This window comes from Canis lupus, chromosome 11 (assembly GCF_011100685.1).
Source record: "Canis lupus familiaris isolate Mischka breed German Shepherd chromosome 11, alternate assembly UU_Cfam_GSD_1.0, whole genome shotgun sequence".
Lineage (NCBI taxonomy): Eukaryota > Metazoa > Chordata > Mammalia > Carnivora > Canidae > Canis > Canis lupus.
Genome location: NC_049232.1, coordinates 28,298,091 through 28,442,269, shown reverse-complemented (window position 1 = coordinate 28,442,269; position 144,179 = coordinate 28,298,091). Strand labels below are relative to the sequence as shown.

Here is a 144,179-nt window from a genome sequence, read left to right as displayed (position 1 = left end):
TAAATGGAAATATATCCTGTGTTCATGAATTAGAAGAATTATTATTGTTAAAACAGCCAAACTATCCAAAGTAATCTACAGGTTCAGTGCAATCCCTAACAAAATTCCAATGGAATTTTTCACAGAAATAGAAAAAAACAAACCTAAAATTTGAATGGAAACATGAAAGACCCCAAATAGATAAAATAATCTTGAGAAAGAACAAAGCTGGAGGCACCACACTTTCTGATTTCAAACTTTATTATAAAGCTGTAATAATCAAAACAGCAGGGTACTGGCATGGATCAATGGTAGAATCAAGAGCCCAGAAAAAAAAAAGAATCTATACATAGACAGTTAACTAATATTGAACAAGAGAGCCAATAATGAGTATTCCCTATTCTAAGTAGGGAAAGGATAGTCTCTTCAATAAATGGGGTTGGGAAAGCTAGATAATCAATAATTGCATGCTAAAGAATAAAATTGGACCCCTATCTTACACCACTGGAAAACATTAATCCAAAATGGTTTAAAGACTTAAATGTAAAATCTGAAACTGGAGGCGGCAGCTCTGCAGAGGGGGCTGCCCAAGAGTGCAATTCCAGCGGTGCAGGCCCTGGAGCCCAGGGTGCCAGGGACACAACCCAAGATCCAGCGCTACCCATGAATAGGCGGAGGTGGGGTGGGCCCAGGACAGCGAGGACACTCCTGCAGCCAGGTGCCCCGAGCTAGGCAGACCAGCGCCCCCCATCCCCAGAGCATCCAGGCCCCTGCGGACTGGGAGCTGCGGTAGTTACAACGGGAGTTGAATTCAGAGTTGGAGAGCTGGCCACCACTACTGTTGTTGTCCCTCCTGGTATCACCTTGTGCCTGGGACTGGGCGGGGCTGCCAGGGGAGCAGGGACCTGAAAGGATAAACAGCTCCCACTGAGCCCGGCAACCAGCAGGGGGCGGGGCATCTCCCCAGGTGCACACACCTGAGAATCACCATACTAGGCCCCTCCCACAGAAGACCAGCGGGAAGGACAGGGGAAGAGCAAGTTACTGACCAAGCAGCTTTCCCTGGAAAGTTCCAGGGGAAGTGTAGGGACTTACAGTATATAGAATCAGAGGATAACCCTCCTTGTTTTTTGTTTTGTTTGTTTCCCCCCCTTTTTTCTCTCTCTCTTTTTCTCCTTTTTCCAGTACAACTTGTTTTTAGCCACTCTGCACTGAACAAAATGACTAGAAGGAAAAACTCACCACAAAAGAATCAGACAGTACTGTCTCCCAAAGAGTTACAGAATTTGGATTACAATTCAATGTCAGAAAGCCAATTCAGAAGCACAATTATAAATCTACTGGTGGCTCTGGAAAAAAAGCATAAAAGATTTAAGAGACTTCATGACTGCAGAATTTAGATCTAATCAGGCCAAAATAAAAAATCAGTTAAATGAGATGCAATCCAAACTGGAGGTCCTAATGACAAAGGTTAATGAGGTAGAAGTAAGAGTGAGTGACATAGAAGACAAGTTGATGGCAAGGAAGGAAGCTGAGGAAAAAAGAGAAAAACATATTAAAAGATCATGAGGATATGTTAAGGGAAATAAATAACAGCCTCAGAAGGAAAAATCTACATTTAATTGGGGTTCCCGGGGGCACCAAAAGGGACGGAGGACCAGAAAGTGTATTTGAACAAATCATAGCTGAGAACTTCCCTAATTGGGAAGGGAAACAGGCATTCAGATCCCCCTAAAATCAATAAAAACTGTTCAACACCCCGACATTTCATAGTGAACTTGCAAATTCCAAAGATAAAGAGAAGATCCTTAAAGTAGCAAGAGACAAGAGATCCCTAACATTTATGGGGATAACTATTAGGTTAACAGCAGACCTCTCCACAGAGACCTGGCAGGCCAGAAAGGGCTGGCAGGATATATTCAGGGTCCTAAATGAGCAGAACATGCAACCAAGAATACTTTATCCAGCAAGGCTCTCATTCAGAATAGAAGGAGAGATAAAGAGCTTCCAAGATAGGCAGAAACTGAAAGAATATGTGACCACCAAACCAGCTCTGCAAGAAATATTAAGGGGGACTCTGTAAAATAAAGAGGAAGTCCAAGGAAATAATCCACAAAAACAGGGACTGAATACGTATCATGATGACACTAAATTCATATCTTTCAATAGTAACTCTGAATGTGAATGGGCTTAATGATCCCATCAAAAGGTGCAGGGTTTTAGACTGGATAAAAAAGCAAGACCCATCTATTTGCTGTCTAAAAGAGACTCATTTTAGATGTAAGGACACCTACAGCCTGAAAATAAAAGGTTGGAGAACAATTTAGCATTCAAATGGTCCTCAAAAGAAAGCAGGGGTAGCCATCCTCATATCAGATAAATTAAAGTTTACCCCAAAGACCATAGTAAGACATGAAGAGGGACACTATATCAACTTAAAGGATCTATCCAACAAGAGGACCTAACAATCATGAATATTTATGCTCCGAATGCGGGAGCTGCCAAGTATATCAATCAATTAATAACCAAAGTAAAGACATACTTATCTAATACACTTATACTTGGAGACTTGAATATGGCACCTACTACAATTGATAGATATTCTAAACACAATATCTCCAAAGAAACAAGAGCATTGAATGATACACTGGACCAGATGGATTTCACACATATTTACAGAACTTCACATCAAAATGCAACTGAATACACATTCTTCTCAAGTGCACATGGAACTTTCTCCAGAATAGACCACATACTGGGTCACAAATCAGGTCTTAACCAATACCAAAAGATGGGATCGTACCCTGAATATTTTCAGACCATAATGCTTTGAAACTAGAACTAAATCACAAGAAGAAGTTTGGAAAGATTTCAAACAAGTGGAGGTTAAGGACCATCATGCTAAAAGATGAAAGGGTCAACCAGGAATTACAGAAGAATTATAAGGATTCATGGAAACTAATGAGAATGAAGATACAACCGTTCAAAATCTTTGGGATACAGCAAAAGCAGTCCTGAGGGGGAAATACATCACAAGTATCCATCCAAAAACTGGAAAGAACTCAAATACAAAAGCTAACCTTGCAGCTAAAGGAGCTGGAGAAAAAAACAGCAAATGAAACCTTCACCCAGCAGAAGACAGTTAATAAAGATTCAAGCAGAACTCAATGAAATCGAGACCAGAAGAACTGTGGAACAGATCAACAAAACCAGGAGTTGGTTCTTTGAAAGAATTAATAAGATAGATAAACCATTGGGATCCCTGGGTGGCCCAGCAGTTTAGCACCTGCCTTTGGCCCAGAGCACGATCCTGGAGACCCGGGATCAAGTCCCACATCGGGCTCCCGGTGCATGGAGCCTGCTTCTCCCTCTGCCTATGTCTCTGCCTCTCTCTCTCTCTCTCTGTCTTTCTCTCTCTCTCTCTCTCTCTGTGACTATCATAAATAAATAAAAATTTTAAAAAAATAAATAAACCATTAGCCAGCCTTATTAAAAAGAAGAGAGAAAAGACTCAAATTAATAAAATCATGAATGAGAAAGGAGAGATCACCACCAATACCAAGGAAATAAAACGATTTTAAAAACTTATTATGAGCAGCTATATGCCAATAAATTAGGCAATCTAGAAGAAATGGATGCATTTCTGGAAAACCACAAACTACCAAAACTGGAACAGGAAGAAATAGAAAACCTGAACGGGCCAATAACCAGGGAGGAAATTGAAGCAGTCATCAAAAACCTCCCAAGACACAAAAGTCCAGGGACAGATGGCTTCCCAGGGGAATTCTATAAAACGTTTAAAGAAGAAACCATACCTATTCTACTAAAGCTATTCGGAAAGATAGAAAGAGATGGAGTATTTCCAAACTCATTCTGAGGCCATCATAACTTTAATTCCAAAACCAGACAAAGACCCCACCAAAAAGGAGAAATATAGACCAATATCCCTGATGAACACAGATGCAAAAATTCTCAACAAGATACTAGCCAATAGGATCCAATAGTACATTAAGAAGATTATTCACCATGACCAAGTGGAATTTATCCCTGGGATGCAAGGCTGGTTCAATACTCATAAAGCAATCAATGTGATAGATCAGATCACCAAGAGAAAAAACAAGAACCATATGATCCTCTCAATAGATGCAGAGAAAGCATTTGACAAAATACAGCATCCATTCCTGATCAAAACTCTTCAGAGTGTAGGGATAGAGGGAACATTCCTCAGCATCTTAAAAGCCATCTACAAAAAGCCCACAGCAAATATCATTCTCAATGGGGAAACACTGGGAGCCTTTCCCCTAAGATCAGGAACACAACAGGAATGCCCACTCTCACCACTGCTATTCAACATAGTGCTAGAAGTCCTAGCCTCAACAATCAGGTAACAAAAAGATATAAAAGGCATTCAAATTGGCAAAGAAGAAGTCAAACTCTCCTTCTTTGTGGATGGCATGATACTGTACATAGAAAACTTGAGAGACTCCACCCCAAGATTGCTAGAACTCATACAGCAATTTGGCAGTGGGGCAGGATACAAAATCAGTGCCCAGAAATCAGTGGCATTTCTATACACTAGCTATGGGACTGGAGAAAGAGAAATTAAGGAGTCAATTCCATTTACAATTGCACCCAAAAGCATAAGATACTTAGGAATAAACCTAACCAAAGATGTAAAGGATCTATACCCTAAAAACTACAGAACACTTCTGAAAGAAATTGAGGAAGACACAAAGAGAAGGAAAAATATTCCATGCTCATGGATTGGAAGAATTAATATTGTGAAAATGTCAATGTTACCCAGGGAAATTTACACATTTAATGCCATCCCTATCAAAATACCATGGACTTTCTTCAAAGAGTTGGAACAAATCATCTTTAGATTTGTGTGGAATCAAAGAAGACCCCGAATAGCCAGGGGAATATTAAAAAAGAAAACCAGAGCTGGGGGCATCACAATGCCAGATTTCAGGTTGTACTACAAAGCTGTGATCATCAAGACAGTGTGGTACTGGCACAAAAACAGACACGTAGATCAATGGAACATAACAGAGAATCCAGAAGTGGACCCTCAACTTTATGGTCAATTAATATTCGACAAAGCAGGAAAGACTATCCACTGGTAAAAAGACAGTCTCTTCAATAAATGGTGCTGGGAAAATTGGACAGCAACACGCAGAAGAATGAAACTAGACCATTCTCTTATACCATACACAAAGATAAACTCAAAACACATGAAAGATCTCAATGTGAGACAAGATTCCATCAAAATCCTAGAGGAGAACACAGGCAACACCCTTTTGAACTTGGCCACAGCAACTTCTTACAACATACATCCATGAAGGCAAGAGAAACAAAAGCAAAAATGAATTATTGGGATTTCATCAAGATAAAAAGCTTCTGCACAGCAAAAGAAACAGTCAACAAAACTAAAAGACAACGTACAGAATGGGAAAATATATTTGCAAATGACATATCAGATAAAGGGCTGGTATCCAAGATCTATAAAGAACTTATTAAATTCAACAGCAAAGAAACAATCCAATCATGAAATGGGCAAAAGACATGAAGAGAAATCTCACAGAGGAAGACATAGACATGGCCAACATGCACATGAGAAAATGCTCTGCATCACTTGCCATCAGGGAAATACAAATCAAAACCACAATGAGATACCACCTCACACCAGTGAGAATGGGGCAAATTAACAAGGCAGGAAACCACAAATGTTGGAGAGGATGCGGAGAAAAGGGAACCCTCTTGCACTGTTGGTGGGAATGTGAACTGGTGCAGCCACTCTGGAAAACTGTGTGGAGGTTCCTCAAAGAGTTAAAAATAGACCTGCCCTACGACCTAGCAATTGCACCGCTGGGGATTTACCCCAAAGATACAGATGCAATGAAACGCCGGAAACCTGCACCCCGATGTTTCTAGCAGCAATGTCCACAATAGCCAACTGTGGAAGAAGCCTCGGTGTCCATCGAAAGATGAATGGATAAAGAAGATGTGGTTTAAAAAAAAAAAAAAAAAGAAGATGTGGTTTATGTATACAATGGAATATTACTCAGCCATTAGAAACGACAAATACCCACCATTTGCTTCAACGTGGATGGAACTGGAGGGTATTATGCTGAGTGAGGTAAGTCAATCGGAGAAGGACAAACAGTATCTGGTCTTTCATTTGGGGAATATGAAAATTAGTGAAAGGGAATAAAGGGAAATGAGAGAAGATGAGTGAAAATATCAGTGAGGGTGACAAAACATGAGAGACACCTAACTCTGGGAAAGGAACAAGGGGTAGCAGAAAAGGAGGTGGGCAGGGGGTTGAGGTGATGGGCACTGTGGGGGACACTTGGTGGGATGAGCACTGGGTGTTATGCTAAATGTTGGCAAATTAAACCCCAATAAAAATTTTTTTAAGTAAAATAAAATAAAACCTGAAACTGTAAAACTCCTAGAAAAAATATAGGGGAAAACTCTTTGACACTGATCTTAACAATAATTTTTTGGATATGATATACAAGTCATAAGCAACAAAAGCAAAACAATTGGAATACACCAAACTAAGAAGTTTCTGCAGAACAAAAGAAAAGATCAACAAAACAAAAAGGCAATCAATTGAATGAGGCAAAATATTTGCAAGCCACATATCTGATAAGAATTTAATATTCAAAATATATAAAGAACTCATACAATTAAACAGCAAAAAAAAAAAAAAATCAAACACTGGTTTAAAAATGGGCAAAGGGCCTAAATAGATGTTTTCCCAAAGAAGGCAAACAAATACCAAAGAACATGGAAAGGTGTTCAATGCATCAAACATCAGGGAAATTCAAATCAAAACCACAATGAGATACTGCCTCACACCAGTTAAAATGGCTATTTCCAAAACAGACAAGAAATAACAAACGTTGACGAGGATGGGGAGAAAAGGGAACCCTTTTGCACTGTTGATAGGATCGTAATTTGGTACAGCCGCTATGGAAAGCAGTACAGAGGGTCCTCAAAAAACTAAAAATAGAACTAGCTTATGATCTAGCAGTTCCAGTTGTGGATATACGATCAAAGGAAATGAAGTTACTATCTCTAAGTGATACCTGCACTCCATAATTCTTTGCAGCATTATATACAATAGCCAAGATATGGAAAACAGTCTAATTTTCCATTGATAAATGAAGAGAGAAATGTGAGATATATTTATAATTCAGCTATAAGAAAGAAGAAAATCCTGCCATTTGCAGCAACTTGGATGAACCTTGAGGGCATTTGTGCTAAATTAAGTCAGTCAGACAAAAAAGACAAACAGTGTTTGTTATCACTTCCATGTGTAATCTAAAACATTCGAGCTCATAGAAACAGAGAGTGGATTTGTGCTTGGCAGGGGCTGAGGAATGCAATGCAGAGATAAAGGTCAAAAGGCAAAAACTTTCAGTTTTAAGATGAATAAGTTCTGGGGATCTGCTATACACCATGGCAACTATAGTTAATAATACTGCATTAAATATGTGAAATTTGCTAGAAAGAGTAGATCTTAAATGTTTTCACTGCAAGAAACAAAAACAAAAGCATGGTAACTACATGAGATGATAGATGTGTTAGCTAACCTTATTTTGGTAACCATTTCACACCTCTTTATGTATATCATATCATCACATTGGGCCTCTTAGATTTAAATATTTTTTGTCAATTATATCTCAGTAAATCTGGGAAAAAGAAAATATGTGGTTGGTGAAAATTGTGGTGGGTACCTGGGTGGCTCAGTGGTTGAGCATCTCCTTTTGGCTCAAGTCACGATCCAGAGGTCCTGGGATCAAGTCTCGCATCGGGCTCCCTACATGGAGCGTGCTTCTCCCTCTGCCTGTGTCTCTGCCTCTCTCTCTATGTCCCTCATGAATAAATAAATAAAATCTTTAAAAAAGAAAAGAAAATTATGGCAATTTTCCTTTCTGGAGATTGTGTCTCAGACATTTCCGTGTCTCCAGTGATCGTTGTGAAGCCCCAGGGAGAGGAATGGAGAATTAGAGCTGAGTGTGGTCGATCACAAGCATTCACTGACACTGACAGGTGGTACAACCTTGGACAACCCCTTTCACATAAACAAATCTCAGCTTCAAAATTACAAAATGAGACAAATATGCCATGTCTCACAGAGTTGCTGTCAGAATTAAGCAAAATCACATAGGAGAAATGTCCTGGCACAAGTAGGCATTCAACACATGTTTGCTAAAATGTTGAAATGCTCCTCAGTGCTGCTTCAAATCCTACCTGCATTAGGTGGAGCCACTGCTTCCCTCCTGTGAGTTACACCCTCCCAGTACTGAAGTGTTTCCTGTCTCAAGGGAACAGGGGGGATAAGGGCACAGGTCTGAGAGGCTGATAAGATAATAAATAGAAATGAACGTGAGCAGGAGGTGGGAAGGGAAAAGGGTGTCAAAATCTGCACCTGCGCATTGTCTGTCTGGGAAGGCCTACTCCCAGAGGACAGAGATAAAGGCCTCTTTTCTTCCTTCCCTGTATTGCTACTCTGCACCAGGGTCATACAATACATGATGCTACATCTCCGACTCCTCTCCCTGGGAATGTGAGGACACCTTCCTCTGACATGTTTGGCTTCACTTGAGACAAAACAGTCCTAGCTCCTCTGTCTCACACTGGGCAGGGTGGGTTGGGAGCAGCTGTGGGCAGAGAAAGGGAGGTGAGCTGTTGGTGAGCTGTTGGTAGCCTTCCCACTGCCAGCATCTCTGGGTCCCTGTGGAAAGGAAGGTTTGCACTCAATGGAAGAACAGCCATGGGCCAGGGCAGGAGCATGGAAACCTGAGGACTTCCCATGGACTTCCCTACCCGATGGCAGAATCATTTGAGGAAAGGAGGAAGAGGTTGGCCTACAGAAACACCAAGGCTATGACAAAGTTGCTTAGCCAGCAAAAGACTCTTTCTAAATGTGTTAGAATTTCCCAAGATTACTTACAGGGCTTTAAGAAATCAAGGAGAGGGAGGGATTAAGAAGCGAACTGTGTTTACTGGATACCCAGTGTGGACCAAGCTGGTTAGTCCCAGCTTGACATGCAGTCCCCATTTAGTCCTTTTAACTCCTCTGTGAGGTAAGGAAATGTGTTAGTCAAATTTTATTTGGAACTCACGGGGTTTAAGAAACTTGCCCAACTCCTGGTGCATGGAGCCTGCTTCTCCCTCTGCCTGTGAGTCTGCCTCTCTCTCTCTCTCTCTCTCTCTCTCTGTGACTATCATAAATTAAAAAAAGAAAAAAGAAAAGAAACTTGCCAAAAATTACATAATAACTGTACTTTTTTCACCTCAGCCCATCATTCAAAAAATTCAGGTTGCCAAATATCCTTCCTATTGCAGTGAGTCATGTGCTACTCAGAGCAGGCCATGTTGCCTTCTGATGCAGGCCTTTTGGCTGGACTGTTTGCGTGCCACTGCTTGATAGTCAAGTGCATCAAAATGGCATCATGAATGGATATACATGGGCAAGTGCTGGGGTCTGCCCCCACTCACAATGGTGGAGTAATCACTAAGAACAAGAAATGCAGAAGAGCTTCTTCCTGAGCATGGGGCAAATTGGCATTGTGAAAAAGACAATGATAAAGACACCATCAAAATCTTATGAATCTTTCCTTCTTGGGAAAATCTACAAAGCATAAACAGTGGGCAGCTAACCCTGTTAACTGTAACAGAAGACAAGGTCATGCTTATAATACCCTAAGCTCACAGACCCTGAGAGAAATTCCCTTGCCTGCACAAAATGTCACTAGTATAGTCTATGAAAAAGACCAAATATTTCTGATGGGGGAGAATTCAGTCAGAAGGAGAGTAACAACCTGCTCTCTCCTCCCCCTGTCCCCAGCTCCACAGCCTTCCACCAGGTACCCCCTCAGGCTCTTCCCCCTGGGAGCATGCTCCATGGAACATGGCATTCAACTACCACAGATTTCAGTGCTGCCAGGCACTACTCTTTGTAGTGGCAAGAATACAGGCCTTGGAGTGGCAGAGCTTCAGTTCAGTCATGGCACCCACCTTCACAAAGAAGGAGAGCAAAAACAAGTCATTTATCCCTCTGAATTTCAGTTTCCTCACCTGAAAGAAGAGGAGGTTTCTAAGATAATTAAATGGGATAACACCAGAAAGGCATGCAACACACCTGCTCAGTGAATGGTCTCAGCTATTACACAGGGCTCCATGATCCACATTAGCTCTGAAGAAGCAGGTCCAGAATTACGCTTGCAGGTAGGTTCCCACCAGATGACTATGGCAATGGGCATGGAGAGAAGAAACAAAGAAATGTTTCCAGAAATTGAAGTAGACACATCATGCACAGCTCCACAACAGCCTGGATGCCAGTGTGATGTACAGACTTTGGCCAGTTCCACCATGCAACATGCTATGAGCTACCAATCTATGGTCTCGCTGTCAAGTGAGACCTGCCTTTTATCCAAATATCTAGGTTTGTCTAGGGCACCAACCCAAGAAAGATCCCTCAGGAACTTCCAGCTCCTTAAGACTACACTAAGTCTGCCTTGTGGATGGAGTGAAGGAGGTAGAAAGAAGCAGTTAAGATAGTTACTAAGCCCCAGATACATTAAGGTAAGAAACAGAGCTCTACTGGAATTCATAAAATGGGTTCAATTATCAGCCCTCCCACTTACAGGCTGGCTTAAGTCTCTTGAGCCTCAATATTCCTATGTATAAAATGGAATGACTACAGTTCCTTCTACTTCTAAAATTTAGTGAGTCTTGGGAGAAAAAGAATGATAAAATATAAAAAAATAAGTGAATAAGCCAGTTTATAAGTAGTTTTCTTTATGTGTCCCACAGGATTACCTGCCCTGTATCACAGTATATCAAAATAAAGACATTGCCTTGGTCCTCAGTTTATAATTCCAACCTTGTGTTAAGGACTGATAGAATAGTCTACTACAATACACAATGACAGAATGAAGTCTGGACTAGGAATCAGAACACCTGACTCAGAAACCTGGATCCTTTTCCCCCAGCTATGTATATTTTGGCAAGTCACCTGAGCATTACTATCCCCTTTTGACTACTCCTCAGAGTTTTATAAAATGCAAACATGCACATATTTTGTAATCTGTAAAATCCTATACAAATGCAAGATTTCACTATCATCATTATCATTCTTCTGTTGTGGCTTACTTACCAAATCATACTACAATGTTTCTACCAAGCCTGAATTATAAAATGTCCCATACCATTCTACTTTAATTGAGCATAACATTGCAGTCAAAGATCAATCTACCTCAATCTCGGACAATTTTCTTAGTTTCAGAGCTGTGAGTCTAAAATGTGACTGGTAGATGAATTATAGTTACAGGAGAAAGTGGAATCCACTACCCAGGGACTGCAAGTCTATTGAGTAGCAGAGGAATCAACAGAATTCCCAGTTAGTTTGGGCCATGTTTAGAGGTGCTATGCAGCTCAGATATCCCAGAAGTATCTAGTCCCAGTAAGATTTAGACAAAGAGATCATAGTGGTTTGGTCAATGGATATTAGGGAATTCTTGTAAAGGTGGGAGACTGACACCAAACAGCACAATGAAAAACTCTGCCCCTCCTCCTACTCCCAGCCAAGATGCCAGCATGAAGCTCAGAAGCAAAGAAGTCCTCATGGAGTATTGAGAGTCAGGAGCTTTGTTGTACTGAACTTAGAAGACTGTGTATGTCATCCTGAGGTGGTCCAGAGTCCTTTGCTCTGGTACCAATGGCAAACCTGCTGTCCCTGATAACAGGGCCCCATTAGCTAATCTTGCTCCCTTAACACTGGAACTGGGTGGTGGCCCTGCCCCATCAAGTAGTCAAGTAGCTTATAACTGTAATTGTGGTGCAGGTTAGTTCACTCAGGTCAAAGGCATGATCCAAAACCAAAACCAAATCTATACATACACTAAATCCATAAGCTGGGAAGCTAGTAGAAGCCAGGTTCCTAAAGCCAAGAGGGAAATTCAGCAACTAGCCAAGGAAAACACACAAGCCAAATTCAAGAGCTGAGAAGATAAATTCAATAGCTGAGTTGCCAAACCAATATTGCATTCAAAGCCAGCTGAGGCCAATAGCTGGTTGGAAAGTTTAGATCATCACAGATAGTAAAGCTCTACCACAAAGAGCAGCCAAGAGAACAGAAGGAGTTATTTTGAAGTTGCCATGTGTTTAGCGTCCCCAAGCTTGCTTTCATTCACTCCTTACATTCATGATTAAAGAGATCAGTAAGAAATGTTGCTATGTGACCAACTCCATTTTCTTCTCTTCCTCCATCACCAAAACCTACTATTCCTAGACTGGAAGGAAATGTATGAAAGGGTTGCCAGAAGGAATGGAATACTTTTTCATAATGGATAAAAATGTGTAATGTACTTTAAATAAATAAAAAGAAGAATGGTACTTAATGGTAAATACCATTAAGTATGTTTCCCCTGCTAGGTAGATCCAGTAGATATTTCTATAAAGTACTATGGGCAGTACTAACGTGCCCAATTCCAGTGTCACATACCTGTCTTGACTAAACACGGCAATGACCTGTCTCTCAATAATGGTGATTCAAGCTACTGTAGGAAGCTGGCAGGATTGTTATTCTTAAGTAAGCAGGACTTTGGGATCCCTCAAATTGTACTCCAAGGGCAGGTTCTCCATTGGCTGCATATACTCCTTCTCTCAGATTCTTCAGAGGGAGGGAAAAAGGAAAGAAGAGAAATCAAGACATAGTGTCAGTACATGCTTGACCCAACTATGTACCCATGGGATGAATATCTCCACTGAAGGAATGCATCTCTGCAACCCAAAGCATGACTTGAGAACACATGGAGAAGAGCCTGGAGAGCCATTCCTTCATTCAGCAACTGCAGTTAACTCTACGTGTATGACCAATTCCGCTAAAACGCTTTTTGAACACTCAAATTTGTTCCAATGTGATTGATATAATCAGGAACAATTCGAGCATAACATGAATTTCACATTTGCTTATGTGTGACTTTACAGGCAAGTAACACTAGGTAAATGCAGAAAACCGTACCTAACTGAACCAAGCATAGGAATACATGACACACACATAAACATACACACTCCTCAAACATCTGTTCACTAGCAGAGTTCATCGTATGTTATGAGCCACACCCACACACATCTGGTGTTACAACTTTCATCCTATTTCTAATCACTTTTCTTCCATCACTTCCACAACTCACAAGTTGCAACTCTTCTAATGCTCAACCCCAGAAGCAAACCCTAGGTCTTTTTCAAAGTAAAGGGTCATATTTATTATGGTATTTATATGCATCTTTATTAAAGTCTGTGTAAAACTGTGCTGCTACTACTTTATTTGGTTATCTTTCTTTTATATGTCACTGATGAAGTTTTTTAATGTTATATACCTGTCCCCATTCTTCCACAGAAGCCCTATGGTTTTTCTTTCATGATTTTGCAAATTACAACAATTTGGGGGAATGTAGATGTCACATTATATAACTGTACAAGGCTTTGCTCTACACATGATGGAGAAAGCAGACATTACCCAAGGAGTATGTCCGTGCCGAACTCCTTCCTGTCATTATGTAGGAGATTTATGCTTTTCTGAATGTCAAATCTCAAGAAGAATCAGTTGAGAAATTGGGAGAATAGGAGAAAGTATTATAATTCTTTTGTGAGAATTAAAACTTAACAACTAATTTGGAGACATTACTGACTCCATGGAACCCACTGACACATAGAATCAAAAGATAGCATCAGTGTTTCTAGGAACAAGAAAAATAAAATAAAATAAAAATAAATAAAAAAAAAAAGAAAAATAAAATACATGGGAAAGAAAGGGCAAGATCTAAACTCTTGGTCCTGCTTGTGGCTGTTGACCATGTTGTCAGAATGTGTATCACTGTCTAGCCACTTACATCAAAATAAATATTATAAATATTTATATTTATTTAATATTCATTAAGCACAAATTATGCCTGAATGAAAACAAATGTCAGTAAGTTTATATAGGCAGTGTAGTTTATACAAATCCTATGAATGGTGTTCAAAGAAGGAAGTTTTGAAAGAAAATTAAGTCCTTAATTGGCAATTCACTCTTTATGCTGCTAGGAGACACATATACTGTTATTTGAATACTACATGTTAATTGTGTTACTGGTATTTTCCGGTGTTGGATTATTCATTACAGGTTATATTTTTTGGTAAGTGATACTAAAATATGAGAAATAATATATATATGTTTCTAAGAATAACTTATGATTTTAGGAATACCTGAAAATGTCTCTGAATTCTGACTTTTCACTCCAAAATCTTAAAGATTAAAATCTGTATGAAATTTAGAAATCCAAGCCCAGGCATGGTCCTTGGCTACAATAAATCCTCAGTTCTATGAAACCTGACATGTTCCTCTGAGATACATTATGGCCTTGTAATCTGGGATCCAATGTCCCAGGAACCATATGCTATACCCTATAGATGTTCTCATGTTTTTCTTGGTCAGTTATCTGAAATCGCTAGGGTTAGAATTCAAGATCTGTTTATTAAAATATACCATGTATATGTATGTGTGGTAGCAGGGTAATCTCTGAGGATTCCTCTCGGTTTTGTTGTGAATCTAAAATTATAAAGTCTATTAAATACACACACAATCTCAAGCTTGAAATTTAACGTACAATACACACACACAGAGACCAAAATTATTAAAATTTCCTTGGTATTTTAAAAAGCAGCTTCCCTTGGTCCACATGTCCCAGTCCCAGTCTAAATGATGGATGGAGGTTTCCATTTCTCACTCACAAACACACATCCAGCTCTTTATCAGTGCCCCTTAATCTCAGAGGAAGGAGGCATTTCTCAGCAAGGCCCTTTTGAGGTTCACAAAGGCTCAGCTGCCATAAATCAAACATTGGTGGCATTAGTAAAGTCGAGGAATAGTGCCGCAGGTAATATTTTCCCGACCTTGCTGAGAGAGAGTCAAGTCTCGAGTTTAATGAAATGAAATCTCTTCGTGGGGAACATGAATAAGACTGCTGGGGTAGTTCTCTCTTGAAGTGACATTCAACTGGCCTTTGAAAAGTTTAAGCCCCTTCCCCAAATCCAGAGGCAGAAGCAGGCTTCATGCCCTACCTAGAGAGATAACCAAAGGAAAGCTGTGTTCTAAGCCCAGACCTCTGTGCACAACTGACTAAAGCTGTGATATCCTGAAGACACTTTAAAAAGAAAAAGAAAGAAAGAAAGAAAGAAAGAAAGAAAGAAAGAAAGAAAGAAAGAAAGAAAGAAAGAAAGAAAGACAAGAAAGACAAGAAAAGAAACAAACAAATGAACAGTGACTTCAAAAAGAACCAAACCCATATTTGTTTCCTTGGCAGTACTTTCCCTCCACGGGGAAACGGAAACCCCATCACTGGTGTTGAACTGAGAACAGGGTAACATGATCTGTCTTCAGTAGTCTGGATTCAAAGTTGATTGGTACAATTATCTGGAGAGATGTTTCAAAATACCCCAAAACAGGCAATATGCCCATTGAATTGAACTTAAATTTCAAAACTCTTATCAAATATGTCTTTATTTATTTTTGTTTTTTAGCCAACAGACAATTTTGATCCTGGATTATTAAGAATTAATGAGGTACAAAGGCAGAGGTAGCTTCTATAAAAGATATTTTCTTTTTTCTCCCTTTCTTCTCACTATCTGGAAAATAGTAAAAGAACAAAGAGGAGGACAAAGATCATATCTAATGTCTGTGACACTACTATTGGTGAAGAAAGGAGTCCCCAGCCTCTCAATGTTCTTTCTTCTAAGGTTTACTGGGCTGGTCCTAATGGTTTTAGTGGGTTTGTAAAATAAATATTTCTGAAGTCAAAATAGTCCACCTTGGGAAAACTTGCTCCAAGTTTTTATCCTCTCTTTAGGGTACATTCCTGACCTATGAACTCTACACAAATGGTTCCAGATGTTGAACTCTGTGTGTGGGTAGGTGTCTTCCTATCTGTCTCTAATTAAAAAAAAAAAAAATTGATTTGAGAGAAAGAGAACAAGCAGTGAAAGAGGAGCAGAGTGAGGGAGGGAGAGAGAGAGACAGAGAGAGAGAAGTAGACTCCCTGCTGAGCAGGGAGTGCAATGCTCAATGTGGAGTTCAGTCCCAGGACCCTGATATCATGAACTGAGCTGAAGGTAGACGCTAAACTGACTAAACCACCCAAGTGCCCCTGCCTTTAACTTTTGATAAAGGCTATTTACCTTAACTAATGGTACTTGGTGACTTTTACAGATAATTTTTCTCTGGGCACTCTCTTGACTTCTAACTACATTTAACTTCTTTGTCATCATATATAAATAATAGAAGAAAATTGTGTCAACCTTGAAGAAATCATCAGCTGTTTTTAGAATGCTTCCTAAAACTTTCTTGTACCTAAGTGTTATAAACAATATTGATTTTACTAAAGTCTTCTTAAGAGAGATGGAGAATGAATATCATGCCACTAGTTCAATATTGTGCCCCACACAAAAATAAGATCCCCTTTGGGCAAATTCTTCTCTTCTGCTTCCCTGGGTCTCCTTCTTCCTCTGCTGGTTTTGCCTGACTTCTCTTCCCTCTCCAACCTGTATTTTAAAAATGACTTCTTCTGGGTGTTAGGGATCTGTGTACCACCCAGACTTACCCCAGTACATGCTTTCTAACCCTTCTTTTTTTCTTTATTCATCTTTCCTCAGAAAAGAATTTTCATACTCCTGCTAACAAGATAAAGATTTCTTCATGTTAGCTCTGATTTATTTTTCTTCCCAATTGGTGATACTTGCCATAGAAAAAGAAAAAGATTAAAACCCCAGTCAGCAATCTGAGGCACAGATCTGTGTCTTGAAACTTATAATTCTCTACTCATGGACCTTAACACAATTTCCCAAATCATAAAATTGTGAACTATTGCAAGAGAAAATACACCTAGACCAAAGGAAAGAATGACACAACTGATGCCTACTGTAATAAAAAACATTTAACAATAAAAAACCCAACCATGTGATTTATGAAATAGAGTCTTCACTAAGGCTTTTTAAACTCTAGAGCCTAAGATTTGATGGTACATTTTGCTTTAGGGTTTGGATTTAGTTCACAAAAATCGGATATGGCTGTTAAAGCATTTGAAAAGTTTTTGTTTGTTTATTTTTTTCTCTTGAATTGGCCCGATGGGACTGGATATATAGAGTGAAAATTGCTTGTTTGATTGGCCAGCATTCATATTCTCTTTGTGCAGCACTAATACTTTGATTTATCTTTGTGGCATTCACCTCTTCTCCCACTTTTTGCCATCGTTGTATGGAAAATAATTGACAAAGGTAAACCTGATCTGAGCCAATTTGCTTAGCCCAGCCTGTTGGCCACAGGGATTAGTTCAGAGACTAGCACATAACCCAGTCAGAGCTGATGAGACATTTGTAGAGGCTCCGGGGGAAAAGAAACACTCTCTCCTCAGGCCATAGTAAAATGAGTGTCTGTTCTAGCCAGCTCTATTCTATGAGGGGACTTAGGCTATGGATAAAGCCAACACCTAGAAACATCAGAACTCACATATATCTGCTGGCCACTTGGTTTGAAACCTGAATCAAGCTACTCCTGAAGCCAGACTTCCCCAAGTTTTTCAATTACATAACCAAGAAATACATTTTTGGCTTAAACTACTTTGAGTTTATCTTGCTTGCAACATAAAGAGTCCTCACAAATACAATGTAAGTCTGTAGCATCTAAGAAAAGAATTCATTTAGTACATTCTTCTTACTCATTTATTTTTTAAGTTTTACAGTCTACTTATTAAGTACCAGGAATTGGGAATTTAAAAAAATGAATATTTCCCAGAACTTGGCCTTCAAGAAGGGTAAGAGAGAGGCGTGAGAATATACAAAATGATGCAACATGGGAGATGGAGGAAGGTGCTATGGGCAGACAGAACAAGGAAACTAATTCAGCTGAAAAGTGTCAGTAAAGAAGATTAGCAGGCGTTTGGCGCCTGCCTTTGGCCCAGGGAGTGATCCTGGAGACCCGGGATCGAATCCCACGTCAGGCTCCCGGTGCATGGAACCTGCTTCTCCCTCTGCCTGTGTCTCTGCCTCTCTCTCTCTCTATCTGTGTGACTATCATAAATAAATAAAAATTAAAAAAAAAAAGAAGAAGATTAGCAGTCAAGAAAGCAACATTCTAGGAGGAGCAAACTGCATGTGCAAAGGTCCATTGGCAAGAGGCAGTATAGATTTTCTGGGGAATTTGCATATGGGTTACCACACTAACCACAGAGAACTGTGGATAAAAAGGCAGTTTGGAATCCAATTATGAATGGCTTTGTACAACTGATCATCAGAGGATGTCACGGTCAGACTAGAATTCAAGAACAATGCAGGCAACATCCACAAGTGGCATGAGTGGGCTTTCTTTGTCTAATCTCTCCAAAGCTGCCTGACTCCTGGAGCTTCTCGCTGGAGCTGGAGTTACCCTTGTAAGTAGGCCTTTCTGTCTCCCTTACTCTGCTGCCAAGAGGGATTATAAGGTGGATGCTGACAGTGACCTGTGCTATTGTGCACTTCAGATATTCATCTGTGCTCTGGATAATGGTTTGAAATTCTCCATGGAGAGTGCAGACAGAAAGGTCAACAATTATGCAAAATGAATAATGGGCTTGGAGCAATCAGGCCACACAGCTGCCGCAATGAATTCTCTGAAACCCTCCGGCCAGGTGTCTTGCATCCCTGCCCAGTGGCCCAGCCAGGTGCCGGCAGCCAAGCCTTTAGGTAACTAGTGTTCCTAGACATCTAGGGGAGATCCTGAATGAGAAAAGAAAAGCCAGAGAAGCCACAGCTCTGAGAATTGAGAAACATCTTTTTAAAGTTTCCTCTAAATTTCAGTGATGACCTGTTCTTCAAAGAGGAGTGGCCAAACAAGGAACGAAGAGTCAAAAACCAGCCAAGGATGAGCCAAGCTTCAGTCTTCAACCACAAGCTTCTGAGGTAGCTTTTCTTCTAGGAGGACAGGACTTAGCCACAGCTTTTCCTTGGAATGCCAGTCAATCAGGATCACATTGTTGAGAGCCTACTATGTGAAATATGCTGAGGAAATGCAGAGATGAATCACACTCAGTGCATGAAGGCATGAAGACTCCATATTAGATAAGCCTCAGCACACCAACCACAGTTTCTGGAGTTCTACAAGAGCCCCAGTACAAAATAGGGCACATCTTTCTATGCTACCTTTACTTGAAAAAGTTACCATGTAATTCTGATGGCCAGTCCAGGGACCATACTTTGAGAGCCACTGTCTAGACAGCAGACAATTAAGAGCATAGCTTTGAAGCCAGCTAGGTTGTTTGAATCCTGCCTCTTCCAACTACACCCTGAGTAACCTGGGTAACTTCTGTTTCTTCACACTCATCTATAGAATTAGTATACCAATAGTACCAATTTCACAGGATTGTCCTGAGTTAAATAAGTTAATGCATTTAAAGTGCTTAAAACAGTGCCTGGCACATGATCAGCCCTCAAAAAAATGTTAGGTTTTGTTAAGTGTTAGCTAATATTGCCTCATTTAATTCTCCCAACAACCTAGTTAGGTAGATCTGCTGGAGAAAGATGGGGCACGAGCTGTGCCCACAGCATGGAGCTGCTCAATGGCAAACTAAGAATGAAGCCCAGGGCCCCAGAATTGAGAGATAAAGCCTTTACTCTCAGCTCAGTTCCTCCTCAGCACTCAAACAGTGTCTCCATGAAGCCCACAGGAACATAAGCCTTTGGGAAGCATGACCTTGTTAGCCTGGATCCCTGCTGTATCCCCGGATCTTTGCCAAGAGCTCAAGTGGGAACCATGCTCTTCTGACTCTAACACCCTCCCATGCTTCCTCTGGCCACAGTGGTGCCAAAGAACAAAGGAGCCCTCCATTTCCATCCAGACCAAGTTACTCATGTTCTTTTGGAAACCCTGGCCTGCACGTGATTACCCTGAACTCGGTCGGGGGTCTTATGAAAACATTTACTAGCAATAGGCTAGGTGTTTCACACATATTTTCTTATTTAATCTTCAATATAGTTCCATATGGCAAGTGCTACTATTATCCTCATTTAACAAATGAGGAAACTGAGGATGAGGGAAGTTGACCTAAGTCATGACCAGGTAAAGGAGGATGCCAAGGCAGAGGCAGGTTTGAATGCTTTCCACTTTTATTCTTTCCAATTCCATCATTTTGCCTCTTTAAAAGGTATGAGAAGCAAAAGATTGAAAGGGAGCACTAGAAGTTAGTGCTTAGAACAAAAGACTTGAAATGCCCAAAATGTGATTTTATCTCCTTGGCAATTTTGGTCAATTTCTCTGAAAAAAATATGAATAAGCTTAAGTGAATCGCACCATTTAGGTACATATGCATTTGCAAATGTACTCTTGACAATTTGAAAGAGGAAAAAGCTGTGCAAGACTTGCTTTCATGTGGGTGGCTTTTATTAGAAGAGGGAGGGAGACTTTTATGAGAAGAACAGCAGAGCTGGAGTGGCTTTGACCCCTTATCCTTAAAAATAAAAAGGAAGAATAATCAAATGTACGCTGAAAATGTAACAGCAAACAAGCTCTGAGGTGACATTTGGACTGTGTGGTTTTCTTCTGACTGTGTGACAATGAGTGCCTGTTCAGCTGGCTTTTCCCAAAGCCAGAGAAAGGTCTCTTAGCTAAAATGTCACAGTGCATCTTATTTTCCATTTTCAGCAAATGTTTCAAGGGGAGACTGACACCCTATCCTGCCCTCACATACCACCTTGAAAATAACAACAGCAAATCACAAAGAAAGGTAAGAAGGAAAGGGACAGGTTGGAACTAGCTCAAAGCATCTGACTTTCATTTGCAGAGGGTGCCAGCTCTGGGTGGAGAGGAGGCAGGGAGGATGAAAGACTGTGACATAATCTCCAAGTGAACACTCCTGACAAATCACAACAGAGACATTTGACCTTTTTTGGCACAACTATGTGATACTCTGGAAAGTGACTGTTGGACTTAAATTTAGAATTTAGAAGATTTTTACCACCCAATTTAGTGGTTATTACTAAAGGTCTTTGGTCCAAAGAGCCAGTGACCCAGACATTTAAGACCTGCCTCAAAGCAAAGTATGACCCTACTTTCTTCTGACATTGCCCAACCCCCCAATTTGGACATCCAGGACCATGTGTAATCTTGGCCCCTGCCAACATCTCCAGTCTTCTCTCTCACTAGTCATTCCCTGTTCTCTCTGTGCTCTGCTGTTGACTTTGTGGTTTCATTATTACCAACAGAGCATCTACCCACGTGGTTGCTTCTTCCTGGAATATCATGTAAATACCCCACTTCTACTACCTTCATCTTCTTAACTCCTACTCATCTATAATCCTTGTGAATCTGAGCCATGTGGTCTAATCTCACATGTATTTGTGGTCAGGGAAACAGCCCAGAACCAAAACGTATTTCCAAAATTGCTTAAGTTTTTCATCTACACAACAAACCCTGATACTGTCATCTTCTTCCAACAGACTTATTACAACCAAACAATTGGTTAATCCATGTGCCAACTTCCCCTGTTTTATTCTATACATGACCATGCTGCCTGCCACTGGAGTGATCTTTCCAAATATGAGTCTCATTTACTGTTTTTGAGTCTTATCACCCAGCTACACTAAATGCATTTCAATCTCCAAATATTCGATCCATTCCCATATGCCTATGCTTTTGCTTTTGTTGTTTTCTTGAACTAGATTAACATCTTCCCTTCTTTTCCTGTCCAAACCTTAATCTTTCAAGACCCAGTTCAAATGCTTCCTCCTTTGTAAGCATTTCAACATCAGACATTGTTACTTTCTCCTCTGTTGTTTCTGTTGTCCTCTCTTACAGGGCTTGCAGCATAATTTACAATACTGTCATTTGTCTGTATGTCTCCCTCTTTCACTAGAGGAAGAGCTCCTTAAAGTTAGAGGTTTCTATTTACTCATCTTTGGGTCTCTAGGAAAGTGGCTTGAATAGTTGTTCCTCATTATATATTTGCTAAGTTTAAAATCATATAACATTTTAGTATTTACATTGTAGTCTCACATATATTCACTCATTTTTCATTCTGACAGCTTTATTAGAAGTGTAATATTTTCCCAATTTTAAGATGAGAAAAATGAGGCTTAAAAATTTAAGTGACTACTCTGAGACATGGCAGCCTTATTGGGGGCTGACCTAGACATGAAATAGATTACTCTTGCAGTTTTGAACTTCTCTGATTCTATAATTTTATTCAAAATTGTATGCCAGGAAGGAGAGGAGTATAATTATTTCATTATAATTCTGCAGAGAAAAAGAAGGCTGGCAAATAGTCTTCTCTTATTTGCAAGGTTGTATTATGCCCCATTGGAAATGAACACTATGAACATTAGCTCCAGCAATGTAACATAACAGAAACTTCTTTTATTATCATTGCTTAAACATTTGGATAGTAAGCAGGTACACCTCAACCGACATATGTTCTCAACCAAACATATATCCTCTCTGCGAATTTTATGAGGTTATCTTCATTGGGAGTTATTTATTCTAATGCCAACAAGTGCAGAAAATAATGAACAATACCAACTGTGGAAAAAACAGTTTAATTATGTAGGCAAAAGGGTCCTTAACCAGACAGCCACAAAGCCTCAGTAGCATTCAAAAGCTACTTTACAAAAATGGGCGGGGGGGGGGACTGGCAGAGGGATATGCATATATTATCTCCTGGTATATTAAAACGAGAACTATTATAAAACTATCTTACACAAAGTTTCCAAGATGGCAAGACCGTTACCTGCAGCTTGAGAATTTCAAAACCAGCACAATAAAGAACATGTTGAAGTATGACAAAAATTTTTCTGTAATCTGCTCATCTTCATTTGAAACCTATCTCTGCTGCCTACCATCTTGGTGAACTAGGACAAGTTAGATCATCTTTCTGAGTTTCTTCATTCTCATCTTTCTGTGAAATGGGCATAATATTGAGCCCACCGAATGTTTACTACTGAGAAAATCAACTAATAAAACCTAAATGACAAGAAAATTCAGAATATAGTACATACTCATTTAATTAAGACACATTAATCTCATTCTTGTTGCATAGGGATGTAAAGCTCTCCTAAACATGGGTTTCCAAGGGAAGCTGTGGGTAAGTTACAGAAAATTTGAGAGGACATATTCATTCTCTGTTTCATTTCCAGACTGGATAATTCTCATCCTGAGTACTCTTTGGATTTAATTTTCCTTGTCTCTCAAGAACAAAAGTCCTAGTATCTCCAGATACTCACTTCTGCATATTAGGAACAGAGATATTCAAGATAAGCAGGATGGAGGAGGGGAGGAATTAAATTACAAAGGACCTAAAGCAAATATATGTATCAAGAAATGGGCTTTCTCCCTTTTTCCACTATATAATTCATCCGATTCAACTTAATCTAGATCCAGCTAGACCAGATTTCCCAACAGGAAGTGATGTGGTTCCCCAGGGAATGCCTGGAGATATATTCAGTTGTCCCACCAAGGGGTGAAACTGATATCTAGTGGACCGAGGTGAGAGAGGCTGCTAACCACCTTACATTGTGTAGGACAGCCTCCCTTCCATACCCACAATACAGAATTATCTGATCCCAAATATCACTGGTGCCAAGGTGGAGAGACCTTGAGAGAACAACTATGATTAAACTGGACATGGGAAAAGTAAAGAGCCTTAATCCAATCCAAGCAAACCTATTGGTAAATTTTGTTCTAAGTGTAAAGACCCTTACTAGGAGCTAGAAAAAGTGATCTAAGAGGTTCAGAAAAGCTTAAAAGCAAGAAAGGAATTTGGCAGTTGGGGGTCAATATTTATGTGGAAAATTCTTTCCTGATCAGGACACTGATTCCCCTAGAATTAGATTCACAGGATTCTTTTGCAAAAGGATACAGTAGCAGTTTATGTTAGAGGGAGTTTATAAAAATTGGAGGTTTTAAGGAGTAATTAAAAGAAGTCTTTATATGCAAATTACCAGCTTCCCTTAGCTAGAAGCTATCTCTGGGTAGAATTGCCTAGAGGGGGAACTTTTAACTGTTTTAAACATTAATTGGAAAGGTAGCTACTTCTGAATAGGAAGTAAAAGGACAAGAAGTTTAGTATGAGGTTATTGTCTTATGTGGGAGGATGGGGTCTGGGGATTTATTTTTCTATACTCTAATCCCCAATGCTGTAATGTGATGCTTTGTTTTTCTTTTCTTTAGCTTCTATCACATTAAAAAACAAAACAAAATAAGTTAGTAAAGGGTGAGAAATGGGAAGACAGCTGAAGTGCAGGTGGTGAGTCTCCATTCCCCCTGGGGAGTTATTTCTCCAGGAACTGGAAGAAGCTAAAAGAGATTTTAAAGATAAATAGCCCGAGGTCGTCTCTCATATTCCCCAGACTCTCCTAGCTTCAGAACACAGCATCAAGGTGACATACACATAGCCAGTACTACTACCAGCTAGTTGTCTTGGTTAAGGAAGAATTTTGGAGTTAAAGAGTAGGACCTCAGAGCCAAGAATAAAAGTTCAAGTTTTTAAAATGCCAATGGTTGTTCTTAGAATGCAAACATCAAATAGGCTAGGTATAGTTAGTCACAAAGCACATTCCAGAATCACATTAGGACAGTGTTGGACATGGAGTATCTAAAGGCCTATAGCATCTACAATGGACACAAAAAAGCAAAACACTACTGCCTGCTGGACCTTCTCAGCCAAGCATGCACATGAATGAGGAGGGGCTTACAGGACAAAGTTACAGGTATAAAGGTGTGGCAGATGGACACTGAGATCTGAGAAAATGTTAGTAGAAATGATTTGAAGTTGAAATGCAGGTGCAGGTGATGGGATGAGCACTGGGTGTTATACTATATGGTGGCAAACTGAATTTAAATAATTTTTTTTTTTTAAAGAAATGGTGTGCGGGTAAGAGGCAAACAAAATCCATCGATAGGGCAGACTTGTACCAGATTTGGAGAGCATCTTGGGAAGACAGTAAGGGCCCCCTCCTGTTGCAAGAAGGCCAGCCTGATCAACACTCCAACTGGCCACTGATCATTAAGGGCTGGTGGAGGAAGGAAATGATTATGGGACTCCCACAGAAACCTGAGATATTAGGGGGCTGAGTGAGACCATATCTAGAGACAGGAATTATTAGATAGCTGGGATCCAGAGACCAGGCAGACAAACAGGATAAGTGGCTGAGGTATTTTGTTCACTGATTTAACAAATTCCCAATACTGATGAATACAATCAGATCCATAGAGGACTTCATAGAACCCTAAATATATTGGGTGCTGGGGAATCCCCAGCCTCTGTCAACAGGAAGACATTCAACAGGCAAACAATATAAAGAGACCTAGAAGTAAACCTGTATCTAATCATGGCAGATGGGCAATCTTTCACATTTATTGAGCAACTACAAAGTAAAACTCACATAATAATACAATTATTCCATTATACTTATTAAAAACACTGAAGGTCAGAGACATTAAATCCAAGTTTTCACAGGAGAACAGGCAGGAAGAGTTCAACTTACTTTACCTCCAATGCCTATTCTTTCCTTTCTCTGCATATTGAACTGCCACTATGGTTCCTTCCATATGAAGGCATCAGGGAGGCATGGAGGCAAATGATAGGGACTCACCCAAGGGATTTTATTTGGGTACAGCATTCCAGTACCTGAGGCATGAGTAGGAAAGGCCAACCCCAATTTTTCATAGAACTAGGATATTATGTAAAGAATCAAAAGTCACTCAAGAAAGTGTGGGACCCAAGGAATTTAACAAAAATCCCCTACCCCTGGACAAGCAGAGCAGGACTAACTCCATTTTGTGCTACACCCGCCATCTCCTGTATGCCCCCCACATGACCTGGTTATTGCTTAAGGCGCTGCCCCACCCTAGTCAAGCCGCTGAGCACATCCTTACCAGATACCGCTTCATTAGAATGTAAACCCAGCCTTTTGCCCACCAAACCTGCACACCAATTCTGACCAGAGAGATAGGCTAGTTCAAACGGTCACTATAGGGTAAATTGTAATTCAGTTGGCTACCTGCGTGTGGACCGACATGACTGTGCAACTTTCTGTGTGTGTTACAATCTCATTGGCCACTGGACCCTATAAAACTGCTACACCTCTTAGCCTCAGAGTCCAAGTCCCTGCTCCGCTGTGTCGGGTATACTTGGACCCAAGCTGGAGCTTGTAAATAAACCCTCATGTACTTGCATCGGTGTCGGCTCCTCGGTGGTTTCTCAGATTCGCAATCTTGGGCACAACAGAAAGAGGGGACAAGGCATGGTCCAGTTACTGAATGAGCCCAGGGGAAAGCCAGCAGAGAAGCAAGAATAAAGCTAAGCCACTAACCTCGTGGCCTAAGTCTTATATCCACTTGAGAGCATAATTATCTAGTGTTTCCAGATAAAAGGATGCCCAGTTTAATGTGGATTTTAGATAAACAATTTCTTTAGTATTAGTACATTTTTAGTATTGTATTGGACATGTAATTTAAAATTGTTTATCTGAAGTTCTAGTTAAACTGGGTATCTTGTATTTTTATTTGCTACATCTGGCAACCCAAGTGACTGAACCCAGATGTGGGCTGAGCCACAGATGAAGATGAGGGGCCCCAGCTATGAAGGAAGTTGAGGCATAGGGATAAGGAACCTAAGAGAACAGCTATTAAAATAACACTCCATCCCCATTATCTTAACAAACATTTCTCCACCATTATAGTTTAATAATTACAAAAAGAAGACATTTGGTAAAACTCCAAATGTATTCTTAATGATTACAAACAAAACAGAATAAAATTTTTTAAAAGAACAGAAAAAATTACCAGTAGAATAGGAATGGCAGGCTTTAGCATATAAGTATGATGAACATTGATTTGAACAACAGTCAACTCATATTTGGAATCACTATGGAGGAAGTGTGCACTGGAGCTTTTAGAAGTGCAAACTGTACAATGCCTGTTCTACTGAAACTATAATCTGTGATGATATGGCTGTAGTCATATTACAAGTAAATTTTTACAGGTTGTCCAGCTGATCATATATAATGTTCTTTCTATGAATAAAGGTTTTCCAAGTTTCCTGCAATAATCTTACAAATAAGTTTTGACAATATGGTTGTCAAAATATACAACTTTGCACAATCTGGTGTGTATTCTGCTGTCCAGCCCCTCCCAGGCCAGGCTCCCCTCACTTAGCCCACTCTGGTCATGCTCTCCTCTTTCAGTCCTAGAACAACACAAGATCCCACCAGCTTAAGAGCGTTTGTCCCAACTATCCACCTCTGTACCACTCTCTGCCTCTTGCTCCTGGCATGGTTCCTTCTTTTCCTGCAGGTCTTCCCAAATAGATCTTCCTTAATAACTGCATTATCTCAATATTACCCATCTAAGAACCCTGAAAATTACCTTTACTTTTATCAATTTATAAACTGATATTGATTGTTTCCACTAGAATATAAACTCTTGAGGGCAAGCACCATCTCTATTTCACTTTCCACTCTATATTCAGAATCTAACACAGTGCCTAGCACAAAATAGATTTTTATAAAATGAATACTATGTGTAAAATGAATGAGTGAATGATCTGATGAGTTAGTGAGTCAATGAATGAGTGCATGCATCTTTCCCCTACAAACTACATTTTATTCCTAATTTATGATTAAAACAAGATCTCAGCTTATTTTAGCATATCTTAATTGCATTCAGGCATGATCAATTTATATATTCATTTATCTTTCCTTCATCTGAGAGCCCCTCAGATGAGACACTGTGCATATTCTGTCCTCTTGAACTGTGACAAACCAAATTCAACTCAAAGTAATATCAGAAAACATGTAACATGATGGCAAACATCACAGGCTATCATGGGTCAAAACGCATTTTACATAAATCAATTCCTCTTCCCATACACACTTCATAAAATCCAAATTCATTAATTAGAACTTTTGCCTCCAGCACCACATGCTTTCTGGCTCTAATTTGAAATCCTTTCAGAAGATAGAATTGCCATAAAAGGCTTCAAGGTAGAAATGTACCAAACAGAGGAAGGAATTTTTCAGATGAGCGATGAAGAGCAAGTGGAAGGCTAAGTTCCACTGGAAGGAGCTGTACTGTCATTTGCTGGAGCCAACGTGATCAAACTAGCAGCCACCTTCCCCAAACACTCTCTGCAATCACAGAACCTGAATTTGCTCCTTTCTTCCCTCGTGTGAGCTTCCTGGCAACCGCTGAATGTACTGACTGTCTCTAGCCTAATTTGTAGAAGTAATTTGCGCTTCTGTTCTCCCAGCTTTTCCAAACCTGCTGGCCCCCAAATGCTCCTTCTTAGAAGAACTGTAATGGCTTAACTCTAACCTGCTGCCTGTTGACTTCAGCATTCCGTCAAATAAAGCTACTGCCTACCTCTTGGAGAAAGCTTCCAGGATAAACAGGACTGGCCTCTTAATCTGTCTGAGTCTTTATATTCTAGAATAGGTGATTCAGAACAGAAATGAAAAAGAAAATTATAGAAAAGAAAGTGACAGGGAAAAAATAGAGCTGCTGTCAAGGTCACCAGCATATTTTTGGTGCAGCATCACCCTAGGTGAAATTATTTTAATTTACCAATTTGCAAAGATAAAAAATATCCCACTGTGAGAACCACAGTATTCACAGTAGCGTGTGGCACTGATGAGTTGCACCATATGATAAAGCAAATTGAGATCAGGCATTTGCAAGACCATTTCATGGTAGGGGAAAATCATGTGAAGAGTTATAATATGGTTAATGGCATTGCAAGGCTGATCTCACTAATTTTACAATTCTCTTTTACGCATAGGTTATCATACTAATTAGCTACATCTGGAATATTTGTCATTTTAATAGAGTGATTTTGCATTTCCCTTTGCTCTAGTTCTGCAGCCTCCAACCTGATGTTCAGAGGTTCCAATGAGTTTTAGCACATCAAATGCTCTGGATGATTTGAAACAAATCACCTTGGAGTGAGAAACCTTAGAGGATGGCATGGTGGAAAGAGGCTTGGAAACCACATGTGTCAATTATGATGGCAGTATAGATGTCAGCAATTAATCTCTGAAAGTGTTTCATTAGAAATGGAAATACAGGGATCCCTGGGTGGCGCAGCGGTTTGGCGCCTGCCTTTGGCCCAGGGCGCGATCCTGGAGATCCGGGATCGAATCCCACATCAGGCTCCCGATGCATGGAGCCTGCTTCTCCCTCTGCCTGTGTCTCTGCCTCTCTCTCTCTCACTGTGTGCCTATCATGAATAAAAATTAAAAAAAATAAAATAAAAGATTTAAAAAAAAAAAGAAATGGAAATACAGAACTAACTACCTGCAGCCTTCTTAAAAAAATTAAAATAATCTCTCAACATACCTAACATATATTTCAATAAATGGTCCACATAAAGTAATAATAAAGCATGATTCTTTTTTTCTGTTCTTTTGATGGTTGCAAGGTTCATGTAAGTAACCTAGTAAAGAACCAGAAAATTCAGATCTTGGTAAAAATAACTCCATGTCCCAGAAGTCTTAAACCATTCTTTTCCTTTCTACTCCTCTTGGGTAAATCAGAGGCTTTGCAACTAATGGCAGTGTAGTAGAAACTGATGCTTCTCAAAGATATAACAGAGGAAGCCAATAATTTGCCGTAATGAGAAACAGAACTTTTAGGTGAGAAAATAAAAACCATTGACCTTGGTTTCAAATCCAAGGCACATTTAAATATGTTACTATGGCCTAGACACTTTATGAGAAACTAGATCCAGGACTTATCTTTTAATCACATGTACATGCAGGTGGCATGCATAATGGAAATGGGAGAGGTTAGAATGCCAGCCTATAAACCTGTATCGCAATCTGTACAGTGTTCTACTAATATCAGATATTATTATTGTTGTTGTTGCTATTGTTAAACTAAAGATGGAATCTGGGAAATCTGCCAACAATAACAATGATTATTATTCCAAAAGCACTAACAAAAGCAGGAGGATAAAACTGCAAAAATGTGGTTCACTTACATAAAATTCATGCCAATTACCATTATAACCATCTGGAAACCTTATCATTTATCCTTAATATTTCCCTCCAGAAATTAATACCAGCATGTAATCTGAAAATTTGATACAATAAAATAGGGACTGAGCTAAATTCTCAACAATGGTTGCTTATGAAAACTTTGAAACTTTCTGCTGTCTCATCCTGAGACACCACCTGTCTCAGTATAATGTGGATACCCAAAAGCTCTCATCTCTATTTTTGTTTCAGGTGTCTCCACCAGATGCTTATTTTCTTTTCTGGGAAAAAAAAGGGTTAACCAATGTCCCTTTTACCAAACCATTAATGCATATCTCCTTACATTAAGATAACGGACAGAGTTTTAGAAACATGGCATAGAAACAATATGTAGTAAACCCCAAATGGAGTTTTCTAGGCTAAAAGGGATTAGTCTACAGTCTAAGTAGAATGGAACTAACCACTAGACACAAAGATACTTGATGATTTTGTCCCTTACTGCTTCTGCCTCATGTATTTGAACTCTTGGCAGGTCCTGAGAAGCATCCTCCTCGATTCCCCCACCCCCAGACATTTGAATAGACACCCAGTGTTAGACCATTCTTTTTCCTTTCTCTTCAACCAAGTAACTCTTATCTATCCTTCATGTTTCAGCTTAGCTATTCCTCTAGAAAACCTTCTTGAACTACCCCCTCCCATCATTGACCACCACACCAAGACTGGTTTTATTTAGTATTCTTCTATGTGTTCCCATAACAACTATCAGAAAGAATCTAAATGACCTGTTAACAAATCTATTTCTTTTTCTAAACCATAAACTGCTGCGAGCAAGGCTTGAATCTGCCTCACTGTTTTGTTTCCAGCACCTTGCAGAGAGCAAGCACTCAATACATATTAGTTGAGTTAATGAGTTTTAAGAATCCTATCTTGAAAGCATTCACAACAGATGAGCTGATTCTCCAAGAATACAAAGCAAATTGTTCATCATCCAGCTAATTTCAATGATGTAGGCTACCTAAAAGGATAATTTGGCTTTGAATTACAGTGTTTGCTTTTGATAAAACTTATCAGCCATCACCTTATCACAACTTTTCTTTGCTATGTAGACACTGCTCTGACATTATCTTTTTATGATTTAGTTTCTGATCAAAATAGGAACAACCAAGATATGAGAGCAAGGATGTGCTGGCTCTGCCATTAACCTTGGTGGCTTAGCCAACACCCCCAAGCCTCCACATGCTCAGTCACTGTCAGCCCTGCCCTAGAGTGTTCCCAGAAGGCAGATGAATGAAAGAATGTAAAGATTCAGAGTGATCCCATGGGGCCATACATAGGACTGTTGTGGGGATAAATAGGATTATTTTTATAGCTAAATATTATTGACCTTCAATATTACAACCTCTTCACATTCTATCACTTCCCTTGAGAAATATCACATTGGCTTCGACTGTTCCCCTATGGATCTGAGAGGCAGGTTAGCTCTCTGTTTAGATTTTATAACCTCATTCACAAACTCCTGCTAACCAAACCCAGAAGGTCAGTATCTTTTGAACCCAACTTCAGCTTCTCCCCTAGCAGGCCAATTAAAGAGCCCACCTGCTGTAGATTGTGTTGCCTCCCAGAATATGATAACATACGGCTTCTTTAAAGGGGTGGTGGGGGAGTGATGAATGGCAAAAACACATGTTTATACTTAAACCTGTTATGCGTAAGAGCTTTCAACTCTTGGATAAGAGAGTTTCAGTGGGGTAATGTAAGTGTCTGCTGTCTGTAAGAATGATTGTCTCTCAAGTGGTTTTGCAGACTGCACAGATTCCCTAAAGGCAATAGGGAAAAAGCAGAGGGATTGTAACTTGGAAACCAGAACAAGTTGAGGATTCATTCTCACCTTATGACATCTGCAGTCTGGGAAATGGGAAGGCTGCAGAATGATCTCATTCACTTGAAGCCTGAGACTCACACCTCCTCCCCTGCCCCTCTGCCTATCGTCTATTTTTAAAGGCAAAGAATCTGAAATGTACTTCAAAAGTCTCTGGTGATGTTTGCAAAAGCCAAAGTCCCTGGTTCAATGACTGGATCTCCAGAGTGGAGAATTGCAGTGCTAGCTTTGCTTTCTGTGTCTTCCACAGCATTCAAGAAAAGGTGTTAATAGCCATTTGAGAACTACCATCAGGGGGTTTTTTCAGCTATTTTTAGTGCCTTCCTTCAGGTTCCTGAGAACAGTCACTTTGGTCAGGGGCAGAGGGTACTTGGTCTTTTTAACTAACCCTCTGAGCCTGGTTATCCTAAGTGGGTGATCCTTAGTTTTTTCTTCTCACAGGAAGTTCATCTTGTATTTTGCATAAACTCTGTGCTTTATATAAGTACCCAGATCTACAACTGAGGCAAATCTTTAGTTTCTGCAACCAAATCTATAAGAAAAAAAAAGCATAACAGCTTTACCTTACCTTGCCAGCAGGAGAAACATTATATGATTTAACAGATCCACTTTTTCCCCTACTTCTTTTTGAAAGCAGCTTGGAATCTGTCCTTAAAATAAGACAAGTATTTGTTAGGGGAAAACAAAAAACAAAACAAAAGATTTAGAAAATTCTAAATAGGAGGTTAAATGAATGAATGAAGATGGAGAGAAGGCACAGAGTGCCTTCCAGTCCCCAGCTCTTCCATTTCCTGAAATCAGTGGCTCAATGTCTCAGCCTCATGGTGCCATTGAGGTCTGAGAATAAGTCTCATTTTCTTAATCTATAAGCAAAGGGAGTGAGAGTGGAGGGACTAGCTGATCCTTAAGGAGCATCCCAACTGCTATACCATGGCACTCTGGTATGTCTCAAATAGTCATAAGTGTGCCAAGACTTTTATCAACCTTTATGATGACTGAGCATGGTCTTGGACAGCAAGAGTCTCTAGACCAGGCATTTCCAACCTCAGGCATGCTTCTTCATTTATTCCAGTGTGTTGTAAAATTATCTTCATTTTATATGTTTTCCATGATGAAAAAAAAATGTTAGAAAATGCTGGTTTAAAGTATCTTTTAATTCTGTTAATTATTCCCTTCAAGGACTCATTTTCATGGAAACCTAACCAGATCTCTTGTAGGAAACAGAAATAACACAATCAAATATTAGGGAAAATAAGGAGGAGACACAAAGGCTCCCACTTAACTCTCAAGAAAGTTCCAAGTTGGGCAGGCATCCTGCCCTATATAGAATAAGTAAAGTGAGGAGCCCATGTTCAATAGAAAGTAAGTGTTCTATTGCAGAAGGAAAAGATCATTTGATTACAGAACTATTTGGATACTTAAGATTTTGACCCAAGCATCAGGGAACTGGATTTCCTCAAAAAATAAGGGCTATAGGAAATGAAAGAACCAGTTCAAATTAAAAGAGTTGAAAACACTAGGAGCATTGTAAGAACTGATAATAGAAAAGCACCTTATTCCCAGTAGAATTGTACCCGCAGAGGGAAAAAAGGTGCTTCCTGTCATAAGCAAGAGGAATTGCTAGAACAGAGATGTGAATATGAGAGAATGGGATATCAGGGTGAAAAAGCAAGTGTAATGAGTTGGAAGGTTCACATATGTGCCAATGGGATGAGGTACATTCAGAACTTTGGTGGTCCTCAGATCAACACTAGCCATCATGAACCCAAACAAAAAAGCTAAAGGCATAGAAAATATTAATTCTAATTATTCTATGGAATTGTTTCAATCTGTTTATTTGTTAATAATTATTACTTTGCTTGATTTTAAAAGTCATGTATACTTATTGTGGGAACCTTAAGAAGGAATGCCTGGGTGACTCAGTGGTTGAGCATCTACCTTTGGCTCAGGGCGGGGTCCTGGGATCCAGTCTTACATCAGGCTCCCAAGAGGGAGCCTGCTTCTCCTTCTATTATGTGTCTGTGTCTCTCATGAATAAATAAATAAAATCTTTTAAAAAAAGAAACCTGAAGAAGATGGAAAAGTATAAACAAGAAAAAACATTACCCTTAATACTACACAAGGAGACTGTCATTCTTAATATTGCATGGATATACTAAAATCTATTAGCAGTTCCCTATGATACTGAACCGGGCTCTGGACTCTAGACAATAGAAATTGATGAGAGGCCAAACAGAGTTCCAAGGCAAAGCTTTATCAGGGCTTATATTCCAGCACAAGGGAGGCAGCACAATAGAAAGTATTCTCAGCCTGGCTTTCTTGAGGAGAGGTCAAGAAGAGTATTTTAAAGAAATTTAGGTGGGAAAGGGGTCATGTCTAAGCCTATAGAGGCAGGATTTATTAGCACATATGTCCTTAAAGGTCATGCTTCTTCCTGTATCACATGTCTAATTAACAGGTTAAATCTCCACCCTTGGGTGCAATTTTTGTATTATAATGAGGGGAAAAGTCCTTGAAAGACCAATGATGGGGTCCAACTTGGCTCAGTAAATATCCTTCTTTTAGTAAGCATCCTCCTTCTGTATTCCAGTAAGATATGCTACTCAAGAGGTGTAGTGTTTTTGCTTTTTTGGTTTTCCTTATGGAGACACTCAAGGAATACTGGATTTTTTTATCAGGTTTGAGGGGACACTAGTCCAACCTCTGCTCTGTCTCACCTATGGTTGGACATTAGACTCAAATTTTTTATTATTATAAATAACACTTCCGTAAACATAATTCCCCCTACCTTTGACCATTAGGAAACAACTATCCTTTGCTCCTATCCCTGGTTATTTCTTTAGGATGAGTTCTCTTCTGAAATAATCTGCAAGATTACTCATAATCTTAAATCATAAAAAACTATGAGCTTAAAATCTTTGAGGTATACAAATAAGTGAAGTCCTTTCTGGAAATGTACCAATTTTCCACAATGTGAGAGAGCTCTTTTTTAAGTGTCCCCGATTTAACATAGATTGTAACCTCTTCTATAACTTATCTTTGCCAAATTGGTGTGACATCTTGTGGTTTTAGTTTGTTTCACATTGAATCTTCTTTTACACGTTAACTACCAGGAATGGAATTTTAATGGCAATAAAGAAATGCACTAAAAAAAAAAAAAAAGAAATGCACTGAGGCCCCTAAACCCCCTAGGGGAAGGAAGAGGTTGTGGGAGAGGGAGTGAGGAAGGAAGAGCTTGGATTTACTAGTCAGTAAACTATAACCTTAGAACCAAAATCAGCCTGCAAATTGTAAGGCCTAGAAGCTAGGATGCCTCTTATATTTTTAAGTACTTGAAAAAACACCAAAAAGGAATATTGTTTTGTGACATGTGAAAATATGAAATTCAAATTTCAGTCTCCACAAATAAAGTTTTATTGGAACACATCCATGCTCATTATTTATGTATTGTCTATAACTGTTTTCACACTGCAACAGCAGAGTTGAGTAGCTGTGGCAGAGACAGCATGGCCCAGAAAGCCTAAAATATTTACCATCTGGCTGTCTACAGAAAAAAGTTTGCTGACCCCTGGTTTAGGCAATCACTTGCTGCCTGCTAAGAAGCACAACAATGTTCCAGTGAGTAAGAAATGGTTGGGTTGCTCAAGTGCCTGTAAAAACATTGGTTCATCTAAGATACTCCCACTCTTCACCTTTTAGGAGTACAGGATTGCAAAAGAGCAAACTAAGCAGAGGTAAGCATAGTTCAGATGTACAATGATGAAATAAAGAGGAAAACTGTATTTTTCTTACTAGGTTATTACAAAGCACAAAAGAATTTGAAACTCACTCTGAGACACTGAATTATTTGTTTGCCTTATTAACATAAACGTTCAAATTGAATTTACATCATAAGTCTTGCTAAAAAGTCACAAACATATACACACATATTATGTATGTATATGTGATATATATTACCATAATTATTGTTATATTCTAGAAGAGAATAAAGCAAATCCATAAATTTGCTGAACAGCAGAGCAATGAATGTAGAAAGGTCCCAGTCTAAGTGGACATTACAAAATTTAGAGTTTAAGGTAGAGTCTGCCATTAACTTGGTATGTAACGTTGGGCAAACCATCTGACATATCTAAGAGGGGGCTGGAGACATGTTCATTCTTCCTCCAACTCCAACATGCATGGATTTCTGTGGGTCTAATTCAGCTCTGCCTGGACCAGCAACATCAGCATCATCTAAGAACTTGTCAGAAATGCAAATATTTGGACCACCACAGAATCAGGAAATCTGGAGTGAGACCCAACATTCTATCTTGAGTCCTCCAGATGAATCTGTTGTATGCTGAATGCTGAAAAGTATTGATCTAAACTCTGTGTTTCTCTCTTAAAGAAAACTTTCTGACTCTGAAAAGAGCTTTGGAAGTTTGATTTTAAAATCTCAGTGACACATTTTACATTTGCAAACAACTTATCCCACAAAAAAAAAAAGCTCCTCCATATGATTCCTTTTTCTTCTTATATAGGAAGTATTGATTTATTTGAAAACCATACCAAGAATATTCTGTTAAGCAGAATCATCTCACCTGAATAGAGACCATGGTCTATAAGGAGGGACGGAGAGAAGAAAGAAACCCCAACACAGCTCACACACTTGGTGCACGTACCACTATAAGGTTGTAGCTGGGAATTGGCCCACCCAAGCAGAGGCAAACCCTGCTGGTAATGGGAGACCAGAATGAAACCTATTATTCTGGGTGGCTATTTATATTTAGCCATGAAAAGTCGATCTCAACAGTTATATGAGCTTTATTCTGTGGGTTTGAACTGAGAGTTGGTGAGAGCATGTGGGTAAACTTCTGTTTAACTGCAAATATGCATACCTCCCTATCAGTTGGTGGTGTGGAAATGCACTGTACGAGAAACCTGGACATGCGGGTTCATGTATCACTTTGCCAAAGACTGGCTATGTGACCCTGAGAAAAATCACTCATCTGTCAAAACTTAAATAATGTCATTCAAAAAATGAGAACAAGGGGCACCTGGGAGTCTCAGTTAAGTATCGCCTTTGGCTTAGGTCATAATCACAGGGTCCTGGGATCTAGCCCTGGGCTCCCTGCTCAAAAGGGAGCCTGCTTCTCCCTCTTCCTCTACCCCTCTGCCTGACTCATGCTCTCTCTCTCTCTTGCTCTCTCTCAAATAAATAAATAAATAAAATCTTTCTTTAAAAAAATGAGAAAATTACCAAATATTCACTCACCTCAGAGTTTTGGGGAAGATCAAGTTTAAAGGGGGATGTTGAAGTCTTTGAGCTCTATCAAAATGCAAATTATGATTCATTAATGCCTAATCATATTTAGAATATATTGCTTGTATTAGTTGGGATTATATTCAGTTGAATATAAGAGAAACTCAACCAGCATGGCTTAAACCAGACATTTTTTTTCTTTTAACAAGTCCAGAGGCAGGCAGCTTAAGGCTAATTCCATTGCTTGAGGAATTCAAAAGGACATCGGCTCCTTCTAGCGTCTTCTACTATCCTTAGCATAATGACCCCCACCAACAGGCATCTGTGTTCCAAACAGGAAGGAGTTTTTGTGCCTTTACATCAGGAAAACAACTTTCCTAGAAACTGCATCTAGTAGGAAGCCTATGCAACTACAATATTAGTGAAAACAATTGCAATGAAATAGCATAGTTTAAAATAAATATTAAATTTCTGGTAGTAAAATAATATAGTAAACATAGAATTCCACTTTTTAAAATGGGGTGAGGAGGAGGAAGTAACATAATGTCAGAATGGACAAGGCTACTGAATAATCTAGGCAAGAGTCATGTACATGAAGACCAGGAAACCTGCACAGGTCAATACTGTTTTCAAAAGACACTGGTCACCTGAAAAGCCAGCATTTGCATCTTTTAAAGTGAGATAAGGGCTCTGACATCAAGGAAAATGGCTGAGAAGTACATCTAAAATGACTGCTGACTGCTAGGCATTTACCCCAAAGATACAAATGTAGTGATCTGAAGGGGCACCTGCACTCCAATGTTTATAGCAGCAATGTCCACAATAGCCAAACTGTGGAAGGAGCCACAATGTCCTTCGGCAGATGAATAAAGACAGACAAAGAAGATGTGATATATATATCCATCCAATGGAATATTAGCCAACAAAAAATGAAATCTTGCCATTTGCAATGACATAGATGGAACTAGAGGGGATTATACTAAGTGGAATAAGTCAATCAGAGAAAGATAATTATATGATTTCACTCATATGGGGAATTTAAGAAAACAGAGCATAGGGGAAGAGAGGGGAAAATAAAGCAAGATGAAATCAGAGAGGGAGACAAACCATGAGAGACTCTTAATCATAGGAAACAAACTAAGAGTTGCTCCTGGAGGGGAGGGGGTTTGGGGGAACTGAGTGATGGACATTAAGAAGGGCATGTGATGAAGTGAGCACTGGATGTTATATGCAACTGATGAATTCCTGAATGCTACCTCTGAAACTAGTAATACACTATGTTAACAAACTGAATTTTAAAAAATTTAGATAATAATAATAATAATAATAATAATAATAATAACTGCTGAGTAGCCAATCAAAAGCTATTGTCATCCCTGGCAGATCTTTCTATACTTTTGGTTTCCATCAGTGTCACTAGCTTGCCTCTTGCAAACATCTTACTAATGATTTGGTTTTTCTTTTTGTTTGATTATTGAATAATGTAAGACATTTTCTTTTAATATATGAATTCATATAATTTGCATTGCTTTGGTTCCTAAATTATTTCATGCTTTCTATTCACTTTCATTTCCTTTGCTTCTTTCTCTCTTTCCATTCTTCCTGCTAGAATGATAAAATTTATTTATTCTTTTTACCTTCTTTATTGGTATCAGAACAGACATTCTATGTTTATTTTGAGTTACCCTTAATTTTTTATGTTTGACTCAATAATTTGAGTCAATAATGTCTTTTTGACTCAATAATGTCTAAAACTAATCACTATCTTCTTATAATATAAGGACTTATGAATGCTTCATTTCAAGTCACTCCTTCTTCCATGTTGTTTTTTAGTATTTTGGTTCCATCTGGTTTTCTATCCCTAAAATGAGGATCCCTTACAAGATTTCTATTTTTGCATTTAACACTTGTTAAGATTTATTTATATATTTACAATTGTTATCCTTACTATCTTTTCCTACTTGCCACTCCTTTTGGAATCATTTCTTGTTCTTTTTTTTAACTAAAAAGTAATTTTTAATAATTCCCTGCAAGAGTCTATGAATAGTAAACACTTTACTTAATTCTTTCTCTGAAAATATCTTCATTTTATCCTCATTTTTAAGTGATGTATGGAGTTTACCCTGAAAACAGGAAGATATTATCCCACCATGTTCTGCTATTGAGAAGTATACCAATCTAGTTATGATTCCTCTATCAGGGAAAATTCCTTTTTTTTTTGGATTGATTTTAAGATCCTTCTCTTTGATGTCTTTAGTTCCCTACACTGTGTGTATGCTTTTATTTATCCTGTTTAGGACTTAGGGCACCCCATCCATTGGAGGATTCAATTCTTTTTTCAAATATGGATAATTTCTTTTAGACTTTTTTTTTTTTTTTTGGACTCTTCCTCTGTTCTATCTTCTGAGAACTCACATTAAATTCACTATATTTTTTCATGCTCTCCCTCAAATCTCTTAGCTGCTTTTTCATATTTTCTATCTCTGAGATTTGTATTGTGGGTATTTTTCCTCTTATTGATCTCTTAATTCCCTTAATCTTCCTTTAGTTGTATCTAATCTATCATTTAACTCACCCACAGAGATCTTAATTTCAAATATTATTTTTTATTTCCACAATTTCTATTTAGCTTCTTTCAAAACTGTTTTTTTTTTTTTTTTTTTTTTGCCTATCCTCTTACTATATGCTCTATTATTTTACACTCATTTTTATTATAGTTTCTGGTCTTTCTTTTATTTCTTTATTCTAAGTATATTAATGTATAATCTTTTCCAATATGTTCTATTATTTCCCTTGTGTTACAGTATTGATTATCTTCTTTCATACCATCTGTGAACTCAGATTTGGTTGTTTTTGTTTTGTTTTGTTTTGTTTTGTTTTATTGTGAACTCAATTTCACTATAGATTGCTGACCTTTGGGAATTCTATGAGCCCTGTAATTTGAGTATCTCTCACTTCTTTCTGCCAGGATCCCTAACTTACCAATTTTTTTGGTTATGTTTTTATGTTAATTTCTTGCCTGGAGTAACTATACCATATGAGCTATGTAAATTCAAACTTTTAGTTCACACAGGCTAGAAGCCTTGGATTCTGATTTCTCCTGGAGGATAATTGTTTAGACACAACAAATCCCCTTGAAAAAAAGAGCCTAACAAGCATCTACTTCTCAGATATTTACTAAGTAACTTTTTGAGGCTTCGGTCCTTATGTATGGGACATAAATCTATGTCATTTGTCTTATCTAGGCCAAGGTCATCTGTCCCCATGAAAGCGTGCCCCACTCTAATGGTCTATATTTATACCTGCTTTACTTATCATCTGGGTTTTTACTTCTCTCTTTCTTTTTACTATTTGAATTTGCTGGGCAGTAAATTTGCACTTGGAAAAAAAAAAACAGGATTTAAACACAGGATTCTAAATAAAATAGCAAAATTCGTTCCCCCTAAGCTTTGTTGCATTGTTTGCTGAACTGATTTTAAAGTCAAGTCTGTTTCTAGCACCTATTCCCTTCAGCCTGGTTGGTACTCACAGAGATATTTGCCCATCTCAGTATCTTTTGTGGGTCTCCAAATTAATCACCAGCAAATTGTCATTTGTCCAACCCAGTTTTCTCTTTTCATTTTTTTTAATTTATTTTTTATTGGTGTTCAATTTACTAACATACAGAATAACACCCAGTGCCCGTCACCCATTCACTCCCACCCCCCGCCCTCCTCCCCTTCTACCACCCCTAGTTCGTTTCCCAGAGTTAGCAGTCTTTACGTTCTGTCTCCCTTTCTGATATTTCCCACACATTTCTTCTCCCTTCCCTTATATTCCCTTTCACTATTATTTATATTCCCAAGATGAATGGGAACATATAATGTTTGTCCTTCTCCGACTGACTTACTTCACTCAGCATAATACCCTCCAGTTCCATCCACGTTGAAGCAAATGGTGGGTATTTGTCATTTCTAATAGCTGAGTAATATTCCATTGTATACATAAACCACATCTTCTTTATCCATTCATCTTTCGTTGGACACCGAGGCTCCTTCCACAGTTTGGCTATCGTGGCCATTGCTGCTATAAACATCGGGGTGCAGGTGTCCCGGCGTTTCATTGCATTTGTATCTTTGGGGTAAATCCCCAACAGTGCAATTGCTGGGTCGTAGGGCAGGTATATTTTTAACTCTTTGAGGAACCTCCACACAGTTTTCCAGAGTGGCTGCACCAGTTCACATTCCCACCAACAGTGTAAGAGGGTTCCCTTTTCTCCGCATCCTCTCCAACATTTGTTGTTTCCTGCCTTGTTAATTTTCCCCATTCTCACTGGTGTGAGGTGGTATCTCATTGTAGTTTTGATTTGTATTTCCCTGATGGCAAGTGATGCAGAGCATTTTCTCATGTGCATGTTGGCCATGTCTATGTCTTCCTCTGTGAGATTTCTGTTCATGTCTTTTGCCCATTTCATGATTGGATTGTTTGTTTCTTTGCTGTTGAATTTAAGAAGTTCTTTATAGATCTTGGAAACTAGCCCTTTATCTGATATGTCATTTGCAAATATCTTCTCCCATTCTGTAGGTTGTCTTTGAGTTTTGTTGACTGTATCCTTTGCTGTGCCAAAGCTTCTTATCTTGATGAAGTCCCAATAGTTCATTTTTGCTTTTGTTTCTTTTGCCTTCGTGGATGTATCTTGCAAGAAGTTACTATGGCCGAGTTCAAAAAGGGTGTTGCCTGTGTTCTTCTCTAGGATTTTGATGGAATCTTGTCTCACATTTAGATCTTTCATCCATTTTGAGTTTATCTTTGTGTATGGTGAAAGAGGGTGGTCTAGTTTCATTCTTCTGCATGTGGATGTCCAATTTTCTCAGCACCATTTATTGAAGAGACTTTCTTCCAATGGATAGTCTTTCCTCCTTTATCGAATATTAGATGCCCATAAAGTTCAGGGTCCACTTCTGGATTCTCTATTCTGTTCCACTGATCTATGTGTCTGTTTTTGTGCCAGTACCACACTGTCTTAATGACCACAGCTTTGTAGTACAACCTGAAATCTAGTACTGGAAGTCCTAGCCTCAGCAATCAGACAACAAAAAGACATTAAAGGCATTCAAATTGGCAAAGAAGAAGTCAAACTCTCCCTCTTCGCCGATGACATGATACTCTACATAGAAAACCCAAAAGTCTCCACCCCAAGATTGCTAGAACTCATACAGCAATTCGGTAGCGTGGCAGGATACAAAATCAGTGCCCAGAAGTCAGTGGCATTTCTATACACTAACAATGAGACTGAAGAAAGAGAAATTAAGGAGTCAATATCATTTACAATTGCACCCAAAAGCATAAGATACCTAGGAATAAACCTAACCAAAGATGTAAAGGATCTATACCCTCAAAACTATAGAACACTTCTGAAAGAAATTGAGGAAGACACAAAGAGATGGAAAAATATTCCATGCTCATGGATTGGCAGAATTAATATTGTGAAAATGTCAATGTTACCCAGGGCAATATACACGTTTAATGCAATCCCTATCAAAATACCATGGACTTTCTTCAGAGAGTTAGAACAAATTATTTTAAGATTTGTGTGGAATCAGAAAAGACCCCGAATAGCCAGGGGAATTTTAAAAAAGAAAACCATATCTGGGGGCATCACAATGCCAGATTTCAGGTTGTTCTCTTTTCATTTTTGTTCTCTATCTCACTCTCAGTCCCTCTTATATACACACACATTCAAATTGGGGACAATAGCTATAGTTCTTACCTTTAGAGGCAATTAGGGGTGTATATATTTTTAAGAAAGAGATTCTCTTCTTCTCTTCCCATAATATCCTCTTTGGCTCATACCCTTTCTGATCTTGCTTTCAGGCATAGAATGCCACTGCCTCTATCTCAGCCACTTCTCAATACCATCCTGTTCTCTTGTATTGTTGCTATAAACGGTGCTATGGTTCCTAATCAGCTGCTGGATCCAAGTTCTCCTATCTCCAGCAAAGACAGAGCTCTTTGCATTTCCAGTGGAAAGGGACTTAACCTCTGATACTATAAAGATAATTATGCCGCCCAGTGACTCCAGTTTTTTAGGTTCTTTCAAAGGTAACTGATTGTGCAGGTTAACTTTTCCTCTGTCATGAAATTTCTGCCACATCCCCCAGTAATTGGCCCATTGGCCTTGGAGGGAACTAATTGGCAACATTACTAGCTTCCCTCCTTTGATTCTAGTGCATCCAGAGGTAAGATGATCATATTACTTAGCTCCCAAACTGAGATCTTTTTAAGCATGAAAGAGGGCACTACTGTCATTACATCAGGTTGGCAGGCATAAGCCAGGACTCTACTGTACTAGCTAAATTTTCCTTCAATGAAATGGAAATTCTATTCTTTACCAATAATTTTTCCTCTCTTTCTTTTTAAACTGCTGTTATTTTGATGACTTCAGGTATATAAACCCTATTAAAGCAATATCCTATTCCAAGATACATTATGGTACAGATTTGGAGAGGACTTTTCACTTTGTGAATGAAAGCATGGCATGCAAAAAAAAATTCAGGTATATGTGTCAGCAGGCTTAACTCAAACAGCTCTCCTTATCAAAGATTCTTCATTAAAAAATCTCACTTGACTAATTTTACTTTCAAATGCCATGAACACTGTCACAAATCATTTAGAGTTTCTAGAAGTAAGAATCTATTATGAGGAACATACTATAATGATTTGGACACCATCCTGACATTTTATTCCCTTGGTATAGGATTTCTGACAAGCTATGCTTAATGGGGAAAAAAAGTTTATAATAAAGCTGAACACTGCAATAATTGACTATAGTGTAGATAGAATTTCCCAGTGTACTCTATTTCCACAATCTTTATTTTTCTTTTTCTGAAAATTGTTTATTGGCCTTTAGATTCGAATGTGGAGCATGGCCTTTATTACCTTGCAGAAAGATATTTCAAGATGTGCTATATAAATCCCCTACTGTCCCTCTGTTTCCTCTTCCCAGCAGCTCAGTCATCTGGATGATAAATAAGCTCATACTGGTGTTAGAGTTTAACTAGCAATGAATTTCACTTTATTGCAATATTTATGAAAGGTTTTTAAAATGTGGTTAAGTGAAAGCCTTCTTGTGGGTTGCAATCAATATTTCTTAACATGGGGTAGAGAATCCAAATCTTCAGAGTTTCTTTTCACTCATAAGATTTACACTACCTTCTTTTTTTAAAATTTTATTTATTTATTCATGAGAGACACAGAGAGAAGCCGAGACAAAGGCAGAGGGAGAGGCAAGCTCCCCGTGGGGAGCCCAATGCAGGACTCAATCCTAGGATTCAGGACCCGGGATCACAACCCGAGCCAAAGGGAGACGCTCAACCACTGAGCCACCCAGGTGCCCCTCTACACTACCTTCTTGACAAAGGATCACAATTTTAGAAATCAGGGACTCTTTATGTCATGAATACTTGTATGGTTCTGTATTATTATTATTATTAAAGTTGGGATATTTAATGTTTTACTCTTTTTAAAAAAATTTTTTTCCCTTTGGCTGGAAGGGAACATTCAGCCAGGGAATTTAGGCCAACAAACCTGAGTCACAATAATTACCATTTCCAGGCTACAGCGCTGTGTTTTCTATTAAGCCTGTAGAGCAATTAGCAATGTTTTATAACAGCTGTGAGAATTGTTGCTTGACCTCATCTGATTACAGTTCTGACACTTCTAAGAACAAATTGGTAAACAGTGTTGGCTTCAGAGGCCCTTTCAGAGTTTGTAGGATAGGAGCTGGCCTGTAGGGAAGGAGAGTCTTTGTCAGAAATGGGCTCAGAGGTGGCCCAGGTTGGAGAACAAATGAACCAAGAAAAATGTTGTCTTGTTAGCATGCAAGGACAGCTGGTTTCCTTGGGCTGTGAGACTCAAAGGCAGAGCCCATGTCAGCATTTGACAAACCTAAAAAGATTCTAGCCAGGCAGGTCCAAGGTAAAAAAAAAAAAAAAAGACAACCTTCTTATTTCTAGAAATAAATTGAGAAAATAATTCCCAGGTTGAAGAAGAAGGACCATAACTTAGCTCTTCAATCTTCAATGAGCAGATTGAAATTTCATTCTTCTCAAGGAGTCATTCAGGTGTCTTTGCTATACCACCACAGTGGATTTCTGGTTCCAACATGGGCCTGTTCTGATATGCAGAGAAGGGCCCAAATAAGGTATAGAGGGAGAGTGTGAGGGATGGCTTAGGAGCTAACCAGAACTGGGGTCAAATCCCAGATTTCAGACAAGTCACTTAATTTCTAAGCTTTAAGTTCCTTATCTATACAAATCTATACTATTTTTCAAATACCAGCCAGAGAATATGGAGTAGTAAGGAAGAAAACAAATGGCAGATTAAAAAAGTAGTTAGCAAACTATATCCCATGGGCCAAAATCAGCATACTGTTTACTTTTGTAAATCAGGTTGTATTGGAATACAGCTATGCCCATTAATGATAATCTGTAACTTTTTACAATCCAAAGGTGGAGTTCAGTAGTTGTGGCAGAGAACTATATGGCCAGCAAAGCCAAAAATATTTACTATCTGGCTCGTTGCAGAGGTCTGCTAACCTCTGGACTAGACTTAGGATCCTTATCTATAAGGCTAATTTGACAACCACAATCTATGAGGTGATTGTATCAGAGGTTTCAAACACAACATTATAGTGCACTGATGTTTACACTCAGTAGTAAGATGTGTCCCCACATCATTTGTCACTTGTAGCATTGAAAGTAATAAAATTTGCAACTAATTTTCTTGTTCTTTAAATTAATGTAATTGCGAAGTGATCCATGCAGTAGTGTTATTCTCACTTTCATTTAAATATGGTTTTTTTAGAGGGAGAAGAAAGGAAGGGAACCTGCAGGTAGTGTGGTAGGTATTAGCACAACCTTAGCCGTGCCTGGGGAGTGTGAAGCTTGTCATTACAAGCTTACATATATCTTAAGTATCAGAATTCTTTCTGCTGCAGGTAAGAGAATGCCCAGATAAAAGTGAATTAAAACAGATCTATATAATCCCACTTAATAGGAATCTCCCAAGTGGATGGTTCTAGGACTGGATCAAATATAGCAAAGCTATTGGTGCAATGTCTTCAACTCTCCTAGACATCTCATCCCATCCTGTGATGTTTGCACATGCTTACCCAATAATGTTCAAGGCAAGAAGGAGGAAACAGGCAGAAGTGGGATTTGCTCTTCCCAAGTCTATCTTTTTAGTGAAAGAAAATATTTTTGCTGATACCCAAGAACACTTTTCTTTGCCGTAGTAGCCAGAGCAGTGTTCTATGACTAACCTGTATCCAGTGCTTACACTTGGAAAGAGGACTGCTACTACTTGATTAAACTCTTCATGATTCATCCCCTGAAAGAGAGCACACTGCTGACCTAACAAGAGAAAAAGAGGAGAAAGTGCTGCAAAGGCAATTAGTGCCTCCATATACAGTAGCTTGAGAGGTGTTTTAAAGGGATTTGCCTTGGTAGTATTGTGGAAGAAATTTCACAAACTTTCAGAAAATGTGTTTTCTAAGAACACAGCAAATGCTTTTCAAAGTCTCAAAACTCAGATCATTCTATATCAGTAGCCAATGAAATATATTAGAGCAGTGTTTCCCAAAGTGTACTCCCTGAAGCAAAAGTCTCTACGGAAGATAGATTTGGCAAATATTGCCAACTATACCTTCACAATGTAAATTTATCTAACACAAATTAACATAGCAAAGTCTCTGAGAAGCCCTGTAATAAAGAACATGTTCAGTTTGGGTTTGATTTGTACATTTAAAGGGGTTATATAAGGGCCTATAGGGATGGGAATACCAGAAAACTGACCTGAGTTATTATGCCTAAAGATGAAGTGGGAGAGTATGTCTTTGATAAATGAATATAGAATTTACCCATTTACCTCCAGAAGTACCGAGAGACTTCTCCCTTCAACGAGTACGCACCTGGGTGTCCAAACTTCTTCTGCTCCATCTTCTCTGAAAATGATCCCAATAATAATAGCACATGAAAATTTCAAGTATACCATTAAATTTGACCCATGCCTGAGAGTCCCAGACAGTAGATTGAACACATTAGAGGTAGAATATAAACACAAATACAATTGCATGCTAATTTTGAACAGATCTTAACTCTTGTTAAGGTACATACTCTTCCTCCCTTGTTGGCTTAAAGGTCCCCCCTCTAAACTATGGGTTAAGATTAGAGGTTGATGGTAAAGGTTTGTGTCCCTCTTCTCTAAGGCCCTTGTTTTGAGTTCAAATAAATGCCACTCTCTTGTTCGGGCTTTAGCTGTTTCTTCTGTTTATCTGCCTCACCTCACCCCACATTTGTTTTTCCCCTTCATTTGTATGCTTAGTAGAAATAATATGAAGTTTGGAATTAAATAAACTTTGGCTCAAATCCTGCTTTCCTATATCCTAGCTAAGTTACCTCTCTGAGCTTTAAGCCACTCATCTATAACAAGCAGATAATACTTATCTCAAGGTACTGTTTTGAGAATTATATGGTAAACATGTGTAAATTGTCTATCATCAGTTTGGAACTAAAGTAGGTACAGAATAAATGTCAATTGCTTTCCCTTATTTGGGTTATAGCCATGAAGAATAATAGCAAACATTTACTGAATGTTTATGGTTTATCATGCACTGTGCTAAATGGGTTATATTAATTATCTCACCTAATCCTCATAGTAATCTTATGAGGTAGATGTTACTATTATCTCTATGCTATATAAGAAGTTACTGAGGTTTGTACAGAGCCTACATAACTGACCAATATCACCAGGTAAGAATTCTAAAACAGATCTATTGAACTCTACGGTTATGCTCTTACTCCCTGAGCCATGGTGGCAAAAACCATAAGCTGTCCATGAAAACCTATTCTTCCCTCATTCCACAATACCTGGACTTCATTGGAGCCCCAGCTGAATTATATTTCCCTTCCCCCTTACAAATGTAGGCCACATGGCTCAGTTGTCTCCACAGTGGAATGTGAGAAGTCATGTGTGTCCCTTCTGGGCTGGAGTTTTGTTTTTTGTTTTTTGTTTTTTTTTTTTTAAGATTTTACTTATTTATTCATGAGAGACACAGAGAGAAAGATAGAGGCAGAGACACAGGCAGAGGGAGAAGCAGGCTCCATGCATGCAGGGAGCCCGATGTGGGACTCGATCCCAGGTCTCCAGGATCATGCCCTGGGCTGAAGGCAACGCTAAACTCCTGAGCCACTAGGGCTGCCCTGGGCTGGAGTTTTTAAGTGAGCAGGTGGCTCTCCATTCTCTTTTCACCATGTGGGTGCAAACAATGACTAAATCCCAGGGGATAGATGGCAGAACCACAAAAAGGAAGGAGTCTGGGTCTCTAAATTGCCAAATGAAGAAGAGCTCTTTGCCTACTCAAGCATCTACTTTGACCTGTTACATAAGCAAGAAACAAGTTTTTAATTTGCCTGGGCCAATTTGTGTGGCATCTATTTGTTGAGCAGTTTAGTCTACCCCAACTACTGTAGCCATAAAGATTTTTATCTAGTGTGCACTTACTATGGCTTCTTATAATTGCCATTGGCATAATAACTTTCACCAACGAAACTTGTGTCCCTTTGTTATGTTTTCATCTAGGAAGACCTTCATTTTCCTACTCCTTATCTTCTACCTTTGCCACAGGTCCTTCCAGGCTCCCCCAGTCCAGAGGCCAGTGTTTTCTGCATCTCTCTCTCCTTTCCTCCTACTTAGCTTGTACTTAGCTTCAACCCATCCCAAAGCATCATCCTTTCTTTAGTATGATCAGCTTGATCCCTTTACAACACGATAGAGTATTTGACAACTGTGTCACAATAGCATCCTTCTATTGTTCCCCAAGGCCAACTGACAGCATTTAAAAGTCTTACAATGGCAATAGTCAAAGAAGGAAATATGTGGGAGAAAAGTAAGCAAGCCATGAAAAAAAAAAAAGATGGCCAAAATGTGATCTCTCCTTACACGTAATTTTATAGTCTAGAAAGAATGCAGTAAAGACTGCCAAAGGCTTTCACTAAAAGATGAGGAGCTACTAAAAAGGATATATAGAGAGTAAAAGAGTTCAAAGAGTAGGAAATAAGGTTTGAAACCTCATCTTCAGTTCCACTGAAGTAAGATAAATTCATGGTATGTGTGTGGAGCACTTTCAACACTAAAAAAAGAAATATACATGTTTTTAAAAATCCATTGTGTGTTAACAGAAACCACAGTATATTGTCGTGGGCTTGGCCCTTGATGCTGTTCTCCTTTGACAGAGGAGGACAAATGGGCATTAACTCATTGAAAGTTTATCTTTATAGGAACACTCTGTGCTGGTAGCTCCCTGTGGGAGCTCAGCTCAGGGCAGCACACTGGGGAGCTGCCATGGCACCTCCACTTTGGGTAGGAATAAATATTGTCCTTCCATGCATTTTAGATGGAAGAAACTTAGCATAATTTAATATTCTTTTAAAACAATGGTGACTGTCCTGTGGTTTAATAGCAGTGAATCCCTCTGGGTCTATTGAAATACAAATGACATTTGCTCTTAGGCTTAATGGTACCCTCTTACTGTCTTTTGAGTTCTGATGTCTGATTGGATCCATTGTTCTCCCAGGCCAGCATTATTATTATTATCAGTTTTTTATAATGGCTGATTCAATTAAGTCCACTTCTGAAGTTAAAATTTGGTTCTTCTAGAATCATGTCAAATATAAGGGGACCCAGAGTGAGGCTTTATAGGCCTCTCCTATGAAAAAAAGGCATGTGATGATGCATTTAGTTGATAGGACAAAGGGATATTTCAGCCCATAAATCCTTGTAAGTGCCTCCTATTAAGTAACCAAACAAATCTGAAGGGAGAGAAGAACATTTATTATGTCCCTAAAATCATTATCATCATCATCATCTCTACTAATTAATAATTAGTAACATGAGGTGATACATTCCCAGTATGCATAGTCATTCACCTTTGGTTTGAATCCTGGTCCTAGTCTCTCGTTTTTTGTCACCATGGAACGTTTACTTACTTCTCAGAACTTTTCTATTTTTAAGGTATTTTTTTAAATTTTTTACATTTTAATTCCAATATAGCTAACATAGTGTTATATTATTAGTTTCAGTGTACAATATAGTGATTCAGCAATTCTGTGCATTTCTCAGTGCTCATCAAGGTAAGTGTGCTCTTAATCCCCTTCACCTTTTTCACCCATCTCCCCACCAACCTCCCCTCTGGTAACTATCAGTTTATTATTTATAGTTAAGAGTCTAATTTTTTTTGTCTCTTTTTCTTCATTTGTTTTGCTTCTTAAATTCCACATATGAGTGAAATCATATGGTATTTGTCTTTCTCTACTGACTTATTCACTTACCAATATGCTCTCTATATCTATCCATGTTGTTGCAAATGGCCAGATTTCATTCTTTTTATGGTTGAGTGATATTCCTATATGTGTGTGTGTGAGTTTTCCATAATTTGGCTATTGTAAATAATGCTCTTGTAAACATAGCGGCATATGTATCTTTTCAAATTAGTATTTTCATATTCTTTGGATAAATACCTAGTAGCAGAATTATTGGATCATATAGTACTTCTCTTTTTAATCTTTTCAGAAACTTCCATACTGTTTTCCACAGTACCTGCAACCAATTTTCATTCCCATCAACAGTGCATGAGGGTTCCTTTTGCTCCACATCCTTGCCAACACTTGCTCTTATGTTTCTTATTTTAGCCATCCTGTCAGGCATAACAGGTTTTGTGGTTTTGATTTGCATTTCCCTGGTGATTTGTGATGTTGAGCATCTTTTCATGTGTCTGTTGGCCATCAGTATGTCTTCTTTGGAGAAATGTTTATTCATGTCTTCACATTTTTTTCACTGTAATTTTTGGTTTCTGGGTGTCAAGTTGTACAGATTCTTTTTCTTTTTTTTTTTTTTTTTTTACAAATTCTTTATGTATTTTAGATACTAACCCTTATCAAATATGTTATTTGCAAATATCTTCTCCCATCGGGCAGGTTCTCCTTCAGCTTTCTTTATTGCTTTCTTTGCTGTGCAGAAAACTGGTACCACATTTAGGTCCTTAATCCATTTTGGATTTGTTTTGTGTATAGTGTAGGAAAGTGGTTCAGTTTCATTCTTTTGCATGTTGGTGTCCAGTTTTCCCAACATTATTTGTTAAAGAGATTGTCTTTTTCTCATTGCATACTCTTGATTCCTTTGTCAAAGACTAATGACCATATAATTGTAGATTTATTTCTGGACTTTCCATTCTGTACCATAGATTACTATGTGTCTATTTTTGTGCCAGCACATACTGATTTGATTACTACAGTTTTGTAGTATACCTTGAAATCTGGGATTGTGATACTTCCAGTTTCGTTCTTCTTTTTCAAGATTTCTGTAGCTATTAGTCTTTTGTGTTTCCATAGAAATTTTAGGATTATTTCTTCTAATTCTGGAAAAAATGCTATTGGTATTTTGATAGGGATTGCATTAAATATATAGATTGCCTTGGATAGCATAAACATTTTAACAATATTTTTCTTCTAGTCCATGAACATGGAATATCTTTCCATTTGTTTGTGTCATCTCTGATTTGTGTCATCAGTGTTTTATAGTTTTTATTTTATTTTTTTTAATTTGTTTAAAGATCTTTAAAAATTTATTTATTCATGAGAAACAGAGAGAGAGAGAGAGAGGCAGAGACACAAGTAGAGGGAGAAGTAGGCTCCATGCAGGGAACCCGATGTGGGACTCAACAGACTCTATCCCGGGTTTCCAGGGTCATGCCCTGGGCTGAAGGCAGCGCTAAACCACTGAGCCACCCGGGCTGCCCTGTTTTATAGTTTTTAGAGTATAAGTCTTTCACCTCTTTGGTTTTTATTCCTAGGTATTTTATTATTTTTGGTGCAACTGTAAGTGGGATTTTCTTAATTTCCCTTTCTGCTGCTTCATTATTGGTGTGTAGAAATGCAACAGATTTCTTTACTTTGACTTTGTATCCTGTGACCTTACTGAATTCATTTATCAGTTCTAGTAGTTTTTTGGGTGGAGTCTCTAGGGTTTCCTATATATAGTGTCATGTCACCTGCAAACAATGAGAATTTACTTCTTCCTTACCAACTTGGATGCATTTTATTAATTTTTCTTGTCTGATCACTGTAACTAGGACTTCTAGTACTGCAGTACTATGTTGAATAAAAGTGGTGAGAGTGGACATCCTTCTCTTGTTCCTGATCATATGGGGAAATCTCTCACTTTTTCACCAGTGAGTATGACGTTAGCCATGGATTTTCATATATGCCCTTTATTATGTTGATGTATGGTCCCTCCAAACCTACTCTGTTTTTTTTTTTTTTGTTTTTTTTTTTTAGATTTTATTTATTTATTTATAAAAGGAACAGAGAGAAAGGCAGAGACATAGGCAGAGGGAGAAGCAGGCTCCCCACAGGGAGCCCAATGTGGGACTGGGATCTGCCCTGAGCCTAAGGCAGATGCTTAACCACTGAGCCACCCAGGTGTTCCCAAACCTACTTTGTTAAGGCTCTTTATCATGACTCAATGTTGTACTTTGTCAAATGATTTTTCTGCATCTACTGAAGTGATACTATGTTTGTTATTCTTTTTCCTATTGGTGTGATGTATCATTGTTGATTGATTTGTGAATAGTGAGCCACTCTTGAATCCCCAGAGTAAATCCCACTTGATCCTGATGAATGATTTTTTTAATGTATTGTTTTATTTGGTTTGCTAATATTTTGTTGAGGATTTTATATGTATGTTCATTGGAGATATTGGCCTGCAATTATCTTTTTTAATATTGCCTTTATCTGGTTTGGTATCAGGGTGATGCTGGCCTCATAGAATAAATTTTGAAGCTTTCCTTCCTCTTCTATTTTTTGGAATAGTTTGAAAAAAATAGGTATTGACTCTTCCTTAAATGTTTGGTAGGATTCAACTGTGAAGCCATCTGCTCCTAGACTTTTGTTTGTTGGAGTTTTTTAATTCAATTTCATTGCTGGTAATCAGTCTGTTCAAATTTTCTATTTCTTCTTGCTTCAGTTTTGGTTCTATATTTCTATGAATTTATCTATTTCTTCTAGGTTGGACATACTTCTTTGTTGGCATATAATTTTTCATAATATTCTCTTTCACTTGTTTGTGTTTTTGTGGTGTCAATTGTTATCTCTCCTCTTTCATTTCTGATTTTATGTATTTAAGTCCTTTCTCTCTCTCTCTCTCTCTCTCTCTCTCTCTCTCTCTCTCAATGAGTCTGATCAGAGGTTTATCAATTTTGTTGATCTTTTCAAAGATTACTTCCTAGAGCTTTAGTTTCTTTCTTTGGAAAACAATGATAATACACACCCCATAAGGTGTGTGTTCATGATGAGGGTTAAATGAGATAACATATGTAAACAAGCCTGACACATAGTTGGTGTTCATTTTTAATTGAGAATGTCATCTGTCCTACTGGGGGCAATCTTGGTGGAATTGTCAATAAATCTGTCCCATGTGCCTAACCAAGGGGTGGCTATGTGTGCAGTGTGAGGTAAACCACACTTTGCTTTCCTGGCAAAACATGTGTGTCATTAAAGATGAAAACAGTAGAAAGTAAGTCTTTCTAATGAAAGTTCCTGGAAGAAGAGTTTGTTTGTCCTTTAGTTCCTTACACCTGGTTCCAGAGAGCAATCTTGGATCCTGCCCTTGACAAGTTCCAACTATTCAATTCTGTTTTAGAGTCTGAAATTTACCCAGTTTCCTTTGCTACAGACATCCCCTTTCCCTTTGAGTTAACCACTAGGGAGTGCTATGCTTAGATTCTGGTGTCTATCCAGCATTCATACTACAAATACTCCTTTTCCCCCTCAGTTAACTACAGCGGCGTTTTATGCTTGCATACAAAGAGTACCAACTAAGACACATGCTACCCTCTGTGAAGATATACAAATACTCATAAGGAGACATAGACCATGAAGATATTTTATTTACCCACCCCTCTAGGCCAAGGAAAAATAGCCAAATTAGTCTCTACCATCATATAAAAATATTGACTTTTAAAGATAGTGGTGATGGATTTCCTAATGGTATAAAAATGGTCCCATGTTGACACCTGGAAGCTAAAACAAATGTCTTGCATAATACAGATTTTTTTCTTCGTAAAGATCAAAAACAATAGGACCATTAACCCTAGAGAAACACTAAGTGGCCACAGAATGCAGAGGCTTGCGCTCTTCCAGAGCAATGTTCAGAGGGCCTCACAGAATATGCTAAGGGCTATTTTGTTGCAGAAACAATTCATGAGAGCCACTCAGGAATAAAGCCTGAGTAAAAAGGGTCAATGCTGCAGTGTTGACAAATAAGAAAGTTCCAGGATATGGTTTCCAGCATGGCCAACCCCGAGTAAGGTCTACCCAGTTACATCAACTAAAGCCTGCCCTTAAAGTTTGTTTTTTAACAAGCAAGCCTCATGAGCCAAAGAAAGCTGTTAGTAGATGCTGTGACCCACAGTCCTTGGAAATTCAAGCAAGATAAAGCAGAGTGAAAAGCTGAGATCCAAAAGGACAAATTAGGAATCCACTGAAATCATGTAAAATTTTAAAATAAACTTAAAATTAAAAATTCTTTACTTTAAGCAATAGATATTCCAAAGGAAGTGGTATCACATGGAGTCTGTTGAAACAAAATTACTTCTAATACATAAAAGGTGCTGGTTCTTTGTAGTAAGCCTAGGATTACCCCTTCTTTAAAATCAAGAAATTGTCCCAAATAGCAAATAATCCTTTCTAGAGTTTTTTATTTATCTCCAGGTTGTCTCTTCTCCCATTTCCCACAGCTAAACTTACCCATTTTCGGCAAAAGACATTTTGGCAAAAGACATTGGCAAAAGAAAATTTCTTTGGTGAACAGAAATTTCACCAAAGAAGACACAGACATGGCCAACAAGCACATGAGAAAATACTCTGCATCACTTGCCATCAGGGAAATACAAATCAAAACCACAATGAGATACCACCTCACACCAGTCAGAATGGTGAAAATTACAAGACAGGAAACAACAAATGTTGGAGAGGATGTGGAGAAAGGGGAACCTTCTTGCAATGTTGGTGGGAATGTGAACTGTGCAGCCACTCGGGAAAACTGTGTGGAGGTTCCTCAAAGAGTTAAAAATAGATCTGCCCTACGACCCAGCAATTGCACTGCTGGGGATTTATCCCAAAGATACAGATACAGTGAAATGCCAGGACACCTTCAGCCAATGTTTATAGCAGCAATGTCCACAATAGCCAAACTGTGGAAGGAGCCTCGGTGTCCATCGAAAGATGAATGGATAAAGAAGATGTGGTCTATGTATACAATGGAATATTACTCAACCATTAGAAACTACAAATATCTATCATTTGCTTCGACATGGATGGAACTGGAGGGTATTATGCTGAGTGAAATAAGTCAGTTGGAGAAGGACAAACATATGGTCTCATTCATTTGGGGAATATAAAAAATAGTGAAAGGGAATAAATGGGAAAGGAGAGAAAATGAGTGGGAAATATCAGTGAGGGTGACAGAACATGAGAGACTCCTAACTCTGGGAAACAAACAAGGGGTAGTGGAAGGGGAGGTGGGCAGGGGTATGGCAGGCTGGGTGATGGGCACTGAGGGGGGGCACTTGACGGGATGAGTACTGGGTGTTATGCTATATGTTGGCAAATCAAACTCCAATAAAAAATATACAAAAAATAAACATCTATTTTCTTCTATCCACTAATTGCCAATCTTATTCACTTTCATGCAACCAAAACTAAGAAATAAAAAATATATACCCCAGCTACCCTTAAAAATCACTTTTATTTTCATCCATTATCACTTCCTTCCCTTCTTTCTCTGAAGGAGCATTCTCATCTCTATGCCAGATACAAACCTTTCCCCCTGCTCTTGGCCAATGTCCTTTTTCTCCTTTAGGTCTTTGCACAGGAGGTGAACCTGCCTCTCCCGTGAATCTTCTGTCTTGCTCTTTCTCTATCTTCTTCTCCCTCATTCTTTCTCTGCCCTCACACGCACACCTACACACCTACACCTCTGCACACACAAAGTCTACAGATAAAATAGAAGGAATTTTATTTTCCTCTTCTCCCACTGTTTTTGGTAGTATAACACGTCCTGATATATAAGGTGACTGAAATCTGCCTTATAAGCCACAAATCCTTTATAAGCCAGAGATTATTCAGTGCTAAAGGTCAGACTTTTTTTGTAGGTGCTGTACCTAGAGGGAGGGCCAGCTATATTATGTGTGGAGCTCAGTGAAAAATGAAATGTGGATACCTTGTCCAAAAGGCAAGGGAAAAGTGCTATTAAAATTCGTAAAATATAAATTTTTTTCCTTTCTTCAGTGTTGTTTGTTTGTTTGTTTGCTGACCTGTATGATAATATTTATTTGTTATTTAATATAACTGTGTGTTAGGCACAGTAATAATTGTTGGGAGTGTGCACAACCTACTAACTGCTGGGTTCCTCTCCTCCCAGTCACTGGTCTGATCTTGGGCTGAAGGCAAAGAAGTCAATCCTCCCTTCCTACAGGAATAGACATGCTATACCTTCCATGCCAGGACACACTTAATACCTGAATAGGAGGTGGTCAAGAGGCTCACCCCTCTAAGTTGCCCACCATATTATCATGGAACCTTGCATACCAGACTCCCATCTTCCTTCAGTCCAGGCCCCCAAGTAGATAGGTATAGGAGGTGGCAGCAGCAGCTGAGCAATAATGAGGAATCAAAAGATGAGTAGGTCTTGGGCACAGGAAGCAGGAAGATTGGGCAGCCAGGGCCCTATCCCAGGGAAGTGAGAAGACTCAACACGAACTAAGGCTTTGAGGCTTTCATGCTCCATTGTCTCATCAGACTTCATTTGTAAAACCCAAACTCAAAGATGAAAATCACTAATAAGGGGCAGCTGGGTGGCTTGGTGGTTAAGCGTCTGCCTTTGGCTCCAGTCGTGATCCGGGGGTACCAGAATCGAGTCCCACATTGGGCTCCCTGTGGGAAGCCTGCTTCTCCCTCTGCCTATATCTCTGCCTATCTCTCTCTCTCTCTCTCTCTCTCTGTCTCTCATGAATAAATAAATAAAATATTTTTTAAATGACTAATAATTTTAAGACAGTGATAACAGGACATTAAACCGAAGCTTGGGGCCTTCTATGCACATAGTCCTATGTGACAAGTCCATGAAGCTGGCCCTTCCTGGAAGCGCACCACTGTGTTAGCATTTCACAACAGCTTCTTGATCATGCTCATGATATACAACCATGTCTTAATAACTCCCTATCCAATTTTGTTCCCATTTAATCCATACTCTATTCTGTCAGTAGACCAAGCTTTCTGACACACAAGTCTTGTTATGTCATTCTTACTTGAAAATCCTTCAATGATTTCACTCTATCCTCAGGACAAAATTGCATGAGAATTGCAGGACATGGAAACCATACTACCCATATTAAACAGAAAGAATTTTAATCCAGGAGATTAGAAGTTTACAAATTAGTTAGAAGGACTGAAAGAGTAGGCTCTACCCCAGTTCTACAGGAATGCTTCCCAGAAATACAATAGAATTTTCCCATCAAAGCTACTGCTGCCTCAGTCACAAGAAAGAACACAGATAGTCAAGGCTCCAACTCAAACCATTGACTTTAAAATATATTAGTTTAATTTCAGGATTAGAAAATCACTACTACCATGACAATCTCTCAACATCCACAAAGAGCCAGAGACTAGACTCTGGGAAAATGCAAAACCTTCCCCACCATGATTGCAAACAGATACAGCCAGAAGCGGCAGAAAGATAAACTCTATGTCACTTCTTTAAAAATTTCATGGGAGGACATCTGATGAAATCTATCTACTACAAAAGATTCAGGAAATTCAGACTTTTAGGTTTTTGGAATCTGAAGTAGAGAGAGGCTCACTAAAGGAAGTTAGAATTAAATAAAGCTATACCCCATATGTACCAAAAATGTCAACCTAATTCTCCAGTCTTCTTAATCATTCTCCCCTTCATTCCCTCCATGCATCCTTCAGTTCAGCCATGCTAGTAACTTGCTTTTCTCCTAAAAAGCTTAGCACTTTAGAGTCTCTTTAAATTTGCCTACAATATCCATGAAATGCCCTGCCCTTTCCTTCACTTTTATACTGTACAACCTCTACTCATTATTCATAGCTCACCTCTTCTGAAATTCTCAGAAATAACTACTTCCTTTGCTCTGTCACTAAATCTATTCACCTTGTGTTATGGTGTTGGATCCTCTGCATCTTTTCCTTTGCATCTCTTCTACCTAGCCCGAGGTCTTATATATACCACATAAGTATACTGGTACAATGAACCCATTGACCAGAGGTAGAATTCTTTCAAATAAGACTTGCTAAAAGTGAGGTAGACCTATATATACTAATACATTTATTTATAAACAGGTTATGGATGCTGAATCCACTAGAGCAGAATGAAGTAATTACAGAGCAGAAAAGATAGTTGGTATCTCATAATAAGGGGATAATATAAAGCATAAAACCTCTCTCTTACTCTCTTTTCTCAGAGGACTCTAGAATGTGGAACTCATCAAGCTTAAGTACTAAACAGAAGCAAGTCAAGTGCCTAGCCTGTTATTTATATATCTCCCTCTTGTGGCAATTAAAGAGACTTCATTTTCTTTTACAGTAATCATAATTAGAATTTAATAGAAACAAGGCACACTTCATTAAAAAAAAAATGTAACATTCATGTGGTCTTAAGTATGTTAATCCAACAAGTTTCAGCTATCTATGCTCCTTAAAGTCTTAGTCATGAACAATATGGACAAGAAAAAATATATATAAAGTATTCTAGTGGGTCCTTTGCTCTCAGTGACATTTGGTACTTGATTATTTTTTCCTTTTTCAGTAAAGACAGATATTTCAATAAAGATGCAGAGGGCATGTCAAATATTTTATGGTATGAAGATTCTTTCATAGAGCAGCTTTCTCTGAGGAAATAAGATTCTTTCAATGCCTTAACTACTCTCTTCTGAAATTAGCCTTGTAGGCAGACTATTATATTGGAGTTGCATTCAAAAGGGATAGTGGGGACACCTGGGTGGCTCGGCAGTTGAGCATCTGCCTTCAGCTCAGGGCGTGATCCCAGGATCTGGGATCAAGTCCCACATCGGGCTCCCTACATGGAGCCTGCATCTCCCTCTGCCTGTGTCTCTGCCTCTCTCTCTCTCTTTGTCTCTCATGAATAAATAAATAAACCTTTTCTTTAAAAAAAAAAGGGGGGGGGGAATAAAATAATATGGTTTTGGTGAAGGTCAAGTCCATTATACCCCATGAAGCCCATGTACAGTTACCTCTGCCAATTCAGGATCTCCTTTCTCTGAATTTTTCTACTGTACTTAAACTTTTCATTCAAAAAATATTTACTGAATATTTGCTATATTCAATACATTTTCCAAGACAGAGATAAAATAAACCAACTTCTGGCCCTTAGGAGTTTACTATCTAGTAGAGGCAATAAGCCATGTGCCTAATAACTGCAATATTAGGAAGAGAATGATAAAAGACAAGATTCAATGGTTCTTAAAGTAGGTAAGAGGTATATATGTGGAGGATTTTCAAATATGTTCCTACTACCTTAAGAGTGTAAAACCATATTTTGAAAGAGCATCCCAAATGGTTCTGATATGCATATGTCTCTTCTCCTTTAAGAATCACTAAACTGAGAGGAGTTCAAAGAATATAGATTACTTTCTGAATGGGGGAATAAGGACTGGGCTGACTTAGGGGAGGAAGTGACAAGTAGTTCTGAGAAACAAAGGTACAATCTCCAATATCTACAGGGACCAGGTAAATCATGTAAATAAATGAAGCATTCTAGGTCAAGCTGATGTGAGGGAGCACTGGGCACTGTGGCCAGCTAGAAAACACTTGTTCCTTTTTACATGTAATAGCCACTTCTCAGCTTCAACCAACTGTTTCATGCAAGAGAATAAGCTTAACACTGTTGTATCTTCCCATTTTTCAAGTAATATAAATTTGGATCTTTGTGTTGAATTGGCAATTAATTCAAAAAAATGTAACTCCTGACTGCTCAGATAAAACCAAATGTGTGTGAGTTACATTAGGCCTCTAGGCTGTTGGCCATTAACGGAACTGACATTATTTCAAACTCTGTGCCAGGTGCTGTAGTACACAGAGGAAACTGATAACAAAACAGAAAATAACTGGAAGGTCTAACTAGGGCCTGCCAGCACTGTGAACACAAAGAAAAAGGCATTTGCTTCTGAGGGGATTGTGGAAAACTTCAAAGAGGAAGTGACATGAGGGTTCAATCTGGAAGAATGAGTAAGCATTTTCCAGGTGGGCAGCTGGAAAGAAACAGTGTTGGTAAAGGCTAAACAATATCAAAGCATCTCAGGGAGACCATAAAGTATGCTTATTTTTTCCCCTTTAGTGTACTTTATCCAAGACTGTGCATAGAAAATTCTCCATAAATAGTTCTTGACAAATTTTGAGGCTCACAGATATAAGATATATTAACAACAAATAGTTCTCTCTAGTGATCTGTAGGAATTATCACAATCTCCAAAGAGCCCAAACCCCTTGATTCATTCCAGTGCTCCATGATGTAATAGGACGCTTAGATTAAGAAGAAAAGGAAGTTAAGAAATCATGAAATTCCCTCCCCAGAGCCACATGTAGATAACCTTTAATTGCTCACAGGTTGATTATCTACTAACGATAAATTCATATTCTTTGCAGTGCTCTCTCCTTCCTCTTTTATCCCTTTTGCCTTGTTCTCTGATCATATCATTTCCCTCAGAAAATCTGTTAGGAGCCAGACATCCAGCTCATCCCTTTGTGGCATATTAATAGCTTTGAGATAAGAGCTGAAGGAGAGAGTATCAAACTCATCAGTGATTTCTGCATTTTCTGAGAATTCTGGCCATCATATTCTGCTGGCCCCCATGATTTTGGATGAAATGAGTCAAGTAAACATTTCAAAGTCTGAGAGGATGGATGCTTCAGACTGTCTTGTCAATAAAATGATATTGAGTCATAATTCCCTCTGCCTTAGAAGTCAAGACTCCTAAGCAGAAACACAAAATCTTCACTCAAGCTGTGGACAACTGCACTCACTCCCATAAGGGCCACTACAGCTAAACACTTTCTAAGAAGAATGGATGTGATTTTAAACCATGCTTGTCTGCAAACAACAGAGTTCAGAAATTCATATTATTTTGTGTGATGAACAAGAAATGAAAACAGGAAAATATATCGCCATACAATGTGCTATGGAGAAATGGTGAGGAGCTATGCAAAATCCTAACAGGTGAAAATCATTCTCTACCTCAGTTTTCCAAAGGCTATTAGTTTTTCAGTGTTAAGGGAACAAAAGGAAAATTTTTCTTTCCCAATCTATCTATTTCTTGGCCCGTAAATCTCATACAGGGAAAATACTTTTCTCGCCTTCTATTTCCTCTCCAATTCCAATTTATATAGTCCTCTGCAATTTCTCTCAACATCATTTACTAAATATATCATAATATACTCCTACCCTCAGGCCACCATTTCAAGAGATACCTTCCCTCAATCTGGGAATTTTTCAAATAAATCACCACATTTGGATTTTCTTCCCTCAATATATTTAGTGGAACACACTGGTGATGGTTTTTAAAAGCTAAAATTGTACTTTGAAAATCAATATATTTGAGGTGTAGGCTTAAGGTGCAGAATGACTCCTAAGGGCAAAGTCAATCACCCTTTTGGTTTGTTGAGTCTCTAGAACTATTTCACAAATGTTTTTGTTAAAATAATAACCTCTTCTCTCCCTCAAAAAGCTATGTCAAACACTCTCTCCCTTCATGTGGTTTTAGAGGAAAATTCAATCCATATATTTTTGTCTTCCTTAAACTCAGATCATTACAAGTTTTAGGTACTTCTTGTCCCACAGCCAAGAGCCTTAGCTATTTTCATGAAAACAAATCAAATCAAAGAATGAGAACTTGTTTGAAACTCAACTCCTCACATGTGAGGCAAGGTTATGTTGTGAAATTAGCATCTCCTTATTTCTATTTGTTTTTCTCTAGGCCAGGGTTAGCAAATGATTATGGGATAAATCTGATGCACAGTCTGTTTTGTATAGCTTATGAACTAAGAATGATTTTATTTTCTTAAATGGTTATAAAAAATACTTTAAAAATTTTGAACACACAAAGAATTATATGTGACACTATGTATGTAGCTTACAAGCCTGAAATATAAGAAATATAAGCCTGGCCTATAGAAAAAATGTGCCCAACACTGATCTAGCCAAATAAACATCCCTCCATTGTTTAGGCCTTTAGCAAATGTCTAAACACAATTAGGATCTATCTACCTTTACTTGGACACTTATAGTATAAACACATCATAAAATGGAATAAAGCTATTTTATATTTGATTTTGATATATATATATATATATATATATATATATATATATATATATATATTGGGTATTATCTTAATTTGGGTTCACCCAGAAGTAGACCATGAGACAAAGATTCATGTGCAAGAAGTTTATTTGAACAGTGATCCCAGGAAACTAAGGGGTGGAGAGAGACAGGAAGGATGGGGTCACAGCCAATACAGGATGGGGTGATAGCCAATATGTGTTATCATGCAAATTTCTTAGTGTGGGCAAATGAAGTTTCAACGTCCAGGGGAGCTCCAGCTGGTGCAGGACAGGCATTTCAGAGCTATTCCATGTGTGAGGTAAGGGAGATAGAGCACTGACACATCAACTTTCATCAGGCTTGGTTGAGGGCTGCTTCCTGAAACTGGTAATCCTCTGCAACTTCCAGCTTGTGAGCACACCTGCAGAGTGGTTTCTAAGCATCAGAGGAAGACATCAAGCAACAACATGTAGATGCTACTGGTTTGAAGAGATATAGGTGGGCACTGAGAACATCTGCTATACTTCATCCCTTACAATGCCCTACATTTTAAATGAACTCCTTACCATCACTGATTCTCCAAAGTGGTCACAATTTCTTTTATATTCTCCAGCTTTATTGAGATATAACACACATTTAACATTGCATAAGTTTAAGGTAAATACCATACCAAGGAAGAATGAATTTCTGTACTCCTCAGATAGAAGAGATCCAAGGTAATCAAATTGCTAACAAGTGGCTAATTGATTTCCTCAAAGAATGGTACCATAATGAGAGCTCATCATTAGTCTACTACTGATATTTTGAACATTCTTCAGTACCAGTTGGATCTGCCTTCGAAAAAGGGAGCTCACGTTGTTGTGCCTACCCACAGACTCATCTCTGCCACCCTTACTATTTTAGTCCATTACACAAGTACTAGTTTCTACAAAAATGAAATTTTGCATACCTCTACTGGACATCTATTCAACCTGGTTATTTAGCACCACCTCTGTGATAGATGTTGTCTGGTAGGCATTGATATGAGACACAAAGATTTGCACACTTTGTGCTACTCCCATGAGACTATCTACGTGCCTTTTTTCTATATCTCTTTGTCCCTACTTTTCAAATCTTGCTCCTTCCAGGGTCCTGACTAATTTACAAAAACCACTGACAATTTTCCAGGAATTTATTATCTTTACTTTAGGGCATTTCTCCTTGTCCACCTATTAAATGGTCAAAGCTCTTCTCACTGAGAGATTTTCCCCTCACCAGGACCATTCCTAGTGGTCCATTCCTAAATGTAGCTATAGTTAAGCAACAGTCCATACTGAATTGGGCCATTTTTGATCGAGGTCTGGGTACTTTCTCCCTAATTATTTGGTTACTAAAAACTCCCTGAAGCCATAGGAATGAGTTAAAAAGACTTCAGCACAATAGGACTAGGTGACTTGGGGGTTTGGGCCACCGGTACATTAAGCTGTGCCCACTGGACATTCTCAAGCTTGATCCTGAGTATAAAATTTCCATCATACAATGGATTGCTGCTGTGTTTTCCTGACATTATTACCTAATAGTTCTGACAATATTCAACTCATCATGAGCAGCTCCAATTGTATAATTACTAAATGTCCTCCATAAGACTGAGGAGCATGCCAGAAACTGCATCTCAAACAATGAATACTTTTCTGCTGCAGATGGCATGGCTTTGCTCCAGGGGTCTGTGCTATCACTCTCATTTTGGGATTTGCCAGAGACCTTGTCAAAGATACCTCTGGGATATAATAATTTGGGATCTACTGAGTCACATGATACAACCAGCTATACTTATACTGAAAAATGATACTACTGTACAGACCCCTCTTTTTTTGCACTCTATTCAATTGGTAGCCTCATGAGTCACATGATAAATGAGTTGGAACATTTCCAAATGTGTTCTGTGCTTCAAATCTGCCTACCAAGTTCATGCCTAGCTCCTAGAGTTAGGTAGTAGACTTGATTTGGGTAAAGTTTATCTCCCACCCAACTGTGTGCATGTGTCTTACCAAAGCATCCAGAACACTCACCACTTCCTGTTCCCCAAGTCCAATTAACATGATACTCCAAAAATAAAACAAATAAGATACCACAATATTGAAATATCAGCAATAATATGCCTCAAATTTTAATATAAATAGCTATTACCAAATTTTAAGGAGTAATTAGAGTCAAAAAATCAAATTTCCATGGAAGTTGAAACCTCAAATAATTAAAGTCGCAGGTTATATTACACTTGTGAGGTAAAGGTCCTTGTGAGGTAAAGGTCCCAGGACACTACAGTTGAAATTCATTCTCCTCTATTTCCTCTTCTGGTCAGCTGAGTTGCACAGGAATTTTCAATCCCTGAGTAGAGTTAGGAGCCCTTTACCAGCAACAGCACAATGGCTCTCACTGGAATATATGTAGTTTCTTTGGAACCTCTGATTTTAAATTAATTCAATGCCAAGTCTTTATTGTGCCTGAATTCTCAAAGCAGGAAATGCACTGGCCTTATACCACCATGTTTAGAAAATAAGCCACCCCCTCCAGGAATTTGCCCAAGGTCATCTAATTGGCTAGTCAAGAGCAGCACCAAGATGCAAATCCTGGGCAGGCTTCCCCAGGAACTGCCATGTTACTGATTATGCTCTCCTTACTGGTTTTAGTCTTGCCAAGATGCTGGCTAAACTATGCCAGGTGTCTCAAATATGGGATCTGTGAACTTAAGTTCATTTGGACATTAAATTCATCAAGAGATTAATTTTGACACTATATATTTGGCATTATATATTCAACTATATCTTAAAGAAAAAATATATTGTCTTTTCCTTCAGAGGATAAAGCAGTTTTCTTTGAAAAGCTGCAACTGTCACCAGATGTTATTTGAAAAGAACTTTCTTTTCTACATGGTATATTCAAAGCCTCCTAGTTTTCTTTTTAGGTCTCATGTTCTGGCACCCCAGCACTGGATGGAGTAAAGGTTCTATCTAGTGACACAGCATCTGTGTTCTCTTATGAGCAGTCATTTTCAGTGTTATACCAGTTATGCCTTTTTTCCCCTGCCTCTTAAAAAAAAAAAAAGAATTTCTGAAGCCTAAAAAACAGACTCTCGTTACTGTGCTTCCCTTATTTGTAATTAACTAACCAGGAGTCAATTTGGGACAAAATGATGGTTGATGATTCTTAAGCCTGCATACAAACCACTCCAACTCAACTGTAGCCTTCTCACATCAACCTCCTCAGCCCTGACTCCAGAATGGGATTGTGCACAGATGACCTTATACTGTCGATCTAGACATCGGGCACTGACAGTTTAAAGGCAGCTTCTTTGGTGTTCTAAAGTACATACAGAACTCAGCTGGCATTTGCTTTATAAACAACAAATATTGTCCTGCTTCCAATGCCTAAAAGGTCTGTATTTGGAAAGATACTTCTCACCATATTCTCATATTGGTTTCAGTTTTACCTGAATGGTTCATATTCAAGCAGTTGCCTGTATAAGGAAGTGTTTTTAACAGGCTTGGGCATCTGCTTAGAGAGAAAGTAAAATGTGTACTTCCTATAGGAAACTTTCTACTAGAAAGGTTGGACTATGCATATTTAGCTTCCTTTCTAAAATCACTGGTCTTATAAGTCAGCCCTTCTCCATCTCATCATGTGAGAAGTCAGTGAGGGGGAGTAGAGAGAGTCCAGTAGGGCTACAAAGAATGGAGGTTCCTCCATATGGAAGGAAAGTCTATACATAGGAACAAAACATTTTCTCCTAAAAATGGCTAGGAAGATTCCTGGAAAAATAGTGGAAATACAGTTTTGCTGTTGCTTAAAGATTTAAAGTCCATGACATGAAAAAAGAGTTCCTGTGCTCAAGAGAAAACAACAAGAAGAAACACACAGATTAGGTTAGCATCTATAGGAAATAATAGCATATCTTGTCTCTAAATCACACACACACACACACACACACACACAGATACACTCCACCCCCAACAGCCGTTATAAATTCATCCAGAACTTAACATAGTTAAGGGAAGGAAAAGAAAGAAGAGGGCAACTGGGTTTACCTTCTTTGTTCAAAATAGGCAAGTTGTAGAAACCAGAACTGATGAAGAGTAGTTTCTGCCAATGAATTATAAGAGGACATTCATGATCAAACATATCTCACCAATATATGAAAATTACCAAGTCCCTTATCCTCACATTGCCCTTTTTATTACATGGCAAAGGGAAAGTATTAATTCCTGCACTATCTACTTCACAAGACTGAGTGAAACTCATAATGCAATAAGGAAGAGTTCTATGAAGTGTGGAATGAGCCACATGTGTTTACTAATATCCCTCTTTCCATGCAAGGGATAACGTTGGTTTCTTCATTAGTTGCATGGTGGTTGGATGACTACAGGATTTCAAGCTTTGCTTGCCCATCTGCCTATCCTAGCAAAAATTTCTAATTCACTTTTAAGTTCAAAGCCCTTTGGCAACCATGATTCCCTGCAATGGATCCTAAATCAGATTTTCCCAATATTCTTTTTCTTATCCCTTTCCTTGAAGCAGATTGAAACCTGGATGACCTATTTGGGTGGCTTCTTGTCATAGTACTGGCCCTTTGCTTTCTGAATTTCATTGGGTGCCATTGCAAGCTTCCATTTTTCCCCTAACAAATATTAAGGCATTAAAAATAACCAAAGGTAACCACAATTTAGCCAGATGTACTAGACTCTATATATAAATTACTTCATCTAATCCTCATGGCAGTTCTCAGGAAGGCAAAAATCTCTGTTTTATAGATGGGGAAACTGGAAAGTTATCAATAATTGGTAAATTGTGCATGAGCGCATACACACACACACACACACACACACACATTTACCAAGGTGTATGGTAGATCTGCAGAGACTTTGTGAGGAGTACTGATACTTCTCTTGTGGAATCCCTTCTTAATCCCAGGTAGACAGTCATTAGACCATGTGCTAAATCCATATGGCCATCTGACCTGCTTCAGTACTTGGACTAAGTAATGATATCTCATTGAATCCTTAGAGTGAGTCCACATTATAAGACTTACAGGGGAAAATGCTATTTTAAATGCTGGCTGCCATTTGAGCCAGATGCTCTCAGAGGACAGCAGAATTCTCCTTGAAGAAAAAAAAATGTTCTTTTTGTAGGTAGGTCATGCTTACGAAATGTATAGCTATAGTCTGAATTAAGAATGAGAAAAAGGAATCAACTCTCTTGGTCTTCCTTGTCTTTGCTTACAAATTTTCATTAAAGAAGAAAGTCTTGACTACTGGAGATTGTTTTATAATTCTTTAATTTTACATAAGAAGAAACTAGGATCTAGATATGTTAAATAGACTTTCTCAAGGTTACAGAGCTAGCAAATGACAAGGATCATTTACTACACTAAAATCTTTCCCATTCAACAACCTTCACAGCGTTCAGCAGTAGGTGTTCAGGGGACACAGGATAAGGAAAATACATTCCCTAAATAAGAGGGCCTCAAATATGGATAAATCAAGATTATCCATAGATATAATTAAAAGTATAGTAAGTATATGCCATCTCATCAAAAAAGGTAAATACTATTATAGGTTTTAAAATAACTCAGTTTAGATGTTCCATGGGCAAAGAAGCATTTAAGACTAGAGTATATTTTTTTATGTTATTCTTAATTGTAAGCAACAAAAATTCCTATTTGAGCTGGCTTAAATAATTAGAAAATTTTTTTCATCAATACAAATCCAGAGGTAAAACAGGCTTCTCAATTGGTTGGCTCAATGACTCAATGGTATCATCTATTATATTACAATAACATTTCTGTTCCACTGTTCTAACAACTGCTTTCTAAGTCTGTTTCCCCTTATGACTATAAGATGATTGCAGTATCTTCCAGAGGGAGAGAACAAGCCACAAGGAGATCACTTGAGGAAAAGAAAGTGTTGGAAGAAGAGAGAAATCAGATCCTATCTAAGCAGAAGCAAAGAATGAAAGAATTGCAGAAACTCCCGACAATCCGGGCTAAAGCTTATGACTCTCATCAAAGTTTAGCTCAGATGTCTAAATCCAGAGTCAAATCACTCAGAAAGAGTGAAAAGGAAAGGATGGGAGAATACCAACAAGAACTAGAAGAAAGAGAAGAAAAATTAAAAAACAGGCCGCTACTGTTTGAAAGAGTTGCTCAGAAAAAATGCAAGAATGGCAGCCGAAAAGCGTTATTCTAACACCCTAAAAGCATTAGGACTATCTGATGAGTTTGTTTCAAAGAAAGGCCAAAATGGAAAAGTATTTGAGTACTTCAACAATCAAGAGATGAAGAATTTCACTGAAGATAAAGAAACCTTTGACGAAGAAGAAAAAATAGAAGAAAGAGCGAATGGGGAAGAAAATCATTTTATTGATACTGAACAGCCAGGATTCTTACAAGATAAAAAGAGGAAGCTGATGAAGAGAGTGGAGAAGAGAAATCTGTTAAGGAGTAAGAGGGAATCAGCAGGATGTCTCCTCTCTGTGCCAGTGCTGTCGATGGCAGCCCCTGACATTAGCATCCGTGATTATGGTGGGAACAACATCAATGAGACCCCTCCAACCTGTACAAGGCTCTTAAGCAAAGTCATCTGTAGCCTGGAAAGGCCAAATCCAACCAAAAGGTTGTTGGGTCAGTTGGAGAAAGGCTTTGCTTGTTCAGGTTTTTTAATCACTACATATGGTTTGCAACTTTGATCTTACTTGTATTTTTAAAAAAGCATTTGAGAATCATAGCTGTCGTAAATTGATTAATTGTTAACATATTTGCTACTTCCTTATTTGAATGGGAAAAAATGGCTTGGCATTGAGAGCAGAGAAAAGTACTGGCTTTTGGTGATTTGAAAAAATGTTTCTGGGAAGTCTGAATCAATAAATATTTTAAAATTATAAAAAATAACAATTGGAGATATATGCTTCCTTGTTCATAGTGGAAATTAAGCACCTCTGCCCCAATCATAGGTTAAAATTATTTCTTTTCTTCCTTATTATGCCAATGTGGGTCACATCGTACCCACTCTGGTCACTTCAGCCATGGTCCTTGAACAAATTACCATCCATTCCACCCCTCCTCTATAATATATAGTTATATTATAATTATAATATATAATTCCCCATTGCTATACTATAAGGTGAGTGGAAGCTAGGGTGTCAACAACATCATATTTTTAATAGGATTACAAGAAAAACTAGGAGATGGGACAATCCTAATAGAGAGGAGGGCAAGAATAAAGGCATAGAAAGAGGAAAACTCAAAGTGTGAACATCTGAGCCTGCATTAACCTGGAATATACACAAGGAGACATACAAGGTAAGGGTAGAAAAAGTTGTAATGATAGGTTTGGTTCACACTATTAAAGGGACTTGAGCATCAAGATGAGATAATTAATATTAGTCAGTGAGGATTATTAGAGGTTGTGGGGTTGTTTAACAAGAAAGAGACAATAATCAGAAAATCACTTTAGAAACCATTTCCAGAATGTTTTGGAGTGAAAAAAGATCACTTAGATGACTAATGTATTACACAAGATTAAATGCACTAAAGCTCTAAATTTAATAGAGTAGTAATAGGAAGGAGAAGAAAAATAGTAATATAAACATTGAAGAGGTAGAGTCTAAGGGGCTTTATGAGTGATGGGACATAAATAGGAAGTAAAGGCAAAGTTGAAAATAACTCAGAATCTAAGATAGAAGTGGGAATTGATCAGAAGATATTGAGGAGAGAGATTAATTCAGTTTTAAAATTCTAAGGCACTATAAGGAAACTTGCAGCAAGTAGTCAGAATTCAGGTCTGAGAGTGGGAGGAAGGTAAGAATTGAATCAATGGGAGCTTCCCATGGAGAGAGGAAGAGAGTAGTGGGAGATAAAAAGTGGGCTCAATACACAACCTCAGGTGGCTTCTACATCCTATGTATAAGCATGGACTAGGAGCTAACCGATGTGACTGAGAGGACAGAGCAGCAGCAGGACAACAGGACCTATTGCAAGCACTCCCAGGTGAGGCTATGAGGTAAAGTATGTTATACTGCACAAAGTTTAAATAGAATGAAGAGTGAGAAAGGCCTGTTCTAAGAGGTTATTTGAGTATCTGGTGACATTTCAGGGAATTTTTAGCAAAAAGAAAATGGTAGAATGAAATAGTGGATTAACTGAGTGGTTAGAAAAGTTTGATACTACTTTCTATGAGTTCCATTATAATCTATAGTATTCTGATCTGTGCCCTTACTAGCATATTTCACACTGAACTCTGAATGCTTCAGGAGTTGTGGCTATATTTTGTCTATCTTTGAGCTCCCAGTATGTAATTCAGAACTGGTGTTCTAAGCTTACAAGGGAATGTGAAGCAAAAGGAACAGATACTTGATTAAATGGAGCAGACAAAAAGAGAGGACTACTTTACAGAAAAATTAGAAATGCAAGTGAGTGTAAAAATAGCATATAGGTGGAGATGTTAATCTTGGCAAGAGGGAGGCATACTCAGAGGAGAATAGACAGAAACATTTGGAAATAGAAGAGATTTGCGTAGCTTCCTCCGGGCAGCCTCAGTTCTCTAAGAGTGTAAAGTGGGTGAGAAGTGAGACTGGAAGGAAGCCAAGAGGAGTGAGGAGATGCTGTCCAGAAGGTGTCAGAATCCAGGTCTGCACTAGCCACTGGTCTTCTTCCATCATTGGCTAGACCTGCTGTACATTCCTCTTTTAATCTTTTTTTCTGTTTGTTATAGTCTTATTGCTCTCTTCAGAGTTACCTCCACATCTTTTCAATGTTTCTAACACCTAACCTCATTTTAACCCTTCACAGTTGGAATCTGTGTGTTGGAGATCCAGGCCCTTCTCCTATGTATGGTAGCAGTTAGATTTTCACTTTGAAAAAATACAAAGGCTTTTCATTACTGTTATGGACTGAATTAAATTCCCCAAAGTTCATAGGTTGATGCCCTAACCCTCAAAATGATGGTATTCGGAGATGGAGTCTTTGGAAGGTAATTAGGATTAAATAAAGTAATAAGGGTGAGACAGCAATTCAGTGGGATTTACCCCTAATAAAGGGTAGAGGAGACACCAGAAAGCCCTCTCACTCTGTCTCCAAACACACACAGAGGAAAGGACATGTGAGGATACCCCAAGAATCTGACCATCCCCAAACCTAAAAAAGAGACCTCACTGGAAACTGAATTTTCCAGTACCTTGATCATGGACATCTAGCCTCCAGAATTAAGAGAAAATAAATTTCTGTTGTTTAAGTCACCCAGTTTGTGGTAATCTGTTATGGCAGCCCAAGCTGACTAATCACCAATAAAATGACAGGGTTTCTTTGCCAGTTCTGGAAATTGCCAAGGGTCAGGAGTATTTAGAATTGGTTCTATCCCTGGACTCTGACTAACTCAGAAGTATTGGACCAATAACTTGACCTCTCTGAGCTTCAGGTGCAGAATCCAGAGAATTAGAACAGTGAACTAAATCATCTCAAACATTTTTTCTAACTTTTCTGGCTTATGATTCCAAGAAGCAAGTTCAGTGTTGGAAGATTGGTAAACATTATAAAGTCCCCAAATGGAGACCATATCATCTCCATTACTAGAGACAGATGTTCAGTCAACTGGACCAAAGGACTTTTAAATACTCATCTAGTGCAAAGATTCTGATATTTGATAAGGTTGGTGGCAGCTACTGAGAAGCTGTAGTCAAGAAAAAACCTGGAAGGAAAAAAGTGTCATTCAGAGAAAACACCATCAATTTTTAAAACGTGAATTGCAGCCTTCTCCTCCCCTTTCCTTTGTAAACTATGATTAGGCCGTACTTTCCTCAAGTTTATAGTAATGATACCTTACACTCAGCACTGTGTATTCTGAAGAGTGTGCTTGAAAGTACTTTACCAGCTTCAAGAACACAGTCCTTTCCTAGCAGCGTGTACTGCTTGGCCCCCTCTGCTTTGCCCATCCTCCATGGTTAGTTAACCAGCAGGAATTCTTTTTAGGGCAGGGAGGCTAGAAAGAGAACTCTAAGAAGCACATTTCTACTGGCACAAAAGGAAGCACAGTCCTAGGAAGATAAAGAAGAGCACTTCATTGACTGAAGGTCTAAGTTGTGGTACACATAATACTTGATATTTTCACCTAGGTTGACTAATTCTAACTTCATTCCTTGCAAATGATCACTAAAATACTCTATAAGACAGATTAACCTATTGTTCTGTTTATGCTAATTTTTGCCCAATAATCAATATAAATGAAGCAAGTGAAACCATACAAGCTTTCACTTGACTCATCTACAAGGAGTGTACAAACTCATAATGAACAAAATGGCAGCACTTTACAATCAGGAGTCAGGGCAGCCACTATTACAGAGGAACTTCTCTCTGCTAGATGAGGAACAAGGAGGCATGGGAGGAACACTGGCTTTGAAGTCAGATAGAGTTTTCAGGATAGACAAAAATGCTAAATACAAATTTCAATGACTGCAAAGTTATGCAAAGAGCCAATACAGATCTACTTATTTTTTTTTTTACTTTTCCCAAAGTTCACACACTACCACTCTCATTGAGAGACTTATCTTTTCAAAGATGTTCCATGTTACCTAGAATTGTGTGTGAATCACATTGACAAATAGTTAAACATAAAAATGTTTCCTACATTTATATACAATTTCCAAGTCTTCAAAGTATTTTTAAGTGCTTACACATGAGTATACGATAAAGTTCATTGTCCCGTTTTATAGATGAGGAAAATGAAGTTAAAAAAAAGTTCAATGATTTGGTCTAAATCATCATTCTATAAAACATTAATAGATAATTCTCAGAAAAACAATGTATAAGAAATTTCAATCCTATAATATTTATGTAAGTTTTTATTGAAGTTTAATAAGAAAAAAAAGAAAAAGAAAAAAAGAAAAAAAAGAAAATCAGGAAAAAAATCAGAAGCATGCAGCTAAAGGAATTTTCACAGAATAAATACACCCAAAAGCCAGCAGACTGATTAAGAAACAGAACATTATCAGCACTTCTGAAATTCCCCTCATTTCCATCCTAATCAGCACTTGTAGGAATCAATGCTAAGGAAATATTCAGAAAATAGAGACTATGACTTACAAATGGAGATCTTTATTAGAGAGTTATTTAATATAGTGAAAAGTTGGAATAATTCTAAATACTCAGCTTTTGGAGAAAGCTGGTTGAATTAATTATGGTACAGTTATAGACCAGAATAATATTCACCTTTGGCCTCCCATTCAAATATAGAAAGTGAAAAGGGCTTAGTTCTTAGTCTAACAAGAAATAAATAGATAAGCTATGAAAGTATAGTTTTTAAAAACATGTCAAAGAGCTTAAAATATTTTTAAAAACTAAAATGAAAACTCTAGAAACTGAAGCCTTTTCTACAAGAGACATAAGCTGCATTTATCTTTGGCAAAGAGGCAAGAGAAAAAGGAAGTTCTCTTAGATGAGGGTGAGGACACACAAGCTATATTTTTAACAAACTTAAAGGCTGTATGTGAATTACCATGAGAAATTAAAGTCCTGATGAGGTGCCATAGAGTGAGTCTATCCCCACCTGCCAACTCTTCTATCAGCCTTCTCAAAGTCAAAGGTTTACTACACTGACAGTTGAAGGCAGGGAAGTAGAGCTCAGACAAATCCTATACGAGGCACGCGGGACATTTCTCAAGTCCAAGGTGATGACTTACTGAAGGCTAGAGACAGGCAGGAGAGCTGACAGAAATATTTCAAGATGCTTCAGGAGGCAATCCAAGCCTTTACCTAGTATACTGAATCAATCCCCCTAAAGCGAGAAACAGGGCAAGAGAAAGAAAGAAATCTCCCCAGAATTCGAACAGCCAGGGATGGAACTAAAAAACAAAGGGAATTCACTAGTGACCCAAAAATCTGTCATCCAGACAGGTAAGGTAGAGAAATTAATCACAGTTCAGAAATCTGGTAACTCCTCTCTAAAGCAAAGAAAGATCTCTAGAATTTTATGACTAAGGTTTCAGGATGACAACGAGTAAGTTCTTAACTCTGACCTCAAAACACTTAAAGCCAATAAGAAACTGAATTTAACTAAAGTTGCAACAAAGCCCAGGCCCAGATGGGTAAAAGTGAACAATTACACAGTGGATTGATTCAGCTTCCCATAGTAAAGCTCTGACAGGAAAGAAAAAAAAAAAAAAAAAAAAAAGAATGTGCCTTTTTGGAGGGGTAAATATTATTTAATTCAGTCTCTACTGCTCTTTTGTTCACAATATCCAGCATATGATCAAAGTTTATAAGACACATAAACAAAGAATAAATTTGATCCATGGTTAAGAGAGTAAATAATCAATAGAAACAGGTTCCCAAATAACCAAGATTTGGAATTACCAGGAAAGAACTTTTAAATAGATATTTAAAAGAATACATAGGGAAATGTGGAAAAATATGCATTAAAAGAGAATTTCAGAAGATAGATGGAGATAATATAAAAGAACCAAATGGAAACACCAAATATGAAAAATACAAGAAAAGAAATGAAGAACTTATTTTAAGGGCTAAATATTGGATAGAACACAGTAAAGGAAAGAATTGTTGTACCTGTTGCACTTTGGTGGCTCAGATGGTTCAGTGTCTGCTTTTGGCTCAGGTTGTGATCTCAGGGTCCTGGGATCCAGCCCTGCATTGGGCTCCCTGCTCAGCAGGTAGTCTGCTTCTCCCTCTGTCCCTTTCCTTTCTCTCTCTGTCTCTCTGTCTCTCTCACACACGAAAATAAATAAATAAAATCTTTTTACAAAATTGTTGTACTTGAATAAAAGTAAATAAAAACTATCCAAACTGAAATCCAAAAACAAAGTAAGAACTGAGCATCTGAGATTTGTTGGACAACATCAAACCACCTAATATAAAGATAATTGGATTCATAAAAGATGACACAGGACTTACACAGGATATAAACATAAACTAACTTCATGATTCCAAAACTCGTCATCACATTTAGGACATGTAAAAGGGAATTGAAGATTTAAAAAGAGAATTATGGGAAAAAAATGTTATTTGGGGTAAATCATTTTCTTTTGGAGATAGTAATGCTACATGATCCACATTTTCTCCCCATGTGAGAGGTTGATAGTAAGGAAGGTTGCATCCTAACCTTATAAGAGGTCTTCACAAAAATTATACAGAAATATTTTGTAAAGATAAAGATTAGTCAGCTCTACCTCCAACTACTCTTGTCCTCCACCCCCAGCCAATGGCAGAGAGAGAAGGGTGCCCACCGCTATCTCAAGGAAAAGAGGCTCTGTAACTTGGGAATATAGTGAACCGGATCCTAACAAGTGAAATTTTCCTGCCTGGAAAATCCATGCAGACAGCAATGGGCTGCCTAGTTGCTTTGCTGGAAATAAAGAAAAGGGACTAATTAGGTATCCTTTACTCCCAGGGCAGAGGACACTGGAGTGTTCCCACAAAAGATACAAAGAGACCTTTTCAATATAATTGCTGCAACAACTTTAAGTCATATTTTTTAACTTAGACTATGCCATAAGGAGTTGTCTTCCTTTAAAGCAGGTGAACTCTGTGCCTAATTGTTGTCATAATGAATATCACCCAGCAGAATTGGCTATCATTTCCAATTGGCTCTTTTGGGCTGTGGCAAACAAACTGAGCTGCCTGTAATTTGGGAAAGCTACAGGACAAAATGAACAGACACAGAAGAGAGTAACAACCATCTTTAAGTTTCTTTTCTTACCCCCAACATATACTGGAGCTCTGCTACCTATGAAGCACGTGCTAAGTATTTTGGGGGCACATGGACACAGATATTGTTCTTAAAAAACAAAACAATACATAATCAAATGTAGTTAGTACCATGAGGTAAACACCAATTTCTCTGGTTATTTAGGAAAAGAAGACACAATTTAGCTGAGGCTGTTTTAGAAATATGGTGGTTGCAGTGGGGGAGTATATGGGGCAAGTGGAAATGTAGAGGAAATCAAGAAGGCTTATTGTAAAAGTTGGTATTTGACCAACTTAGAAATTAGAAAGTTGATAGATTAGCAAGAATGCAGTGGCAAAGGGCACCTGGGTGGCTCAATCAGTTAAGCATCTGCCTTTGGCTCAGATCATGATCTCAGAGTCCTGGGATCAAGTCCCGCCTCAGGCTTCCTGCTCAGCAAGGAGTCTGTTTCTCCCTCTACTCTCTCTCGCTCTCATGCTCTCTCTCTCTCAAATAAATAAAATAAAATCTTTATTTTTTAAATGGGAGAAAAAAAAGAATATAGTAGCAAGGAGAAGGATTTTTTCTAGCAGAGAACAAAGCAAAGCAATATGGTATCTTGGAAACAGTGAGCTGTGGTATCAGACATATCAAACTTCAAATCCCTGCATCGCTACTTTACACTGTGTGACCTTGGCAATTTATCTCACTTTTCTTTTTTTTTTTAATTTTTTTTTAATTTTTATTTATTTATGATAGTCACACACAGATAGAGAGAGAGAGGCAGAGACACAGGCAGAGGGAGAAGCAGGCTCCATGCACCGGGAGCCCGACGTGGGATTCGATCCCGGGTCTCCAGGATCGCGCCCTGGGCCAAAGGCAGGCGCCAAACCGCTGCGCCACCCAGGGATCCCTTATCTCACTTTTCTTGATCTCAATTTCAAGATTTGTAACATAGGAGTAATAGCCCTGCTACAGTCTGAATATTTGTATTGCCCCACAATTTATGTATTGAAATCCTAATGCCCTATGTGATGGCATTCAGAGGTGGGACCTCTGAGGGTGATTAGATCACAAGTGGGATTAGTGCCCTCATAAAAAAAAGTTCTGGAGAATTCTCTTGCCCCCTTCAGCTATGTGAGGACACAGTGAGAAGTCTACACCTGGAAGAGGGCCCTCATTCAACCATGCTGGCACCCTGATCTTAGACTTTCAGCCCCCAGAAATGTAACAGATAAATTCTGTTGTTCAAAAACTACCCAGACTTGATGTTTTGTTGTAGCAGTCTGAATGGAATAAAACAAGCCTTAATTTTTAGGCCTGGCACATAAGCACCCAGTAACAGTAGTTGTGGCTGCTGTTAGTTTCAAATAAAGTCATGGGTGTGAGGAAATACAGAAGTGCATAGAAGGAACCATATAATAGAGGGGGGAAAGGAAATGAAAAAAAAAAAAAAAAAAGTAGTATCCAGATCGTGGAGCACTGAATTTGGGGCCTTATTTGGTAAGGCAATGGAGATACTTAGAGGGTTTTCAGAGGGTTCTGAGCTGTGCTTCAGGAGATATAAACTATAACCTTTTATGTTACTGTATAAAACAGTTTAGCTGCTTCTTGTATACATGTAGAATCCAAACTCACATTCTTACAAATCCAAGACAGATAACACAAACCAGTGAAGAAGGGTCAGTGATGTCCATGCAACCCAAAGGGTCAGCCAAAGAGGGAGTGGCCTATATCTAGTTTCAAGGTCATTGATTCCACATGAGAACACCAGGATATGTGCCCAGATTGTTCTGACTTTTCAGGGAAAATATGAAGCTTTATGTGACATCTCCCAGTTTTGGTATATTAGATGTTTTTAAACATCATTAGTGGATTAAACATATTGACAGTTGGCACCTGGATGGCTCAGTGGTTGAGCGTCTGCCTTTGGCTCAGGTCATGATCCCGAGGTCCTGGGATTGAGTCCCACATCAGGATCCCCGGAGGGAGCCTGCTTCTCCCACTGCCTATGTCACTGCCTCTCTCTCTTTGTGTCGCTCATGAATAAATACATAAAATCTTAAAAAAAAAAAAAAAAACCATATTGATGGAAGTAGACTACTTGTTTGAGACTTCTGGCCTAGAGATTCCCATATCTAAAAAGGATCTTTGATTTATCTTTGCACAATCAAGTTCCAGAAAATGGTTGTCTTTGTTGTTTTGGTTGTTTTTTTCCCAGAACAATAAAGAAATCTGCCCTCAATGGTGAATTCAAACCTCTAGAGAAGCAGGAAACTAGCTGACACCTTCAGAATAGCAGCTTTTTCCTGCTTCTAGCCATCATTTAAAAAAAAAAAAAAATGGGTTCCAGGCTCAATGAGAAAATTCTTATAAATTTCAACATTTCCCCCTCTGATAGTTTTGGGGCCTAAAACAGCATTTTGTGGTCAGAATATAAAGTTATTTATTATTTTACTATATAAGATTATTTCTTTGAGGTTTTTAGGGAGATTAAACCTCAAGTGATTTCCAAAATTCTCCATGATGTCAGAACATAGTTATGTGTTATCAAGGTTTTGTCACCCTCATGCCCAAGATGTAATAAGAATAGAACTAGCATTCATTGAATGTCATACAAACAAGGAAAAATAAGGAAATAGTAAAGATTAGAATAAAATTAAATCAAGTAAAGAATCAGAAAAGATTAACAAAACTAAGTGTTGGCTCTTTGAAGATAAAAACCATTAGCTAGACTAATCAAGGGAGGAAGAGAGCACCAAATAAGTAAAATTATAAATGAAAAAGGAGAGATTACAACTTATAATAAAGGATTATAAGAGACTACTATAGGGGCAGCCTGAGTAGCTCAGCAGTTTAGAGCCACTTTCAGTCCAGGGCCTGACCCTGGAGACCCAGGATTGAGTCCCACATCAGGTTCCCTGCATGGAGCCTGTTCTGCCTGTGTCTCTGCCTCTCTCTCTCTCTCTCTCTCTCTCTCTCTGTGTGTCTCATGAATAATTTTTTTAAAAAAAGAGAGAGACTACTATAAACAACTATACTGAAGAAATGACTAATTCCTAGAAACATATAACCTACCAAAAGTCAATCAGGAAGAAATAGAAACTATAAACAAAGTAAGGAAAATGAATCAGTAATCAAAAACCTCTCTCCCTCTCCCAAAAAAGGCCAGGACCAGATGGTTTTATTGGTGACGTCTACCAAACATTTATAAAGAATCAATGCCAATCCTTTCCAAGCTCTTCCCAAAAATTAAAGAAGAGGGAATACTACCAAACTCATTTTATGATACCAACATCACCCTTATACAAAAGTCAGATAAGGACATTACAAGAAAAGAAAACCACAGGCTAATACCCTTGATTAATATAGATGGATAAAATTTCAACAAAATACTAGTAAACCAAATTCAATTGCAAATTGGAAGGATCATACACCATGATCAGTGGAATGCATCCCTGTGATGCAAGGATGGCTCAACATACATAAATCAATAAATGTGATATATCACATTAATGAATGAAAGATAAAAATCATATGATCATCTTAACGATGCAGAAAAAGCATGTAACAAAACTCAACATCCATTCATGATAAACACCTTCAAGAAATGGGTATAGAAGGAACATACTTCAGCATAATAAAGACCATATATGACAAACCCATAGCTAACATCATAGTCAATGGCAAAAAACCTAAAGCATTCCCTTTAAGATCAGGAAAGGACAAGGGTACCCACTCCCACTACTCCTATTCAACACAGTACTGGAAGTCCTAACCACAGAAGTCTGGCAAGAAATAGAAATAAAAGCATCCAAATCGAAAGGAAGAAATTAAATTGTCTCTGTTTGTAGATGACATGATCTTATTTATAGAAAATTCTAGACTCCACACACATCCCAAAAAAGATTAGAACTTATAAACAAATTTAGTAAAGTTGCAGAATACAAAATCAACATATAAGAATCATTTGCATTTGTATCCATTAGCAATGAATTATTTGAAAAAGAACTAAAATAATTTCACTTACAATAGCATCAAATATAGTAAAATGCTCAAGAAAAAATGTAACCAAAAAGGTGAAAGATCCGTATGCTGAAAATTATTAGACATTGATGAAAGAAATTGAAGAAGACACAAATAAATGTAAATATATCTCATGCTCATGAAACGACTAACATTGTTAAAATATTTAAACTATCCAAAGTAATCTATAGATTCAAAGAAATCCCTATCAAGAATTCAATAGCAAAAAAAAAAAAAGAATTCAATAGCATTTTTTTACAGAAATAGGAAAAACAATCCTAAATTAATATGGAACCACAAAAGATCCTGAATAGCCAAAGCAATTCTAAGAAAGAGGAGCAAAGCTGGAGACATCATGCTTTCTGATTTCAAACTATATTACAAAGCTATCATAATCAAAGCAATATGATATTGGCATTTTTAAAAAATGCATAGATCAATGGAACAGGATACAGGGCCAGAAATAAACCCATGCATATATGGTTGATAATTTACAACAAAGGATCTAAAGAATATATCATAGGGAAAGGACATTCTCTTCAGTAAATGATGGCAAAACTGGACAGCCACAGGAAAAAGAATGAAACTAGACCACTATCTTACACCATACACAAAAGTTAACTCAAAACAGATTAAAGACTTGAACAAAAGAATTGAAACCTAATACTCCTAGAAGAAAACACAGTCAATAAGCTCCATGACATGGTCTTGGCATTATTTTTTTTTATTTGAAACCAAAAGCAAAAACAAGAAAAGTAAAAATAAGTGGGACTGCATCAAACTAGAAAGCTTCTGCTCAGCAAAAGAAATAATCAACAAAATGAAAAAGCAAACAATAGAATGGAAGAAAATATTTGCAAGTCATACATCTGATAAGGAGTTTAATATCCAAAATATATAAAGAACTCACACAACTCAATAGCAAAAATATCCACAAATAATCTAATTAAGATGGGTAAAGGACCCGAATAGACATTTTTTGAAAGAAGATACTCAAATAGCCAAAAAGTACATGAAAAGGGCCTCAACATCACCAAACACCAGGGGAATGCAGATCAAAACCACAATGAGCTATCACCTCACACCTGTTAGAATGACTATTATCAAAGAGACATGTGCTAAAAAGTGCTGGTGAGGATTGGAGAAAAGGGAACACTTGTACACTGTTGATAGTAACATAAATTGATATAACCACTATGGAAAATAGTATGCAGTTTCCTTTCAAAATGAAAGAACTACCATATAATCCAGCAATTCTACTTCTGGATATATATCCAAAGAAAATGAAATCACTATCTCAAAAAAGATACATACACCCTTATGTTCATTGTAGCATTATTTATAATAGCCAAGATATGGGAACAATCTAAGTGTCCCTCCACAGATGAATGGATAAAGAAAAAATATGATTGATACACACACACACACACACACACACACACACACACTGGATTATTATTCTGCCATTTGTAACAACATGGATGAAACTTAAGGTCATTTTGCTAACTGCAATAAGTCAGAGAAAACAAATACTGTAAGGTATCACTTATATGTGGAATCTAAAAAAGTCAAACTCCCTGAAACAAAGAATCATTACCAAGGCGGGGGCGGGGGGGGTGAGGGGTTAGGAGAAATCGAAAGATGTTGCTCAGTGGTACAGAGTCACAAAATGAATAAATTCTGGGGAATTTACAACATGTACAACATGGTGATTGAAGGTGATAATACCGTATTATATACCTAGAAGTTGCTAAAAATGTAAACTTAAAAGTTCTCACCACAAAAAAAGAAAAATTGTTACTATGTAAGGTAATGGATGTGTTAACTTCCCTTATTATTTTTTTTAAAGATTTTATTTATTTATTCATGAGAGACACAGAGAGAGAGAGAGGCAGAGACAGAGGCAGAGGGAGAAGCAGGTTCCATGCAAGAAGCCCTATGTGGGACTCGATCCGGCAACTGCAGGTTCACGACCCCAGCCAAAGGCAGATGCTCAACCGCTGAGCCACCTAGGCATCCCAACTGCCCTTATTATGGTAATCATTTTGTATTATATATATATATCAAATCATTACATTGTACTAAACTTATATAACATTATATGTCAGCTATACCTCAATAAAACTAAAGGAAAAAAATACAGACCACCATCCAATTACTAGAACTTATAAATTAAAGTGTAAATATTCAAAGAGAAGGGGAAAGACTCATGATTCCAAAATGAAGATTCCTTTTTGGCTACATGATCCAAGTCTAGGTAGAAGAAAGAAATATAACTCCCAGACTTGCTGGGAATCAAGTTTTCTCTTCCTCAGAAGCATACAAATATGAGGAACGGTGAAAATAAAATTAATAATAATAATAATAATAATAATAATAATAATAATAATAGAGGGAAAATAAAACTCTGTCTCCCCTTGGTTGTGATATGTAGGTATCTAGACAAAAATTACTGTAGACATCATTTTATTTCTTTTTTTTTCATTTTATTTCTCTTGAGGAAATTTAGAACTGTAGTCTTATTATGTCTCAAAAGGCTTTAGAACCATACACCATATAGAACACACATAGTCTCACTTTATGTACATAAGACAACAAAAGCTGGAATGGCCTGTGAAGGGTTCAAGTCCACCCCATACCCCCAACTTGAGGAATCTGGGACCCTATGAACAGTTCACTGCAGTGTTCTGACTATTCACCCTAGGAGCTTGACCTCCAGGTAGCCATTTGTGATGAACACAGCACAGGCTGAAAGGCAGGGACCCAACTGAAGCATTTATTCACAGCAGAGATACTCTTAATGTTGCAGTCCTGTAGTCTTGGCAAGCATGTCTTGGACCATCTTAGTGATTCTAGCTTCTAAAAAAGGAGGACAGTATGTGTGATGACTGACCCCTTAGAGACATGCACAAGTCACACATATTCCATCAGTCAATCCTTTCTATATAACCCCACTTAGGGATCCCTCTAAAATCCCCTAGTAACCATTCTGGTTCACTCAAGATGGTGTGAAAGAAAGGTTGTAATGTGCTCTGAGATCACTAAAAATACATTTGGTAAAGGTCAGCTCCAGCTATAACACAAAAGGCTCGGGCACCACAGGTATAGCAATTACTTGATTTAAAGCCACCCCTCTCTCCTCAAAAAATCAAACTCTGCTTCTCAGCTTTTAGACTTGCAGAACAGAGGTATTCCATAAAATACCTGAAATCTTTCAACTAACTGAATAAGAATCATATTTGGATCTACTGGAGTCCTGAGAATTAGAAATGTTCTACCTCCACTGTGTCAGGCAGTAAGGAACCAGACATGTGCAGACTGAACAACTTCCAACCTGACCACCCACTTTAGTATTAGTCAACATATATTTATTGAGCACCTACTAGTGCCAGGCATTATGATAAATGCAAAGATAAAAGACAACATATTTCCAATGAGTTGATAGTCTTCTATAAGAAATGAGGCAAATGCATAAAAATGATCATGTAAGGGAGCATATATTTATATATTAGGAGAGATATAAATTGTGAGTTCTTAAAAGATAAATGGAGATTTTATCCACAGAAAGGAAAGGAAGGTGCTCAGGTCAGAGGAAACAACTCAGGAAGAAGCGGAAAAGCACAGGATTTGTTCAGCCAACACTCTGTAGCCCATTGGGGAAGAGGGGCATGGTTAGAGTTGTATATGTTCACCAACTCCCTTTTCTCAGTGGTTGAGGGTTACTGCTTCAGGGATGTTAACTCAAGCTAAGGGATGTATGTGTTTGTGTGTTTATAGGACAAAGTAAAACGGGACTGCTGATCAGATACAAAAAATACAGGTTAAGGAGGATGCAGGAAATTCAAATGTTTAGCTTTGAGGAAATGCTGGTAGCATAAACAGAAAAAAAATCAGAACTGTGAAAGGTGTAGAGAAGAAATATTCATTTTTTTCTCTTTCAAACTTGAATTTACAATATAACTCTCTCCCACTCTGCACCATCTTACTCACTATATCAGTTACTTCCCCCAAATTGGGGCTCTGGGCCACTGGCAGCTTATAAACTCTAACATCCACTTCCAGGTCTTCTGAGACCACAGAAGCAGAATTAGAGGTCTAAAATATATCCATTGTCATCAGCTCTCAATAAACACCAGGCTTTAAAAAACAAGAACAAAAACAAACCAAACAAACAAACAAAAACTGGATAGTCTTTCTTTCCACAAAAGCACAAGCCTGTTCTCACTAGTGGGACCAATCTGGTCTGAGCAAAACATAAGGTTTCTCCCCAAATGGAGGTTAAGACTCATGCAAAAAAGAACACCTGGCTTTAATGACCTGGTCAACTGGAAGTCTTCCTTCTAAAGTGGTACCACAGGTGGTTCCCATATGTGTGTGTGTCTGTCAACATAAAAATACTCTCAATCCCTGTCAGAACAGTTATAGCATCCCCTGCTTCTATTTGAAGCACAAATGCAGTTGAAAGAATTGAGGATTTCCCCCCTATCCTTTCTAAGGTTTCTTGTTGCTATTTGTTGTTGGTTGGATGGTTGGTTGGTTGGTTGATTGGTTGGTTGGTTGGTTGGTTGGTTTTTAAAAGGGAAGTGGAGAGCCACCCTACCTCAAGTTTGGCTTAGAAACTCTACCAAGTCATCAATGACGTGGGGGTGGGATGGTATAGATTCATAGTGATTGTGCTTACTCAACTTTTGCTCTCAAGGAGGAAGGTGTACCCAGAGGGTTGTACCCCCACCTACAGGATCTCCGTGGGGAACCAAAATCACAGTGCAAGGTATTCAAACACGTAGGATTTCTACCAGGGGATAGCTAGTGTGGTGAACCCTAAGGTCGAACCACAGTAACACACAGCTGTTAACTAACTATTCAGAAATTGGGAGCAAAGAGATGGTATACTGGTAAATGAGATTGGGTAAAGGGGGTCTAGCCTGAGGGAATACCCTGATGAAAGCCCCTCTGGGTGCCAAAGGGACACTGAGCCCTACTTTGGCCTCATTGTCTTAGAGCCAGGACAATGGCTAAAATCAGCTTCATCTGTACTTTATCCACAGCCTGTTTAAATTCCTGTTGGGAGAGTTCTGATCAGAGCTAAGAGTGCCACCTATAGACACTTTAGTGCTATGTACTAGAAAACCTGAAGAAAGCCATTCACCATCAGTTGCACAAGATTTTAGTAGATCTCAAAGTATCATTGGCGAAGAAGGATGTAAGTGTGTGTGTGCACACGCACCTGAGCTTATTGTGGAAGGGAGCAAGTAATAGACCAGAAGAAAAAAATGGCCTAGATTCTGAACCTGAGGGTGGCTAGAGGGTACTAGTGACAGATTCTGCAGAATTCAGAAGAGGACTTTAGGAGAGAGGATGATCTCATCCTAACCCTGTCCTCCATCCCCACCAATACACTTAGTCTGAGCCTCTACTGGAACAAGTTCTCACCTCTTTCTGCCAGCATTTCAGGCACTTCTTTGAGGACTCTGAGCTCCTAAAAATTTGTGAAATAGTTATAAAATTTCTACCTCCATATTTCTTACTAATTTACTAACACTTCCAGTATCTAAGCAGTGACATGGCTGGTCCCTTCCTCTGCTTATCACTGGTTGGCATAGCTCTTGCCACTACCATCCCATCTCCACCACCCCATCTTGGCCCACTGGCAGCTATGAATTTTCTCAAGATTTGGCCTTTTCTTAAAAGAGCACTAAACATCAAATTGTAAATCATCAAGGCCTTAATATTTTTCTTCAGTTATTTTTAAAAATTAACATTTAAGCCAGGAGAATATACCTCTAATGGTAAAACTTTAGACAAATAGAAAAAGTATTTTGTAACACGGATTCTCCTGTGAATCCTCAAATTACATCATATGAAACTTGCCTATATATGTTTAACTTTATCACAAATACTAAATTAACACTTGCCTCTCTATGTGTTATAATGGGAATAGTCCACCAGAATTGAGTGCGAAACTCAGCTCTACCCTCTTTCAAGCTATGTGACTTGGGAAAGCCATTGAACTGTCTGAAGCATCAGTTTCCTAATCTATAAAGTGAAGGGGGAAAGAATACCCTCCTCACAGGATGAGTTACAGAGTTAATGGCTATAAATCCTTAAAGTAAATCCAGTGTCTCACACATAGTGAGTGCTCAATAAATGTTACTTGTCCTCTTGATTCCTCTCCTTCCAGGTCACTACTATTTCTGAGCCAGATTGTTTAGTGGACTTCACCGCAGTTCAAGTAGCTTCTTCCAATGACTCTCAGGTCATATTTCCCCTTATTAACAGAAGGTCATTACATTAATTAAATACTTTCCCATGCTTGTCAGTGACATTTTAATTTAAACACAAACTCTCCCCACTTCAAAAGCCTTCTTGTAAAACAGATGAGAGGAAATCATACTCTTCTGATCACAGGACCACACCATTTGGCAGGTACTAGCTTTTCTTAATGAAAAGTACCAAGACAGTGGATAGAAGGAAAAATATTTGCCAGAAACTCTAAAACATACAAGAGAGACTAAGGGGAAAGTGAGTTATAATCACATTGTTGATTCTTTTTCCCTTTTATTTCTCCTGGGAGTAGAATTCATTTTCCTGGCTCTCAATACAATGACACCATAGTGGACGCATGCATATTTTTAGAAGAGCTGTGTTATTGTTGACCTAGTACATGTGCTGCTTTTAATCATCCAAGGCATGCCTGGGTGATGGGCCTAACACAATAGGGAGGCAATGACTAGACAAATAGGCCATTTCCGGAAATGTGCAGGGACATAATCAAGCAAGAGAATTATCCAAAATTCCATCACATGCACAATACTTATCTTCTTGAGTCGGGAATGAGGGGATGTTTCTCAGTTTATTTCCCACTGAACTGACCTTTTGTTTCCCTCCCTCCCTCCCCCCTTTCAAAATATAAATAAGAGTGATTTCCTCCCCCAGTGAAGTCAGACCATCCCTGTTGCTACATCCCAGTTTGAGGGATGACATGGGAGAAGAAATGAGAGATGAGAAAGTCTGAGCTCTATCCTCAGAAACTGACACTCAGCAAGAGCAGGTAAGAACAAGATGAGGATAAAGGAGGAAGCACCACTTTCACCTACTCCTGACTCAAAGCTGGAGCCCATTTTTCTGACTACACAAGTATAACTGAAAAACAGCAAAGTGTAACCCTCACTACTTTCTGCAAAGACCTTTAACTACTGACTTTTAAGGCAGTTGCAGAGAGAAGGAGATGTGAGTGAAACACCAAAGTGGATTCGGACTCAGAGAAGCTGGAGAGGTTTGATGAGAGAATCATAGCATGGAATGGTAGGTGGCATGCTGTTTTCAGGGCTGTGAGCCTGTGGTGTTGTGGCAGCCAACACAAGGCATTGCCATCAGGCTTCCTCTCCCAATCTTCAGAGATGCCAGTGAGAGACAGGCAGGAAAGGAGGAATTGATAGCTTGCCTGTGTAATCTGGATTCACAAAAGTTTGAGATTGAAAGTAAACTACTCTGAGATCACAGACACACAGTCCCCAGCTAGTATTCCAAACACTCATTTGTTGAGAACTGAGCATATATTTCCCCCTAGGAACAGTGTCATTTGTATGGTTAATTCTAGGCTGGTCTTCATAATCCATGCTGAGTCTTAAGAAGCAGAAGCAGCAGCAGGACTCCAGTGATCTCAAATTGGGATACTCCCTATTCCCACAGAGGCAAGACATAAAATACCAGGGACTCCAGAGTCATGGGATACACATGGATATCTTCCCTGAATCAGCTGTACTTGATGATAAGTCATTTGGAACATGACATGTAGATGAGTATATGGGATAGAAGGCTAAATTCACATGAACCTTTAAAATAAAACCCAGATGTGCACAAAATCTGTAAATGGCAGTTAACTCTGTGATTACTTTATATAAATTTGCATTGTTTGAGTTGCTCTTTTCTAACATGCATGTCTACATTTATTTGGAGGAAAATAAATTTTAAGTCAATAAAGTGTGGACTTTTTAAAGAAATCTCTCAGAGAACAAATTCAAGCTATATCCCCAGACACAGTTGATTCATTGGCTCCCCTCCAACACTGAAGTCTTTCCATGAGCAAGCTTGAAAAACATGGAGATGGAAAGATCCCTGGACAGACTGGAGACTTAGAAGACCTGTGCTGAAGGCCCAGCTTCACCACAATACCAGTGATACTGAACATACTATTTCTGATTGCTTATTCATCCTATAGACATTTACTGAACACTTACTATTTGCTGGATACTGTGAACTAGGAAGTTCCTCATCCATAAAATGAGGATAGTAATATAGCATTCAGTATTATTAAGGTCAAATAAAGTACTATATAAGTACTAAACACAAAACATTCCATAACTACAGTTCTACACTGACATAGGATACTTTACAACTTGAGGCACTTTATGGATTAAGAAGAATTTCCTGGATTATTCTTTGAACCTAGCTATTATGTACACTTTCTATGCAGGGCACACTATGTTAGAGTACCAGGGAACACATCTCCCTCTCTTTCTTTCTTAGTCTCTCCCATATGACCTATGGGGGTGTCCATTCAAGAATAGAATGAAACCGCATCATAACTTTCTCTTTCCCATTTCAGACTCAATAGCTACCAATCAACTTTTCAGATAAAAAAAAGAGAATATATCAGTTCAAAGGACCCTCCTGATCCTGTAGAGCCCCATGATGAATCCAGTACTCTTTCAGTATATCACAAACCAAATCTTTACTTGGAAAGGACATTCATGTGTCAGGTGTTTACAGTCATGAGCAGCTCTGAAGAAAAGAAAAGCTAAAACAAACAGAAATGGAAATCTTTTCCACTGAAGTATATCACTGCCCTCTGGTGTTATGCTAGCCCTGATTCCTGCAAGGGAGTTTCTTGGCTGCTCAGGTCTGTATCTCAGGATGAATGCAAAGCATAGTCTTCCTAAAGGAGCTAAGCTTTGGGGGCTGAGTTTTCAAAGTTCATTGAAGCCAAAGTTCAGTGGTTTCAAAAAAAAAAAAAAAAAAAAAAAAAAAAAAAACCCTCTGCAATGAGAATAAAGAAGAAAAAGAAGCAGTAAAACAACCCCCAAACTAAAGAAAATAGTTGTTTTCATCTCAAGGAAAGCTTTTTCAGAAACTGGGGGCTAGATCCACTGGAGGAGATTATCACAAGGATGGGAATGCCATCAATGCATCTGGTTGAAACCTACTCTATATTAGGCCAAAGAAAATCACAGAGCCTTTTAATTTTTTGGTTTTTAATCCTTAGAAGGGTTGTAGGCTAGTCTAAAAAAAAGCTTTGACAAAAGCATCTAGAAGCAAAGGAACCAATGTCATGGTTAAGTTTATCAAAAGAGAATGAAGAGACTACTTCCTGACCACATCTACTCTATACAAGGCCACAGACAAAAGCCCCTTTCTCAAATGAACTCATTTATTAAGAACCTGCTATGTATGAAACACTGGAAAGGTGCTCAGGGAACTGAAATGAGAACCAATAACCCCTGAGCTCTATTTGTTCACTATGTGTTGGAAAAACAAATTTTACCAAAATAGCTTTGCAGAAGGGAATCTGTGTTAAGAGTTAACCAAAGCATGCTATGGAAGTACATAGGAGATAGACATTAATTCTGAGAGAAGATCTGAGAGAGCAAATTGAAGAAGAAATATTTTAAGATGATAAAATGAAAAGATAATATAAGTTGATGGAATTGCAGAGGTTAGTAATTTGGTAGCTAAAATAGTAATAATTGGTCAAAATGCCCAGTCATGAAAAGAGAAAGAAGAGGAAGAGGAGAAAAGAGATAGAGAGAGAGAGAAAGAGGGAAGAGGGAAGATGGAGTAAAGGGGAGAAGAAAAAAATAGACCAGCAAAACATGCTTGCACTATCCTTCTGCAGAACCAAACTCCCCAATTTCCCTTAGGTTATTAGCCAATTTAGAAAGAAGACATTTAGCAGTTGCTGTTGGTTGCCTCTCCAAAATCTATCCTCTTTCTTCCTGTTTGTTCAAGTAGCCTTGATCCTGAACAGGGGCTGTCCTATCCATAGGTACAGGGGTGGATTCTGATTAGTCTAGCCTTTCATATATCTTCAGTCCTCCCCCAACCAGTGGTTTCTTCAAGAAGGAACACGTGATACAATTCTGGCCAATGACACTGCAAGACTTGGAGCAACTGAAGAGACCATTTTTTTCTTCTGTCTCTGAATATCATCTTGTCAGGATTTGGTACTTGGAGCAGCCAGCAGAGCAGGAAATAGAAGAAGACTGACTCTTAACAACCGCATCAATGAACTAATAACCCATCCTGGAGTCCCTGCCTCTCCACTTCATGCTGTATGAGGAAATAAATGTCCTTACCAATTCAGCCAGCTGCTTCAGATTTCTGCTACTTGTACTGAGGGAATCCTAACTGACACCAGGAAGTATGATATCTTTGATCTGCGATGGCTAAGAAATAGGCACAGACATGACTGTAGGTATGGTTCATTGTCACCAGGGATTGCACGACATAAATGTAGTAAAGCTTTCCTATAAAACTTCTCACTGAGACCCAAATTTGGTTGTGATCAGAGTACTCCACACTCCTCTCTGCAGGCTCTCACTAGGTCATGGATATGGAGGGCACTCACTGGATTCAGCTGATGCTGAGATTAGACAGAAAAGGGCCACCATGTGGGAGAACTGAGAGGAAAAGAGAAGTGAGGGGTGAGGGAGTGGCCAGAATGATTGTACAGGCTGATGAACAAAACCATGGTGTCCCAACCACTGACCTTCAGCAGCAATGCTACATATGGCATATAAATACCTGGAATATCCACCACTTCCTATTTCCAAAGCACTTGGAAATATAATTTCACATATATCCGATACTCAAGAAAATATTCATGAGCTAGGTGGAGCAGGTATTTCTACCTCCATTTAATAGATAAGCAAACTAAGATCCAGAAAAATGAAATGACCTTGGAAAGCTACACTGCTGGTATTGGTAAGACCTGGACCTCGGATTCCCGCCCCTAAAAAGACAAGGAATACAAGAATATAAATACAAACATATTTAAATGTAGTTAATAGTAATTAATATAATTTAATACAAATATAAATTATAAGAGATTCAGGTCACAGGTAGTTCTTACTTGCTAATAGGAGCAAGAGGAAAAATACATTACAACAAAATATGAGAGCTGCAGAAAAAAACTTTGAGGGAAGGGTTTTACTTTCAGATCACCTGATATGTAATGCAGGAAATAATTTTCCCCATGCCATATTCAGTAGAATTCAACAAGCTTTTTTTTTTTTTTAAGCCTCTTTGATGTAGAAGGTGCCCCTTAGGCTACGTCTTAAGGGATGTGCTGAAGTGAGACAGGGAAGCCTGGAGGCAGGGAGGAAACCCCAGGCAGAGAGAATAGTCTATGCTACCATGACAAAGAGTCATTAATCACCTTGGTGCAGGAGAACTTCAACCAGTTTCATGTTACTAGAGCATTGGATGCAGCAAGTTCCAAGGACAAAGCAAAAAGGGAAGCACAAGATAACCACTGTCTATCAAAGACTCCGTCCTGCCCACCACAGAGAACCAGCTCCTTTTGGTATTTGGGCTCCCTTGTATAAGTCCATGGTCCCCAAACTTTTTCTGCTCATATACCCACTAAAATAACAAAAAAATGTGTGTCTCATGTCTGTAATTTAGTTTGAATTGATTGGAAAAAACAAGGTGGACTGATGGGTACATAGATGAATGGCTGTATATGTGATAAGGCAAATATATTAAAGGTTTATTGAGTCTAAGTGGTGCATATACTGTGTTTACTGTATAATTCTTTGAATTTTTCTGCATGCTTAAAATTTTGTCACAATGAAAATTTGGGGAAAGAAAAATCCACAATGCCCCTCACACATATTTAAACCTTTTCATCATAGGTTTGTTTTTTAAACAAAAGGCCATAGAAAACGTTAAACATTTTATAAAATGAGAATTGACTACTTATGAAACAAATATTGTATTTTATGATTTGATAAATAGATTTTAACTACCACATTGATAAAGCACACTAAATCTGAGAGAAATAATGTAAAATATGGATCCTTAGTTTGTATACAATTATCTGGAGAAATGTGATAGCCCCCATGCATTCTAGTTACATTCAAAAGAATTAGAATCATTAACCTTTTACTGTTTCAGCTGACAGATCAAAGTATAGTGATTAACCATTAAAGGAAGTTTTTCCTAAAAACCAATATTTCAATTTATCCCTTTGATATTCAGGTTTTTATATCCTAGGGCTATGTACCAAAGTAAGATTTAGATAAAAAAAATTTAAGATTTTATTTATTTATTCATGAGAGACACAGAGAGAGAGAGGCAGAGACACAGGCAGAGGAAGAAGCAGGCTTCATGCAGGGAGCCAGATGTGGGAATCGATCCCAGGACTCCAGGATCAAGCCCTGGGCCAAAGGCAGGCGCTAAACCACTGAGCCACCCAGGGATCCCCAAAGTAAGATTTAGGATGAGTAAAAAGCCTATCTTTGTTTTGTAAGGAGTAGAAGAATCTTGTGATTGCAAACTTGTTCAGATATTAAAGACCCGGAAACTGATTTTTAAAAATCCATTCAGGGATCCCTGGGTGGCGCAGCGGTTTAGCGCCTGTCTTTGGCCCAGGGCGTGATCCTGGAGACCCGGGATCGAATCCCACGTCGGGCTCCCGGTGCAGAGAGCCTGCTTCTCCCTCTGCCTGTGTCTCTGCCTCTCTCTCTCTCTCTCTCTCTCTCTCTCTCTCTCTGTGTGACTATCATAAATAAATAAAAATTAAAAAAATAATAATAAATAATAATTTAAAAAAATTAAAATCCATTCATGCATGGGGCACATTGGTGGCTCAATTGGTTAAGTGTCTGATTCCTGATTCTGGCTGAGGTCATGATCTCAGGGTCATGAGATCAAGCCCTACATTGGGCTCCACAAACAGTGGGGAGTTTGTGTGAGATTCTCTCCCTCTCTCTCTTTCCCTCCCCTTCATGTTCTCCCTCTCTCTTTCTGTCTCTCAAATAAGTAAATAAATAAATCCATTAAAAAATAAATAAGTAAAATAAAATCCATCCATGCACATACACCCTCTTGGAGAGTCTTGGTAGCCCCATTTAGAGACTTGTGTTTAAGTGAGAAGTCATCACCTATAAGATGTGCTGAGAAAGGACAGGACTGGTTTTAAACCATGACTTTGGAATGAGTGTGGAAGACAGGCTTACAGAGTCAAGAGTGGAGGGCTCAGGGATACCAGCTAAGATGATATTGCTCACTGGGATCTGAAACAGGAGAGAGATTTTAGAGGAGGAACTGAGGAAAGAATATAAGAAATACTTTCAAAGGGAAGTGCTCAGCTGGACTGATGACTGAGCAGATGCAGAGAGAAAAGGAAAGAAAAAGTGAAGGTTGACCATTTGACCCATTATGATAACATATACAGACTCCATAGAAATTTAGTATGTACAATCGGGTGAGCATAACACATTTACAATGTTATAAAAATTTCTGCAACCACTGATTGTAGCTTTTTTCAGTTATATTAAAAAGTGACAGTTCAACCTAGAGACTAACCCTCAATACTGTGGCCTCTATCTCAAGGGACCACATGTCCAAAAGCTGGCTAGGTCATGGGGGTGCCTGCAGAGTCCCAAGCTACAGTCAAGGCAACTAGAAAAATATGAAATGAGAATTAGGGGAAACAGAGTGTAGGCCCTGCCCCTCCTCAATTCCTTCCTGTATGACTTCAGAGAAATCACTTAACCTCTTTGATCTTCACTTATATCATCTAGAAAGCAGAAGATGTCAACAAGATGATCTGCGAAGTCCCTTGCCTCCCTAACCTTATTATAAGGCTCAAAAATCAATGGACTCTGGACAAGCCAACTCCATAAGAGTAGCGAGAGAGTTAAGAATTGAATGAAGAATTTGACAGATCATGAAGATGAATTAGCTGCAGGGAGAGTCAATAGGTGTAAATTGCTGTAGGCTTGGGGGCTTTCTGCAGCCCCTAGTCAGCACCTGGAGGAAGAAGGTGCTAATGATACTATGGGGACAGAACTGCTGATAGTTATTAAGCAGCAGGCAGTGGAAAACCCAAATTTACACTAATGTAATCTGAATCAGTGCCAATATCAGTCCAATGAAGGTCCTTGGGGGGTGGGTGACAGCACTCTGAGAAGTTGAAAATGATGGCTAATAATAACACATGGAGTTAAGGTGATATATGCATTTCTTTTTTTTTTTTTTTTTCTTTAACAAGACCCCACTATGCTAGCAGGTGCTTCTTCCTAGATAGAAAAAAAAGTGTTCATTTTTTCCAATAGTTTATAAAGAGATGGGCCTTTCTTTTTAAACAAATGAAAGAAAGAGCATTGGTACAGGTCTTTTGCATTCTCTACCTGAGCTCACATTTGGATCCATGGTGAGTTATTGGAAACAAAGCAGAAGGAAGGCAATAGAAGAGAAATAGAAGCACAGAGCCAGTAAACTAAGGCCAAGATCCCAGATACCTGAAAAAGAGTTCAATTAGGACTGGTTCCTCTTGACAAAGAATCCATGAATTCAGGTAAGAGAGCCAGACAGACCAAACTCATTGACTCCACTTTTTCACGATCTATGATCTCGCTTTAGCACAACTCTATGATCTCCAACCTAACCAATTACATTTCCAGGCAGATACTGCATGTGAATTTGCTTAGGAAACAGAAGCACTACATTTCTCTAAGTGAATTTTGCTATTATTATAACCATTCACCCCACCTGGAGCCCTTCAGACCAGCATGGACACTGTTCCAAACACCCTACACATTCCATTGTCACCTAGAATATCTCCTCCTTTCTGCCCAAGTCCCCCTACCTAAAGCAAGTTCATCCTTCAGATCTCACTCTCTTTGAAGCCTCCAGCCCTTTCTCCATCTCTAAGCTCCTATTATTCTTATAGACCATAATTAATAATTTAGAATATGATTTTCCTAATTGTTTTCATTCTTAACAAAACAGGTTTGTAATTGTTTACATTCTTATAGCTGAGGGACATCTCCTACCCTTTGTTTTAACCCCCTGTAATCCTAAGAACAGCTTGAAGCACTTGATGACACCTCTAACACAACCTGTTTCCCAGGACTCCAGAGTGGCAGGCTTGTCACTCCCCTCATTCACACACAGAAGCAAGTGTGGGTGTGGCAGTCCCAGAAACAGAAGTAACTTGCCCCAGCACCAACCTCCTCTACATCATGCCTGGTAGGGCACTACCCTCACCTCCTAATATCTCATATATCTCTCAGAGACAGTCTCACAGAGGTTCCTCCTGCAAGAGACAGAAGACCAAGCAAGACTCCAGCATGGGAGGTGACGGAATGTCATGAAGGAAGAAGAGGACAAAGATGCTGATTGAGAGAGTGGAGGCTAAGATGTGTTCCCACTGTGGAATGAGGAAACATGAGTCCTGCAGGGCAAGGACAGGCTGCAAGGCAGCTGAGAAAGTGCCGATAAATGAAGGCACCTCGGGAAGAGGACAGATCATAGTTTGAACATTAGAAAAATGGAAAAGTAGAACAAATCAAAACTCAAGTATCAGGAATTTAAGCACAGTCACCAGAAAACCCATGAAGTAGGACATACATAATCCTCAATCATCTCAAGTCATGTCACTTTAAAAGCATGAGAATGATAAAGTAGGGGTGGGAGAAGCCAATTTGTCAGAATCATATTATCACTCACTGAGTTCATCTGAAAAAAATCTGTGTTTTTCACTGATCAAAAAATAAACACAATCTTGTGTCAGCAATGCCTCCAAAGTATATGTGGAAAAACACATAGCCCATTTATTATAAGAGATATTCTCCTCCATGTGATACCTAGCACGTGGGATATATAACTCATAATAACTTAGTAGCCAACTTCAACAGTCAGTGAAGTTATGTGCACTATTATAAATCATTTACAAATATTAACTCCTTTAACTCTGACACCAACCCTCTTATTAGCCCCACTTTACAAATGAGGGATCTCAAGCACAGGCAAAGTAAATGTCCTTCCTGATATCACCTAGCTGCTACATGGTGGAACTGAGATATGTGCCCAGCATGTCTGACCTCACAGTCCATAGTCTTAGTTGTTTCTCCCCACCTTTGTGTCATTTTGCCTATTAAGGTGGACTTTTTAGCCAGGTGACATAGAGATGACAATAGCAAAGCAGGCTATATGCCATTTTATGTTCCCCACCCCAATACCTAACATCCAGAGCCTCATTACCTGGAACATCTCATTCTAGAATTCCTTGGTCAGCCCCATGTCCTACTCTCAGAAAGCAAAATTTGAAGAAAAAATATTTATAGGTTTATCGGCATAGTGTAGATAAATAATCTAGAACACTCTACTTGCCAACTCTCTTTTCTCATTTTTAAACCAATATTAACTGCTGATAGAGATCCTTTAACTGACAACAAAAGAACATGTTGCTCCTTCCTTCTCCTTAGCCACCGAGCCAGCACAGCTTTCACTCCCTACCCCCACCCGCCCAGGAATGTAGCCTATGAGCAGTATCTTCTCCCCATGGACCCATTGCCTGGCTGCACAATCTCTCAACATCTCAGAAAAGCAAAGATCACCTTCCTGGCTGACATCCCAAAACCTCAGCATCTGTTCATTGATCTGCTGACCATGCAAAAGAAAGCAAAAATTTTTAAGTTTTCCAAAACTCAATTTCAAATGCTCTGTCACAATCAGAAATTGGAGGTTGGTGAGAATCTACGGAACTTACATTCAGATTTTGGCTTAATTTTCATAAATAGATATTACGAAGATACTGTTTTTCCTAATTTTTGAAAATCAGAAGAATCCTCCCAGAATCCTAGATTTCAGGAGGGCAATGCCTGTATTTCATCATTGCTACTTTTCTGGACTTGCACACACTGGTGGCTTCCTTCACTGCTCCTTTGACAGCCTCTCCTCATTTCCATACTCTTCTTCCTTCCTCCCTTCCTTTCTTCCTTCTTTAACAGACTGGAGGCAGCCAGAGCCTACTGTGTCCCCCCCGGGTTATCTTCCATTGCCTTAGTATATATGGCTTCACTTCTAGTGTGTAAAAGTAGCCACTGAGTCTATGTCATTTACTCTGTTTTAACATGAAATAGACGACTCTACTGGATTGAGGGTAAAAATATGCTTTTGAAGAAGGAGTCAGTGGAGGCCCATATTTACAGGACATTTATTGCTGCCACTTTATGGGGAAAATTAGTCTTTTATGCTTTCAGTAATGATTCCCCAGGCCCTCTTTTCAAACCACCATGCTCATAAATTCCTTGTTTTTACAGCAGGGCAAGAATGTGCTAAAGCATGCTCTTCCTCACTCACCAGCATCATCTGGTAGAGGATGGAGACACATCCGAGGAAGAAGACAGCCTGCTACCCAGAGTCACAATGCCAGCAGGCTGCTGGGCCCTCCCTGGACACTTTTTCCAGGGGTGAGCAGTGCTATATAACTCATGGGCAGAGCCCATCTGGACAGCACACATTTCTTAGAAACACAGCTGGCTCTTTAAAGAAAAGAAACCCAGGAATTGGGCAAAGAAAGCCAGCTCAGGCTCTCTGGGGCTCTACTGGGGTTGAATGATGCTAGCCAGATGCTGTTTGAAGAGGGTCCCCTCATGGGGGGCATCTGACCTCAGTACATCCCAATTCTAAGGGAGCCAGAAATAACTGCTTTGAAACCTGTAGAAGGTTTTCAGATAAAGCCAGCTATGGATTATGTTGCCCTCTCAGGTTAAGCTTTGCAGAACCAGAGTACTTCCTGATTCCATACCTTGTAGCTTGGACTCCCTTTCCACCTGGGTCAGTACTACTATCTGAGCAACCTCTACCACCTCACCCAAATTTAGTCGTTCAAAACTCCCAAAACATGACTCAAAGATACGAGCAAGAGAAACTAAAAACAAGATTGCTTTATGCTTGAAAGTAAATTACTCTTTGTTATTTAAAGTGAGGGAGAGGGCAATATTCAGTGGAAGGCTAGTGAAATCTTTCTTATGGCCAGCTTTGTGCTTTCAGGCTAATATGATTAATACTAATGCTACAAATGTGGGATGTGGGATTGCCTAAGAATCAGCTCTTCTCAGAGAAGATTATTCAAATATTCCAATCACATGGCAGTCTTGCCAAACTGTAGATTTGGGTTACATGGGCCTGAGATGGAATAAAAGATTCTGCATTTCTAGCAAGTTTCCAGGAGTAGTTGTTAGTCCTAGTCCAGGGACCTACATTGAGCAGCGAGGTCTTGGGTTGAGAGCTCTGGCTCTAGAGTTGGATAGATTCAGGTTTGAATTTGGTTACTTATTATCCTCAGGGTATTGGGTAAATTCTTTAAGTTCTCACCCTCTTTTTTTTACATGAAAAGTAAAGCAAATAGTAATAATACTTGTCCATCCTCCTTCCCATAGTTGATACGAGTTTTAAGCAGCTCTGGAAGCTCTAAACTGATTATACAAATGTTAGTTATTACTATTGACTTGTTTCAATTATACTGTTTTATGTACTGAGTTACTCCCAGATTTTGCTTAGCAAAAGAAAGAAAGAAATGCTTTATGCAACATATTGCAGAGATAGAGTAGATGAGGAAGAAAAGCCAAGAGGCTGGTTTTTTTTTCCATTGTCCCCTCAAAGGCCAGTGATAAAACAGGCAGAGATAAATCACCTGTCCTGTTTTTAAATAATTCTTACAGAAGCAGATTCTACTACATTTCTTGGTAGACTGTTTAATCTCAAGTAGAAGGAAGCATTTTTTTTTTTTTTTTGGCTGAATCATTACTGGATCTACATGATCCCTATAACTGGTTTATTCAATAAAATCATCAGTTGTGTCTTGGATTTGGTGCTAATCATAATGGTAAATGGGTTGTATTTTTCCAATCTCATTCAATACAAACTATTCAAGTAAGGATAAAAAAACATAGGGCTTAGGGTCACATACATCAAGTTTAAAGCTAGAGTCTATAGTTTATTAATTGTGTGTGAACACTAAACAAATTGATTGACCTCTCTGAGTCTTAATTTGCTCATCTGTAAAATAGGGCTAAGAATTTGTATCACATAATATTTGGGGGGAGCATTTGAAGAAATAACATGTAAAGTTCCTGAAAATTAAAAGATGGCCAGTAAATATTAGATTCTTCCCCTTTGTTCTGATACTGCACCAGAAAATGAAGAATAAGTTATCACTTTCTACATATGTTAAAAATTAGGCAACTTTAAAAATACTTTCTATGTACCAAGAACTTCATTAAACACTTTAAAAGGATTAATTCATCTAATCCTCAACAAGGCTTTTACTATTATTTTCCCATGTTAGAGATGAGAAATCTGAGGTACAGAGAAGCATCTTAGTCCAGTCTCCACAGCTGGTAAGTGACAATGCCAGGATATAAGGCCCAGAGGAAGCTAATTCCAAGGCCCTCAGCCTTATCCATAGCACACCTGACTCCCAGTCTCCCTCTCAAAATAACCCTTCACATGGAGGTGGCTCATAATTCACTGTCAGCTGTCTCTTTTTCTCTCAGAATGCTCTGACCACTGTCTAACATGCAAACTGATACAAAAGATGTTGTGCATCCCATAGAGTGCTGTCTGCCATTAGCACACTTTGTGAAAGAGCCACAGGCCAAGAGACATTGTAACAGGGCAAATAAAACAACAGATCTGGAAAGCTGAGAAATTATCAGTATGTCAATATGACCTTACACCCTTCCATAAATATCACATATATTTATTAAAAGTATGCTTTTCAACTAAATAGATGGGACACCAAACTGAAGAAAAACTTTTAACTATAAAAATAATGACTAGCCTCAGGCCATTTTAAGGCTATGGAATTTGTGCTTAAATAATAAATCTAAAAACTCTCTAGATCTTCCTTCCTCCTACAAAGACAACTTCATGCTAACTTTTCTCTTCTCAAGTGGCACTTAAGGAGAAGATAAGTGAAATGATTTTTAACAATGGTAAATTTTTACCATCACATGGATGGAGAAACTGATGGAGATACAGGTCAATCTAACATTGAGATCTAAAAATATGAGAACAGGGACTGATGTCCAAGTTCCCAGATTTAGAATTCCAAACCCTAATTGATTGATGGATTGGTATTGATTGATTATACCAACATTTATTGAGAGCCAACTGTGCATCTTATACTAGACCAAGTACTTAACATATTTCACTCATTTAATTTTTCATAAAATGTTTTGAGCTAAGTATCATTATTACCCCAAGTTACAGATGAGCACACCAAGTGTCAAAGCTATTAGATAATTTTCTCAAGGCATAACTGATAGGTCATCTAGCTCTAACTGATTCTGAGAGCTGAATTTTTAGCTACTCTGACAACTGTCCCTAGGCTTCCTATCTTTTCTTCTCCTCTCTTTTCTTAAGCTTATATAAGACTATCACACACACACACACACACACACACACACACTCACACACACATCAGATAGTAGTGACTCAAAGTAACATAATGGACTTTTTAGCTACTCTCTCACCCCTGTTCTGTTCCTAGAGGTGGGGTACAACAGCTTTCTACTATTCCCCACTCAACTCTCAAACCCTATAATGTTCCAACAGTGAAGCATGAGACATATCAAGGAGTTTCTTGAATAAATTCTATAGTCACTATAATGTCAACATGTGGAAATTAAATCCAAGGTATAGGAGCTTCCCTGTATCTGTCTCTTCTCCTGCCATCTACAGTCAACAGACACTCCCCTATCTCACTTATTCCATGTTATCCTGTCTCCCCTTGTCATTTGACCCCCCTCTGCAAGAAAACTTAGGGTAACAAAAAAATGCTGATCTGGGACTTAGCACCTGCAGTGAAGTCCTAGTCCTACTATCATGATGCCACTTGAATGAACACGAGCAATTCACGCACACTTCTGAATCACAGTGTCTTTATCTCTAAAATGGTGCTGTAAATTCCAGATTAGTTTATTACAAAGGATGATGCTTAAATTCTAGGGAAATAGCAGATATGAGAATGCTCTGAAAACTTTAAGTTCTATACAATAATAAAGCTACCTAGGATTTATTAAACTCTTAGTGTGTATCAGGTACTATATTAAGAAATTGAAGTGAAGTTTCTTATATAATCCTCCCTCAAATAACTGTGAGGCAGAAATTACCACAGGCAAGGAAGCTGAAGACCAGAGTGCTAAAGTGACCTGCCCAGGACCACATCAGTTAGAAAACTGGAATGCAATCCATGTTTGTTGTCCTGCTGCATAGTACTTATTTCAGGAATGGCCATTTCAATCCTGTTAAAAAGTGGGGGTAGGTGGAGTAGGCACTGAGTGTGGAGGGTGTCTCCATTTCTACAGCCTGGTATTTGTTCTGAAGTCAGTCTGGTTCATGTAGACATTAGGGGCTTGTGCTACACAGTGATTTTCAATCTTTCATGCCCATTGGAACTACCTGGGGAGCTTTAAAAAATACTGACAACTGGGTTTTTCTCCAGATATTCGAATATGATTGGTTTAGGGGGACACCTGAGCATGAGGACTTTTAATAATTCATGGTGATTCCAATGTTCAACCAGGATAGTAAGCCACGGTGCAACACTGGCAGAGCCCTATAAAGACAGAAGCCCCCAGGATGCTCAGAGCTGGGCTCTGAATGCTCCCTTTCCGAGTGGGAACCAAGGAATTGGGGTGGGGTGGGATGGGGGAAGGGAGAAGTGGTGGAGTAATGATAGAATCCAATATTCATTGCTGAATTCTGAATGGCAACTTTCTTGGTAGATACATTACCAGTCATGTCCCAGCCATAAAACATAGAACTCTCATTTCCTCAGCAGTCTTATATACTCTGAGTGCTTTTCAGCATTATTAACCTCCATGATCAAAATAGATAGGGAGGCTGAAAGCCAGGGAAAACCTCTTTACATCTTCTGAATTGCAAAGCCACACAGTGAGAAAGAAGTTAGCCTGCATGTGAGCATCCTCGCTTGAATCAGATAAATCCAGAGCATGCACAAATTCACTTTGTGTACATAATAGGTTCAGGGGGGCTGTGGATTTAGAGAAATAAATGTGTCATAATTAGACTCATTGCTATTAGTATAACAGCATGCTTTGTTTGAACAGTGTTCCATATAAACAAGGCTGTCTCAGCTTCTCTTAGGCACATTTCTATGCAAAAATGAGGATATGTAGAGGAAACATCACTCATTTAGGACTGCCCAGCATCTAAACTCCACACCTATTTGGATGAATCACAGAATTGGTAGGAGACAGAGTTCAATTCCTCTTGGGGAAATCAGAGAAAGATAATTCTGCTCTATCCTCCCAGGAAGCTAGAATGCAGCTGTGTGACTTGATAACACCAAGCAGATGCTCCCACGCCATCTCCCATAGATCTTCAGAAGAAAAGTTAAAAAAATGAATGAATGCACATATGTATGCATGGATGAATAAGAGTGTGGAATCAGTCAGAGATTTTTCATGGTAGCTGTGGTGGATTAGAGGATCTGAAACATGGTGGCTGTGGTGGATTAGAGGATCCAGAAACAGGGAAGCAAGTGTCTGAGGGAGACATAATCCATCAGCATGATGAGTATCCACTGACTATAGTGCTAGCAGCACTAGAGAGTCCCCAGCTGGCAAACAAGTATCCTTTGCAGGATCCTCCCATAATAGTGCTTCAGCCATTCCGTGTGTCCCTTGATTACTACCTGAACCTGTTGTCCAACCTGTCTGGGTTCCATAAGCCTTTGCCTCCAGAAGCTCCTCGTCTCTTTAATTTAAACAAAGTAATCTTGGATGGTTTCCAACCAAGAACTCTATTAGTGCAGGGTAATATAAGGGGACCCAATTGCTGCTCCCTTAACTACTGGTTATCCAGAAATTACTCACATGGTCCCTATACCCTACAAATTTTTATAATATGGAAATATCTAATACTAAGCCTATCCCTTCTTCAGCTTCTAATCCCTCACTTGCAAAATGCAACTCTGTGCAGGTTTTCTTCTGTATTCTTTTCCACCATTATGAGAATTTTTAATGCAATACACATAAGTGGTGAGTGAGTCACTTCAAGTTATGATTTAAAGAGTAAGAGTTAATTTCCTAGTCTGAAAAATGGAAATAAAAATAGTGTACAGTCTAACTCGGAGGTCATAAGATGGCTAAGTAGCATGAAGCAAGCTGTTGATGTACCAAAATTTAGTATTCCATTTTTGACTTATAGATAATCCTAAACCTTATATCTGTCATATTTGGTCCTTGCATGCAGTATTCAAGTGCACCACATCCAAAATTATCTCTCAACATTTTTGTCTGACATCTTTTCTGCGGGTGGGGAGATATAGTGTTTTGATCTAAAAGATCTTTTCTTGGTAACTGAATTGAAGGTGGGATAGGAAAAGAAATCTAAACCTCATTCTTCAGCCTTCTGGTGTACTATATAAGTGTGTCAAGTTGCATTTCAGATTAGGAGTCCATGGAAAAGGTTATCATAGATCAGCCAAGGTGCTAACGTAAATGTCACCAACAGAGTCAAATACAGAGATGCAATATCCCCTAAACCAGTAATTCTTAAGCTAAAGACCATCTACTTCACGTCCACAGTCCCTGATGATCCCTCACTCCCCAAGTACTTACTGTCATCCACATGTAACAAATGGCCCCCGAGTTGAAGGGAAATATGGGACAGCTGAAAAAACTGTGGGGTTTGGGAGCAAAAAACTTAGGTTTAAATACTGCTTCTATTGCTGTTAGCTCTATGACCTTCAACAAATTTCCTAACCTTTCCAATCCTTAGTTTCTTCTCTAAAATGGATACATGAAATTATATAAAGTGCCTAGCACAGTGTTTGGCATATAGTTAGTGAAGATGGTTGAGCCCACCCAGATAGGATAATTGAGGAGGCTTAAGGAATATTAACATGTATTCCATTCATGCAAGACACATTTATTGCCTGTTTATCATGTGCAAGGTTGTACATGTGTATATATACACAAAGATGAATAAAGCCTAGAATCTGACCTCAGGGGATCGGTTGATGATTAAAACTGGGTGTTGTATGTAAGTAAGGAACCACTGAATTCTACTCCTGAAAACAATATTGCACTGTAATATGCTAACTAGAGTTTAAGTTAGAATATGAAAACAAAAGAAGTTTTTTTAAAAACAATAAAACTTTATAGTTTATAATCATCAGAAATGTATCTGATACAAGTTCTATTTTCCCCTATTTTCTCAAAAAAAATTTCCTACCCCATCCCCCTCAAAAAAAACCTCCTCAAACTCTTCTCCTAAAAATACAACAATGGCTATTTGTCTAATTGCTCTACAAGATTCAGCCCAATAATCCCTTTCTCTGTAATACCTCTCCTTATATATCCCTTCTACACCCCCAGGCAATAGCATGCTAATAAATGTTTCACAACTAGCTCCCTGCAGGTAGTGGAGGGGGGACCCTAATTTGTAGTATTTGCCAGCTGATGCAGTGTTACTATTCCCTCTAAGGTAGACTTTAAGCTACTTACATGACAGCACTGAACACATAGTTGGAAAGAGATATCCATAGTCAGCTCTCATGAACTGATACAAGCTGGATGTAATACACCACTGCGACCTCATGTCAAATCAACCATTCTTTTACTTGTGTCCCACTATATGTGGCACTGCTTTACCTAATGCAGCATTTCCCTAGACGTCTGTCCCATCCGCCTCCGATAAACTGCAAGGCCTTAAAGGCAGGAACTTTACCAATGCTTTATTATTATAACTCCAGCTCTCAGCACACACGCTAGACTAGAGTAGGTGTTCAATAAATGCCTTCTGAGTGAGTGATGTCACAGGAAGCTTTTCAACCTCTTTGGCAATCCTGCACTCTTGGAGATATAATGAACTGGTCTTATTAAGTTTGTGAGGTCTGTCCTCAGCTTCCCAAACTCTTCTTTAGCTTCTCATATCCTTCTTCTGTCTCCCCCTCTCCCATCATGAAGGGCAACTAGGAAAGGTTCTAGTAGCAGTCATTTACACCGAAGGATGAACCGAATGTCTTGTTTCCACAAGCATACCATGCCTTACCTCTCCCTGGGCAATGAATCATTGTCCTTAATTAAGATAATTTCAATGGCAGCAGACAGGAGTAAAAATTTAGTAACAGCCATTCATTCTATATGTATATAAAAACAGCTTTAAAGAAATATCTCTCCTCTAAATAACAATTCAGTATTTGCAAATATCCTCAGTCTCAAAAGCTAATGACATTTTAAAATCCATAGTATTTTAATCTATAAATGAAGCCAAACTAATCACTCACTAAGTTCACCTGTCCATCCTAAAACACACAAGTCCAGAAATTTATCAATTCAACTTACTACTTTTTTAAAGGCTTGATATCTACCAACCACAATAGGGTCTTGAAACACTTGTTTCAACTATCTCATCTTAAAAATAAACCATCTTCAAGCATGTTTCATTTCATATAAGAGTTGTGTCCCCTTTTAAGACACATATGAGTTTGTCCTCACAAATGACATGATAATCAAATCATATATTAAAAGTGGTAAGAGGGAACATTGGTAATAATTGTGTAATGAACTAAATTTTTGTATCCCCACGAAATTCATATGTTGAAGTCCTAATCCTCCATCGGATATTATTGGAGGTGAGGCTTTTGGGAGGTCATGAGGATAGAGCTATCATGAATGGGATTAGTGCCCTTGTAAAAGAGACATAAACGAGATGATCTCTCTTTCCACCATGGGAGGATATAAGGAGAAGATGGCCATCTGCAAACCACCAGGAAGCAAATTGGACAACACCTTGATTTTGGACTTCCCAGCCTCCTAAACTGTGAAAAATGACTTTTTGTGAAGCCAAAAAAAAAAAAAAAAAAACCCACATTGGTAATAACAATAAATATGATTAATATTCTAACTGCTTACTATATGCCAGTCACTAAGCAAACTGCTTTATGTAAATTTACTCCTTTACAACCACCCACAGAGCAAGGAAATCTTTGATGACATAAGTAATTGCTACCCAAATTTCTCTGCAACTCTGAAATTTTATCTTGGACTTTCCTAAAGCAATGTTGTCACTTCACAGCTCTGGTGCAGGTAGACTGCGAGCATGCAAGCCTTTGTGTATTTATGTATTTATTGCACACTCCACTCTTCAACTAGCAAGAGCCAAGCCAAGCCCTAGGAAGTATTAATTTAAGGCATGACATGAAATAATATCCACATGAATGGATTATCTCATATTCAATCACATTCGTTTCAGTATTTATTTAATTAAAAACACAACTATATTTATAATGGCAGCCTGTGCCTTCCAAGATCCATAGCCTTATTTCCTTCTGGAAGCACTCACTGAAGAGAAACTTTAAGTACTTCTCTTCATAGCCAAATATATCTTATTTTCATTAGAGGTGCCTGAGCACACAGACATTCACCATAACCTTATTGATAATTGCGCCTGATTAACCACAAACTGCAATGGAAGGAGGATTGAATGCTTTTTATTAATTAACATAGTCAAGTCAAGGAAAACAGCCTACATGAAGGATAGCTTGTATAAAAATAATTGACTCATTAATCTTAACCATATGAACATGTTCACATTAGCAAGGTCAGTTGCTAGAAAGGATTCAAACCAGAATAGCACATTCACACAAGTATGATTTTGTAGTTATTTCATTTGGAGTAGCATGGAATTCCTTAGAACAGTGAAGGTTTTCAGAAGGACATAGTCACAGAAAAGGGAAAAGTTTCATAATATGATCTTTCTTTAACATTTTCAAGTTGTCAGGGCACTGTGGGGAAAGTCACATTCCAACTTTTACTCCAGGATATAGGCAGTATTTGTACCCCAAAAGCAAGCCCATGGGCACATACTTCCTCATGCTGTGATACTGCAAATAAAACTACCACGTGTACCTCAACAGCAGCAGAAGCGTGCATGCCAAGGGCTGTGAGCCAGACAGACATTGCATCCTGGGGACTATAACTGCTTGGGAAAGGTATTTGGGTACTGGAGCACTTAAGCCTGGAAAGCAGTCATTTAAAATAATAACCAAAGGAAGTACTTCTTCACACAGCAGGTGGTAAACATGTGGAACTTGTTACTCCCAAAGACTTGAACAAGCCAAGAATGAAAATAGGTTCAAGAAGGGTTTGGAAAATTTGTGATGCCCAATATCTTACTGGTTGTTGAAGAGGTTTGAGGTGTCTGGATGCACTCTCAACTTTTGATATTACAGAGGCAGCTGCCATACTCCTTTGCAAAATATCCCTGGGTCCAGACTGTTCAAATGAAATATTTGGTGGGGTGAACCACTGAACTGACCCAATATGGCCTTTTGCTTTTGTATTCTTAAAAGAAGCCTTCAGAGGAGCCCATTAGCAGAGGTATCAGAGAATTGGGCTCTTGTACTGGCCTGGCTTCTTAAAAGGCTTTGATTGCAGGAATGTCTCTAAAACTTCCATGAACCCCTCTGTGAAATGAACTTGCTTGTATTGCTCCTCCTGACATCCTAATATTATTGTGAGAATCGAGGGTGATAATGCTTACTAAGTTACAAAGGGCTGTGTACAGGTGAGGATAGCATTTCTAATAACCTAGTTTAAATAACCACTACCTGGATGCCTCACAGGCAATTCCTAGGAGTGCCACATCCAAGAGAAGCAAAAATCAATTCTAGAAAAGCTTAGATGACCATGATATAACTGATGTCTAAAGGATTCTCTTTTCTTCTCCACACCCCACCCAAGCACTCATCATCACAGCTGTTCCAAATCTGCTCTCTCCATCCCTACCAAGCTCCAGACCATCTATACTTGTCTCTTCTCAAACATTCTTTTCAAGCTTTATTGGGAAAACCAGTTTAATTTTTTTTCCCCATCACCCATTATCTCCATTTGCAAAACAAAGTCTGTGACCTGAACAAATTAACGGAAGAATGTCACACCTGGGAAAAATTATATGTTAGTTTTTTCCCCTCACAATTATTTTGTCCTAGAATGCAATTACATAATATATTGTAAATTTGCTGTTTCATGTGGGAATTTTGTCATATGGAAGTTCGTTTAGAAGGCAAACATCTCAAATCAACAAATACTCAACTATCTGCTGTTCTATGTCACTGTGGTAGTGGCAAGGGTCAGGAAAATTCACGTCAACTCAGAAAGGCTGTTGTCCCTGGAGATCACCAAAGATGATGCTCTTCAATCTCACTAGCATGTCTGTACCATCACAATGACTTGTTCATATGAAGTTACTTATCCAGCAACTCTGACCTTTCTCTGCTCACCATATAGTGAGAGCTCTAATTCAGTGGCTTTTAACTAAAAAGAACCAATGTTTGAGTCTTAATTCCACCATTGAAGAGCTATGAGACCTTAGACAAGTCTCTTATCCTCTGTGGGCTCCCATTTTCTTATCTATAAAATGGAGATTATAGATATGTATACCTTCCATTGGACAAAGTGATGTACATTAAGCACATGGATGCTGAGGCTGACACAGTGTAAGTACACTAAATGAGTAATGTGGTTCTCACAGGTCCTCTGAGGTTCCATGTAAATCTAGAGGGTGCCACAGAACTGGGAATGTGCTGGGTGGCATAAAAACACCAGCTGCTAAAACTTGTACAATGTCATTTCCATTGATTTACGAGATGACTACCCAGGGAACAACCAAAGAGCTGACTCCTTCTTCCAGTGTTCCACCTCAGCTGGCTGTTCAAGGTACTAGAAAACTGCTTTTACTCCAGAAGAGACCATACTCTAGATCTTCCCCTAGAGTCACTGTGGCAGGTGGCATTTGTTTTGACTTCCACAAACTGTTTTTCTCTTCAAGGATCATTGCTTGTCTAAGCCACATATTAATTTCTTAATGTTCTGCTATGGTCTTTTTCTGATTGTTATAGGTTCCCATGTAAGCAGATCACTCTGGGCCTATTAAATACTGTATTTGCTTAACAGCCAAATAGTCTCTTTATAAACATTCTGTGAAGAGGGATTTTTTTTTCCAATGAGCTGTCTTAGAGGTCAGTGCTTACACAATCTCATTATTTTGTGAGAAGTCCATGACTCACATTCCAGGAGGGTGGAAAGATGTCACCATAGATACCCACCAGGGGATCCTTTAACCCAAACCACACAACCCTTAGGTCTTCCAGAAACTAAGTTTTCACCTTCATTATCTGAATAACTCAGAGATTATAATTTACTTTCTTCCAAGAGAAAAATAATTGTTCCCACTGTAGCTGGTGTTGTAAAATATTCCGTGAAAGCAAAAACCATTTTTATTTCAGGAGGAATCAGATGACATGTAAAGAAACAGCAGAGGTGAGTGGGGATTCATTTCAGTATCTCACAGCTATTTATATTGATTTTTCCCAAGTTTGTACAAAAGAAAAGATTTCCCAGCTGAGTTGAGCTCAAAAGTGGCACATTTAACAGGATCTTGAGGATCTAGGAGGCCATCTTGTATAAATACCTTTAAGAATCTACAATATGATTCTTTAAAACCTGTGTCTACAAGAGGGCAAACAGTTTATCCAGGGAGGTGGCATGTAGTAGAAGCCATCTCCTGTAAGGTAACACAAGAAGCCCTACAACACATTTCAGGGAATCAATGTATGAGAGCAACAACCGACAAATCATGGCCTTCCTGCCTCTCTCCTCCCTTTGTTGTAAATTTCACAACCATTGGGAAGAAAGTGAGAGACCTATACAGCAGGGAGAAGGCAGTATAAACATGGAGCACAGGGCATCATGGGGGTACCCTGCAATCTAAACTCTATAGAAAGCATTCCATTTCAAGAGGCTAGATTGTCAAAGAAAGCCATTTCAGAGTGCTGTCAAGATAACAATGAGAACAGCTTAAGTTATTTTATTTATCTTAACACCTGCTGCTAGAACAGCAGAAAACTTCATGAGCCCAGGCTATGTATAGGACACTGTGTTAGGTACTTGGTGGCAGAAGAATACAAAAGTGAAAAAGGCATTAAGACTTGCACCAAAGGACCTCAAGTGGAAGGAAGACAATAGGGAAAGAGAAATCAAGACATATATAGTGGACTTGTTAACAAATATGTTAATAGAAGAATAAAAAAGTCTTGTGCTTGTGGAAAACTTCATGGAGAAGATTAAATTGGGTTTTCAAGGGATATTTGGAACAAAAGCAAAATGGCAGAGGTGATGCTGTAGTTTTATCAATTGCTTGAGTAGATAGCAATGCCATGGACCATGATAAACCAGCATAAAGAAGCAAGTTTGGGAGGCAAATAAGTTCAATTAAAAATTAATATGAAGTCCCTCACTCTATCCATATGATGCAATCTAAATGACATTTAGAAATAGAGGCCTCAGTCTTGAGAAACCTAGTTTGCACTCTCTCAGGTAGTGTGTGTGTATAAAGACCAGCAATGGAGCTTGCAGAGTTGCCTTCTGAGCCTAAATAATTCAGGCGATATGGATACCTTTGCTTCTTGTAGTCCAACCTTATAAAGCCATAGTTGCTATCCTCTGACATTATGATTTAACTTGAGAGAACTGCTCACAAAAGACTGCATCTACCTGTTCAGGGTTGTGGTAGGAAAATCTATTGAGATAATTCTTATCTTACATTGGTTTCTCCAAAAGGCATTTTTAAAAACTGAGAAAGTAATCCCTCTACCTCTTCCTAACAGGTCTACATGCACTGACTTTGTGATCTAAGTCTTGGGAGAGGGATGGAGCCTTCACCATGATTTTAGTGGAGAGGGTCACTGTGAAGGCTTCTTTAGTAGCCTGTATTAGAAAGAAGAAATACCCAACAGATGGACAAAGGCTAAAGTCTTACAGCAGCTTTACGGAATAAAAACAACTAAGCTCCAGGGGGGCTTCCAGGATGGAATCTAGTGGAAGATGGGAGGAACCTCCAAAAAGACCCAATCTTAGCAGGTAAGGATAACTGAGATATGTGAACATATTCTGCACATTATAAAATGCTATTCAAATGAAAGGCATTATTACTACTCAAACGCCCAATGCCATCTCTCCCTTAGAAACTGCTCTCAGGAAATCTTATTTCACACAGTCACACTAGGTAGACAGAAGCTAATGCATAGTCCCTTCAGGTTTTGTGTCTTATTAAAGGAATTTCTGGCATGAATGAGCAGGTGATAATGTGACTGGCTAAGTGTATGTGTGTGTGCACCTGTATGTGGTAATGTGTAATGGACAGTTGATGAATCTACTCTGAGAGCATAATATGGCAACTAGTGAGGTTAATCATGGAAGAACCCACAAGTAGAAAAATAGGCAGGACTTGCTGTAATCAAGCTCAACTCACTATGCCAGCCACCATCTTTTTATTTCACAATGAAATAATACATTTAAATAGACTCTAACTTTAACAATAACAGCTACTGTGTACAAACTATACATGTGCATGTATATATAATACACTATTTATATTTATATATTATATAAATTATGTGATTATATAATAACTTTTTCCTCATTCTGTTTAAGGTCTTCTGATAAGGCTCTTGAAATTCTTATCCTAAATCTGCTTGCCATTTAATTATAAATAGGCAGAAGGGTGGGGTTGAGGCAATGAATGTGTGTGTATGTGACAGAGGGAGATTTGTGTGCTCTACTTCCCTAACGGCTGTTATGTTTCACATTCTTCATTTTGCCTTTAAGATGCTATGTGCTTTGTAGGTGGTACTTCCTGCTAGCCATATTTTGATAGGGAGATTAATGAGGATGGTCCTTGGATAGTTATGGTCTTCCTGCAAACACATAGTATCCTAAAGGCAAAATGAAGAATGTGAAACATTAACAGTCACTAAGGACATTAGAACACAAATCACTGTCTACACACACACACATACATTCATCCCCACCACTCCACCCCTGCCCATTTACAATCAAATGACAAGTAGATTTAGGACAAGAATTCCAAGACCCTTACCAGAAGACCTGAAACAAAATGGAAAATATAGGTCGCCCTGACGCTTTCAACATTCCCCAGAGAACTCTGTGCCTTCTGACAGCAAGTGTGTCTGCTTCTATTTCTGACTCTTCCTTTAGGAGGCCCCTCAGGGCTTGGCTGCTCTGCTCCAAGAGTACGCAACCCAGGGCACTCTGGCAACTTGCTTCAGTTTCTATATAAGACTCAGCATTTGTGTATTGATATGCTTTCTCCTTAATCCATTTTCCATCATTAAGATGCCTGATACTGGCAGCCAGGAAAATCTGCCACCCTGGTTCCCTCTTCCTGCCAAGACCCATCCATTCAATATTTACACTGAAAAAAAATAGGAGAAATGATTATAGCATTTACAAACTGTAGAATGAGTTATGTATCATATAAGGAAAAGGGCATTAACCTTTCCTTTCACATTCACCTTATGTTGAGTTTGAGAAGGCTCTCTCTCTGAGTTCACGAGCTTACAGTAAAGCCAAACAGTTGTTCCTGTCCCTCTGTCAAGAACAGATATCCCACCTTAAGAACAAGATAATAGATAACTTTTTGCTAAAGAGGGTGATTTACCTTCAGCAGGGAATGTCTGATCTCATATATTAATCTACACTTAAGTCTTTAATCAAGCCTAATTTTGTATCAATCAGTCCCCCTATCAACAAACAGTATGTGGGGATAGGGAGATGGGGACATTGCTAAACTTAGCTTGGAGTTGCCAGGCTGGACAAGCATGGGGCAAGACTGCCAACAAAACAACTGATGGAGCAGCCTGCTTGGCTGAAAGAAAGGAGCTCAAGGTAAAAGGAAAGGGGCAACCCTATTGATGAGACCTGAAAGCCCACCTTCCAACAAACTGTCCATGGAAACAGCCACACATGGAGGCAGAGGCAGCTGTCAAGAAGCCCAGCAGCTGATTTCAATTATAAACATTCGCTGAAAAATATTCACAAAAAAAGAGTTCAGGACCACAGGGAGCCAAAAAGATCAGTCTATCTTCCTTCCTTCCCTCCTTCTCTCCTTCCTTCCTTTCTTCCTCTCCCTCCTTCCTTTCTGTCCTTCGTTTTTTTCCTTCATTTTATTTAGTACTTTTATGTCCCTGGTTCCATTAAAGTTTGTGTTGCTTCTAAGGAAAAAACAAACCCCATGGCACATACAATAGAATCATTAAAACAAGGATAAAAAGAACAAAAGATGTAGAACAAAGAGATATACTGAAAGGAGAAATCACTGTAGCAGAAAATCTAGGGTAAGTAGTATTTATCACAACTAATCTATAATCTAGCTTTTAGCTACAGACATAAGGAGTCACAAACACTCATTAACTACTGAAAATAAAGCATAACGAAAATTTAATGCTGAGGGGAAAAAAGTTACATAGAGATTCAAACTGAAACTAATACTTGTGGAACATACTGACAGGCCAGGCATCTCCTCACTTAATGCTTCCAGTAAGCCTGCCATATGGTCATTATACCACCCATTTACAGATGAGGAAACAGGCTTTGAGGAGTAGAGTGAACCTGACCATTAAGGAACTTCATGGACAATTTATTTAATGAAAAGTTGACATCTACCACAAAATTATTCTGCATTTGGTCAAAGGCCTGAAAGAGGCAAAGCCACCAAAGGTACCAAGTTCTTCAAGAAGCAACTGATATCTCAAGTGACTAGAATCTCTTCCACTTGGGAAAGAAAGAGTAGAGGTGGCATCTGGGTACTATTTGGGCTCTATCCATGAGCACAACATGTCACAGAACCACCTTCAGGGCAGCGTTTTACTATTTTTACTGTTGTTTAAGCTGACATCCAGGAACAGAATCTATGAAACTAGAGCAAGAAACAAAGTCTATGAACCCTCTGCGATCCTGTCCTAAATTTTGCTTTGCACAAGAGTGGGAGCAATTGTCAAGTCTCAGGCTGTCATGTACCAGGTTCCCTGGAACTTCCTGGTAATCATGGAACCAGGATTTCTTAGGCCTCTGAAGGTGGTTGAGAGTGGAGAGCTGGGTAGAAGCCGATCAGGTCTGGCAAATCAGCTATTTGGCTACCATATGTCTCTTTCACATGGGAATGTATTTGCTCCTCACGGCAATCCAGGGAGATAGATAATATGGTGGTTTTTAATCCCATCTTGTAGAACAGGAAGCCAAGGCCAGAAAACATTAAGATTTTGCCATGAATCAGCATACTCATGACACTTGTGGATCTTGTGGCACTGAAGCCTATGCGCTTCACCCTACACCTACTCCCACTCCCAGTAAGAAACACCCTCTTGGAGAATGAAGGACAGTACTGTATATTGTTCAGAAAATCCTATTTAAATTGATTATGTGTCTGAAGAGCTATATGCCTGCCTGATAATAATTTGCCTTCTCTTCTGCGTTCTCTGAGCAATAATTTACGGGTCTCAGAAAGCTGACTTACACAACTGAGTAAACTCCTGCAATTAATTTTACACTTGTGCCATGCTTCCTGCATTTCCACTATTGTCTGGTTCTGATTTTCTATATCCTGTTCCAAAACTGGGACTCACTCAAACCAGACACCTTCTTCGTAGGTTCCACCCAACCTTCCACTCTCAACCACTGTCAGAGACCTAACAAGTCATTGTCCCATTATTGCTGGAATTTCCAGGGAACCCTGTACATAGTCTGACAGACCTAAACTGACAGCTGCCCCCACCCCTCCAAGAGGCAAAATTTAGGACAGAATCCCAGAGAAAACTGTACAGACTTTGCTTCCTGCTCTAGCTTCATAGATTCTGCTCCCAGAAATAAGATTAAGCAACAGCAGAAATTCCAGAGTTCTGAAAATATACTGTCAACTGGGATGACAAAAAACAGATGCATGGAGCTCAGTTTCATATGGTGTCTGGCGGTGGAGTTAAAAATTTTAACAAGGGATGGAAGTGGGGAGGAGGAGCGGGAGAGATAGAGGTAAAGGCCATGAACTAGCTGCCTTGAAATCCTGGTTTGGAAGCAGGTGTTAGAGAATCATGGTGAAATCATATTCCTTTGTCTCTACTAAAAACAGTGAAATTTAAAAGTCTAAGGAAAAGGGTATACAGAATATTATTTTTCATTAGCACCAGGCAGACTGCATTGTTGTGCTCATAACAGGCTTGGGATTGAGAAAACCTGAATTTTTATCTTGTTATTGCAGTTTAAACAGATACAAGGGAATCTGAGTTCAAGTGCTAAGGTTTCCTGTCTAAAGAGAGTAATGGAAGAATGTGATATTTATTTTTAAAATACAAATTCACCTTGGACTTATCCATCTGAAAGTATGATAATAGTTACTGTGACAATGACAACTCAAATCACATAGACTTCACTTGTTGCTACAGGACCAGAGTCTTCTATGCAATAATCCCTTAGTGTCCCATATATCTCTAGGAGTCCCAGGGAAGTTTTCATATGTGCTCACAAATCAGGGTCCTCCTACCAGGCAGCTATGTCACCTCTGGCACCACACCAGAGCCCTCAATGTGCTAAGCATTGGCCCACAGAGACGGAAGGGAAAGATGACGCTTACCTCTCTGCTACGTGAAACCTACTCAAGAGGAGCCAGAAAACAGACTCTCTCCTGCTCTTCTGCTTTGTGATGTTTTTAGTGGAGTAAGTTTGTCATATTTTACCCACATAAATTATCTCTATTGAACCAGAAATGAATTCCTGAAATTGGGCCAGAGAGAGAGAGATTTGAGTTGGCAGCCTTCACACTTTACCTGGAAAATCCCTTTCCTCTGACAACCAAGACTGGGTTACAACAAAGCCAAGCTCATCACACCAATGCCCTTGTCCCAAGAGGTCCCTCACTACCTTGAAAAGACAGACCTCTAGTAAACCTACCTCACACTCACCACATTCATCCATTCGACAAATGCTTACTGAGTACCTACAATGCACCAAAAGTAATTGAAACTCCTCTTTCTAAAGCACTGGTTCTCTTTAGAACGTCTATAAATCCTAAGCATATTCACTCCTTCCAAAATGTAAGAGCCTGCCAGCAGTCATGGGCAACCACAGGGATGTATTTCCAGCTATATCACCATCTGAATGCATGTAATATTAATCATTCCACACTCAAACATCTCTTTTCTAAAGAAGTACCCAGAAGCCCACAGGCATAGCTATACTTAGAAAGCTGCTGTAGGCTTTTGGGGAAGTAAAATAATCCTGCCAACAAAAGACTCATCCATATTAATATAAAAGAGAATAAGTGCAATTATTAAAAAGTAGGCATTATCAGATTTACACACATGTAAAATAGGACAAAAGTGACTACAGAGTACAGATAGAATTTCACACAAATTTATACAGTGAATGGAATGGAAAAAACAATGACAATTTCTCCTTCTGCTTGAGAGATAAATGGATGCACCTTGTCATTTTCTCCTGTACGTCTCTGGAGGGAGTAATTTCAGAGGTATGTATTTACAGTTCCAAAGGTCAGAAGGCCCATGATTTTGCATTGTAAAATCGAAAGGTCAGGCCTCTTATTGAGCCTATTATGTTTTCAAGGAGACACCCTAAGAAAGGGAGAGTGGAAAGAGAATCACCTCTCCTCAGAGAAAATTTCATCATTTTACCCTTACGAGGCCTGAGGGTCCAGACTGTAAGAAGGACCAACATTACCAAGTTGGAAACCACTGGATTTATATGGGCATTAGTGTGCTTCTGTGCTAGATATTTTACACAGAATAATTGTAAAACATCATGCTTACAGATTTTAAATTTCCAAAGAAGAGCATATTTGCATTCAAAACCCATTTCATCTACTGGATACTCACTGACATCAAACAAAAAACAAGCTTCGATGGGATGGTTGGAGAAGGAAATGGGAATATGGGGCTTAACAGGCCAAGAAAGACAAAGAATGACCAAAAAAAGATGGTTTAGAAAAATACCCAATATAAACTTTGCTAATTTCATAAGCTTATCAAGAATTAACACTCCTAAAAAAAAAAAAAAAAAAAAAAAAGAATTAACACTCCTGGTGACAGATAGTAGCTACACATGTGAGCATATAGAGTTGTCAAATCACTATATACCTGAAGCTAATGTAGCTCTGTGTGTTGACTATACTTCGATTTAAAATTTTTTAAGAATCAATACTCCATTCAACATGTATGTGTACTCACATGCTCAGGCACATGCCACGTGCATAAATCTCAAATGAATAAATATTTATACTCTTTAACATTTTATGACAAAATAATTTATTGAGGTAATAGTTAATGATTTGGCTCTTCATTTTGTTCTTTTTCTGTTATGCAAGAATGAGAAGGAATGAGAGTTATATATAATTTGATCTCGAATTTCCTCTGGTCACCTTTTTCCTCACTTTGGTACATTTGTAGAGCCCACAGCAGAATCAACTTTAAAACAACTTCCCTTTCAGACCTTAGTAGAGCCTGAAAGGACCTCTGCCTCCATAGGTGCTTGAGTCAACCACAGTTCTCAGTACAGTCATTGGCTTGGTGTGTGGGGATGGCTGCTTCTTAACTCTAAACAACAGTTCAGATGCTGCTTTTTGAGGGAGGAACTGGTCCCTATAAAAGCCAAGTTTCCCATGGTGCATCCAGAATTAGCACTGGAGCCAGAAGCAAAGCTAAGTTCACAACATCTACAAAAATACATCAGTGGAGGGTATTCAGTTTTGTTTTGATTGTTGTTTTTGGTGATCACTGGAAATAACACTTCAAATGGATTTCCATCCTCATTTTGACTCTTCCATTACAATTTCACCGAACAAGTCATGACTCCATAGGAATAAATAATCACATTAAGCCCAAACACCCTACAAACTGGACCATCTCAGCACCTTCTAACTTGTGTTTTCTTTGCTTTCCAAAGACAAGCCCTTAAGTTCCAGCAGCAAGAATTATCAGCTCAAGGCAAGCTGTGCTGGCTGATGAGGGTGGCTCTGCTGGGTCACCTCTCCCCTCAGATAATACTAGGTGAGCAGTCACTTGAAGGGGAAGCCAGAGGAAGGGCTCCTGTATCAAAAACATGGGTGGAAATATTTTTTAAAACAAAGCTTTCGGGCACTGAATTCTTTTTGGCAAATAAATTCTAATATCTAGCAAAGCGTTCCCTTCACTTTCTGTTAGTTAGCACAATTCCTTTCTAGAAATCAGAGCAGAAGGATTTGCAGCAGGCAAACCACACTAGGGTCGTTTCTAAACATTAACTTTTGCCTACTGAGGCATACTGTATGTGGGAGTTGGAAATAGAGGACATATTCTCTAACTAATGAAAATTGCACAAGCCCAAACTCATCACTAAAAATAATTTCCTAAACAAATCAACTAAATCGGCCAATGATCATTTTCATTTTTCTAACATTTAGTATTCTGTTCAAAGAGGACATGATGATCTATGATTATATCTGGGTGTTGGGATTATGGAAGGCAACTTTTTTTCATACTTTTCTGTAATTTCATCAAAATAATGCATGCATTTTTCTAGAAAGTTTTTTTTATTTTGAATGTTGGGGAGCATTGTATTTATTTTTGTTTTTAGCGTGGCTAGCTTTCCCAAAGCTCACTGTCTTGAGCTGTCTTTCAGCCCGAGAGAGGTCTCAGGAGTCACCTGAGCCAGCCAGATTTTCTGCACAACCTGTTATGGAGCACACATTAACTTTATTGCCTTGTCTGGCTGTAATTTAAGAGAGACCTCAAATATGTTGAATCAGATACCCAGGGGCAACTCAGAAAGGAAGAGGCTCACCAGGTTTATTGCATTCCCTGGAAAGAGGGCAGAATGACTGAGCGCAGCCAGGATACACCAAGGGCGACACTTTTATGTGGGGATCAGCATTTAATTTGTCTTTGTATTTTATGAATTGCAGGCAGAGATGTATTTGCAGGAAAATACATGGGCATTTTTGAAAGCGATTAATTAAGCATGCAATTTATATGAAAACAATTTACTACAGGACATTATCAGAGCACCCAAAATGCACATGCAATTTCCTTGACTTCTAATTTGTGGGCATAATTTATTTTGATTGTGCAATTAGGAAAGTAGACCTTTATTAATTTCGGTGCAAGTCTAAAGAAGCAAGACAAATTTAGCAGTGAAAGAGTCTGCCTTAATGGAAAAGAGGGAGGTGTGGCCTTGGGCTCTTGCCTTGTACATAACTCTCTGATTCCAAAGCCATGGAATTTTATCTATTTCTGCTCCTGATTTTCTTCAACAGGTCATTTAACCACATTGAGCTTCAGCTTTTTCTTTTATAAAATGGAACTGAAAAATAACCCTCCTCCCGGACTGGCATTTAATGACAGGTTTGGAGGGTCTGTCATGGTTCACTTAGTCCCTTGGTAATGGCAGGCTGCCCCATGCCTGGCCTCACTATGCAGCCTCACTGTTCCCCAGCCTCCCCTTCAAGATAAATGCAATTTCACTGCATGCAGCAAGTTCACTGCAGTGCCCTCACCAACTGACTGTAGGCCCACAGCTGTCAAGAATGAAGAAGGCAGACAATGGCCTGAAACAGATTTTTGTTTTATGACAAGCAAACTGTCAGTGTGGAAATGGAGCCCATGATCCCATTAACTTTGTCCTATAATACACCAGTAAATTAGTCCAAATCACCAAAATTCCACTAGCAATTTTCAAGGGATACAATCCCCAAAGGAGTAGTTACATTTGTAGAAGTTGGGGAAAACTATCAAATTATCAACAGAAAAGTCTGTCAGAGGTCTGCCAGTGGCATGAAGAAAGGGTTCACTGGCCTCTAGTCCTACCTCTTTCCCTCGCACTTACTGACCACAGTAAAGGGGAAAGGGATGAAAGAAATCAGCATGCGCTAGATACCATACTAGACCCCCTTCCTGTGTTATACCACACCAGGGCCATAAGAGGTATGTTTAGGGGCACCTGGGGTGCTCAGTTGGTTTAGTGTCTGACTCTTGATTTCAGCTCAGGTCACAGTCTCAGGGTCATGGGATTTAACCCTACATCAGGCTCAATACTGAACATGGTATCTGCTTAGGATTCTCTCTCTCCCCCTCCCTCTACCCCTCCTTCTCCTTTGCCCCCCGTCTCTCCCTCCACTTTTTCTCTCCCTAAAAAAAAAAAAGGGCAGGGGATATTTATTACCATTTTGCAAATGGGACTAAGAAAGGTTATGTGGGGCTCAGAAAGGTTAGAATTCATTTACAATTGACTATAGAGTCCATGCTCTTTCAGCAGACCCCTCAAACTGTGGGCTACCCCAGAAATGCAGAGTTAGGGCAATGTGGTTCTTTCCCTCTTGTGAGCCTTCCATTTGGCAGCTGAACCTTAAAAGACAGTTTAGCCACTTTCTGAATTCCAAGTGGCACTTAGCTTGTGTGTGCTAAAAATCATCACTTTCACTGTTTAGTATGAGTCTGAGAACTTTCCTTGGTTTTTGATATACCACCATCTTCAATATCAATAGCACTTGATTGTTTCCCAAGCACAGTCATAATCACTATTTATATATGTAACCCAGACTTTACCAGAGTGGGCTCAAAACAAAAAAACTACTTTTTTCTTTCATATACAAATTACAGTGCCATTGAATCCCCACGTATCCAGATTAGCAGAAAATCTAAGTTTTCTACACTCATACAAAGAGATCCCTTCTCCATGTGACCAGAATTCCCAAATAAGCTTACTCAGTCCTCAGATTCTGTCTGGATTCTCCTGCTGTAAGAATGAAGGTAAGGGTCTAATCAAACCAAAGAAATGACTTATTTACCGCCAATGTTGACACTATTACCAAACCAGGAAGGCACTAGTAGGAAACAAAAGCTTTGTTCATTAAAACTGGCACTAGAAAAACTTGGGAATTGGAAGCCTTACCCGTTTGCTTCCACTGCCACTATTGTTACTAGAATACTATGTCATCACCCAAATCAAAGAGGTTCTCAAATCTGATGGCCCCAGCACCATTCCCTGTAGTGGCTCCTTAGGCCCCACTATCAGGTTCAACCATGGATGCCCCCACTCAAACTCAACCTGGAATTTCAGTTATTATATTCCTAGTTATCTCATCTCACCCATCTTTTCCCTGGTGCAAACTATATCCTGGAGCATAGTTTCCATCATGACCCAGGAACTATACCCAGGAATTCACTCACCAACAGTCACAGCCCTGGTGTTGACTTGGGACTGTGCATTCACATTTCTCCCTTTCTTAGGACAATTTCTTCTTACAGTTTATGACAACATTTCTGGAGCTCTAACCTAGGAGGGCTTTTGCCCAAGTCCCATCAGAACTCAAAGTTTCCTTGGAAACCTTGTAAATTGGTAGAGACACACAAATAGAGTGGAGTTTTACCACATATCTAAATACCTTCAAGGAGTCACTTGGTGGCCTTTTCCACAACCAAATGAATCTGCTCAAGAGTGAATAAATATTCCCTCCTAGAGAAAAAAAAAACTGCTTACAACTTTAAAATGGCAGTAATTTAAAAGTCAGTAAATAGAGTTACAGTCCTGTCTGCCTGAGCACTTTATTAACAAGCTTTCTCCCTCTATCTAGGATTGTTTGGAGTACACATTCATGAGGATATGAGAGATATACATGCACAACTCTCTCAAGGTGGTGTGGTAGAATACAAATGATGATTATCCTGATGACAGAAATGATATCACACAGGAGTCACTCACTTCCTACCATGACACTGCACTAAGTGCTCCAGTTATGGTATCTTATCTAATCATCATAATAATCTTACAGGGTAGATGCTACCATCAATCACAGATGAGAAAACTTGAGCTCAAGCAGGCTAAGTGGCAGACATAAATAGCAGTGCTAGGATCTGAACCCACAAGGATCAGACCCAAAAGTCTGTTTTCTTAACCATTTATAAATTTTGAGTTAGAAACAACAATTTAGGTAAAATCTCTATAGCACCCTTAGACCTAGCAATTATTAGCTGAATGACCTTCAACAAAATATACTTTCATTGATGATCAACTTCCTTATATGTGAATGAAGCTCATAATGACCATTTTCCAGGCTTTTGTGAGGAGAAAAAAGGGAAATAATATGAAAAGACCTTCATAAATCATTAAAAAGGTAAAACATGAGCTATATTTTCAATTTATGTCTTGCTAATTTAGGTGGCAACATGATGAAAATAGACCCTGGGAATCTTGATGACTGTGGCCATTACTGTGATTACAAGGATTGGCCCTGACAGCTTGATGAGATAGGAGTAAGATGCTTCTAACATACCTAAGATATTAGAGTGGACATGTATCTTTGGCTGCCAAAATCTTTTGATAATTCTCCACATTGTGAATCCTACCTTCTCAACATAGAATTTTTTAAAAATCTAATCCTAATATCCTTTGCTGTCAGGGATTAGACTTGTGGTTTAGGTCCCACCACACAGGCCCATCCATAGGATATCGATTTTGAGGAGATACATTGCAGGACAGGTGGTACCCTGGTCAGTTTTTCTCACTTTCTCTAATCTCTATAAGCATTCCGGAAAATAAGTAATATTACCACCATGCCACAGCTGAGAAATCCGAAGTTCAGAGGTTAAGTGCGTTGTGTGAAAACATACAGCCAGCTATTACAGAAGCCAAGCTTCATAAAAAGCCTCTCTGCTTCCAAAGCCCACCATCTCCCCACTAAAACACTTTGAAGTGGAATGTGGATATGAACTCAAGAATTTCTAGGCTCCCATGGATCAGCCTTCCCACAAAAAGAAATCACCTACTTTAAAAGATTTATCCACTGTTGTCTAATGACCTCCAGAAAAACAGCTCTAGCTACATTTTGGTGTCCACATAAGGTATTTTTCATGAGCAAGTTTATTTAATCTGAGAGAATAAAGATTGATTTTCCTATTACTCATTCTAGTGGTTTTACGTATTTAAATTGCAAACCATCCTCAGAGGCAGTTCTAAGTAATGAAAGGTAATGGTATCTATTTAAGGACCAAAGCAGTCAGATTTCAAAGAATTGTCATTGTATTTGTTAAACAATATCATATTTGAAGTTTCCTGATTTTTTTTTTAATTTTAAGGTAAGTAACACTGAAAAGTCGCAAGTATTTTTGTTACCATCCAATGGGGCAGGCAAAAATGAAAATGCAGGTGTAGTCTGTAAGAAGGGAATCACTAAGTGGGAAACCTTACCTCAGGTCCAGGGAGACAACCGGCTCCTTCCAAGTGGCAGTGGCTCCAGTGATGGGTGAAGATTCCCAAGCCAGGTGTCTTCATTTTTATTGCCTTCACTTTAAGAGAAGAAAATAATACAAGAAAACTTTGCCCAGGTCAAATAAGATGTCTTAGGGAAATGAAACCAACCATTCTACGAGCACAATCATTTTGACACAAGTCCTCAAAGTAGGTCAGCCATTTCTTACAGTCTAAGAATCTGGAAATCCAGGAATGTCAGTATAAAAAAGAGGAACACTAAGTATATTGCAGTAATATATAGCATTTCCTTGATTCTGACATATTATTGATTATGCCCCTTTGGGTTATTAATAGTTTCTCAAAAAAACAAAGAAACATTTCAAATGAACATATTGCTTTTAAGATGGACCCCAATTTCCTGAAGATAAAATATTGAAAATATTAAAAAAAAAAAACTTCCCTTAAATTCAAGCCAAATGACTTTTACTGAGAAAGGCTAAAACATTGATACTCTGTAATCTTCTGTTTATTCTTTTTTATTAATTAAGACTCTTTGTACTACAAGTAACTAATTCAAGCATTAAACCAAAGGAGAATTTTATTATAAGGATATATAGAAGTGTCTCATTAAATCCAAAGGCAAAAACATAGATCTTAATGAGACGAAAGCTAGCAACTGGAAAGTTGGAGAATCTGAAGAAGTATCGTCTCTGCATTTCTTGTGTCTGCCCTTTTCTGCAAAGCTTCTTTATTCTTGCCTTTTTCTGAGAGAAAGAAGAAACAGGCTTCTTTCTTTCTCATCCATATGTCAGTATTAGACTACACTGTAATGTTTACTTCCTTAAGTTCAAATTCTCCAATTCCCAGGAAAGAGATTTTGTTGTCTAACTTGAGTCAAACATCCCCTGTGTCTTGGAGGGGAGGAGAGTAGGGGAAGTTGGACTATATATGAAGATGTAGTTCCAGAGACCCACCATGCAAATGCAGTAGGCAGAGGAATGTAATCTCAGGAAGGAGAGAGAGCTCACAGGCTGGGCAATCTGTCCCCCTAGCTCACGTTCAGAATTGCCTCTAAGTTCAGAGCTGCCTTCCCTGCCCAGGAGCTCACACATCCCAGAGGCAGAGCTTGAGACACAAGTAAATGACTTTATGTCTAGGTGACCTCCTGAGGATAGGCAGTTGCTCACAGTGGCAGTAAGTTTCAGAAGCCAAACTCTGATGTCATTCCATCCCTCTAACCTATCTTTTGAGTGAATGGTGACATTTGTAAGAGCAGCATCCATTCAGTTTTGCTATTTCAATTACTTATAAACCAAGACACAGAAGCTTTTGCTTTATTAGTAAAAGATTCTGAGATTTTGCCAGTGAAGACTAGAATACCTCATATGATGAGAATATGAAACTATAGTCTCCAAGCCTAGGGGTCAGCACTGTGCCCCACAACCAGCATCACAACTGCACTTGAGATTCATCACCTGGGTTTGACACCTGGGCTTTCAGCTTGACCTTTACACTTTTACGATCTTACACATAAAGACCAAAGAAAAACACACAAAAACTCTGATAGACACAGAGCTTAGGAAGATTGGCAATTTTCAGCAGTCAGGTAAAAATTACCTAATTTTAATGTCTGGCATATTTTTGACATGTAATTTGTTTTCTTTTATTATTTTGAGAAGATCATGTTTTCTGATATGCTTGAATAATTATCATTATCCTGGGAACTTTTTCTTTCTTTTCTTATTTTTCCCCCATTTGTTTAGTTTTTTAAAAACATCTGTAGGGATACTAATGTTGCTAGAATCAAGATAGGAAGAAATCAGTATGCATTCATTTGTCTTGAAAGAATCCTTCTCACTGATCTGACCCCTTAATAACGGTGAGGGGCAATCTTATTCCTTATATTTCTAGATTCCTGGAGGATGCCTTATTATACATATGGGAACTTAAAATGCTATCTGTTTGTGCTATTTGGGGCACTAAGACCCTTGGTGTCATCTTTCAGGCTTCCTATGCCTAATGTTCAGCAGGCAAGAGTCAGAAAAAATTAACGTCACCAGCCTGTCCCAATCCTTTGGGGTGCAAGTTGCTCTGAGGCTTATTTGTAAGTCCCTCAATTTTTCCTTCACAAGGAGTTGGTGGTATGACCAACATTGGATAGTCAAATGGGCTTCAATGTAAAAGGCATCAGGAATAGCAGAGATAAGAATAAATTATTTCATGAAAATGAAATGGATACCAATGATTGGAAAGGGAAAGACTTGAGCCTTAAGAAGATCAAAAGGGAACAAAAGGATGAGAGAGGTAGTCCCTATGGGCTCGATGTCCATGCGTTCATTTTTCAAACAACTCACATATTTGTGTGTGTGCGTGCACATATAATATGTAATACTAATATATTTCCACGCCAAATCTCAATAGATGAGATATATTTCCATGCCAAATTTCAAAATATTTTGAGATATGAACATTGTTCATATCAAAATATGTTCATATATCCAAAGCACCTCTCAGCTAATAGTTCCATTTCAGAAGCCTTTTAAGATTGTGTACACAATACTACTTATGCAATTATTAAAATTTTTATATCTTTCCATATTATTTTATAAATATGAGTAAACAAAAAATATTAAATAACTGACATTAGCAATAAAAGGTATAGGTGTCATATGCTTAATTCAGTTGAGACAAAGAGGGAACACATCAGGCATGTCAATGGCAGAAAAAATTATTTACCTGAATTGCATTCTTGCTGGATATGATCCAGCTGGTTGTGTGTTCAATTACAAAGGAAAGTAACAAAAAAGAAAGAACATATAAGTAAATAATGCTGGAAATGTAGTCGTGAAGGTAATACTAAAAAGGAAAGATCTAATTAGGAAGTTGAAAATATATTTTTTGCTTTATGACTGCTATTCCCTTATAAGGTGTGTCTGTCATTTAAGTTCCATATATTTCACTTTCTTAGATGTTATTTTCAGTGATCTCTGAAAAAGAAAAAACAAATTAGTAAAATACCCAGAGGTCTTGAGACTTCATTTCTATTAGCTAGGAAAGAGCCGAAATATGGGTAAGCTATGTTAAACTTTCTGTTACATTCTGCTGGCAGAGCCCTGCTTAAGATACGGAAAGTGAAGGAAAATCTCTGTGAAGGAAGGTATTTCCCCCTTAGCAACGGTGAGTTGATTGTGTTAATAAAGGTTATACACAGACTTTGCTATCACAGCAGCCAGATTGCGCTGTCTCTCTGGAGACGTGCTCACACCAGGAAACATACAAGTCAAACAGTGAACCACTTCTTAAGAGCTAGTCTTCTAGCCCTGTCTCACTGATTAATGAGTACCTTGGCATCAGCATCTGAAAGTTGAAAGATAATGAGAGACAGTAGAACTGCTAGAACCAGCATCACCATCTGTCTGAAGACTACTTTTACACTTCCCCTACATTATGTACCCAAATCCCAAAATTATCACATCTCAAACTCTGTTCATTTAAATAAAAGCATAGTATTCTCATGAATAGCAGCAGTCATGATCAAAGAGAATTGTAGGAAATTAAGGTACAGAGAAGTCAGGCCAAATAGAATTCAAGCATCCCCAGACCTTATATTACTTTCTGTTTTAATCTGTGTGTCTCTGGAAAAGATATAGAGTTCTAATGTTACATTTTCATAGGTAATACAACCCATGTTATCACCACCTAACATCTGAAGAACATGTTATAAAACCAAGTATTGGGAGAAGATGTGGAGAAATGCGAGCTCCTATATACAGCTAGTGGGAATATAAATTAGTAGAAGCATAGGAGTGCAATTTGACAGTATTTACCCAATGAATATCCTTAAGCAGTAAAAATGAATGAACTAGAGCTAAATCTATCACCATGCCTATATCTCAGATAGTTAATGTGGAGTGAAGAAAAGTGCATAAAGCTGAACATAATATAACACCAATTATTCAAACTTTAAGACATTGGAACAACAGCCTACACTTTAATGGATACATCCATGTGCAGCAAAGGAAAAGAAAGATATAAGCTGACTTCAAGATGGTGGTTTTCTTGGTGGAGGGAGGCAGGGAATTGAGACTGGAGAGGGGCCAAAAGGGGTTTCAACTGATTGTGTAATGTTTTGTTTTCGAGGAAAGAAATCTTAGGCAACTATGGCAAAATGTTAAGATTTGTTTAATCTGGATGATGGGAAACTGAGAACACACATTTACTTTTTTTCCCTCCTAAACTCCACTACCATGATAATAAATGTATTTTTGAGGCATAAATCTAAAAGGATAAAGAGAATAGGAAAGAAAGCAGAAGACAATAGAAACAAATTTGGGAGGGCGTGTAGGTGGCTCAGTCAGTGAAGCAGCTCCCTTCAGCTCAGGTCATGATCCCGGGGTCTTGGGATTGAGCCCCGTATCAGGCTCCCTGGTCAGTGATGAACCTGCTTCTCCCTCTCCCTCTCCCTCTGCCCTTCCCCCCTGCTTGTGCACTCTCTCTCTTTCTCAAATAAATAAATAAAATCTTAAAGAAACATTTTTGGAAGCAGGTGGGATGTCTGACTTCCAAGAACTGAGAAATGGGAATCCTATGCTAATAGTGGGAAAGCAGAAGAACAACTCGATTTTCCCTGTAAGCCCCTAAAAAGTTCAAACACTGGCAATACAAATACTGGAAGTAAGGTCAAAGTAGAGCTAAAGTAAAATGATGGGCTGGAAGTCTGTTTTAAAGGCAGTTAGAGCCTTAGATTCCTGTCCCTCTGTGAGCGGCTTAGTGAATGCCCTGCTTACCTCACTTGAGAACTGTTAGTTCCCTGAAAAAAGTAAAACAGAGTGTCCTTTGACTGAGAGACCTCCAGCATAGGAGGAAACATGTTGAAAACAGAGCTAAGGGAATTTTTATATGTTGAATTTAGAATCCCAAAGTTCTCTTCCCTCACTGTTCCCAGAACAGTGGTAATAAGTCTATTACTCTCTAGACAATACCTTGAGAGAATTTTCTTTGAAGAATCTGACTATCTCAAGACATGGTTAGTTGGTTGATTTTTACAATACTCTGTCAATGTAAAACCTATCCTTAGTTCATGGGACATATAAAACAAGCCACAGGGATAAAGTTCGCTGATTTTAGTCTACTCAACAGCAATACTGGCAGCCAACTGACAAAGAAGCAACGCATTCGAAAGTCAGAGGGAAAATTATTTTCAGACTAGAACTCTATACTCAGCCAACTATCAATTAAAATATCAGGAAAAAGATATTTGGGGACATATAGGGTCCTAAAAAATTTTCCTTCTAAGTACCATTTATCAGAGCACTGCTTGGGCATGTATGCCACCAAAAACAGGACATAAATTAGAAAAGAAAAAGGAAATGCCATTACAAAATCTAGAATCAGCCAAGAGAAAGTTGAAGGAAATCCATAATATAATACTGAAGATAAATGTCAGTAGAGAATACATTCCAGATTAGAATAGGGTCAGGTCTTCAAGAGAAATTTCTTCCAAAGGACAGAATTAATAGAATGCCTAATATAACTAAACATACTGATTTTAAAGCAACCTTATTTTTTTTAATATTTTCTTTATTGGAGTTCAATTTGCCAACATATAGCATAACACCCAGTACTCATCCCATCAAGTGCCCCAGTCAGGGCCCATCACCCAGTCACCCCTACCCCCGTCCACCTCCCTTTCCACTACCCCTAGTTCGTTTCCCAGAGTTAGGAGTCTCTCATGTTCTGTCTCCCTTTCTGATATTTCCCATTCATTTTTTCTCCTTTCCTCTTTATTCCCTTTCACTAATTTTTATATTCCCCAAATGAATGAGACCATATAATGTTTGTCCTTCTCCGATTGACTTATTTCACTCAGCATAATACCCTCCAGTTCAACCTTATTTTGTACTGTATATTCTTTCTTGTGATTGAAGAAAAAACAATATGTACGTACAACAATGGGGTATCTTGCAATCTCACTTTAGGCCAAAAGAATATTCACAGTAGTAATTTGAGACCCTTATCCACCAGAGACTCCTAAGCAGACATTCTAGTTCACTTTGCAGAGGAACTCTCTCAAGCTACACACCACATATAGGAAATAACATAATCCATATGGAGATGTTTTTGGCTGTTCCTTGTACTAGTTAAAACTCTGTGCCATTAATGAAGGACACTTAGCAGATGATCATCCTCACCTCTCACTTATCAAAAATCCCCTTTCACACATCTTAGAGGGAATGCTAAACCTATATTTATTACAACAGTAATCAGGTCACATCATCTCCTACATCTACCCTCTATTCTTAAAAAAATAAATAAGTGGTTGAGACATCCCTGGAGATACTATATAGGTTGTTTAGGCCATTAGTCCAAGTCACATTTTCATAGTATCCCCTCAACAGTCCATCTTTCGCATGAGATATTCTAAAAAATCAGCTGTTTTTCTGCTAAACAGACACTCACCTAAACTCTGGACTTCTTCAATATTGATTCACACATTGAGATTCCTTAGATTCACCACAGTCTCTTTCTGGGAAACCGTAAAACAATTTCCTGATTTCAATAAATACCTCACTTTTTTTTTCTGCCTCTAGCTCCCTCTTCTGGACCCCAAAAGGCCACAGAGAATTTCTTAGCTCTTCTTTCCTCTCTGCTCACCTATTTTCATTGTTTTCTCCCTTTTTCTCTTCATTTTGTCCTTTTCAACTTGTCCCTCTCTTTTCCGTCATTCAAAGTTCCCTTCCCATGAGCTGGCCCAGAGTAAAAAACCAGCATAATCTACTCTTTCCAACTTGTCCCTGTTGCTGTTCTTTCTTTGCTAAATTCTGTAAGGCTTGGTAATTTCTTCATTGTCTTTGCCATTCATCTCCTTATCCCTTTCCTTTCTTCCTCTTGTTTGCTATCCGTTCTGGCAGTTGTAATTGATCTTATGGCAATTAATTCTCCTCCGCCATGAGTCTAGCTGGGATTGCTCACACCTAGGTAGTCTCTTGGCCATCACAACAAACCAATGAGGTTGTTATTATTATCATCATCCAATTTTAGAGATAAGGAGATAAAAGCATAGAGAGACTAAATAACTTTCCCAAGTTCATAAAGCTAGTAAGTTGCTGAACAAAATGCAAACCTAAGCCTTCTAACTACAAAACCTGTAATCACTCACCAGCACCATGCTGCTATGGCATGAAACAGAACCATGGCCTCTTTATAGTTTAGTAGTATCATTTATAATAATCTGCAGAGGATTTTGGTTTCAGATGCATTTAAATTCAAAAGCACCTGTGTTGCTTTAGAATAATAAGCTGAGGTTTTCTGGAGGATATTAAACCTATGTTGGGCAATGTTGTGTTGCATTCCTAAGAGTAAAGAACAAAATTATAATTGTACACACACCCCAAGAAAAGAACCAGATCTTCATCTGTTGATTTTTCAATCCCATAGAGCCTATTAAAGTTCCTATAAATTACTGTACAAGTAGTAAACCAATGTTTGTCATCAAGAAGAGACACATTTTGGTTGGTTTTGTTTTTTTAAAAAAGAGATTCAGTACAGAAAATGAGAATTTCTCCCTGATGAAGAAAACTTGGAGACACTTATCCAGCAATCCAGCAAGGAAATAGGACAGAGTAAATCTAAAGAACCCCACCATAGCTTAGCCATAGACAATGAAGCCAGGAGGCACAGATGAAACGCACAAGGAGAATATCAGCATGGCTCCAAATGAGGTGCACTAATAAAACACAGGGCACAGGAAAGGCTGTTCATCCAGGATGCAAGAGGAAAGCACAACAGAAATTATGCAGTCTCTGGCTTGAAAAAAATTCTATATGAAAAGCTGTAATAAAATCACAGAATCTTAAATCAGAAAAAGAACTTCAAGAACATCTCATACAACTCTCTAATTTTATAATAGTATACATTCTATATTGAAAAAAAACCCCACTAGATTTGGCATCAGAAGACCTAGAGGAAATAAAAATGTTAAATAATTTAATAAACAGTGAACTACTATACAAAACTGTTTTCATCACCATGGTTATCTTCTGCAATCTTCATTTGACCATGGAGAAGAAAGGGCAAATGTTACTGTCCCAATTTTACTGGTGATAGAAATAAGGCTTAAAGAGGTTAAGTAAACTGTATTCATGAGCCAGTAATAGAGAAATGAGACTATTACTCAAATAGAAGCTTTCTTATTCCCAGTTGCAATATATTTTGCTACTTTTTGTAGATTAATTTATGAATATAATGGAAAGAGAGTTTGGTGAAAAGAGAAGTGAAAACTGAAAGATCTCAGCTAAAACAGAGAAATCAAGACCAGAGTCCTTTTTAAAAGAGAATCAAGTAGAATAATCAGATACCATCCTTAAGTTTATAAGCCTAATTTTAAAAGGATTAAACTACTTGCCTAAGAAATTACTTTCTCTGAAAAGCTTCTTTCCCCCCAACTGCTATTTATTTATTGCCTGAAGAGTTTAAATAAAGATAATAAATTGCATGATCAATAGGAACAACAAAGTTGCTTTACTTAAAGCCGATAACAGAGAATATAGATTTTCCATGAATAATTGAAAAAGTCCAACAGAAAGGTTTAAGCCCTCCTTCTCTGTCCCTCTATTTCTCTGCATTTTTTTATAGAGCCAATTCCTAAGTCTTCACATGGAAAGAAATCAAAGTCATCCAGGTCAACCATCCCCATGATCAAGAGGGTTTATTTATTGCCTGCAGTGTGGAGCACATAATCAGCCATGTGGCAGTGAGCGCTCAGGAAGAAGACAGAAGCTCCAGGATGCCTAAAGTAATCCACAAGCCTAAGGGGATAGGAGCCTGGCAGTGACTCAATAGCCAAGATCCAAGTCTGAAGATATACATGTAGAAAGCTAAGCAATTCTTTCTTTTTGCAAATTATAATAATTTCATTACACTCAAAACCTCAAACTTGCTGTTCCTCAAGCGGTATCAGATAGTTTGCCTAAGGTGAACTTTAATACACACTTTTGTTGTTGCCATTATTTGTTCCATATGTATATTTTTATTATGATGATAAAAACACATGAGATCTACCCTCTTAACAAATTGTTAAGTACCCAATACCGTATTGTTAACTCTAGGCATAAAATTGTACAAAAGATCTCTAGAATGTATTTATCTTGCATAACTGAAACTTTATACTTGTTGGTAAGCAACTCTCCAATTTTCCCTCCCTTTAATCCCTCTAGCAACCACAGTTTGATTCTCTGTTTCTAAGACTTTAACTATTTTAGACACCTGATATAATTGAATCATGCAGTATTTGTCCTTCTGTGACTAGTTTATTTCACTTAGCATGTCCATCAGTGGATGATGGAAAAACCAAATGTGGCATGTGCGTGTGTGTATATATATACACACACATACATGGAATATATATATATATATATATATATATATATATATATATATATATACATATGCCATGGAATGCTATTCAGCTTTTTAAAAAAAGAAAGAAATAGGATATCCTTCTATATGCAACAAGGTAGATGAACCTGGAGGATACTATGCTAAGTGAAGGATGAACTTCGATTTTAGGGATACATCTCACATGCTCACTCCACCACCAATGAGCATAGAGAAAGATTTTCTGCATACATAGGTTGAGATCCTAAGACTGACTCTAACAGAAAAAAAAATTGTAAGAACTTCAGGCTGTTGTGGCCCAGTATCTGATTCAAGTTGCCAAAATTTAGTCACTTTGATGACCACAGTCTATGTCCTGAGGGCTTCTCCTCTCCTCCCTCTCTCATTCTCCTCATTAGCAGCAGAAAAAAAAAACAATAAACTAGAAAATAGAAGCCATAAGTCCCAGTTCCAGCTCTGCCAAGGCCTCGGTGCCCTTGAGGAAGTCATCTCTATTGTCTCAGCACCCAGCGCAGTAAATGGCACACAATAAGTGCTGAAAAAAGCATTTGTTGATGAAGGAATAAATGAATTCCATCCTAAGGAATCTCCATTTCTTCATTAATAAATGGGAAAGTCACACTAGATCCCTACAAAAATCTCTAACTCTGAGATTTTAAAATATTGGGAGCACTATATTTTTAGGCCACTTTTTCAGGATACCATAGTTATATTAAGATGAGGCAGAGTTCCCATCCTCACATGATGGAGTAAACTGATAGACCAACCTCCACACAGACAGCAACTATTTAAAGGCTGTGCAGAGCAGACAAAATCAGGAACATTTTACAGATGAGTCAAAAGTTCAGAGGAGAGACTAGGACATGATGTGTTTTCCATTTTTTTGGCTTTATACTGAGAGCACATCACAGTAGGCAACATAGAGAACCAAACTCAAACAGAAAACCTTCCATACTTCTGTAATGAAAAACCACAAATCAGTATGGGGCACCACAGTCACCAGAAAGTGAAGGGAAAACTCACAGAAAAAAAGAAATCAGAGAATATAAACTAAAGTGAAATAATGGCATTTATAGATAAAACACAGCTAAGAGAATTAGTTATCATCAGACCCCTATTATAAGAAATATAAACAAATAAACAAAAATAGTTCTTAAGATTGAATGAAAGTGGAACCAAAGAGAAAATCAGACCTTTAAGAGAGAATAAAGAACAACAGATATGGTGAATATCATGGCAAATAAGAAAACATAGTTTTTCCTATTAATTTCTTTAAAATGTGTATAGTTGAAGCAAAAACTATATTATCTTGAGGTGCTTAAAATATATATTCAGAAATATAGTATGGCAGCTAAAGCATAAGGTATGGATAAATGGACTTATAGGATTCAAGTTTTCCACATTTTATGTGAAGTGGTATGATATCAATTCTAAATACACTAAGAAATTTTAAGAATATGTACTGCAATTTATAGAACAACTACTAAAAAATAATACAAGGAGGTATATTTAAAAAGCCAATGGATAAATTAAAATATAATTCTAAAAACATTCAAATAATCTAGAAGAAAGCATGAAACAGGAAACAGAAGACCAGCAACATAGGTGACAAAAAGAAAATCGACAATAAAACAGTAGACTTAGTCCAACAATATCAGTCATTATATAAAATGCTAATAAACACTATAGCTAAGAAACAGAGATTATCAGAAGGGACGAAAAAGAAAAAGAAAAATGAACTATATGCTATCTACAATATGAAAGCAAATGAACATAAATAATTATGCCACACAAACAATAAGCAATAGAAAGCTATATAAAATTAATCTCAAGATAAAGTATTATAGCAATAAAATGCGACATTTCATAATAATAAAAGGGTAAATTTATCAAAAAGTCATAATAATCAGTAATATATATATGCTTCATAACAGAGCCTCAAAATACATGAAGCAAAAATTATTAGAATCAAAGAAACAGACAATTCCACAATAACAATCTTTAATACTCTTCTCTCTGTAATTGTTAAAATGAATGGACAAAAAATATTAGTAATAACATAGAAAAATCTGAAAAATGCTATCAAACAACCTGACATAATTGACATTATAGATCCATACACCCAATTGTTTAGGAATTTATATTATTTCTAAGTGCATATATTACGTTCATCAGATAGACCACTTGCTAGATTGTAAAACAAATCTCATTAAATTTAAGAGAATTTACAAAATATATTCTCTGAACAAAGTGAATTTAAATTAGAAATCAATAATAATGAAATATCTAGGAAAAGCCCAAATATTTGTAAATCAAACAACACACTCCTATATAATCCATACTTCAAGGAAAAAATCATAAGGACAATTAGTATTACTTCAAACTCCATAGTAATGAAAAAATAACATAAAGATGTGAAATGAAGCTGATGAACTATGACAGGGAGAGTTACAGATTTAAACACATACTAGAAGATAAGGCCTAAAATCAATTACCTAAGGCTCCAACTCAAGAAACTAAAACACTTTTGTGATAAAGATAACTACAGAAATAATTTAAGTAGAACTTATATAAACAATAAAGACTATTTGTAAGCCCCAAAAGCTGTTTTTAAGAAGATCAATAAAATTGATAAAGCCATAACTAGACTGATCAAAAAAAAAAAGGAAAAAACATAAATCATAAATATCTGGAAGGAAATGAGTTATCAGAATAAACCCTACAGATATTAAAAAGATATAAGAAATATTATTATCAGTTTTATGCCAATAAATTCAACAACCTAGTTGAAGTGGACAAAATTCTTTAAAAATATAAGTTAACAAATGATGTAAAGTGGAACAAAAACATCTCATTCACTATATTAAGGAAACTTACTTCTTCATTAAAAGTCTTTCCACCAACAAAACTCAGATGATTTTACTGGCAAATTCCATACAACATTTAAAGAAGAAATACCACTTTTACATAAAATCTTCCGTAACATAGAAAAAGAAGATGCACTTCCAAACTTATTTTTTAATGCTAGCATAACCCCAACATGAAAATCTAAAAAAGACACCATAAAAAAATTACAGACCATTATCTCTCACATATAAAATCCTTTAAACAATTAACAGACTAGATAGTCCAAGTAGTGTTTCTCTCAAAAATGCAAAGTTGCTAAACATAAAAAGCAATTAATTTGCCATACTAAAAGGGAAAAGTACAAAAAGCATATGATCATTTTAAAATATTCAGTGAAAAAAATAAAATAAAATAAAATAAAATAAAATAAAATAAAATAAAATATTCAGTGAAAGTATATGACAATGTTCAATATCTAATAATGATTTTTTTAAAATAACTCTCACAATTTTGGAATATAAGGTAATTTCCTCAATCTAACAAAAGACAACTACAAAAACACAGTTAACAGTATGTATAATAGAAAATATTAAATACTTTTCCCTTAATATTGGGAAAAATGCAAGGATATGTGTTCTTACCACTTTGTAAGCAGCAATAAAACAAGAAAAAGAAATAAAAGCAATAAAAATTATTAAGGGAGAATAATTGTCTCCTTTTGCAGGTAATATAACTGCTTATGTTGAAAATCTTAAATCTATATAAAGCTCACTACAATTAATAACTAAGTTGGTAAGATGGAGCAAACAAAATCAATATTTAAAAATAAATTATATTGTGTATACAGCAGCAAATAATCATTAAATGGAATCTTTAAATAAATAATTCCGGGCAGCCCCCATGGTTCAGCGGTTTAGCACCTGCCTTCAGCCCGGGGTGTGATCCTGGAGACCAGGGATCCAGTCCCACGTCGGGCTCCCTGCACGGAGCCTGCTTCTCCCTCTGCCTGTGTCTCTGCCTCTCTCTATATATATATCATGAAAAAAAAAAAAAAAATATATATATATATATCATGAATAAATAAACACTATATATAAATCTTTATATATATAAATTTATATATATAAATATATAAAAATCTTTTAAATAAATAAATAAAAAATAAATAAATAAATAAATAAATAAATAATTCCATTTATAATACCCAAAAAAACATAACACTTAGGAATACAATTAACAAAAAGTACGCAAGGCTCTTCTTTGAAAACTGCAGAGCATTGCTGAGGGAAACTAAAGAAGATCTCAGCAATTGGAGAAATATACAACATACATGGATTTCAAGACTCAATATTGTTTAGATAACAGTTCTTCCCAGTATGACCAATGAAACAGTGTCATCCCAATCAAAATTCCAGAATGCTTTTTTAGTAAAAGTGAAAAGCTGATTCTAAAAGTAAGCAATTTTAAAAGAGAAGAACAAGTAAAGAGGACTCTCAATAGATGATTTTAAGTAACAGAAACCTACATGGGTGGTATTGGTGTAAGGGCAGACATGCAGATCAAAGGAAGGGAACAAAAACCAATATTTACATGGCCAATTGGTTTTTTACAAAGATTCTAGGGCAATTTAATGAGGAAAGGGAAGTTTATTCAAAAACTAATGCTGGAACAATAGATGCACATTTGAGAAAAAATAAACATCAACTCTTACTTTATAACATATATAAAAATTAACTCGAGATGGATCTTAGGCTTAACTGTAAAAGCTAAAAAGGCAATCCTTCCAAAAGAAAACATAAGATAAAAATCTTTTTGACTAGGGGTGAGCACAAAGATTCTTTAGATTAGATTAGATGTAAAACACATGAGCCATAAAGGATTGATAAATTGGACTTTATCATAACTAAAAAACCTTTTGGTCCTTGAAAGAAAAAGACAGGGACACCTGGGTGGTTCAGTGGTTGAGAGTCTGCCTTTGGTTCAGGTCATGATCCCGGGGTCCTGGGATCAAGTACTGCTTGGGGCTCTCCACAGGGAGCCTGCTTCTCCCCCTGCCTATATCTCTGCCTCTATCTCTCTGTGTCTCATGAATAAATAAATAAATAAAATCTTTAAAAAGAAAAAAAGAAAGAGACACATTTGATGAAATATTAAAAAAGGAAATCACAAAATGGGAGTAATTATTCACAAAACATATATCTGACAAAAGATTTGTATCTGGAATATAAATAATTCTTACAACTAAATAAGAAGACAATCCAATAAAAGATGGACCAAAGATGTGAAAAGACATTTCACCAGAGAAGATATATGAAGAGCAATAAACCCAAAAAGGATGCTCATCGTTATTATTCATCAGGGAAGTGCAAATTAAACCTACAAAGAAATATCACTGCCCACTCATTTGAATGACTAAAATTAAAAACTCTGACAATTCCAAGTGCCAGAGAGAATATAAACATAGGTATACGTATTTGTCAAAATTCACCAAATGCATATAATAAATTTTGAATGCCCATTTCCCTGGTGTTTGGAACCTGTTCACCCTTCCTACCCTAATTACAAGGCAAGTCATTTTGTAATAGTCCTTCCTTTTTTCATTACTGAACAGTTCGTGGAGGTAGTTGAAACTTCATGCCCTAAATTGAAAGTTAGAAACTTGACATAGCAGTCCAAACTTAATTATATTGGAAACACCAGAGTTTGATTGCCTTTTGGTACATATTTCAAAGGACTGGTGAATTACTTGTGTCTCAACAGTACACCCCCTAGATCATCTAAGACAATTGAATACATTCCCCAAAACTTGCTAGTAATGTGTGACAGTCACACATATGGGAGTGCACTACCCAGAGCACCCTTCTAGAGAGAACCTGCTCCTAGAAGAGTAGTAGGCTGATGGCCTCCAGCTATCACACCATCAGGATCCATTGCAACATTCATGCCAAGCTCATGCCATCCCTAAGCTGCTCCTAGCCAATCACTGTGCACAATGTGGCTACAGAAGGCACCCATTCTTGACCAACATAGGACTCCTTTTAATAGACAGTCTTTGCATTAGAGTTCCTGGTAAATCTAACTGAGACTTCCTCAGAACTGCACAACAGTCTGACTTCCTAAACAATTGTCCTTCCTTCGCTCCTTTGACGGTGTCAGGTGTGCATGATATTCTCAGGCTCTTCCCACCTACTCTTCCCACTTATCCTTCACAGGTTCTTCCTCCAATAAATTTCTTGCACTTCTAGTTCTTTCTTGCCACCTGCTTCCTGGAGGACCCAAAGTAACACTGCTGTATGTGCTAAGAATCATCAATGGAATTAATCTTCCTCCCCTGCCACATGAGGACAAATCTGATTTTTCCTGAAGCCCCCTGGAATAGTATTACTCCATTCCTTCTTTAATGTCAGCATACCCTACTCCCTGTCTAGAGAGGTGGAATACTATCAACTAAACCACCATCTTTCTAGGGAGCGTAACTTTCCTTTGCCTCTGGTTCTTAGAGGATAATATGGTCATTAAAGCTCCTTATGTTTATACCCTATGAGTCTGTCTCTCTGTCTAAAGTTCATATATCAAGTCAGGGTTCTTAGTTGCAATCAATCCTACCTACCTGACTTCCTTTATAAAAGGAATTTGTTTGAACAATTTATAGCATTTAAGGAATTACCAACAAGGCTGAAAATTAGATTTGGAGGCGCTGCCGCCAGGAATGACACCTCAAAGTATGTTCTAAGGCTGCTCTCTTAAAAACAAAACAAAACAACAACAACAACAACAACAAAAAAAAAAAAAAAACAAAAAAACAAAAAAAAAACACTGTCATCACTGCTGGGCACTGATAGTTTTCCCTGCTGATACTATAGATTTGACTTTGAGCTCTGTCACTAAAACACAGTTCCTCTAGATATTTACATAATGACCTCCAGTTCTGCCTCTATCACCTCTGGTCACAGGCCAAAATTCTAACTTTAAAAGAAGTGAACACTGTCACATAAGATGGAGAGAGCCTAGGGCTAAGAAAATACTCTCAGGCCAAATATTCCAAAGTATGACAAACTACTTATATGGAAGAAAAAACTCATTTCTCATTATATCCCTGGACTTGAATAATTAGTCCATAATAAAACAAATAGCTTGCTGCAGACCAACACTTCATATCTCTCCCTACCTCTCTCTCTCTTTCTCTCTCTCTCTAACTGAAAAATCTGGACATAGGGGTATTAACAGGTTAAGTCACCAGAGAACTACAGAATCAATTCAGGAAAAGGCAAGTGTAGAAACAAAGGTTCAGCAGGAGGGTGAGTCCAACACTTGACACCAGTTTTCCCCTTAAGTGATTTGTTGATTTGAAAGCTGCATTTGAGAGGCTGACCATTTCAAGGAGCTAGGAATGCAAAAAATTGGAGCTCAGAATACACCAAAAAGAGAGAGGTCCTGGTAAACCCTAAGTTTTCATTCAGGGTCCCCAAGGTATATACCCTTGAAGTAAGGGTGAACCAAAAATAGAGCAGCACTTATAAGACCAAAGCACAGCTTTGGATTAGCTCATTTCCTTGTTATAGGAAAGTAATTTGTCCTTATTTTAACTGTTACCAGAAACAAAAGTAGTTCTCTGGAGAAATATAACATCATTCAGGGCATCAAATTACCTCTACAATTTTTATTCATAATGACTGACATCAACTGAAAAACTAGGCATTGCAAGAGACAACATTACATCAACACAACAAAGAAGAGAGAAAATAGAAACAGCCACAACAAAACATTAGAGCCTATTGAACAGATAGAAAACAGTCAAGTGATAGTTTTAAGCTCAAATGTATTAGTAACTTCATTAAATGGAAATGAATGAAACCCTTAAAAGTTGAAGATTGAAGAAAACAGGTTTTAAAACCAACTACATGTTGGGGCACCTGTGTGGCTCAGTTCATTAAGCATTCCAGTCTTGGTTTTGGCTCAGATCAAGATCTCAGGTTTGTGTTATCAAGGCCCCTGCCCACCTCTGCTGAGCATGGAGTCTGCTAAAGATTCTCTCCTTCCCTCTCCCCCTCTGTTCCTCACCACCGTGTATGCTCCCACACGCTCTCTCTTTCTCTCTCTCTCAAGTAAATTAATTAATTAAATCTTAAAAAAAAAAACTATAAGCCACTTATAGGAGATATATTTTCTAAGCCACTTAATTGAGGTATTATTGACATGTAAAAAGCTCTACATAATTTATATACACAACTCCATGAATTTGGAGGTTAAGTATACAATGAAATCATCACCACCAGCAAAGCATAGATACATCCATCACCTATAGGAGATACATTAAACAGTAAGATATAGAAAGTTTGATAGTAAAAGGATGCAAAAATAAAACCTGGTGTGGCTATATTAATATCAAAGCAATCTCCAAGAAAAGAAACATTAATAGGCAAATGATGTCTCAAATTATAATATTCACGTAATTGGAGTGTAAAACTTGATCAGAATACCAAAAATATATATATTTCAATGAATCATTTACAGATAATTTATAAAAATTAATTACAAAAAAATTTAAAAAGAAAAAGAAAAATCAATTACAGATCCTTCTCTAGCTATCTGAGAAGACTAGAGGTCTTCCCAAGTCCTATGCTGCTTATAAAGTCAGTAAAATCAAAAGCCTGCACTGAGGTTCACCTGAGCCCCCTAGAAACAGAGTCCTTACCCTGGGTATTCCTTAAAGACAAGGAAAATATAATGTAGTCTTGAATTGTACTTAGTAGTGTTATTCTTGATAGTGCAATGATATTGTAGTTCTGTAAACATTTTGAATTTTCTAGGATAGAGAAATTAGAAAATATATTTATTATGTTGGGAACCACGGTATATGGTTAAGAACAAGAGAAAAAAATATAAAATAGGATCTGGTAAGGGTCTATTTGATTTTGAGTTTGAAGTATCAACAACAACAAAAAATCCTAACTGTACACTGAAAAGGCACTACGACAAATAAATTTCAATAGTGATGAAGCACAATTAGCAGTTAGTTCTTGTACTATTCTCTAAGAAAAAAGTCACCAGCATTCCTAGGAGAAATGGCTGATTCCAGGTCTGAGACAGGTAAAATACAAGATGATCCTGGAAAAAGTTGTACTAAAAAGTAAGGAAGTATTTAAAAATTAGTGAGCCCAGAAACTGACCCAAGGGGACAGCCACTGTTGATAATTGATAGTCAAAAAAGAACAATGATGGTAATGAATTATAACACCTGGAAAAATGTTAAGTCCATCATGAGATTCAAAATAAAGTGGAAAGGGAAAAAGAGAGAAAAACTCCTCTTAAAGAAAGAATGCCAGCTAAAAAATAAGGAAAAAATGATGAAATGTAAATGACCACTCTGAAACCCAATATAAGAAGTGATTCAGGCAAAATCATCAGTAAATGCTGAAGTGAATAGAACAAAAGGTTCTTGGAGAACAAAATATTCACATGAACTTAAAGTAACCTCCTATCCAAATTCACTTATTCATTACAAAGGGAAAAAAAATGAATCTTTACAAAGGAAAGCTAAGATGGGGGATCCCTGGGTGGCGCAGCGGTTTAGCGCCTGCCTTTGGCCCAGGGCGCGATCCTGGAGACCCTGGATGGAGTCCCACGTCGGGCTCCCGGTGCATGGAGCCTGCTTCTCCCTCTGCCTGTGTCTCTGCCTCTCTCTCTCTCTCTCTGTGTGACTATCATAAATAAATTTAAAAATTAAAAAAAAAAAAGGAAAGCTAAGATGGTCATAATTCTGGCAAAGGCAAAATGATAGGAACAGAAAAAAAAAAACCAGATGAATAGGGACTCAGGGAGAGGAGGGGCTGACAGCAAAAGGACAGGAAGGAATTTCGGAGGGGAATGAAACCATTCTTCATCTAGACTGTGGTGGTAGTAACACAATTGTACACATTTATCAGAACTCATAGAGTTGTAAGGAGTAAACTTGTAAAATATATTGATAATTATGTAAATTATTCTTCAATAAGCCTGACTTTAAGACTCAAGCAAAGCTGCAACAACAAACCAAAGGAAGGTAATGACCCCTCCTAGGCTGGGGGAGACTAAAAATGACAGTACTGCCAAATGCTATGCATGAACTTTGATTGGATCCTGGATCTGGGGAGACGGGGAGAAACAGCTACAAAAGACATTTTAGGGACCACTGGGGAAATTTGATCTTGGACTCTGTTGAAATGGTATTGAATTAATGTTTTTTTCTCAGGTGCAGTGATAGGGCTGTGGTTTCCTAGAAACTAGTCCTGTATTTGGGAAGTACATGCTGTTATATTTAGAGGTAACTTGTAATGGCTGCAACCTTCTTTTGGACACTTTGTCAAAAGTGAGAGTGTAAAAACAGAAAATAAGATGGAGCAGGAGTCTTTCCTGTGGGTTTGAAAGATTCCAAAGTAAGAATAAATTATTTTTATTAAACTCCAATAGGGCACAGCTTCAACTCCCCCCTCCAGACTTCTTGCCAGATGCTGTGTCTTTGCTAACCCATCCCCCGTATGCCTCCAGTTCTTCCCTTGCAGAAGTTCCACCCTTCACAGGTCCTTATTTCTTATTCTCTGATCATGCCTTTTGGCTGGCCGGAAAGCGTTTGTTTCCAAGGCTGTTGATCTCTGCCATGGCCCTTCTCTTTCCTCTCCCCTGAGCCGAAGCCTGACCTGTACAGCTTGGCTATTTTTAAGTATAATCTATATTCTCCAAGTATCTTTAACAAACAGTATCTAGGTCTCTCTGGGACCATCCACCTCCTCTTTTAAAAGCTTCCTGTTCAGACTCAGCCCTCCCTCTTGAACTGAAAGTCCATTCACCATCTTTTCCTGCTTTAGCTCACAGCGCTGGCTGACTGGCCAGCTAAGTCAGGGAGGATTTTTCTTTTAACATCTCATAAATTTCCCCCTCCATTGTTCCCTCTCACCTAAAAGTAGCTGTCAATTCTTCTGTTTTCCTCTCAATCTTTTCTCATTCTCAGGCTCACAGATGCACCCTTTCTCCTCAGGACATCTCTGCAAACGTGGTATGGGTCAACGGGTTCCTCATGGACAGAGAGGTGGAAGAGGGCCATAAGAATATTCTGCAGCCTGACACGAGTACAGCTATCTTGGGATGGGCAGGAATCAGCAAACCTCTATAAAAGGACTTCCTTAGGAAATATCATCTTGTTTTTCCTTTAAAAAGTGAAAGCAAGGAGCATAACCTCTTTTTAATAAACTCTCCACTAAAAAATACAGCAATAATAAGTTATAGAGATTTTGTTAATGAAATGATCTGCTGAGAAGCAGCCATTAGATGGAGTATAAGCTATTTTCCATGGTTTCCACACATAACCCAGTAAACTTGGCCAGATTGTCTGGCAGGTTGGGTACCAGACAGCACCTTCTGTACTGTGCTCATCTCTAATATGAAGCTGATGATGCTCAGTTATTCTAAATCATTCCCTAATAAGATCCTAA

The 144,179-nt window shown here is 38.3% G+C and overlaps 1 long non-coding RNA gene across 1 annotated transcript; it reads right to left on the bottom strand.

Moving 5' to 3' along the window:
• Nucleotides 1-62,711: 62,711 nt before the first annotated feature.
• On the bottom strand, nucleotides 62,712-123,564 carry LOC119874037. Its single transcript, XR_005366382.1, has 2 exons — nucleotides 123,466-123,564; nucleotides 62,712-63,024 (listed from the first exon to the last, which is right to left on the bottom strand). It is a non-coding gene; the product is annotated as an uncharacterized LOC119874037 (long non-coding RNA).
• Between the last annotated feature and the right edge of the window lie 20,615 nt (nucleotides 123,565-144,179).